Genomic DNA, 144,179 nt, shown 5'->3' with positions numbered 1-144,179 from the left:
TTGTGTGTGCCTCAATCTAATGGGGGAATCTTCTCCATCTTGTACTGATTTGACATAGAAGGATTCCAAACTCTGATATTTAAAATCCCTCTGAAATCAACACTGGAGAGAGAAGACCTTTGGAAAATAAGTGGAGGAAATCCTACATATTCCCCCTGGACTCGCATTTGCATTTCATAGCATCACCAGTCAGGTCCTAATTAGCAGAAGACAGATAACACAAGACAATATTCTGCAAATAAGCCGCTACAGCTCCCATATGCAGGCACAAGTTTTATGATAATATTAGCAATGAAGAAATTCTCCGTCCCCACCTGGGGACTGAGGACGATAAAAGGAAGCAATGAGGATTAGAGATTGTACAAATTAGGAAATTGGAAGATTTGTTTACTATCCAGAACAATGATCCAGAAAAGGGCCAGTCGAGAAATCGGCTATTAGTCAGGCTGCATAATATTCTATAGACCTGTGGCTGTTTGGCTGATGATGGACTACAAGTCTCAGCATGATTTTGTAGGCTGTAGTATAAGATCTTAAAAGTAATGTATCTTGAACTAGACTCACACTACAAACTCACAGAATATCGAAACATTTTGAAGCCCTACATACAGTAACAGTGTAACGATTGTGCAATATATTATTATTATTAGTATTATTATTATTAATTATAATTGATGGGAATAAAGAACCTTTGTGTGAATCTAGCGGCAATTATTTTAGTATTGACCATGTAAGACAGAAGAACTGAAGCAGAAACTGTGTCTGATATAGCAAATGAAATAAAGAACTAAAGTATTTAAAAAAAATAAAAATATTTATATATAAGTTGCCAGAATATAATAATAATAATAATAATAATAATAATAATAATAAATAGGTTGTTGATGAATGACCTTTTGAAGATTATATTGATGAACAGATATATTATTTCAAGCCCCCATTCAATACCTTAGATGCCATTAAGATAAATCATTATGACCAAGGGATTGACATTTCATTTAGATAATTTGTATATATTTTTAGGGACCACAATGGAAAAGTCATTTTAATTGTACGGAATGTACTGTAAAGAACACATACAGACTTTCCATAAATCAATATAGGAAGATGTCTTTTATAATTCTGTTATGCATTTTAATGAGACATACAATATATTTTTATAATGTCACTGTTGAAAACAATGTATAAAGCCAGATTGTAATGACCTCTCATTTTCTTTAAATAGTTACACTTTGCTTGCAAGCAGAACAAAGGGGAACATTCTACATTGATGTTACACCTGTGACCCTTAATTAAGCTTCACTTATCAAAGTAAGACTGAACAAAAACCTGATCATCTTCAAAATGTTTCCAGTATGGAAACAAAATTCATTGGCTGCAACAATGCTCTCCTTGTCACCATCCTCAGACCACTGACAGCCCAGCCCATAGTGTTACTCACCACAGGTTACTATTCCCAAGAGATGTCAATAGTATATCATGCGAATGTTGAGAAAACATATTAAAAACCTCATGTGCTGACTATTTGTGTGTTGACCATTTTGACGAGGGAGAGGTAACAGGGAGAGAAAGATAAAGAAAGGCAGTGGATGACAGGAAGTGGGTGATGGAGAGAGGCAGTGGGTGACAGGGAGGCATGAAGCAGTGGGAACAGGGAGAGGGTTATGAAGAGAGACATTGGGATACAGGGAGAGGTAACATGGAGAGGAAGATGGAGAAAGGCAGTGGGTGACAGGGAGATGCTGACAGGCAGTGGGTGACAGGGAGATGCTGACAGGCAGTAGGTGATGGAGAGAGTGACGGAGAGAAGCAGTGAGTGACAGGGAGGGGTTGAATGGAGTTGATGACAGGGAGGTATGTAGTGTATTATGAGTTTCTTCAATGTAGTGCATTGTGGTGGTAGATACCAGCACCAGTAACAGTGGCTCCTGGGTGTGGGTGATGGAGAGGGTGATGAAGAGAAGCAGTGACTGACAGGGAGGGGGAAGAAGGGAGTTGGTGACAGGGAGGTATATAGACTATTATGAGTTTCTTTATTGTAGTGCATTGTGGTGGTAGATACCGGCACCAGTAACAGTGGCTCCTGGGTGTGGGTGATGGAGAGGGTGACGGAGAGAAGCAGCGAGTGACAGGGAATCGGTGGAAGGGAGTTGGTGACAGGGAGGTATGTACTTTATTATGAGATTCTTCACTGTACTGCATTGTGGTGGCAGATACCGGCACCAGTAACAGTGGCTCCTGGGTGTGGGTGACGGAGAGGGTGACGGAGAGAAGCAGTGAGTGACAGGTAGGGGTGGAAGGGAGTGGGTGACAGGGAGACATGAAGCAGTGGTTACAGGGAGAGGGTTATGGAGAGAGGCAGTGGGTGACAGGGAGAGAAAGATGGATAGAGGCAGTGGGTGACAGTAAGTGGGTGATGGAGAGAGGCAGTGGGTGACATGGAGATGCTGACAGATAGTGGGTGATAGAAAGGGTGATGGAGAGAAGCAGTGAGTGACAGGGAGGGGGTGACAGGGAGGCATGAAGCGGTGGGTGACAGAGAGAGACTGTGGGTGACAGGCAGAGGGTGACAGGGAGTAGCAGTGGGTGACAGGGAGTGAGTTACAGAGAGACACAGTGGAAAACAGGGAGTGGGTGACAGAGAGATGCAGTGGGTGAGATGTAGTGGGTGACATGAAGAGGAAGTTGGTGACAGGAAGTGGGTGATGGAGGTAGGGAGTGGATGACAGGCAGAGGGTGACAGAGAGTGAGTGACAGAGAGGGAGTGGGTGACAGAGAGATGGAGTGGGTGACAGGGATTGAGTGATGGAGAGAGGCAGTGGGTGACCAGGAGAGCGTGACAGGCAGTGGGTGATAAAGAGAGGCTGTTGGTAGCAGGCAGAGGGTGATAGTAAAAAGCAGTGGGTGACAAGGAGAGGATGACAGAGAGAGGCAGTGGGTGACAAGGAGTGGATGATGGAGAGAGGCAATAGGTGACTAGCAGAGGGAGACAGGTAGTAGGTGACCAGGAGGAGTGAAAATTATATTACAATTACCCTGGTCCCAGAACTGCAGCACATGGAAGGTGGCTCCTCCTTGGGTTTAACTCCAGAGACGGTCATGAGATTGTGATGTCAGATCCCCACATGAGCAGCAAACAAAGCCTCAGTCACAGGACTGAAGAGGAAGCCATGGTCAGAGCAATAGACAGAGCAGAGGGGAGGAGCTGGGAGGAGAAGGGATTGCAGCCCCTCCTCCAGCTGGCTGCACTCATCTCAGACAGCAAAGCGTAGCTCAGCCTCAGCTGCACATTCCGGTAACTAGCAGCCTGCTGTGCGGAGTAGGGACTGATGGGTGGAGGCAGCAGCAGGCCCCGGTGCAATGCACCGACTGCACCACCACTAGTTTCTCCTCTGATTGTTTCTGGATATGAAAGATCACTGAGGCACACTTATGAAACAACTTTGCACTATGTATCCAGTTCTATTTATGGATGAGACCTACAGTGTATGTTCTAATGCTCTAGAACCAACATCACAAGAGCTGAATATGTGGGGTTCTGATTATAGTTTAGCTGTTGCAGGGTCTTGTAAAAGTTTCCCAACTCCCCTGAATGAGCAAAGTGACTCATTGAATTGCTAAGTTGTAGCGCCAGGCAAGGCCGTCTCTTCCATGAGGCTCAATGGGCAGTTTCCAAAGGGCCCCAAGTTTCTAAGGGCCCATGGCTGATCCACTCCTGCTGGATCACTAGCAGACATGCACTCCCTGTACATCACAGCCACTGAAAGTACACTCCCCCCCCCCCTCAGATATCACAGATATCACAGCCACCAATAGCAACCCCCCCACACACACATACATGTTCATTACAGAATTCCATGCAGTAAGCAAACCCCCCCCCCCTTCTGCATTCACAGACAGTACCAGGTTTCCCCTCCTGGGCAATGCCTGGCCAAGAGATTCGTACATGCAGGCAGGAGCCACCGTTACTAGTGCCAATGTCCGGCACTGCACTACAGTGCAATACATACAAGGACTGATGGGAGCTGTAGTTTATTATGAGTTTCTTCACTGTTGGCCCTGTAGGGGCCCCTGTCCATTGCTCTTTCCAAGGGCCTACATTGTTGTAAAGACAGCCCTGGCACCAGGGTTTAGTTCCATTTAGGGTGCTATCTGCAATGAGTTTGCACATTCTCCCCTGTGTGCTCCACTTTCCTCTCAAAGTCCAAAGTTCTGTTACTGTGGTAGGAAAATTCAATTGTAACCTCCTCTGGGGTGTGGCTGAGATAACTTTCTTACCTCAGCCACAGAGATGCATTATGTACAGAGATGCATTATTTTTTGGTGTTACAGTATATAAATAATGAATTATGATTCCAGATGGTTCAGCACCATGGACAGAGCACGTCTCAGAGCTGTGCTGGAGACATTCAGCACCATGGACAGAGCACGTCTCAGAGCTGTGCTGGAGACATTCAGCACCATGGACAGAGCACGTCTCAGAGCTGTGCTGGAGACATTCAGCACCACGGACAGAGCACCCCTCAGAGCTGTGCTGGAGACATTCAGCACCATGGACAGAGCACCCCTCAGAGCTGTGCTGGAGACATTCAGCACCATGGACAGAGCACGTCTCAGAGCTGTGCTGGAGACATTCAGCACCATGGACAGAGCACCCCTCAGAGCTGTGCTGGAGACATTCAGCACCATGGACAGAGCACCCCTCAGAGCTGTGCTGGAGACATTCAGCACCATGGACAGAGCACCCCTCAGAGCTGTGCTGGAGACATTCAGCACCATGGACAGAGCACATCTCAGAGCTGTGCTGGAGACATTCAGCACCATGGACAGAGCACATCTCAGAGCTGTGCTGGAGACATTCAGCACCATGGACAGAGCACATCTCAGAGCTGTGCTGGAGACATTCAGCACCATGGACAGAGCACCCTCAGAGCTGTGCTGGAGACATTCAGCACCATGGACAGAGCACGTCTCAGAGCTGTGCTGGAGACCTTCAGTACCATGGACGAGCACCCCTCAGAGCTGTGCTGGAGACATTCAGCACCATGGACAGAGCACCCCTCAGAGCTGTGCTGGAGACATTCAGCACCATGGACAGAGCACCCCTCAGAGCTGTGCTGGAGACATTCTGTAGTACCTGGAGGTCAACCTGTATTGTGAATGCATCTGATAATTTGGAACTGATTTAGGGCCTAATTCAGCATGGATCGTAGATGTGCAAAAAGCACAGGGCAAGTCCGCCCCGCATGCCAGGTCCCTCCCTCCCCTCCCCCCACACACACACAAACATGCAAGAGCATCGCACAATGGCAATGGTCTCGCATGTTCAGGGTTGCCCTCTTCCTACACAGTCTAGCTGCTAAGGCAGATGTCAACCCGACATCTTTTGGGTCACAGCGGCTGCGTATGACGTCACGCAGCCGCTGCTGCCTGCCCTGAAAACGGTCTGGATATGCCTCTATTGTCCTGACCACGCCCCCCAATACCACTGCAGTGCCTCTAAAACACCACGGGCGACACCCCCATCCGCCCTGCAAATGCCTCTGCCTGTCAATCATTCAGGAGTATTCGCACATGTGAGATGCTGTCGCACGCGAAGTGTGGCTTCTGCGTGTGCACACACTGCACAGGGCATCAGTATGCGTGTTCCATGCTGACTTAGGCCCTAAGTAAGCTGCCTGAGCAAGTAGAAAATGGTCACTTTGGTCCTGATTTAGACGTGAATGCAGTCACACTTGTGTCTGCGTCCTTTGGCGTTCTCCCATCTGCAACGTTATTTAAACTACATTACAAAGCACTTCCCTGGTGTAAATCCATGTGTATTAATGTGCAAGGACTGAGACGTCCGTCGTCAGCATCTGTACACATTGTAATACTGCCTAGTGTGTCTTTAGATGCCACTATGGATCGCAGCATCGAAACTTGCAACAATTGAGTATCTGCGTAAGCAAATATTTCAGTGGCACACATGCAACACTCCCATCACACGTTCATAAGACCGACCATCTTCGTGCATTTGAAATCGCAACTGCGAACAGAAATGGGAAAAAAGCGTGATGTGACTTAGATGCAGTTACAGCTAGTAGCACAAAATTGCTCAACTTCATCAATGTCAGCATTGCATGCAATGCAGATTCAGGCCCTTTATAAGTAAGGATGAGCTTTGTATGGGTAATGCTGATCGCCGATAATTGTATACACGACATCGTACTGATCAATTATTTCATGTAGAATATTTGTGTTGTGCGGATTGTTGTTAACCAAGATTATTAGAGATTTTAATGGGACCTGGCATATTGATTTCTCACCAGCAATGAAAACTCTCCATAAAAATACATAGCAGACTAATTTATTGTGACTATGAAAAATGGTCATCATTTCATAAAATCATTTTAAGCTCCGTGACTAGTCTAAACAGTCGTTAATAATAATGTTTTCAGTGTATTATTTTTATATTAAAAAAAACAATCTTTCAAAGACATTTTGAAATAAAGTGTTATTTATAAACAGCATTTGCAAAGATAATCCTGTTTGATGAGGGCACCTTTAGTTTTAGTTCAAAATCACCGAAATTCAGGGAATTTGGCCAAATCAATGCACTAGTTGTTTCTGATTGAGTTCAGGCCACATTAATAATTAGAATAATCCTTTATTGTCCCTTTTGCTAGGGAATTTATCATACTGTACCTGCAAGAAACATAACCCAGGCTACCTCCATTGCACTATGCATTAAGCTTCTACATGATCAGATTAACAGACCCTTTTGTGGTTCATTATTACTGGGAGTCAGAGTAAGCCATTTGTTCATATATATCCCCTGTCAGGCGGTTACTCCCTGTGTTAAACAGCTCATCTTGCATTTATGAATGCCATGAATTATTTCATTAAATACGTCACTATAACTCTTCTTCTAGCTCAAGTTAATCTACCAGGAAAATGCAGCTAAATGATATCTTGTTATTAGCCCATTACCGCGGACCCAATGCTTGGATGTTAGTTGCTCCGGCTCAGAAAGAGTTGTCACAAGAGCAATTTATTTGGTAAAAAATAGAATCAATCAGTTTGACCAAGTTATTGTAATGAATAAATCTGGGGTTGTGACTCTGAAATAAATTATAGATGGAAGAATTCTAGATAAAGGCGACGACTCTCTGTCAAATAAAATATTTACAGATAAACATAATTATTTTTATCAGCAGTAATGAGACCTATGGCAATTATAAGTTTCATGAGAAGTCTACAGAGCTATGTTGTGTGTAATTATGTTACGGGTCACTTTCTGCAGTATCGCAGCCCACGTGTGTCATGTTGTAGGAGTTTAGATCAATGTGCGCATTACATGTTTGGTATGTGACACATACGGTATTTCAGGTCATAGGTGCATTGCAGTAAGTCACAATTTCAGGTTCTGAATGAGAGGTGGAAGCAGAGTGGATAGATAAAACCAGACGCATCTATTGCAGTTATACTGCATGTATGTATTGGTACTAGGAAAACATGCAGCAGCAGGTAGGTAAGCCAGTTGTAGTGCAGGCACACAGCGGGTAGTTGTCATATGGGTGAAGATAGTGGTGGAAGCGGGATTTTAGAAGTGGTGGTACGATAAACATAACTGACTGGGGCCAGCTAGACCCCAGGGCTTTGATGCTTTTAAATAATTTTATCCCAAAATGTAGATGTTCTTTAATACTATTTAGTAATATACAAATAGATGTTAAGTGAAAGCACTTAATCTGTTTTTCAGTGTTGCCTCTGGGTCCTCTGGCTCTATCAGTAAAGTACTCCACCTGCCCATCTCCTTAAATGCCAAGAATGGTGATGAATAATGAAGAACTGAATGGGAGAACAGTTGCATTGTTCCGTCTGTTGAAAGGAAGTTGGTAAATAAAGTGTTACCTCTACCGTATCTCTTTTTTTTTTTTTAACTCTATGTTCTACTGTGTTGGGCAAATAGTAGCCATTTCTCTGGAGAACTAAGAGAACTGATGGAACCTGTTTTAAGATTGAGAGGCCCCTTATTACATAGAAAGGTGCAGGATATATCATTCAGAATCTGTGTATTTTCTAGACTTGGAACAGGACCCGAGCTCTGTATATGGCTACAAGCCCTATGTTGAAAACCAGAAGGTTTAATGAGGTTTCTCCTCGTACAGTATATTAAATGAAACTGAACCACAGGAATAAACTGGAAACTGTGGAGAGGTGCATAGTAGTAGTTCTGGCACTTGGAGTGTCACAGGCTCACACTGGAGACTGTAAAGAGGCGCTCAGTAATATTTATGCCTAGCACTTGGAACACACTGGAAACTGTGGAGAGCACCCAATAGTAGCACAGGCACTTGGAGTTTCACAGATGCACACTGAAATCTGTGAAGAGTGCTCATTTATACTGGCTGGCACTGTCTTGGAGTAACAGGACTGCGCAGGAAACTGTGGAGAGTGTCCAATTGGCGCTTGGAGTATCAAAGCAGCAGATGAAGTACAATGGACTATGGAGCCAAACTCTGGAATAACTGAAGACTGGAATCAGAATACAGCAAAAATTGCTCTGGCAAAGGACCATGGCCAGGGAAAGACTTATATAGGGCACGCTTGCTGCTGACAGGTCAAAGGAGTCATGTGCAGGGAATCAGCTCAGAGATTGGTAGAACAGCAGTCAGCTGATTAGAGGTACTATGGCAGCACCCATGTCCCTACAGAACCACCTCATGTGAGGAAAACAAATAGTCTCTGACTTTGATACCACATGAGACACATCCTGGCAGCAAGGGAGAGAGATGTGATGCCATATAGTGACAGCACTGAGTACAGTAACTGGGTTTGCCAGTCTGGCATGTGACAGCATCCTTAGGGCCCATCAGTGCTCACCTTCCTGCTACTGGTGCTTGTTGTATGATGGCATGACATCACATGCACCAGGAATAGGGGATGCCAGCCCAAAACTGCAGTGCACCCCGTAACAACACTGTTTGTGAGGCAGTCCCAATATCCAGCACCAAAGGGGAACATACAGTAGTCTACAGAGAAATGGCTGAAATATTGCACAAAATTGGTGCTGCCTTAAATAGGCTAACTCATTTCAAAATTGGCATTTAGGTGACATGCTCCTATACTGTAGCTCATGGTTTGCCATGAACAGACATCGCCAGGTACAGTAAGCAATCTCCTGATGCCTGACACACATTCTCCCTTTCCAGAGGGATGTTACAGTTCATAGAGTGAAAAGTCATAATGCTCCAATTGTAAAGAATATACCTTTTGTTGTGGTGTTGTTGGATGTAAATGAGATTGTAAGGGTGCAGTCACACATGGTCACTGAAATGCATTGTGCATGTGATTGCCATGCTGAGTCTATGCACGGAGCAATTATATGTTCCCACATCATTGATGCCTCTACAATTGTTACCCCGAATTTCTAGCTATAATGCACCCAGGAACAATGCATGGTGAACTTGAATGAGGATGTGCTATGGAATAGATCTCAATGATCTGAAGGCCTGCTGCACATCCACAGATATAATACCAGATAAAAGGGTCTATTTACTAAGCCTAGGTTGGAGATAAAGTACCAGCCGATCAGCTCCTAACTGTCATTTTTCGAACACAGCCTGTGACATGGCAGCTAGGAGCTGATTGACTGGTACTTTCTCTCCACCCACTGTATATCTCTCCAAGTCTTAGTACATACAGTAGACCCCAAAGTACCAGCCAATCAAGTCCTAGCTGCCATGGTACAGGCTGTGTTTGAAAAATGACAGTTAGGAGCTGATTACCTGGTGCTTTATTTCCATCCATTGTATCTCTCTCGAAGGCTTTGGGGGGTCATTCCGACCCGTTCGCATGCAGCGGTTTATCGCTGCGGTGCGAACGGGTGCGGAATGCACATGCACGGCGGCTGCAGTGCATGTGCGCAATGTTGCCCAGCGACGGGGGTCACCGGGTTACGTCGTGGCTTAAGAAGAAAGCGGTCGCAGGACGGGCCTCAAAGAAGATTGACAAGCAGAGGGCGGTGCAGGGCGGATCCGGACTGTTTGGAGCCGTTTTCGGGGAGTGGTGAGTAAAACGCAGGCGCGCCCAGGAGAACGGAGGGCGGAGGAGTGACGTCAAAGCCGAGCCCATCATCGCTGGATCCATCGCACAGGGTAAGTAGGTATAGGCCTAGTCTTGTTTTGTGTGAATTTTTTTTAGCTTAGCAGGGCTGCACAAGCGATCGCAGCCCTGCTAAACTAAAATACACTCCCCCATAGGCGTGGGCTAGTTGATCGCAGCAGCAGCAAAAAGTTGCTGGCTGCGATCAACTCGGAATGACCACCTTAGTACCCCTATATCTGTATTTGATTTGTTTCAGTTGCAGGGGGAAACATGAAATTCATTACATCTTCAGCTAAAATGAAGTCACACTTTTGTTCTAAGGTCAGTCCCAGTGCAGAAAACTTTACTATTGTCGAACTTTGAAAAAGCGCTAAGCATACAGGTTCCTAATTAGCATAGGCATCAGTCATTCACCCTTCACCGAATCAGCTCACGTCCCTCCCATAGCGTCTGCTCAGACGGCCATTGCAGGACTCGGGAAGTTTAACATTTGAGAAGGTCCCTCTTCACCCAGCACAGTGTAAGACCGGCATGTTCTAGAGCGCATAATGTGACCTTTGGAAATCAATACATCATGTAGAACCATCACAGTGGAGATTGGATGGAGAAATGTGCAATTTAAGGAGTATTTATTGGGCTAATAAAAGCAATTAGAAGAGAACAGCATGACCAGATTGCCAAAGGTATGCAGAAACATACAGGGGGACCTGCAGACCTTAATAAAAATGTCATCTCTACGAGTGAAACACTAGCAGCCATTAACAGTAATGGCTTTTACCTTTCTCCTTCTTATTTACACAATATCGGGTCATGATGTGGAATTTTAAAAAGATCCTTTAAATTATAGTGCCGGCGTCTAAGCAATTAGCTCGGTATTACCCTGTAACAGCACAAATGGTAAAATGCTATCCAGCCGTCTGTTTATCTCCACCTGGCCTGTGCTCATCTCATTGTATTTCATTCATTGCAATAACCAGAACATCTGAGTCGGGATGTAGTTGGCATAACGGTGCTCAGGAGGCCGGCGGATGGAACACCGACATCGGAATCCCAAAGCCTGTAAGAATACCGATGCTGGGATCCCAACAGCCGATATCCCGAATGTAAGTATCAGGAGTATGTTAGGGTTAGGCTGTGGGGAGAGGGGGGTTAGGGTTAGGCTGTGGGGAGAGGGGGGTTAGGGTTAGGCTGTGGGGAGAGGGGGGTTAGGGTTAGGCTGTGGGGAGAGGGGGGTTAGGGTTAGGCTGTGGGGAGAGGGGGGTTAGGGTTAGGCTGTGGGGAGAGGGGGGTTAGGGTTAGGCTGTGGGAAGAGGGGGTGGGGGGTGGGATTGGGGTTAGGGTTAGGCTGTGGGGAGAGGGGGGGTTAGTGTTAGGCTATGGGGAGAGGGGGGTTAGGGTTAGGCTGTGGGGAGAGAGGGGGTTAGGGTTAGGCTGTGGGAAGAGGGGGTGGGGGTGGGATTGGGGTTAGGGTTAGGCTGTGGGGAGAGGTGGGTTAGGGTTAGGCTGTGGGGAGGGGGGTTAGGGTTAGGCTGTGGGAAGAGGGGGTGGGGGTGGGATTGGGGTTAGGGTTAGGCTGTGGGGAGAGGGGGGGTTAGGGTTAGGCTATGGGGAGAGGGGGGTTAGGGTTAGGCTGTGGGGAGAGAGGGGGTTAGGGTTAGGCTGTGGGGAGAGAGGGGGATAGGGTTAGGCTGTGGGGAGAAAGGGGTTAGGGTTAGGCTGTGGGGAGCGGGGGGGTTAGGGTTAGGCTGTGGGGAGAGGGAGGTTAGGGTTAGGCTGTGGGGAGGGGGGTTAGGGTTAGGCTGTGGGGAGAGGGGGGTTAGGGTTAGGCTGTGGGGAGAGGGGGGTTAGGGTTAGGCTGTGGGGAGAGAGAGGGTTAGGGTTTGGCTGTGGGGAGAGGGGGGATTAGGGTTAGGCCATGGGAAGGGGGGGTTAGGGTTAGGCTGTGGGGAGAGGGGGTTAGGGTTAGGCTGTGGGGAGAGGGGGTTAGGATCAGGCTGTGGGGAGAGGGGGGTTAGGGTTAGGCTGTGGGGAGGGCGGTTAGGGTTAGGCTGTGGGGAGAGGGGGTTAGGGTTAGGCTGTGGGGAGAGAGGGGGTTAGGGTTAGGCTGTGGGGAGAGAGAGGGGGTTAGGCTGTGGGGAGAGAGAGGGTTAGGGTTAGGCTGTGGGGAGAGGGGGGTTAGGGTTAGGCTGTGGGGATGGGGGGTTAGGGTTAGGCTGCGGGGAGAGGGGGTTAGGGTTAGGCTGTGGGGAGAGGGGGGTATTGAGGTTAGGATTAGGCTGTGGGGAGAGGGGGGTTAGGGTTAGGCTGTGGGGAGAGGGGGTTAGGGTTAGGCTGTGGGGAGAGGGGGTTAGGATTAGGTTGTGGGGAGAGAGGGGGTTAGAGTTAGGCTGTGGGGAGAGAGGGGGTTAGGGTTAGGCTGTGGGGAGAGAGGGGGTTAGGGTTAGGCTGTGGGGAGAGAGAGGGGTTAGGCTGTGGGGCGAGAGAGAGGGTTAGGGTTAGGCTGTGGGGAGAGGGGGGTTAGGGTTAGGCTGTGGGGAGAGGGGGTTAGGGTTAGGCTGTGGGGAGAGGGGGTTAGGGTTAGGCTGTGGGGAGAGGGGGTTAGGGTTAGGCTGTGTGGAGAGGGGGTTATGGATAGGCTGTGGGGAGAGGAGGGGATTGAGGTTAGGATTAGGCTGTGGGGAGAGGGGGGTTAGGGTTAGGCTGTGGGGAGAGGGGGTTATGGTTAGGCTGTGGGGAGAGGGGGTTAGGATTAGGTTGTGGGGAGAGAGGGGGTTAGAGTTAGGCTGTGGGGAGAGAGGGGGTTAGGGTTAGGCTGTGGGGAGAGAGGGGGTTAGGGTTAGGCTGTGGGAAGAGGGGGTGGGGGTGGGATTGGGGTTAGGGTTAGGCTGTGGGGAGAGGTGGGTTAGGGTTAGGCTGTGGGGAGGGGGGTTAGGGTTAGGCTGTGGGAAGAGGGGGTGGGGGTGGGATTGGGGTTAGGGTTAGGCTGTGGGGAGAGGGGGGGGTTAGGGTTAGGCTATGGGGAGAGGGGGGTTAGGGTTAGGCTGTGGGGAGAGAGGGGGTTAGGGTTAGGCTGTGGGGAGAGAGGGGGATAGGGTTAGGCTGTGGGGAGAAAGGGGTTATGGTTAGGCTGTGGGGAGCGGGGGGGTTAGGGTTAGGCTGTGGGGAGAGGGAGGTTAGGGTTAGGCTGTGGGGAGGGGGGTTAGGGTTAGGCTGTGGGGAGAGGGGGGTTAGGGTTAGGCTGTGGGGAGAGGGGGGTTAGGGTTAGGCTGTGGGGAGAGAGAGGGTTAGGGTTTGGCTGTGGGGAGAGGGGGGATTAGGGTTAGGCCGTGGGAAGGGGGGGTTAGGGTTAGGCTGTGGGGAGAGGGGGTTAGGGTTAGGCTGTGGGGAGAGGGGGTTAGGATTAGGCTGTGGGGAGAGGGGGGTTAGGGTTAGGCTGTGGGGAGGGCGGTTAGGGTTAGGCTGTGGGGAGTGGGGGTTAGGGTTAGGCTGTGGGGAGAGAGGGGGTTAGGGTTAGGCTGTGGGGAGAGAGAGGGGGTTAGGCTGTGGGGAGAGAGAGGGTTAGGGTTAGGCTGTGGGGAGAGGGGGGTTAGGGTTAGGCTGTGGGGATGGGGGGTTAGGGTTAGGCTGCGGGGAGAGGGGGTTAGGGTTAGGCTGTGGGGAGAGGGGGGTATTGAAGTTAGGATTAGGCTGTGGGGAGAGGGGGGTTAGGGTTAGGCTGTGGGGAGAGGGGGTTAGGGTTAGGCTGTGGGGAGAGGGGGTTAGGATTAGGTTGTGGGGAGAGAGGGGGTTAGAGTTAGGCTGTGGGGAGAGAGGGGGTTAGGGTTAGGCTGTGGGGAGAGAGGGGGTTAGGGTTAGGCTGTGGGGAGAGAGAGGGGTTAGGCTGTGGGGCGAGAGAGAGGGTTAGGGTTAGGCTGTGGGGAGAGGGGGGTTAGGGTTAGGCTGTGGGGAGAGGGGGTTAGGGTTAGGCTGTGGGGAGAGGGGGTTAGGGTTAGGCTGTGGGGAGAGGGGGTTAGGGTTAGGCTGTGTGGAGAGGGGGTTATGGATAGGCTGTGGGGAGAGGAGGGGATTGAGGTTAGGATTAGGCTGTGGGGAGAGGGGGGTTAGGGTTAGGCTGTGGGGAGAGGGGGTTAGGGTTAGGCTGTGGGGAGAGGGGGTTAGGATTAGGTTGTGGGGAGAGAGGGGGTTAGAGTTAGGCTGTGGGGAGAGAGGGGGTTAGGGTTAGGCTGTGGGGAGAGGGGGTTAGGATTAGGTTGTGGGGAGAGAGGGGGTTAGAGTTAGGCTGTGGGGAGAGAGGAGGTTAGGGTTAGGCTGTGGGGAGAGAGGGGGTTAGGGTTAGGCTGTGGGGCGAGAGAGGGGGTTAGGCTGCGGGGCGAGAGAGAGGGTTAGGGTTAGGCTGTGGGGAGAGGGGGGTTAGGGTTAGGCTGTGGGGAGAGGGGGTTAGGGTTAGGCTGTGGGGAGAGGGGGTTAGGGTTAGGCTGTGGGGAGAGAGGGGGTTAGGGTTAGGCTGTGGGGAGAGAGGGAGTTAGGGTTAGGCTGTGGGAAGAGAGGGGGTTAGAGTTAGGCTGTGGGGAGAGGGGGGTTAGGGTTAGGCTGTGGGGAGAGGGGGTTAGGGTTAGGCTGTGGGGAGAGGGGGTTAGGGTTAGGCTGTGTGGAGAGAGGGAGTTAGGGTTAGGCTGTGGGGAGAGAGGGGGTTAGGGTTAGGCTGTGGGGAGAGAGGGAGTTAGGGTTAGGCTGTGGGGAGAGAGGGGGTTAGAGTTAGGCTGTGGGGAGAGAGGGGGTTAGAGTTAGGCTGTGGGGAGAGGGGGTTAGGGTTAGGCTGTGGGGAGAGGGGGTTAGGGTTAGGCTGTGGGGTGAGGGGGTTAGGGTTAGGCTGTGGGGAGAGGGGGTTAGGGTTAGGCTGTGGGGAGAGAGGGGGTTAGGGTTAGGCTGTGGGGAGAGAGGGAGTTAGGGTTAGGCTGTGGGGAGAGAGGGGGTTAGAGTTAGGCTGTGGGGAGAGGGGGGTTAGGGTTAGGCTGTGGGGAGAGGGGGTTAGGGTTAGGATGTGTGGAGAGAGGGAGTTAGGGTTAGGCTGTGGGGAGAGAGGGGGTTAGGGTTAGGCTGTGGGGAGAGAGGGAGTCAGGGTTAGGCTGTGGGGAGAGAGGGGGTTAGAGTTAGGCTGTGGGGAGGGGGGTTAGGGTTAGGCTGTGGGGAGAGAGGGGGTTAGGGTTAGGCTGTGGGGAGAGGGGGTTAGGGTTAGGCTGTGTGGAGAGAGGGAGTTAGGGTTAGGCTGTGGGGAGAGAGGGGGTTAGGGTTAGGCTGTGGGGAGAGAGGGGGTTAGGGTTAGGCTGTGGGGAGAGAGGGAGTTAGGGTTAGGCTGTGGGGAGAGAGGGGGTTAGAGTTAGGCTGTGGGGAGAGAGGGGGTTAGAGTTAGGCTGTGGGGAGAGGGGGTTAGGGTTAGGCTGTGGGGAGAGGGGGTTAGGGTTAGGCTGTGGGGTGAGGGGGTTAGGGTTAGGCTGTGGGGAGAGGGGGTTAGGGTTAGGCTGTGGGGATAGAGGGGGTTAGGGTTAGGCTGTGGGGAGAGAGGGAGTTAGGGTTAGGCTGTGGGGAGAGAGGGGGTTAGAGTTAGGCTGTGGGGAGAGGGGGGTTAGGGTTAGGCTGTGGGGAGAGGGGGTTAGGGTTAGGATGTGTGGAGAGAGGGAGTTAGGGTTAGGCTGTGGGGAGAGAGGGGGTTAGGGTTAGGCTGTGGGGAGAGAGGGAGTCAGGGTTAGGCTGTGGGGAGAGAGGGGGTTAGAGTTAGGCTGTGGGGAGGGGGGTTAGGGTTAGGCTGTGGGGAGAGAGGGGGTTAGGGTTAGGCTGGGGAGAGAGGGGGTTAGGGTTAGGCTGGGGAGAGAGGGGGTTAGGGTTAGGCTGTGGGGAGAGAGGGGGTTAGAGTTAGGCTGTGGGGAGAGGGGGTTAGGGTTAGGCTGTGGGGAGAGAGGGGGTTAGGGTTAGGCTGTGGGGAGAGGGGAGTTAGGGTTAGGCTGTGGGGAGAGAAGGGGTTAGAGTTAGGCTGTGGGGAGAGGGGGTTAGGGTTAGGCTGTGGGGAGAGAGGGGGTTAGGGTTAGGCTGTGGAGAGAGGGAGTTAGGGTTAGGCTGTGGGGAGAGAGGGGTTAGGGTTAGGCTGTGGGGAGAGGGGGTTAGGGTTAGGCTGTGGGGAGAGAGGGAATTAGGGTTAGGCTGGGGAGAGAGGGGGTTAGGGTTAGGCTGTGGGGAGAGAGGGGGGTTAGGGTTAGGCTGTGGAGAAGGGGGTTAGGGTTAGGCTGTGGGGAGAGGGGGTTAGGGTTAGGCTGTGGGGAGAGAGGGAGTTAGGGTTAGGCTGTGGGGAGAGAGGAGGTTAGGGTTAGGCTGTGGGGAGAGGGGGTTAGGGTTAGGCTGTGGGGAGAGGGGGTTAGGGTTAGGCTGTGGGGAGAGGGGGTTAGGATTAGGCTGTGGGGAGAGGGGGTTAGGGTTAGGCTGTGGGGAGAGAGGGGGTTAGGGTTAGGCTGTGGGGAGAGAGGGGTTTAGGGTTAGGCTGTGGGGAGAGAGGGAGTTAGGGTTAGGCTGTGGGGAGAGGGGGTTAGGGTTAGGCTGTGGGGAGAGGGGGTTAGGGTTAGGCTGTGGGGAGAGGGGGTTAGGATTAGGCTGTGGGGAGAGGGGGTTAGGGTTAGGCTGTGGGGAGAGAGGGGGTTAGGGCTAGGCTGTGGGGAGAGAGGGGGTTAGGGTTAGGCTGTGGGGAGAGGGGGGTTAGGGTTAGGCTGTGGGGAGAGGGGGGTTAGGGTTAGGCTGTGGGGAGAGAGGGGGTTAGGGTTAGGCTGTGGGGATAGGGGGGTTAGGGTTAGGCTGTGGGGAGGGGGGGTTAGGGTTAGGCTGTGGGGAGAGGGGTTATGGATAGGCTGTGGGGAGAGGAGGGGATTGAGGTTAGGATTAGGCTGTGGGGAGAGGGGGGTTAGGGTTAGGCTGTGGGGAGAGGGGGTTTAGGGTTAGGCTGTGGGGAGAGGGGGTTAGGGTTAGGCTGTGGGGAGAGGGGTTATGGATAGGCTGTGGGGAGAGGAGGGGATTGAGGTTAGGATTAGGCTGTGGGGAGAGGGGGGTTAGGGTTAGGCTGTGGGGAGAGGGGGTTTAGGGTTAGGCTGTGGGGAGAGGGGGTTAGGGTTAGGCTGTGGGGAGAGAGGGGGTTAGAGTTAGGCTGTGGGGAGAGAGGGGGTTAGAGTTAGGCTGTGGGGAGAGAGGGGGTTAGGGTTAGGCTGTGGGGAGAGAGGGGGTTAGAGTTAGGCTGTGGGGGGAGGGTAAGGTTAGGCTGCAGGAAATGAGGGCTAGGTTTAGGGGAAGCGAGGGGACAAGGTTAGAATACTTACCCTACAGCTGTCAGGATGCTGGAGTTAGTCTTCCGACCGCCGGCATTCTGAGCGGTGGGATCTCATCCAGAACCCTTTGAGTGATACACGGCCTAATTCAGACCCGATCGCTGGTACAACAGCGATTGCAGCTTAAAGCCCTTTCTGGAGTGCGCTTGTGCAGCGCGCGCACTACGCAGGCGCAACCAGTGAGACACAGTGAGATGTGAAAGCTTGTCACCGGTGTGATCGCCTCATAGCCCTGAATTTACCAACGAGTATATCCTTGCGCACTACGGCGCTGACGCATGCACAGTAGAGACCCGTTCGCTCGGCTGCTAAAAACAGCAGCAAGCGAACGGGTCAGAATGACCCCCTCAGAGAGAGAAACTGCAATCGCCATAGGTGCGTGAAGCACGGAGCGGCATTTCTGCATCTGCAGTGTAAGCTTGTGAGCAGGGCCCTCCTACCTCTATGACTGTTTGTTATTGCCCAGTTTTGTGTTATCATTGTGTTCAATTGTAAAGTGTAACGGAATTTTCCGCGCTATATAAGAAACTGCAGGCGCTCAGAGTGGGGGTCTCAATTCTTGCATATGTAGATGCATGGATGTAAACCAGGAAAGGGCGTTGCAGCGACATTTACATACAAACGCAGACGAGACGGAGCCGCGGACCTGTGTGAATCAGCCCCTGATGGAGACAGAACAGAAAGAAGAGTTTACTTACTGCTTTCTCTTATGTATCTGAATGTTAATAACCATCGTACTTCTTACACAGTAACACAACGTGTGAGTGACACGGATGAGCTGGATAGGGAAACGGGGCGACTCTCCCAGACTCACAGTAAAGAACGGTTCTGCAGATGCGATAAATTATTCCCCTCTTCCCAATAAACTAAATCAATTGTGCTCTGAACCATATCACAGCGCGCTCTCATCACACCATACGGTGTGCGCTGTAACCGGCTGGCACAGTTAATTAAGAACCTGCATCTCCTGTTTGCTAAGGTTCCCCTGTAAGGTAACGGCCTATCCCAGTCTGCCTACTTACAGGAATCTCTCATCCTTACTACATGAGAACCCAAGATGTTCATGTGGTACGAAGGTCCCTTGGACCATTAAACTCACCTCATATTTTTTATGGGCTGCCAAGTCAGGTAAATCAGTCACAGGAAATGATGTCCAAATATCTTGTTCATTTCATTATGCTAGGAGAGTGTGGGCCCGGATTCAGCTTCAGTTGTAATTTTGCAAAATCGCTACAAATGCAATGCACGTGCGCGACCTGTGATTTTCCAATCGCATCTCTCCTAATCTGGGATGTGATTGCAGGTTGATTGACAGGCGTTTACGGGGAGAGGTTGAGAAAATGCAGGAGTGTCATGGCGTTTACGGGGGTGGTTGAGAAAATGCAGGAGTGTCATGGCGTTTACGGGGAGTGCTTGAGAAAATGCAGGAGTGTCATGGCCGTTTTCAAGGTGTGCATCTGACATCAGCTGCGATTGCTGGGACCAAAAACATGGCGTCTGTTGCGAGTGCATTCTCAATATTCTGAGTAGCTCTAGATCAACCATTATTGTCGATGGCATCGGTGGGCGGAACTTTTAACATGCTGGGCGGCTCTTGCAGATGTAACATGTGCAGAGAGAAAGTTAGATTTGGGTGGGTAATATTGTTTCTGTGCAGGGTAAATACTGGCTGCTTTATTTTTACACTGCAATTTAGATTTCAGTTTGAACCCACCCCGCCCAAATCTAACTCTCTCTGCACATGTTACATCTGCCCCACCTGCAGTGCAGCATGGTGTTACCTTGGTGCTCAGTTACTATTCTGTATGTAGCCCACACATGCTGGGCAGCTTTATTCTCACACTGCAATGTAGCTCTGAGCTAGGATATGCCCCTCCCACACCTAACTCTCTGCACATGTTACATCTGCCCCCCTGCAGTGCAGCATGGTGTTACCCAGGTGCTCAGTTACTGGCTTTTCTTTTTTTCTTTTTTTTTGGGGCTTTACTCCCAAATCGGAATCAGTCCTTAAGGGAGGAATAGCTGCTTTGCGGGGGTTGCCATTTCAGATAATCCCAAGGCTCCCATGGGTATGGGTTGTTGGGTCGACTCAACTTAGGTCGACAGTCATTAGGTCGACCATGTAAGGTCGACATGCATTAGGTCTGTACTAGGTCTACAGGTCAAAAGGTCGACATGGGTTTTTGGACTTTTTTTGGTGTCGTTTTCTTCGTAAAGTGACAGAAAACCCCAATTAGTGCACCGTGTCCCTTCGCTTCGCTCGCCATGCTTCGGGCGCGGTGCCTCGCTCCACTACTGCTGCGCTCGGCACAGGTTACCGTTCCCAATTGTAGTCCACGTGAATCGTCAAGTATGAAAAAGTCCCCAAAAAATTATTATTATTTTTTAAACTCATGTCGACCTTTTGACCTGTCAACCTTGTACATGTCGACTAATGACCCTGTCGACCTAATGCATGTCGACCTTCAGTGGTCGACCTAATGACTGCCAACCTAAGCTGTGTCGACCTAACGACCGTATCCCACTCCCACGCACATTTCTAGTCAGATCCACCATTAGTAGACTGAGAATGTCTGCGCTGCTGCGCATAGTTCCGGGTGCACCGCTAGGAGGGGGTCGATGGGGCACATTTGTACACATTGAAATGCTATGGACCATGATATTTTTTAAAATGACATTTATTGTCCCCTGGGGGTGCTGAGAGGTAGCAAATGTCTCATACCAAGATGGGCGGGATGTACTAAAGGGAAAATGCGATAAAACCCCCAATTTCAGGGGTTTTATCGCATTTTCGTATGTACAAACAACCGACCGCCTCTTCTTCACCGCACAGGGTATCACCATCTTTGGATGACGATACCCTATAGAAGCCTATGGGCTTCTTATCGCCGGCTGCCGCAACCCGCCGCCCCCCACCGCAGGCGCCGACCCCCCTCACCCCCGGCATACCTTCCTCCAGGAAGCCTGGACCCGGAAGGTAATCTCCTCCTCCCCCTGGCAACGCAGCCGGAGGTCCTTCTGGGAGAGAGTAAGATCTGATCCCATATCTCAGTCTTACATGTCGTTCACATTGGCGCATATCGGGTAGTGTGTATGCCTGATATGTACAGTATACCCCCTCTGTCGTTAGAGATGGAAATGCATCCCACATCGCTCAGTCCCGTCCCCCCCTGCATCGGTGTGTATGCACTTGCCGATGCAGGGTCCAGTTGTCTATCAGATCATCTGGGTTCATCATCAAGTGTATAACCAGCTTTAGGCTATAGGAGAGGAGTGTTAGGGTTAAGAACTAGGAGAGAGTTAGGATTAGGCTATGGGAGGGGGGTGGTTAGACTATGGGAGGGGAGGTTACGATTAGGCACAGGGGGTAAATTTAGGGTTAGGTTATGGGAGGGTAGATAAGGCTTAGGCAATAAGGGGAGAGTTAAGGTTAGGCTATGGGAGGGGAGGGTTAGGGTTAAGAACTAGGAGAGAGTTAGGATTAGGCTATGGGAGGGGGGAGGTTAGGGTTAGGCACAGGGTAAATTTAGGGTTAGGTTATGATAGGGGAGATAAGACTTTTAGGCACTAAGGGTAGAGTTGTTAGGCTATGGAGAGTTGGTTAGGGGGTTAGGCTACAGGTGTAAGGTTAGGGTTAGGCTAGATAAGGCTTAGGCAGTAAGGGGAGAGTTAAGGTTAGGCTATGGGAGGGTAGGGGTAGACTATGGGAGGGGAGGTTAGGGTTAGGCACGGGGGTAAATTTAGGGTTAGGCTATGGTAGGGGAGATAAGACTTTTAGGCACTAAGGGTAGAGTTGTTAGGCTATGGAGAGTTGGTTAGGGGGTTAGGCTACATGTGTAAGGTTAGGGTTAGGCTACAGGAAGGGAGGTTAGGCTTGAGTACTGGGTGAGAGATAGGTTTAGGCTATGGGAGGGGGTTAGGGTTTTGCTACATGGAGAGGTCGGGGTTAGGCTACAAGAAAGTAGGTTAGAATTAGGCTTTGGGAGGTTCAGTACTGAAGAGGAACCTCCTTTTGAGAGAAGAGCACGGACCCCGGAGGCTATACTGGTATCGTCTGGCCCTTATGAAATTTTGCTATATCCCCCACAGACTCTACTGCACCTCTCTGTAGTTAATTCTTTTTTTATATATATTTTAAACAGAAGAGCGATTTCCTTCCTATAAATCCTGCATAACCCCTGCAAAAAACACTACGGCTATGTATAAAATATCAGTTAAACAAATGGAACAATTGTTAAAGTAATTTATAATACAACAACGCATAAGTAGTTGGCAGCAAATGAGGGTGAATCTCAGATAAATGCTGAAATGCAGAACTGTAAGTTAAGGATCTGTCTGATCGGGGTCATTCAGTCCTTAAGAAAAATCCAGGCAACAACAAATAAAAAACCTCTGAAGCCTTTTGGTGCAGCCGGAGCGGAGCTCAGCGTTCATTGTATGTCATTCTCCAGCTGTTGTAAATAAGTAATTTATAAGCGTGCAATTTACAGAATGTGTATGAAAGTTCATTTAACATTGATACAAAGACAGCTTGGATGCAAAATTAGCTTTTTATTGCATATTGTGTTAACTTTAATGTAAACGGGTAGGTACTGCTTCCTCAGCAAGCAAGGCTTTGTTAATAGCCAAGAAAATGTGAATTTAAATAGGAGCTAAGCTAAAATTTGCATAATTATTTAAAATACATCACTGTGTATTGATATCAGCAACAGCTAATGACAGTGAGATGAACGTGAAGCATGAAGATTGTACATCTACATGATAAAATAATAGTTTTATAAAGCACGAGGAGTTGCCATTAAAATATATTTATATATATATATATATATATATATATATACATACACATACAGGGATTAAAGTGTGTGGGCGGACGGGGGGGGGGGGGGGACGAGGTGGAACTGAGTTCCACCACCTGTAATGGTAGGGGGAACTAGTTCCACCTCCATTTCCCTGCACAGTAGTTCCAACAGAAAAACCTGCCCCATCGCCTACATAAACAGATGATGCAGTCGGCGCTAGTGTTATTGATGATCTACAGCCACCTACCCCTTCCTCAGGTCCTGGTGGCTCCATGGTCCACAATTTACAACGCACCACTCCTGGTACTCACACACGCTGTGTCTGTTGGACAGCATTCATCCCCTCCTCAGGTCCCAGTGGATTCTTTTCCATCCCAGCGTATGTGATGTCATGCTGTCACCGCTGCTGCAGTGAAGAGGAGCCATCAACAGGAGCAGGCTCTGTGCATCTTGAAGACAAGATGAGAGGGAGCTGGAGGGGCAAGACGTAAGGAAGCTGCTGGAGGGACACAGGCGGTGAGTTGCTGGAGTGACAGAGACAGAGATGTGAATAAGGGGCACACTGTGGGAATTATGTGCATAAGCGGCATTACTGTGGTCATTATGTGTAAGGAGCACTACTATTGTGGGCGTTGTTTGTAAGGGGCATGACTATTGTGGCCATTGTGTGAAAGGGGCACTACTACTGTGGGCATTCTGTATATAAGCGGCACTACTACTGTGGGCATTGTGTGTATAAGTGGCACTACTGTGGTCATTATGTGTAAGGGGCACTACCACTGTGGGCATTATGTGTAAGGGGCCCTATTACTGTGGGAATTGTGTATAAGGGGCACTACTGTGGGCATTGTATCTAAGGGGCACTGCTGTGTGGCATAACATGTATAGAGGGTACCATTGTGTAGTGCAATGTGAATAAAGGGGTGGAGTAAATGAGTTCCACCACCTCCCCAGGACCACTTTAAGCCCTGTATGTATGTATGTATGTATATATATATATATATATATATATATACTGCATATAAAATATTATTTGATATGTTGCAGAATTTCAGACAAGTCAGATCTCACAGTGATAGAGTCCATGCCAAGTTCCAGCTAAACAAATTTTAAGTCCAAATTCCGCTTTAAAATTCTGGATAACGGTTTTCCGCACTGTGGGGTCTATTCGTAAAGCAGAGAAAAGCCTGTTTCGCTGAAAACAGGTATTTTTCGGCTTTGTTCTATACACAGAGCGGGTATCTGTGGAGAAGTGCGATTTATTAAAGCACATGTTCTCAAACTCTGTCCTTAGGACCCCAAACAGTTCACGTTTTCCAGGTCACCTAGCTGGGCACAGGTGTATGACCCACTATCACATCTCAAAGATCTACAGGTGACCTGGAAAACGTGAACTGTTTGGAGTCCTGAGGACCGAGTTTGAAAACCACTGCATTAATAGACATTTCTCTGGTGTGTTCAGATTCGCCATCTCAGGATTGCGTAGTCTGAATGTCAGTGCAAAAACGCCGGGGAAGTCTAATACATCCCTGCTCTCTGGTCTCTGCCCGTCACCCAGCACCTACTCCTCCACCTTTATAGACTAGCACCCATTGCAGCCAACCCTGAGCTCAACCTTCAACGCATGTGCAGAATGGACCTGGCTTCTGACTCCTCGCTGTACGGAGTTCCACGCTGTCTGATGTTTGATGTGGTTCGTGTAAAACAATGGGTGAAACTGAAAACACAATGACAGGGGGAATTCCATATGGAAAACACTTAAACCCTTAGTTGCAGAAAAATATTTTAGCAGAATAATTTATCTGGAATCGCAGTCCAGAAGCCTTTTATTGTGATGAGAAAAACAGTACATTGGGATAATTCTGTATCTGTATGACACGCTCTACATTTTTCTGAAATATGTATTTTAACACACTTGGTGTTGTTCGCAGTTGTTAGCAAACCGACAAAGTTAGCAATTGGCCAAAATCATGTGCACTGCAGGTGGGGCAGATGTAACATGTGCAGAAAGAGTTAGATTTGGGTGGGGTGTGTTCAAACCGAAATCTAAATTGCAGTGTAAAAATAAAGCAGACAGTATTTACCCTGCACAGAAACAATATAACCCACCCAAATCTAACTCTCTCTGCACATGTTACATCTGTCCCACCTTCAGTGCAGCATGGTTTTGCCCAATTGCTAACTTTTTTGGTTTGCTAACAACTCTGAATTTGCATAAAAGTTGTTTTCCCGGATTTCTGCTCGCACAAACATGACAACCGTCGACCAATCGTACCCAACCCACCCAGATTGTAGGATGTGTCGGCGACTTTACATTTTAATGCACTTAATGTAGGATCACTGACTCTGTATTTTTCTTTAACTGTTTTTATGATCAATTATTTCTTTAATACCCTACTGAAAGTGACAGGGTTAATGAACTATAATTTAATGATGACTTCATCTAATCAATTATTTGGCAAACGAGAGGCTGATTATCCTCGGCATACTCCTGCTGACTGCAAAGTCAATCTTTGCAGAAATGAGGTTTGCAATGCGGCTAAACGCCCGGCATCAGTGTTATTTACAGCGGGATCCAGGGTAAAGGTGACACAGTGCATGTCTCATCTCATTACTGAATCTATCACGTTACACTTTAGAGGAACACAGAAATAAACAGCCCTGAACAAAGAGGCCGCATTTATTACAGCAATTTATAATTGTTAGGCGAAATATCGCTGTGCCAGCACACCGGGGCACTAAACAAAAAGTGTTATAAATAAAATAAAAGGGAAGAATACATTGCTTAGCAAAGCACAAATCAGATGACGCCTCGGTTTCAGATAAACTACGGTATTTTCATATTTTGGTTTTCTCGGCCCGGATATCTGAGGTCTCATAAAATATTTCTGCAGTCGTCTTCTAAGGTATTGAAAGGTCATTTGCAAAGTGCCAAACCTGTGCGCATGTAATACTATACATTTGTCGTCGTCCCCAGCAGCTGACCCGGGCCCCCACCAGGTCCCTTCAAGAGGCCGAGATAATTAGTACCTACCACCTCACCACCACCACCATCCTTGTCTATGGCCCTATATTGTGGAGGTACAACACAATACTTGTGCTTCCACACTTTTGCACTGTCCCATCACATGATGACCAGAGCCAAAGTTTTCCAAAGCCTCCAGGAGTTACAGCACTGGCAACAGGGCCGCCATCAGGGTGGGGACTGCCGGGATTGTTGTCCTGGGTCCAGACAGAGAGGGGGCCCGGCCTTCTCTGCAGCTGTGGATGAGTGTGTAACTCTATAGAAATGTCCTCAACAAAATGTCCGCCACCATGGAGGAGCAATATGACTAATACAAAGGAAGCATCATGTTTAACAGTAAGTAGTAAGAGATAAGGCAACATTATGTCTGCAGGATTACAGCAGACCAACCATCACACTGGTAAACTCCAGCTGACAGCAGTAAGGAAGGGCTAGGGTGTTTATATATCTGTGAGAGGGAGATGGCTGTGGTATATGTATGAGAGATAGGTGGCTGAGGCAGGGCTGTGGTATATGTGTGAGAGGAAGGTGGCTGGGGTATATGTGTGTGTGAGAGGGAGGTGGCTGAGGTATATGTGTGTAAAAGCGAGGTGGAGGAGGCAGGAGCATAAATGTGTAAGAGGGAGGTGGCTGAGGCAGGGCTGGGGTATATATGTGTGAGAGGGAGATGGCTGGGGTATATATGTGTGACAGGTAGGTGGCTGGGGCAGGAGCATATATGTGTGTGACAGGTAGGTGGCTGGGGTATATGTGTGTAAGAGGGAGTGGTAGGGACAAGAGCATGTGTGTGTGTGTGTGTGTGTGTGTGTGTGTGTGTGTGACACAGGTAGGTGGCTGCGGTATATATGTGTGTGACAGGTAGGTGGCTGAGGTATATATGTGTGTGAGAGGCAGGTGGCTGGGGCAGGAGCATATATGTGTGTGTGTGACAGGTAGGTGGCTGAGGTATATATGTGTGTGACACATAGGTGGCTGGAGTATATGTGTGTAAGAGGGAGTGGCTGAGGTATATGTGTGTGTAAAAGCGAGGTGGAGGAGGCAGGAGCATAAATGTGTGAGAGGGAGGTTGCTGAGGCAGGGCTGGGGTATATATGTGTAAAAGGGAGTGGCTGGGTATATGTGTGTGTAAGAGGGAGTAGCTGGGTATATGTGTGTAAATGGGAGTGGTTGGGGTATATGTGTGTAAATGGGAGTGGCTGGGGTATATGTGTGTGAGAAGGAGTGGCTGGGTATATGTGTGTAAGAGGGAGTGGCTGGGTATATGTGTGTAAAAGGGAGTGGCTGGGGTATATGTGTGTGAGAAGGAGTGGCTGGGTATATGTGTGTAAGAGGGAGTGGCTGGGTATATGTGTGTGTAAGAGGGAGTGGCTAGGTATATGTGTGTGAGAGGGAGTGGCTGGGTATATGTGTGTGAGAGGGAGGTGGTTGGGGTATATGTGTGTAAGAGGTATTGGCTGGGTATATGTGTGGGAGAGGGAGTGGCTGGGTATATGTGTGTAAGAGGTATTGGCTGGGTATATGTGTGTGAGAGGGAGGTGGTTGGGGTATATGTGTGTAAGAGGGAGTGGCTGGTGTGTGTGTGTGTGTGTGTGTGTGAGAAGGAGTGGCTGGGTATATGTGTGTAAGAGGGAGTGGCTGGGTATATGTGTGTAAGAGGGAGTGGCTGGGTATATGTGTGTGAGAAGGAGTGGCTGGGTATACGTGTGTAAGAGGGAGTGGCTGGGTATATGTGTGTGAGAGGGAGTGGCTGTGTATATGTGTGTGAGAGGGAGGTGGTTGGGGTATATGTGTGTAAGAGGGAGTGGCTGGGGTATGTGTGTGTGTGTGTGTGTGTGTGTGTGTGTGTGTGTGTGTGTAAGAGGGAGTGGGTGGGTATATGTGTGTAAGAGGGAGTGACTGGGTATATGTGTGTGAGAAGGAGTGGCTGGGTATATGTGTGTGAGAAGGAGTGGCTGGGTATATGTGTGTGAGAGGGAGTGGCTGGGTATATGTGTGTGAGAGGGAGGTGGTTGGGGTATATGTGTGTAAGAGGTATTGGCCGGTATATGTGTGTGAGAGGGAGGTGGTTGGGGTATGTGTGTGTGTGAGAAGGAGTGGCTGGGTATATGTGTGTAAGAGGGAGTGGCTGGGTATATGTGTGTAAGAGGGAGTGGCAGGGTATATGTGTGTGAGAGGGAGTGGCTGGGTATATGTGTGAGAGGGAGGTGGTTGGGGTATATGTGTGTGTGAGAAGGAGTGGCTGGGTATATATTTGTGAGAGGGAGGTGGTTGGGGTATATGTGTGTAAGAGGTATTGGCTGGGTATATGTGTGTGAGAGGAAGGTGGTTGGGGTATATGTGTGTAAGAGGTATTGGCTGGGTATATGTGTGTGAGAGGGAGGTGGTTGGGGTATATGTGTGTGAATGAGGTGAAGCTGCCATGAGGGTATTTATGTATACCAAGGTGGCTGAAGCAGGGTTAGGGTATCATATAATTTATATAATAGAATGACATGTTATAATAACACCCAGCCCCACAGCCCAAATTGTGTCCATTTTTTTTAAACTGGTTTACTTCCCAATTTACGCCCCACCCCTGTTGTAGCTCCACCTACATTATCCACCAGTTCCGACCCCCTAGGAGTCATTGCTTATTTTTGTCATTCCCGGACCCCACAATTTCTAATGGCTGCCCTGCTGGCCAGACCCCCAACATGATATGGCCAGGTGTCCTCCAGTCATTTACAGCTTTTAAAATTGGGCCCTAAACACCACGATGTGGCCCTCACCCCTGGAATCTTAGTTTGTCGCACAAAATAAGACATGTTTTGTCATGTAAAGACAAAGTGGCGCGCACACAGTGGCTTGTATATAGTCCTAAATCCCCCTCACCCCCCACCCATCAGAGTGTGTGGAACTCTGTCAAACGCTGCCATTTTTAGAAGCCTCACATACAATAAGTGACATTAATGCTGCAGTCCCTGTGCTCATAGATGACCCTATGGTAACCATCGGTCTTTAATGATCAAATTGTCTCATAGACCCCCCCCCCCCTCCCCTCCCCTCCACGCCGCCAGTTACTACACTAACGACGGTTTCCCAGCAAGAATGTATAACAAATGGGTCACAGGAAATTAAATGGCTCCGCATAACAACGTTACTTATTTCTACAGAGGTGACTAAAGAACAATTAGTTGCCACAGAGACCTTGACTTTAAGGGAAGTGAATGTTTGTGTTTAAATTAAGAAAATTCCCCTGAAAATCAAAGAGACTACAGTACAGGTAATACATTACTATATAGCAGATGTGAAGCTCGTTCTGTGCGTATACAGAGAAACTACTAACTAGCGGCTAATCTAAATAAAGACATAAATCTTCATGTCTATAAAAGCTTAATGAGTTTTGAAGTAAATTGATTATTAAATGTGACCCCTAATGTTCTATTAATTTCCATGTGAAGGTTTGAGAATATCTCCTGAGTTTTGATTGATTTCTCTACAGAAATGGGAAGAAACGTGACTTACTAGCTGCCGTAAAACGAGATAAGAGGGCGCGGAATCTATAGAGAACGCCGCCCCCTGTACAAAGGTCATAGGTGGACTTTACATCCTTTGCTATATTCTGCTGGAAACGTTTCTATCATTAAAGGACATTTCCGCATTTGTCCTCCCAATATACAGTTGCATCGTTCACGCACTCACATAGCTGCAAAGTATTGATAGCCCATTTCCCTTGGTGCTATGGGAAGCCCAAGGAAAGCCGCCTTCCGTAAAGGACATATTACAGTATATAGCCTGAAGGGAAGGATGGCATGAGGCGGTGGGGTGTGGGCAGGATACAACTTGCTACTGCCTTCAGTGCTGTCTCAACAGTAGTGTAGGCCCCTGAACACAGCAATGCGCTGGGCCCCCTACCCATCCTTCAGAGGAAGGGCTGGGGGATGCTATCAGTGGCAGGTTTGATGTCCCGTGGGCGGTAGGGGGTGTTCTATCTTCCGCTCAGCATGTAGGACCTGGAGCAGTAATTTCTGCCAATTTCTCCTTTACTGCACAGATGGGGCTAAACTGTACAAGGGGGCATTGGGCTGAATGAAGAAGCCCCAGTACATGACTTCCAGGGTGGTAGGGGGGTGTTTAATATGCAGGAGAGGAGTGGATAGTGGAGTGGGCTTAATATTTATAATTTTCCGGTGGGAGGGCAGATTGCTTGCCTGCAGATATCTCAAGGTTCTGAAAATATGTTTCTTAGCTTTAAATGGGATAAAAAAAACTAGAGAGCCCCACTTTTCAGGAGGTTCTGGGGTCACCTTTCAGGAGGTTCTGTGGACATTGGGATCAGAGTTTAGGAGCCAGAGCAATTCACCAATGACAATATAAAACTGCATATTAGGCATGTGGAGCTGGAGCAGGGACCAGCTGCTGGAAGGCTGATATCTCTGGTTCTGGGCAGAATAGAGACAAGCTGCCAGTGTTTACTGAAAGGGGAGAGGCCCAGATTTTGGATTATACCCTCAGAAAAACTCTAAGTCAGACAGAACCCAAGATATCTGGCTGGGAAGAGCAATTAACAGGCTTGGATGGGAACTACTGGTTTCAAGTCGGATATCTCCGGTTCCCCAGGGCCGATTTTCAAAAATCTGGTACCCCTGGAAAGAGGGGACCCTCAGCTATCAGCCTAGGGCCCTTATACTCCTGGGGCCCTTGGGCAAGAGCCCATTGAGCCCATACGAAAAGACGGCCCTGACTGCCTTCAGTGTATTGGATCCACTGTGTGGATGGAACCTTTTAGTGTGGGACTGAAGTAAGCCACATAGGGGCCGCAGTTATACAGCTGCAGGAGGGGCGAGGTGTTAGGACCATTTACTTTACTTTCTCACATATTTACTGAGATTACCGACTATCTTGCCTGATATTTGGACATAGGCAGATGGAGTTTGAGCCAGCGGAACTCAATCTGCGGCCATTGGTACAGACATTCCCACTCTGGTGTGGCTTATGCAGAATTGCATGCACATATCTTGCACCCAACTATGAAAAGGGGAAGTTCCGCATTCCCCACTGAGAGTGCACTGTGTACAACTTGACTGGCACTCTAAAGGTGCATACACACTGAGCGCTTTTCCCCTCTGCCCAACGATGTCAGCGGGGGTGAGCGGCTTTCCATAGTAGGATGCTATGGAAAGCCGCTCACCCCGCCGTTCATCTACTGGTAATACCAGTAGATGAACGGTGGCCGCCGGTGATGAAGCGGGAGCGCACACCAGCACTCATCGCCGGAGCATACACGCTAAAAGTGACCTGCATTCAGCTGAAAATCGCCCAGTGTGTATGGGCCTTAAGTCTTGCGGCACTAGCCCTATACTAGCTCATATGGCGTAAGTAAGGAGTATATAAACAGCACTGCAGGGGCTGGCTGGACGGGGGGGGGGGCAGGATGCCATCTGCCCCCCAGGTCAGTGCAATTTAAGTGTTCCAGGGTCATTCTTGCATTGCATTCCCTGCTGGGCCGCTTGCTTGAGTCTGCCCCCCAGGCTGAAAGTTGCCAGCCAGCCAGCCCCTGCAGCACTGTCACTTAGAGTTCAAGGTTAGGGGGTCATACTGCCACTGCCCACGTGTCTCCAGCTTGTGCAGAGACGCCAGCTCCCCATCTTCGAAGACATCATGAGCAGGGGCGTAGCTACACCTTTGGGGGCCCCATAGCACAATTTCCACGGGGCCCTCAGCGCCCTGCGCCCTCCCCCCACCCCACCCCCCCCCCCACCCCTTTCGGCCACAGGCTACTTACTCGGTCCCTCAATTTCTTTCCCCGATCCGATGGTGAACAGACAGCGGGTGGAGCCGGCGGGTGGAGCCGGCGTGCGGGCGGCGTGCGGGCAGCGTGCTGGCTACTCTGCAGGACTGCCCGGCCTTGCTCTGTTCTCTCTCCTCACTGACTTAAACAGGGAGGAGGCAGGGCTGTGGTCCGGGGATGTCCCTGCAGGCACAGCCGCGCTTCCTCCCATCATCTGACTGTGAGGAGAGACGGTGCGGCCAGGAGAGAAGGTAAATAAAAAGCAGCACAAATAGGTGCAGGGAGAGTGCAGGCCCCCGAGGCAGCCAGGGCCCCATAGCAGCTGCACTCCCTGCACCTATGGTAGCTACGCCCTTGATCATGAGGTCACATGTGCTGGAGCAGGGAGCAGTGGGTGCCACCCCAGGGTGTGGTAGTGCCCTCCTAAGGCACAGAGTCTGATTTGTTGATTCATTTCATGATGTAGTTTCACAGGAATAATCCATTGTTTTATTGTTTCATCATTTCCCACTTATCTGGGAGAGTTAGGTGTGGGAGGGATGTGTCCAAGCTCAGATCTACATTGCAGTGTGAGAATAAAGCTGCCCAGCATGTGTGGGCTACATACAGAAGCAGACAGTAACTGAGCACCTGGGTAACAGCATGCAGCACTGCAGGGGGGCAGATGTAACATGTGCAGAGAGTTAGGTGTGGGAGGGGTGTGTCCTAGCTAAGATCTACATTACAGTGTGAGAATAAAGCTGCCCAGCATGTGTGGGCTACATGCAGAAGCAGCCAGTAACTGAGCACCTGGGTAACACCATGCTGCACTGCAGGGGGGCAGATGTAACACGTGCAGAGAGTTAGGTGTGGGAGGGGTGTGTCTTAGCTCAGAGCTACATTTCAGTGAGAGAATAAATCTGCCCAGCATGTGTGGGCTACATACAGAAGCAGCCAGTAACTGAGCACCTAGGTAACACCGTACTGTGCTGGAAGGTGACAGATGTAACATGTGCAGAGAGTTAGGTGTGGAAGGGGTGTTCCCTAGCTCAGATCTACATTACAGTGTGAGAATAAAGCTGCCCAGCGTGTGTTGGCTATGTACAGAAGCAGCCAGTAACTGAGCATCTGTGTAACACCATGCAGCACTGCAGGGGGAAAGATGTAACATGTGCAGAGAGTTAGGTGTGGGAGGGGTGTGTTCTAGCTTAGATCTACATTGCAGTGTGCGAATAAAGCTGCCCAGCATGTGTGGGCTACATACAGACGCAGCCAGTAACTGAGCACCTGTGTAACACCATGCAGCACTGCAGCGGGCAGATGTAACATGTGCAAAGAGTTAGGTTTGGACAGGGTGTGTCCTAGGTCTGATCTACATTGCTGTGTGAGAATAAAGTTGTCCAGGTTGTGTGGGCTACATACAGAAGCAGCCAGTAACTGAGCACCTGGGTAACACCATGCTGCACTGCAGGGGGTCATATGTAACATGTGCTGAGTTAGGTGTGGGAGGGGTGGGTCAACACTCAGAACTAAGAGGGTCATTCCGAGTTGATCGATCGCTAGCAGTTGTTAGCAGCCGTGCAAATGCTATGCCGCCTCCCACTAGGAGTGAATTTTAGCTTAGCAGAAGTGCGAATGAAAGGATCGCAGAGCGGCGCCCTAATTTTTTTGTGCAGTTTCAGAGTAGCTCAAAACCTACTCAGCGCTTGTGATCACTTCAGACTGTTCAGTTCCTGTTTTGACGTCACAAACAAGCCCTTCGTTCGCCCAGCCACGTCTACATTTTTAATGGCACGCCTGCGTTTTTTCAAACACTCCCTGAAAACGGTCAGTTGACACCCAGAAACGACCACTTCATGTCAATCACTCTGCGGCCACCAGTGCAACTGAAATGCTTCACTAGACCCTGTGCAAAACGACATCGTTCGTTGTAATAGTACGTCGCGTGTGCGCATTGCGCCCCATACGCATGCGCAGAACTGCCGAGCGAACGAATGCAGCTAGCGATCAACTCGGAATTAACCCCTAAGTTGCAGAGTGAAAATATAGCTGTCTAGCATTTGTGGGCTACAGTATCTGCAAATCAAATATAATTCATGAATATACCCTTGTATATACCCTTGCATTTGAAACATGTTTTTTTTTCAGATACAAAGTAACTTTTTTCTTTATATGCCCCGGTCCTGGGGTTTCACACTATTTGGGTAGAGGATCTTTGTAGTTTCTATCAGTGCATAATTAATCTAAATACAGAAAACTCTCCCCCTGGTGACGGATCCATTTAATTAAATTCACAAATAAAAAAATAAAGAAATGAAACGACCTCTGTCTATGAAACAGCAGCGAAACTCTATCTCCAGACGCCGGCGGCTTTATGCGCTTATCCCGGCTATTGTTCCGGCGTGGAGTCTTATTATGAGATGTATGAATTGATGTGTTTCTCAAACACTGTGTTATTGTACTATCTACAGACATAAAACCCTTAGTAATTTGCCGGAGATTCCTCTGTGCAGTCTCACAATAAAGCTTGGAGCAGGAGGGAGACAATTGCAGGCTGCACCCTGAGACTCTGCGTGCAATCACCTCCCCATCTCACTGATGTCCCCACTCCGACATCTCCGAGATAGAAAACATCAGCTCACGCCAGCCAACTCCCCTTCAATGACTTAATAAAAGCCCGGCGCAGGAGAACACGGCCCTTTCAGGGAGGATCTGCCGTGCGAATATGGATGAGCTCAGACAATGCGATACATTGGAGGCCTCAGATCCGTCCTGGTGGATGGCGGGGGACGTCTGCTGTGAGCAGATAAATGGTGACATACTGTACATAAAATAGGAGATATTAAAATATATTCCACCGGAACAGAGCGCAGAACAAAAGAACGTAAAAAAAATTCTAAAGAAATGATTCGATTCTCTTAGGATCCCTTTTGTGTCACGTTTCCCCCAACTGCCACTTACTTGGTGTACGGAAAACCCGAACATTGTGATAAATGTTCAGCATGACTAAATATATTTGAATTTGAAAACTGTTAGATTAGATTCTGGGCCTGATCCCAAGTCGGAAGCAGAAGCGCACGCAGCAGTCTCTATCGGTGTCCGCCCTTCTGCAAGTGCGTACATTCTGTGTGACGTATGCACTGTAGGCGTGTTAAGGAATTTGTGTGCATGCATAGTTGCAAAAAAAACTCACAAAACTACCGCACCTCCAGGGGTCTCGGACTCCATTAAATCCTGCCACTATTTAGTTGACATAGGGGGTCATTCAGACCCGATCGCACGTTGCCTTTTTTCACAGCTGTGCGATCGGGCCTGAACAGCATATGCGCAGGTGCGTCGGTCGCCGGCCAGCGCCACGGAGCGATGGAACTAACGAAGAAAGTGTTCGCAGCACCGAATGCAAGAAGATTGACAGGAAGAGGCCGTCCGTGTGTGTCAACTCACCGTTTTCAGGGAGTGTCCAGGAAAATGCAGGCGTGCCCGGCCGTTTCCAGGGAGGGTTCCTGACGTCAGCTTTTTCCAGGATCATCTCAGCGGCTGAGTAAGTCCTGGGCTGTGCAGAAACTGCGCAAACTTTTGTTTGTGCAGCTGACTGCACAGCCGATCGCTCCCCTGCACAGCAATTACCCCCTCCCCTGTAGGCGGCGATTACCAGTGCCAAAAAAATTAGCAGTGCCAAAAATAGCCTGCGTGCGACCAGGTCTGAATTAGGGCTATAGGCTTCAATGATCAGCTAGATAGTGGCACCCCAGTGCAGGATCGGAGGATACAATATCTTGCCTAAAACCCCAAGGTGGGGCTCGTTGTCAGAGTTTCCCTTTCAGTTCCCTGAGACCACAGAAGGAGTGGTGCGGTGACCTAAATCATTGCTGAGATCGGTAGTGTGCCAAGTCCAGCGCTGACATCTGTTGAAAGAGGAGTGCACTACTGCACATGTCCCAGTCTTCCTGTTCTTCGGGGAGATTTCAGGCCCTATCCCAAGATGGCCCCTGAGATCACTACTGAGCATGTGCAGGAGCCATCTTGGTTTTTACTATGTGAGACTGTGTAGTGTGACATGGTAGGAGACAAAAGTCTCCGTCTTACAGTAACTCCAGAGAGACCTGTGATTAGTTGCAATCCACAACGTTTTCCTGTCCCCAGCACCTATACACACTCACCGGCTGGTGAGCTGTATGACACCACCCTCTTCTGAAACTCAGCTCCAGGATATCCAGGGTGTAACAGTGATTACGGCTGTACCTGCTTTCTATCAATATGCCAGCACTACTGGTGAGGTAACTGGACTGTTCATAGTGTGAGCCATCCGCTGGTGTATGTGTCTATATTGCTCTGCAATATCACACCTGCACACACATCATTCCCAACATCAGTATGGCTGCAGAGACAGGGTAGTGGACAGCTGTTACTTACAGTACCTGGATAGAGAGACCTAGGGGTAAATTTACTAAGAACTGCAAGTTTTTCAACATCGAACACATGGATTTCCTAAGAAACATTTTTCAGTGAATGATGTTTTCCGATGGTCTATGCAATGGCGTTTAGTTGCGTGCGCACTCAGATGTATTGGTTCGAAACCAATAGGCCAGCCATTGACGCTGCGAGATCCGCACCGATCAGTGTGAGCTGCGCAGTACTTCTGTGTGTTACATTGTAAAGAAATGGTTTAATATATGTGTCTATTGTGGTTTTTTAAATATTTCCTTTACAGTGGGACTACAGTCGCCAGGGGGCCCTTAATTCCCGGCCATGCTGGCACTTGTGTTTCTCCAAATGGCAGCATGCGGGCAGGCTTGCTGGGACCTGTAATTCTGCTGTAATGGACAATATTTCTAATATTATTACACCATAAATTTCGCACTCACCGGAGGTGTGGGGCATTGTCCCTAGTTTCAGCCCATGTCTGGGGTATACGTGGGAAGGGAGACCCTTTCAATGGGGGGGTCACCACTTCCCAAGGAATCCCTGGCCTGATTTGACTAGTTAGGGGATGGTTAATGTTTTGTCCCTCTGCTATCGTAACACACCAGAGTTGGCGGGTATGTCTAAAGGGTTGATAGAGGTATCACAGGTGTTGGGTAGCTATGTGACTGACCTTTCCCCTGAAATATTTATTCCTGAAGCTTGTTATGTAGTACCTTGCTCACAGAGGTAGGACAGATTGATACGAAACAGGAGTGAGTCGGCAATTTCAACAGGAAGTCTTTTTATTGAGTCGCAATGAACCCTGGATTGAGGATTATGATTGGTTAATTGGCATAAAATATTGAATAATCACAAGCAGAATTGGGAATCAAAAGAAGACAAAGAGAACTCAATTGGCTACAGTTCACATCACAAAGGATAATTCAAAAATACAAAAGACAATCAATTGAATCACAGATATTCGCATATTATAATAACAATCACAATCTATAATGTGGTAATAAGAAGAGTAATAAAAAAACACACTTTTTAATATCAATTACAAAAGTTGTAGCTTTACCTAGCCAAGGTGTAATGATCTTCACAAGCAAATAACGTTGGAGCTCTTGTAAAAAGTCTGTAGTGCCACAGCGTTGAAATGGGGGAATTGGCACACAGATATACGGTATAAAGAATCCTGGGTTGTAATAATGTCAATGTATCTCAGTAGTATTTAAAAAAAAGATGTAGCTAGCGAAGGAAAGGTAGTGTCTCCTGACAAATATAGCTCAATTGACAATGAGGGTCTCTTAGTTAGATAAACACATTTTCTTACTTTCGCTTGCACAAATAACTTCTTCTTCGTCTTTTCCAGATTAAGTATCTCACTTGCACTTGCATAAATAGCTCAGTCTCTAGTGTCCCAACAGTGTTAACACAGGGAGGATGGTTGCCTTTACTGACCTCTCAACAGGGACTAACTTGTGGATATGCCACTATGCTGTCCGTGCCCGTTACACAGTGTGTGACAACTTGGATACTTGGGCTGGGTGTCTGGCCTGCCCGTGACTTAGGTCAATCAGTCTCAATGTACTCACTCAGACCCTTAGAGCAGAAGTATTCACTAGCTGGACCAGCTGCGGTAGTTCCTCACTGTAACAAGATGGCCGTGGCGTCTGTGCCTTTCACTAGGCCTGGCGGTGTCCAATCTCCAGCTTCAGCATCTCCCACTAACGCACCCGGCTCTCTGGTAGCACCTCACTGCTTCTGCAGTACTGCTCTCACCACCCAGAGTGATTCCGCGGTTGGCATCCGTTACTCAGCTCCAGCTCTGCTCCTCACTCAGCTTGTGTCCAGCATCTCCCATCAATTCTCCCGACTCTTCCTTCTTTTTCCCACAAGGCTCCCCTGCTCCCAGACAGCCTTGTCCAATCAGCCGTCAGCACCCAGACCATGTGATCGGACCAGGGTCCACACTTAACTGCTGCTGTGCCAGTGCTTCACTTTTCTGCTGCGGACCTGTAAGTAAACTTTAAAGGGGCACTGCTACTGGATGGTTTCATATGAGATCCCTCACCGCTTAGAGTCCCGCCCTCAGTCACAGAATGGGACCTGGCCAATTAGGGGATTCCCACTAACCATCAGTAACCACCTGTTACTGACTCCACCCACAGCGCAGTGGGCAGGTACTATGCTGCTACCACCAGACTCCTCTTTACCGTGGCTTCTGGAACCACAGTTCTGCTCTGTATGGGTCGACATGCTGTCTTACCACTCCTGTGTGGTGTTGACGAATCCCCAATCGTCGCTTGCTTAAGCACAGCATGGTAGCATCCGGAAGGCGGAGCTTGGAGACGCTGGGTGTACCCTGGACAGCTGTAAAACAGAGCAAGGTTTCGCCTAGCCCTGCAGGTCACAAGATGAAGCGGTCATCTTGAGGCCGAAGGCGTTTATTTGCCAAAAATAGTTCTGAAAAGAACTCAGCAATACAGCAGATGTTTACAGCAGAGTGAAAATGGTATAATACACTTGGAGGCTCACAGGCCTCCTCTTTTTATATAGTAAAACCACACTGCATCTCAAGGGGTAGTCCACCCTGAGTCCTTTCCATCCAATCAGGATATCTTATAAAATATAAATAAGTAAATTACATTTTAAAAGGAAGTGCATGAAGCAATTTCCTTCTTCCTGTCACACACAAAGTTTGGTGTCATTTAAACTCCATTCCTTACCACCTGGTAGTTTACAATTCACATTTGATACATTTATGTGTTGTGTTCCTGGACGTGGTGTGAGGTGCTGACGTCACACCGCGCTCCCTCACGCACGCCCGTCCTGCGCTGTCCTGTCCTCCCGCCCGTGGCCCACCAACCCACACACAGAACTTGAAGTGTTCTGTGGCTGATTGCTGACAGAGTTCTGCAGAATCAGACAGTGGCCCAAATAACAGTGAGAAATTCCCACTGACATTACTGAGGTGACGATGTGACCATCTGTCTCCTAAAAGTTGTGTCCTCCCGCATCCATCTTTCTTACATTCATTCTGGTGTTTTGGGGAGAAAGTGTTAATTAACCCATTCATTGCCTAATTGGCAAAAAATAATAATAATATATATATATATATATATATATATATATATATATATATATATATATATATACACAGTATCTCAGAAATGCCATATAAACAGTGATAACCAGTATATATGCACAATAATATATGATTTCCTTCCTTTCAAGTTCAAGTCAAGGGGGTAACGTCGGCGTATCTAAATATATTTTGGGGTAAAAGGTTAAAAAAATTCCATGACCCCTATTCCCAGCACCTGAGTGAAGGCCTAGAGGAGAAATAAGGAGCATGATTTCAATGTGGGAGGGCTGGCATTCATTCTACCAGCATCTATGTACTGTGCCACTACACCTGTGTCACCTTCAGAAGCAAACTGGTTATTAAACATGCATGTGCAGGGGTCCTGGTACAGGTAAACCCAGAGACTGGGACAGGGGGAGAAAGGACAGAGCTAGGCAGAGAAAGCCCAAGGACAGAGCTGGCTGTCTGTTGTACAAGTCAACATGTATATATTAGAGAACCCCAGTGAAGAAGGAGCTACCTGAAGTTCTTCTTTAGATACATATGTGAGAGCCACAATCTCCTGGATTAACCCCGGAGCTTCCCGTCACTCATGGTGCTAAGCGGGCCGCTGAATCTACTTCTCCAGCCTCAGAGTGATTTCACCGATGAAGGTTTTCAAGAAGAGGATGATTTTGTCTGCGCAGATGGCAGTGTCAGGAGTAATTGGAAGAGTGGGAAGGTAACACAATGTAATATGTGTCTCACAGACACTGATCATGCTGCTTGACAAATGTTTGCACAATAGAAGGAAAACACAAGTATAAGAAAAGGCATCTAGCATACAGCGGCAAGAGGACACATTAATAACCCCGAGCACGGGTGTTATGCGTCACTGTCATTGTTCCGCCTGATGATTCTGCAGGGTGCCATGTTATCTTTAAAAAACAATTGTATATGAGCCGCAAGGGTGCGTGGGGGGGTACTTGTTTGCGGGGGGCAGTAGATGAATCTTTGCTGTTTGCACTGGTATTTAGGCGACATAAGGATCCACTTCTTCAGTTCAGATTCCCAAGAGAATGGGTCCCTGACATTTACCATCCGGGCAGATCCCCAACAGCGCTCATGTGTCATAAGATAGTCCTTCTTCCGTCACAGGCATATGGGGATTTCAAGATGGTGGCATAGTCATCACCAATTAGCAAGTCGCTGGGTAGATGGGTCATGGGTGGAGAAACAAGGCTTATATCCCAATTTGTAGACTTGATGGTAGGGGGCTGAGAGCACACCAAGCTACATACCTATAAAAAAGGTTGGAGGATTACAGAACTATATGTAACGCCACATTATATCACATAGGGCAGCACGAGTGTAGTATGGCAGACCGGCAGTCAGGAGACCGCCGCTCAGCATACCGACGCCAGGATCCCGGCAGCATACCGATGCCGGGATTCCGGCAGGGGGTGAGTGCAGCAAGCCCCTTGCGGTCTCGCTGCGCTCGCCAAGCCTCGGGCTCGGTTCTATTCCCACTCTATGGGTGTTGTGGACACCCACAAGTGGAAATAGTCCCTGTTGGTCGGCATGCCGACCATCGGGATAGTGAGGGGTCGGGATGCTGGAGGAGGTCATGTGACTGTCGGTCTCCCGCCCGCCGGTCACATGAATACCACCCGGGCAGCACGGATGGTGTAATGGTTAGCATTACTGCCTCACATCATTGAGGTCATGGGTTCAGTTCCCACCGTTGGCCCTAACTGTGTGGAGTTTGTATATTCTCCCCGTACTTGCGTGGGTTTCCTCCCACAATCCAAAAATATACTGGTAGGTTAACCAGATTCCAACAAAATTAACCCTAGCGTTAATGTGTGTGCGTGTACATGTGATAGGGAATATAGAGTGTAAGCTCCACGGGGCAGGGACTGATGTGAATGGCCAAATATTCTCTGTAAAGCGCTGCGGAATATGTGTGCGCTATATAAATAATCAGCCCTTCTTATAATCGGCATCTCGTACTTAGATACCAGACAACATGTATTTGGGTCACTGACGTCAGTAATTTTAGGTCATGCTCACCAGTCCTGTGGAGTGGATGGATAGGCTTGTACTCCTGCTGCTTGCTCATAACCAGGGCCTGTGCAAGGCTTCTCGACACCCTAGGCAAAACTTCTGCCTGCTGCCCCCCCCCCTCCCCTCACACTAATCACACCCAGACCCACCTGCCCTTCAGGTAAAAGTGTGGAAGTGGCTTCATAGAAGTTTCACAGCTGTCACATAGAGACCGTCCCCTGAAAAAAACAAGTAAAAAAAAACGCGCTTACTGACACAGATTCCTCTGACACATACACACTTACTGACACAGACACACTACCTCCACTTACTGACACAGATATCATTTATTGGCACATACATACTTACTAACAGACACCCACTAACTGACATAGACACCAGTTACTAGCAGATACCTCTTACTGACACAGATACCCCTTACTGACAAATACTCTTGACATAGACACCAGTTATTGGCACATACATACCCAGACATACCTTACAGACACAAAAATGTACTGACACATATACCCTTTACTGACACACACACTACTTAGTGATATACAGTATACCCCTTACTGACACTACTTACTGGCATGTACATAGACACCGCTTGCTGACAAAGATACAACTTACTGACACACACACACACACACACACACCACTTACTGACGCACACTACATAGACACACATTACACAGATACCACTTACTGACACACACACACACACACTACACAGACACCACTTACCGACACAAACACACACAGACACCACTTACTGAGATACACTACACAGATACCACTTACTTACACAAACACACACACACTACACAGACACCACTTACCGACACACTACACGGATACCACTTACTGACACAAGCACACTACACACAGACACCACTTAACCGACACAGACACCACTTACTGACACAGACTGCACATATACCACTTACTGACACACACACACACACACACACCACTTACTGACACAAACACACACAGTCACCACTTACTGAAATAACTACTAACACACACATACTGACACACACACACACACACACACACACACACAGACACCACTTACTGACACAAACACACACACCACTTACACACACATACTCCACTTAATTACACAAACACACACAGATACCACATACTGACGCAAATGCACAGACACCACTTACTGACACAAATGCACATACTACACAGACACCACTTTCTGACACAAATGCACAGACACCACTTACTGACACACACACACAAACTACACAGACACCACTTACTGACACAAACACCACTTGCTGACACAAATGCACACAGACACCACTTACTGACACACCCACCCACACTACATAGACAACACTTACTGACAAGAATGCAGACACCACTTACTGACACGCAGACACCACGTACTTACACAACACCACTTACTGACACAAATGCACACAAACACCACTTACTGACACAGACACCACTTACTGACACAGACACCACTTACTGACACAAACACCACTTACTGACACAGACACCACTTACTGACACAAACAACTACACAGACACCACTTACTGACACAAACGCACACAGTCACCACTTACTGAAATAAGGTGAGAGGGTAACCCCCGGGCGTCAGCTGCTTCTCGCAGGTGTCAGCCCGCTCTGCCATCCCCGGACCCGGCTGTCATCTTCTCAGTGCAGACACCTCATCCAAGCCCTTTCCTGCTGGTGTTGGTCCTACTATTGTGGCGGCAGGTGGAGGCTGGGTTCTCTGGGACACCTGCTTATATCGCCTTCCCTGACTCTAAAGTAGGCTGGCGCAGTGGAGCGGGGACAGGAAGGCACCTCTCCTGTGCAGTACATACCCCCGCTTGCAGCATCACGCCGGCGCTGACCGTGAAACTCAACACTCATCTGAGCTGCAGTCAGGTGTCTGTGCTGGACGGTAGTATACAGCAAGCGATTGGCAGATACCCCCTGGGTGCTGCAGCAACTTGTGTATAATGGCGTCTGATGTAACAGAGGCGAGAGTGGGGGTGACCGGGTCACCAAGTCTGTTTCTGCCAGGCAAGCTGACTTCAATGCCGACAGGGGTGGCTTCCGGGAGATGAAAGATTATGCTGACCCCTCAGGTTCTGCTGCCCTTAGGCAGCTGCCTAAAGCTGCCTAATGGAAGTGCCGGCCCTGAAAGTAATAGTAAGGCTATACCCCCAGCAAAATAATAGTTTGGTGAAGATGACAGCGAGGATATAAGGTGTAAAAGCCTGATTATATTCTCATTACGCACCTGCCTGATGTACCCAGAATACAGGCACATGAGCAGTGGCTGCATCTGTAACAATCTGATCCCTATGTTTGTGGTCTCACCCTCCAGTAATTTACATGGTGAAATGGGCGACTCTATTACCGCGAACCTGAACCTCAAGCTGTATTATTACCATCATCACTTTATAGCTGACGCTGGGCATGTTTATCATTCTAATGGTAGCATAGAAGCTAATGTAATTACCATCTGACGACTGAGGAATCTAACTGTACTGCAACGCAAGATGTATGTGTTATTCCCTGTGTTACACGTTACAGAGTGGATGTTTAATTATAAAGAGAGCATGTTAGATATTACCAGATATATCAATATTACTTCGAAGTGTTTCTTGCTCAGTATTGTTCTGTGGATATTGGGCCTAATTCAGACCTGATCGCAACAGCGAAATCTTTCTCTAATGGGCAAAACCATGGTGGTCATTCCGAGTTGATCGCTCGCTAGCTGCTTTTAGCAGCATTGCACACGCTAGGCCGCCGCCCTCTGGGAGTGTATCTTAGCTTAGCAGAATAGCGAACGAAAGATTAGCAGAACTGCTAATAAATAATTTCTTGCAGTTTCTGAGTAGCTCCAGACCTACTCCTATCTTGCGATGAATGCCGTCTGTTTAGTTCCTGGTTTGACGTCACAAACACGCCCTGCGTTCGGCCAGCCACTCCCCCGTTTCTCCAGCCACTCCTGCGTTTTGCCTGGCACGCCTGCGTTTTTTAGCACACTCCCTGAAAACGCAGAGTTGCCGCCCAGAAACACCCACTTCCTGTCAATCACTCACCGATCAGCAGAGCGACTGAAAAGCGTTGCATGGCCCTGTGTAAAATTGCACAGTTTTGTGTGAAAGTACTTAGCGCGTGCGCCCTGCGGCCCATACACATGCGCAGAACTGCCGGTTTTTAGCCTGAACGTTATTCTGCTAAAAACGGCAGCGAGCGAACAACTCGGAATGACCACCCATGTGCACTGCAGGTGGGGCAGATGTAACATGTGCAGAGAGAGTTAGATTTGGGTGGGGAGTGTTCAATGCGAAAATCTAAATTGCAGTGTAAAAATAAAGCAGCCAGTATTTACCCTACACAGAAACAATATAATCCACCCAAATCATACTTGCCTACTCTCCCGGAATGGCCGGGAGGCTCCCGAAAATCGGGTGACCCTCACGGCCCCCCCGGAAGAGCAGGCAAGTCTCCCGATTTGCGGGGTCCCCCCTGCCCGTCCGCCCACTTAGTGTGTAAAGTGGGCGGTCCAGGCAGTCGATGACGCGATTCTTGCTGAATCGCGTCATCATAGCCACGCCCCCTGCAGTGTAATGCCGGTGATCGCGGCATTACAGAGTGGGGGCGTGGCTTAAAGAGGTGTCACTGTGACCCCACCCTTGCTCCGCCCACCGTCCCGCCCTTGCTCCGCCCCTGTCCCGCCTCCGGCCACCCTCTCCTTTACAGCACAGCCTCCCCTGCCCGCCCGCTGAGCCGACCTGGCTGCTCTCTCCCGCAGAGAGCAGCCAGAATATCGGCAAGTGTGACCCAAATCAAACTCTCTCTGCACATGTTATATCTGTCCCACCAGCACTGCACATGGTTTTGCCCATTAGAGAAAACGTTTGCTGCTGCAATCAGGTCTGAATTAGGCCCTTTGGCATTGGTAAGAATGGCTGTCACTATACACAGCATTGGAGAGACTGCTGGGAAGAGGGCTGCACACTGTGTTTGTTACTGAATTCCACTTATCACATTACTATTTATCTCATTAATGTTGGCTGTAGCTTTATAGGTTAACCATTGGCAAAAAGTGGAATACCTACAGAAACCCCATTCAAAACTTGGGGAGAATATAAAAACTCCACACATATAGTGCGCCAGCTGGAATCCAACCCGTGATCCCACTGCTGTGAGGCTGCAAAGCTAACCATTGTGCCACCGTACTGCCCAATCTAATAACACTGGATGGTTTATAATCTCTATAAACATCAAATCAAAACGGTTATCATAAAAAATCTATAGTGTAGTATTCAGCCAAACTATCCCCAATAAGGGGCTTAGGGAGACATGTACAAAGCAGTGATAAAAGTGGAGAAGTGAGCCAGTGGAGAAGTTGCCCATGGCAACCAATCAGCTGCTCTGTATACGGTTATAGTATGCAAATTATAAATGTTATGTCAATGCTGTTTGGTTGCCATGGGCAACTTCTCCACTGGCTCACTTCTCGTCTTTTATCACTGCTTAATACATGGCCCCTTTAGGGAGGTATTCAATTAGCTGTAGTCATTTACAGAAGCTAATTGATTCACTAGAGCTATTAAATTAACCCCAAAAACTGGCACGTATCTGAGATAAAGGGGTCTATTAGACTCTATTTACTAAACCTTGGAGAGAGATAAGTTAAGAGCTGGTTGGCTGGTACTTTATCTCCGTCCACTTTAACTCCATCCAAGGCTTAGTAAATAGACCCCTAACCATTTGCCTGGCATGGTCGCATTAGATGTAACCACAAAAGCAAGTGCCTTATCTGATCTGATCGCACAGGATGAGACCAGTCAGATAGACAGTGTGTGCTGCTGCAGGGAAGAGAAACTTCCTGCAGCTGCTGCTCTACAAAGGACCTGCCAGCCCCTCTGCCTCCCCGCACCTTCCCCCAATGTCTGCTGTGCTGCTGATCAGTCGGCGCGGCAGGACCCCCCCAAATCCCCATTGTATACCTGGTGTCTGCTGTTGGGTAAATGAAAGCCGAAAAGGTTGCGATGTTCCCGGTGGTGACGATCCAATGTTCCGAAGTTTGAAAAGGGATTTTTTTTTTTTTTTAAGTTTAAATAGATGTTCTTCACCTAATTCACTCGTATAAGAAAAAAAAAGACAATTTCTGAGCAGTTATTGGGAAATAAATTTGTCGGTTAAGTGGTTGATTGAATATCCCGATAATGGGGGTCATTCTGAGTTGATCGCTCGCTAGCTACTTTTAGCAGCTGTGCAAACGCATAGTCGCCGCCCACAGGGGAGTGTATTTTCGCTTTGCAAGTGTGCGAACGCATGTGCAGCCGAGCGGGACGAAAAAGTTTTTTGCACTTTCTGAGTAGCTCTGGACTTACTCAGCCACAGCGATCACTTCAGTCTTTTTGGTCCCGGAATTGACGTCAGACACTCGCCCTCCAAACGCCCGGACACGCCTGCGTTTTTCCAAACACTCCCTGAAAACGGTCAGTTGCCACCCACAGACGCCCTCTTCCTTTCAATCTCCTTGCAATCGGCTGTGCGAATGGATTCTTCGTTAAATTCATCGCCCAGCAACGATCCGCATTGTACCCATACGACGCGCATGCGCATTGTGGTCCATACGCATGCGCAGTAGTGACCTGTTCGCTGCGCTGCGAAAAACGACAGTGAGCGATCAACTTGGAATGACCCCCAATGATCATTGGTCAAAAATCGGTAGGCTGTTTTTTCCGGGAGAAAATTTATCAGGGCTAATTGATTACTGGCCTTAACATGCAAACCAAGAAATAAGCAATACATTAGAAGGAGCCAATGACATTGATTTATGTCGTTATATTATATGCACATTACAAGTGTGCGTCTGATAGTCATCTTCCTTATCCGCTGGCAAATAAATATTTCCCTTTCAATTCCTCTTTGCTACACAAACACAGGGGGGAGGATGTAACACTGCAGACAGAGCTCAGAGGGGTCATCCAAACATCTCTGCTTACTACATCATGTGCCAGATGACTGTGATTACCATGATACTCCAGAATCACAAACCATTAATAGCAGCTAATAATAATAATAATAATAATACAATTGAAAATAGTAAAACACTCTAAATAGTAACACAAACTTTAAAACACCATTATGGTTCCATAAATAGTACAAAAGCACAGTTAAGTTTGTCAAGCTCCCAAACCTCAGTTACCTTACACCTAATGATTCCCCCATTACTTTAGTAATTGATATAATAAATTACAAAATCATTATGTCAATCATGGAGATGCATGGAACATGTTATCTATGACATCAATTATTATCATTAATGAAACAATTTGTCATGTCATTGTATGAAATAAACCACAGATTCCTTGGATAGGGTAATTAAGGTTAGTGCTGAACGTCAGTACGGAAATGGCCTGAGATTATTTTGCTTTTGATGATACATTGATGGTTTTCTTCTACTTAATGTAAAATATATTCAGACTGAAGTTGAATTCTACAGCAGAACATACTTGGGGGGGGGGTACGGTTAAATTACCGGCTATCAGGATACCGGAGTTCAAGATACCGACGCCGGAATCCAGACACCCGGTGAAATGCTGGTGATCGGAATCCTGGCGAAACCCCGAATAAAATAGTGTGGCTAGCGAAGCTCGCCAGCGGGCCGGATGCGTGGCAAGCGTTCAGCAGTGCGTGAATTCCCTGTACCCTACTACTTCCGCCATCGTTGGCTGTGTGCAGAAAGTGGCTGTTGTCTTGAAGATCGCCCTATTCAGAATTAAATGTTTTCAAAAATGAACCGCAGACGATTTCAGGAAGAATCTGTATTAGGAAGAAGAATGATGTTTTCCCCATTCACAATTCACAAGTGGGGTGAAGTGGTGAGAGCTTCCTCCTCCAGCGGTGACAGCTGTAATAGCACCCCACTTGTGCCGCGGCTCGGAAGGCCCTTCCTTCGTCTGCAGAACAATACTTCAGTCGAAGAGGGAAAATATTTGTGACAATAATGTTTCAGCATTGTATTATACTATACTATAAGGTCCCTAAGCTAAAGTATGGCTGCCATTGTTCCGCTGTCTGGTCTCATCATGAGTATTCTGTTCTGAGTCCTGCATGATGTCCTCTGATAATACAAAGAGCAACCCCTGCTTTCACTTTCATGGAGCAAAAAGAAGGCGATTTCCTAATAATTATCTGGAAATTAAAAGCCTATCAAAGTCAGGGTTTCAGCAATGCAGACAATAAGTGACAAGCTCCGGCGCTTCCCTGCCTGGACGATAGTCTATCTGCATTTAAAATAGTTTTAAATACCAATTAGACAACGGCTGATGTATGCAGAGAAAGGCATCAAAACAAATATCATAAATTTACTTTTGAAGTCAACATCAAAAGAGCTTTATGCAAAAGGAAATTGTCTTACTGCAGCATCTAACGTTGCATCCAAGCAACAGTATTCTTATTTAGCTGCATTTGGAAATGATGGGAGCCATTAACTGCATCACAATATTTATTTAGCAATCGTTACTGCGTTGTGCCTGGCCAGAAAGTGCGTTAAAGGATTTGCCCTCGTCACGTGGTTTTCTAATTAATGGGTTAAACAAAAGTTTAGCAATTTTTGTCAGCCAAGATTGTGCTTTGATTAAGCTTTTGACAGTGTATAGCGGGGCTGGGACCATTAAAAAAAATGCAATTGCGCCGTCACGATCCCACGCTGCACCCTTGGTTGTGCCACACCCACGGTATTGCTGATTTGGGTTACCCTCTCCCAGAGGTGCATCCAGAAAGTTGGCAACAATGAAATGCTGTCCATAGTGAGCAAAGCATTGATATTGACAAGAAAAATACATGAGTTCCACATGGGCGATCATACCGGACTAAAAAAAGTGATAATGGTAAAATATCCAACACACGTTGTTACCAAGAACGCACTAATCCACTCAAGTCCTGGCCAGGCAAACACGTAAAGACAACTTAAAGCCAGATTTATCAAGCCTTGGAGAGTGATAAATTGCACGGTGATAAAGTACCGACCAACCAGACCCTGTCATTTTTGAAACACAGCCAGTAACATGGAGAGGCATATGGCTATAACCATCAGCTGTCAGACCACCCTCTCCATGAAATGCACGTTTCTGGGCAGTAACTGGACGACTACATTGCAGCAAAACTGCACGTGGAAGTTCATAAACTGGTCAGCCCAGGGCCGGACTGGCCATCTGACAAATGCCAGAAGGGCCGATGGCCACGTGGGCCGGTCCAGCGCTCACTGAGACACGCTGCCGCTCAGTCCGGAGGCAGCATGTCTCAGCTGTCAGGGGAGGTAAGCGCGCCAGCGCCGCTATGTCTGGCGGCGTATACTGGACTTCAAACCAGCCGCCGGTTCGTGAGCCAATCAAAGCTCGCGGACCGGCAGCCAATCAGGAGCCGCCGCTGCCGGTCCGCGAGCTCTGATTGGCTCACGAACCGGCGGCTGGTTTGAAGTCCGCTACACGCCGCCAGACATAGCCGCACTGGCGCGCTCTCAGCTCATGACACTGCAGCCCTCAGTCACATCCCAGCCGGAGGAGCCGGAGGAGCAGCAGCGGTAAGCAGCTGCAGCACTGCGCTGGGGGCAATTGGCTGGCACTGTGGGGGCAATTGTTTACCTGGCACTGTGGGGGCAATTGGCTGGCACTGTGGGGGCATTTGTATACCTGGCACTGTGGGGGCAATTGGCTGGCACTGTGGGGGCATTTGTATGCCTGGCACTGTGGGGGCAATTCGCTGGCACTGTGGGGGCAATTGTTTACCTGGCACTGTGGGGGCATTTGTACACCTGGCACTGTGGGGGCAATTGTTTACCTGGCACTGTGGGGGCATTTGTATACCTGGCACTGTGGGGGCAATTGGCTGGCACTCTGGGGGCATTTGTATACCTGGCACTGTGGGGGCAATTGGCTGGCACTGTGGGGGCATTTGTATACCTGGCACTGTGGGGCATTTGTGGATCTGGCACTGTGGGGCATTTGTGGATCTGGCACTGTGGGGGCATTTGTATACCTGGCACTGTGGGGCATTTGTATACCTGGCACTGTGGGGCATTTGTATACCTGGCACTGTGGGGGCATTTGTATACCTGGCACTGTGGGGCATTTGTATACCTGGCACTGTGGGGGCAATTGTGGATCTGGCACTGCACTATTGGGGGCATATGTCTGTGTATCACGTCCCATTTGAATTGGCCACACCAATATTTTTGGCGTGCGCGCCTTCGGTACCTCTATGGGACACTCTGTCTGATTGGTCACCGCTTAGCCCCACCGGGAGTGCACACAGACGCACTCATTCTAGTGAATGGGGCGCGTGCGTGTCCACGCCCCTTTTCTGGAGCGCTTAGTTACAACCTTTATTTTTCCATACCACCAACTTCAACATTTCCACTTCAACCAATGGTTGTGTGTATTTTAATACAGAATGATGTACACTTGTATGTTGTTCTAATATTAATTTATATTTGTAAGAGCATAGACTAAGAAGTAGGAGGAGTCGGGAATAGTAAGGGGAGGAGTCAGATGCTGACACCGAGGTGGGCCTGTGTGCTTCAAAAATGCCAGGGCCTATTTTTGGTCCCAGTCCGGCCCTGGGTCAGCCTGAGACACAAACCAAACACTTGTCCTGAGTCTGGAGACTGCGCTGTAGATGGGCTAAGTCTCAGTACTTAGTATAAGTGTTGTGTTTTATCCTGCAGCCGCTGAGAAGCTGAGTTCTGGACTGCAGGGCTCCTCTAGTGCAGGGCTGCGCTAAGAGGAGGCTCTGAGTTTGAGACGCAATGCTCTAGTGTGCCTGTTACTAGCTGCTGATGCTCTGTCCTTCCAAAGTCTCTGTACTGATTTTGGCTTGTGTTCCCAGCATACTTATCTATATCATTTTATTTTCTAATCTCCCACCAACTCTCTCCTTTGCTTTGTCTGGTCCATGTTTGAGGAAAAATGACTTCACAGAAAGGGTAGTGGACAAGTGGAATAGCCTCCCAACAGAGGTGGTAGAGGCTAATACAGTAGACCAATGTAAACATGCATGGGATAGACATAAGGATCTCCTTACAAACACCTAATGACCTAATAAATAGGGTTTGAGGTAACAATAAGTTAAAGAAGGAGCAGACTAGATGGGCCAAGTGGTTCTTATTTACCGTCAAATTCTATGTTTCTAAGTTCAGTGTGGTGCACACGATGACACCAAACAGCAGAGACTACATTTAACCATATAAATAGGCTGAGCGACCGATTAGAAGATTGAAGACGTGTGATGCTAATTCAAGAAAACAATTATCTTGAATTATCGCTATAATCCAATTATTATGATATTTTCTAAGGGCTAAAAATAAATCTATGCAGGCCATTTTGCAATATCTTTGAAGAAAAATGTAATAATTCATCTCTTTTCACAGTTTCTTTGCTTTGCAAGTATACCATAAAGGCAAAAGGCTTTATTCTAGCAAAAGCATGCCGGTATACATGAGACAAGGGCCCTCATTCCGAGTTTTTCGCTCGCTAGCTGCTTTTAGCAGCATTGCACACGCTAGGCCGCCGCCCTCTGGGAGTGTATCTTCGCTTAGCAGAATAGCGAACGAAAGATTAGCAGAACTGCTAATAAATAATTCCCTGCAGTTTCTGAGTAGCTCCAGACCTACTCACAGATTGCGATCAGCTCGGTCCGTTTAGTTCCTGGTTTGACGTCACAAACACGCCCTGCGTTTGGCCAGCCGCTCCCACATTTCTCCAGACACTCCCGCGTTTTTCCCTGACACACCTGCGTTTTTTAGCACACTCCCGTAAAACGCTCAGTTACCACCCACAAACACCCCCTTCCTGTCAATCATTCACCGATCGGCAGTGCTACTGAAAAGCGCCGCAGGGTCCACAGCAAATCTACTAAGTTTTTAGTTAAATAACTAAGCGCATGCGCTCTGCGTACCTTGCGCATGCGCATTTAGCAACATATCGCATCATAGCGAAAATCGGCAACGAGCGAACAACTCGGAATGACCCCCAATAGCTTTTAATAGCATCGCTTTTCAGGAGAAATGAAACATTGTTTCAATGAGCTGGATAGATAGATAGATAGATAGATAGATAGATAGATAGATTTAGAACCAGCTCAATAATAAGTGTGGACCCGTGGAAGGGAAACAGTGGCAGTCTGATCCCCTGGCTAATCTGTCTTTTGCGCAGTAGCGGTGGCGCACGTTACACTCAGACTTGTTCATTATTTTTTCTGCCAATGTAGAAATAATAAAAGTTCAACCAGTATCTGCGATTCCACAGAGAGGAAGATCCCTGCACCTCTGGCAGGAGCATCACTCACCCGCGCCTGGGACCTGCAGGCAGAGAGATTTACAGGGTTCTTGCAGACAATGAAAATAAGACAATTAACACTACAATTTGTGTCCCAACAGGCGGCGGATTGGGCCATAAATCGTGGAAATAAAAGGAAGAAGTGATTGCTTTTCTTTTTGGAGTTTATGTTGTTTGGGTGGTTTACGGCTGACAGGGTCACTCACACCAAACCGGCGCTGTCAGCTTCTCCGATGTCTCATTTTATGCCTGGGATAAATATGGAGCATCGCGCTCCACCAGAGAACGCCATCATTCCCGGGACTGGTGTAATGGTACTACACACCCCTGATATCACTGCAGCCCTTACTAAGCATGATGGCAGATATAAAGGAAGGAGGACTAGGCCCAAAGGCTTACAATCACCGGTGCTAGAAAAGGGGGGCCGCCAGCCCTAAACGTTGCAGCAGTGACATACTATATAAATAACCTTTTATCTAAGCAAGTACTTCCAGGAGTGCCGCACTATTTGCTTCTTGAATATTTATCAGTCCCAACCCCAGTGGAGGCAGGGGACCCCAATCAGGAGTTTGGTGAGTCTGCCAATGATCCAGTAGTCTCAGGACTGTGCGGGAGGGTAGGCCGCGATGTCAGAAGTCTGGATCCTGAATATAACAGGCGATTTGCAATCAGGGCCGGAATAAGTCTTAAGGGGGCCCGGGGCACTTAAAACAAGAGGGCCCGGGCAAGGGGGGGGGGGGGGGATTAGATTGTACATACCTCCCAACATGACCCTTTCCAGGAGGGACAAATGCTCTGCTACTAGATTTCCCTCTTAATATTATGATTGGTGTCACCTGTGTTCAACCTGTGTATATTAGATTTAAACTAATAGTGTAATAATGCCTGGGTACTGTTTATAGTTCCACCTAATTGAGAGACAAAGTTTTATTGTAGTGGAATAAAGACAACTTAAACAAACTTAAAATACACATAGAAAATGTAAATCTATAATTTATCGTGTCACATGCAAGAATAGCAGCAGCCTCTGTACTACTTACACACTGAGACAGGACTCAGGAGGACTACTTGGTTCTGCTGCTACACATGAGACAGAGCTAGTGTTATCAGTGTGCTCCAGCTGGGGGGCCCCTAATTGGGGGCGGGGGGACCTGGGGTACAGTATCCCCTGCGGTCCCCCTTTAATCTGGCTGTTTGCAACATAAAATCAGTAATGAGATGACCGCTCCAACTAACGTGCTCTGCAGAAAAATGCTTAAATACATATAGACCTTTTTTATATTAACAATTAACAGATGAAAAGATCATGTTTGCACAACATACACACTAAGTGGCAGAACCCATCATTTGGGACTTCTCGTCGCCTCTGGTGCTTTAACAGCGCATATCCAGACACCTGGGAGAAGTTACCCTGACGGGATATACATCATGTGTGTACTTCCTCTGGTATACTGTACTTTGGGTGTGTGTGCTCTACATAACCTTATACTGCGCGACTGGCGCTGGAGCGTTGCTCTGCACGACGCTGCAGACATTTGCGGAGCCTTACAAAGAAATGCTAATGGTGATAATAATGAGTGTTGTAGGAGAAAACCACATCGTGAGCACATTACAAATAACTTACTACTTGTTCTTGGCTAATATAATATACATGAGATTAAATAATATTGCAGAGAACTGAAACCCCCCCTATCCCCCTATCCACGCAGGTGAGTCGCCGATGTGCCAGTATGGACGGTCAGTCATAGACTCCTGAGACATTCGTGAACTTTAAATTCAAAGAGAACTTTGTGCAAGAATCACTGGCTGCACACGTTACACGTATGTGTGACCTCTCTGACCAATCACTGCATGTGTGTGTGAGACCAATCACCGCATGGCTTTCGCATGTCTACAGGGACTTTGAGGTCTATTTACTAAGCCTTGGAAGGAGAGAACATGGGGGTCATTCCGAGTTGATCGCACGCTGCCGTTTTTCGCAGCATAGCAATCAGGCTAAAAATCGGCTGTTCTGCGCATGCGTCTGGGCCGCAGGGCGCCAAGTAATTTCACACAAGACTAAGCAATTATACACAGAGGCGAGCGACGCTTTTCAGTCGCTCTGCTGATTGTTGAGTGATTGACAGGAAGTGGGTGTTTCTGGGCGGAAACTGACCGTTTTCCGGGAGTGTGCAAAAAAATGCAGGCGTGTCAGGCTAAAACACAGGAGTGGCTGGAGAAACAGGGGAGTGGCTGGCCGAACGCTGGGTGTGTTTGCAACGTCAAACCAGGAACTAAACAGTCTGCAGTCATCGCAAGGTAGGAGTAGGTCTGGAGCTACTCAGAAACTGCAGGAAAAGATTTTTGAGCAATTCTGCTACTCTTTCGTTCGCACTTCTGCTAAGCTAAGATACACTCCCAGAGGGCGGCGGCTTAGTGTTTGCAATGCTGCTAAAAGCAGCTAGCGAGCGATCAACTCGGAATGAGGGCCCATGTGCAGTGCACATGGGCCCTCATTCCGAGTTGTTCGCTCGGTAAAAATCTTCGCATCGCAGCGATTTTCCGCTTAATGCGCATGCGCAATGTTCGCACTGCGACTGCGCCAAGTAAATTTGCTATGCACTTAGTAATTTTACTCACGGCTTTTTCATCGTTCTGGCTATCGTAATGTGATTGACAGGAAATGGGTGTTACTGGGCGGAAACAGGCCGTTTTATGGGCGTGTGGGGAAAAACGCTACCGTTTCCGGAAAAAACGCAGGAGTGGCCGGAGAAACGGAGGAGTGTCTGGGCGAACGCTGGGTGTGTTTGTGACGTCAAACCAGGAACGACAAGCAGTGAAATGATCGCAGATGCCGAGTAAGTCTGAAGCTACTCAGAAACTGCTACGAGGTGTGTAATCGCAATATTGCGAATACATCGTTCGCATTTTTAAGATGCTAAGATTCACTCCCAGTAGGCGGGGGCTTAGCATGAGCAAATCTGCTAAAATCCGCTTGCGAGCGACCAACTCGGAATGAGGGCCCTGGTTTTGCCCAACTGCTAACAAAGTTTCTGCTGCGATCAACTCAGAATTACCCCCCATGGACGGAGATAAAGTACCAACCAATCAGCACCTAACTGCCATGTCACAGGCTGTTTTTGAAAAATGACAGTTATGAGCTGATTGGCTGTTACTTTATCACCGTGAAATTTATTACTCTCCAAGGCTTGATAAATCTGGGTCAATGTAAATATAAACTAAATGAGTACAGACCGAACCATGTAGAAGGGGTCGGCAATATATACAGAGTGGACTGGAAGGACACTTTGCAGATAACAGATAGGGCTTCTGATAATTATATTGTAGGTGGCTGGTGGGTCTTTGAGGTAATTCAGATCTGATCGCAGCAGCAAATTTGTTAGCTAATGGGCAAAACCATGGCCCTCATTCTGAGTTGATCGCAGCAGCAAGAAAGTTAGCAATTGGGCAAAACCATGTGCACTGCAGGAGGGGTAGATATAACATGTGCAGAGAGAGTTAGATTTGGGTGGGGTGTGTTCAATCTGCAATCTAATTTGCAGTGTAAAAATAAAGCAGCCAGTATTTACCCTGCACAGAAACAAAATAACCCACCCAAATCTAACTCTCTCTGCACATGATATATCTGCTCCCCTGCAGTGCACATGGTTTTGCCCAATTGCTAACTTTCTTGCTGCTGCGATCAACTCAGAATGAGGGCCCATGTGCAGTGCAGGTGGGGCAGATGTAACATGTGCAGAGAGAGTTAGATCTGGGTGGGTTACATTGTTTCTGTGCAGGGTAAATACTGGCTGCTTTATTTTTACACTGCAATATAGATTTCAGTATGAACACACCACACCCAAATCTAACTCTCTCTGCACATGTTACGTCTGCCCCACCTGCAGTGCACATGGTTTTGCCCATTAGCTAACAAATTTGCTGCTGTGATCAGATCTGAATTAGGCCCTTTAGACGCTTCCATAGGACGTACAAGGTGAGTGATTGAGCATCTGTGTATGCAACCACTTCGGCGACACGTCTGGAACCCCTATTATATAACACACACATAACACGGACCAATTTTGTGTGTTTTGGCAGCCACCTCCCAGCCACAGTCCAGGAACGCCCTAGCACATTTCCCAAACTTCCAGGTGGTACATATAACGGTTCTTGCAGTTTAAATGATAATTATGCCAGAAATGTAATGTTTGTAATGTATGCTACGTTTTTACCCATCTTATGCTATGTATTCCCCCTTCATGTTGCTGCTTGGCGATGCATTGTACCGCAAAATAATTCCTAGTGTACGTGAGTACACCTGGCCAAAAAAGCTGATTCTGATGTACTTTTATACAACAGAACGACCACTCTGATCTCTCAGCAGCTCTTCCCGCAATCATAGGATGCATAAAACGGGGAATTGATGCAAGGGACGAGAGTATTATACTCCCATCTTGAATACTGTGTGCAATTTTGGGCACCGTATTACAAAAAGGATATCCTGGAGCTAGAAAAGGTTCAGAGGCGGGCAACCAAACTAATCAAGGGCATGGAGACGCTGGAATACGAGGAAAGGCTTGCAATGCTAGGCATGTTTACATTGGAAAAGAGGAGACTAAGAGGGGACATGATCAACATCTACAAATATATAAGGGGTCAATACACAGAGCTTGGGAGGGACCTGTTTTCTGTAAGGTCAGCACAGAGGACACGTGGTCACTCGCTTAGGTTAGAGGAGAGGAGTTTCCGCACATTGAGACGAAAAAGTTTTTTTCACAGTAAAGACAATACGTGTTTGGAATTCCCTGCCTGAGAGAGTAGTAATGGCGGACTCAGTCAACACCTTTAAGAATGGGTTAGATAAGCTCCTATTGGATAAAGATATTCAGGGTTATGGTGCGTAGGCACGCATTATAGTTAATATAACTAGTCCTAACATAAAAATAACTAGTCCTATAATAAGACTGCATAGGAGACCACAAATAGGTTGAACTCGATGTACAATTGTCTTTTTTCAACCTTAGTTACTATGTTACTATCAACAGTAGTTTTTGTTGCATTACCAAAGGGAGTTTGAAACTTATTGAAATCATTACGCCAGGAAAATATTTTGACGATGAAACAATATGCAATCTCTTCCTCTCAGTAAGCTGTGAAATATTCCCAAATTTGCAAAGTCCGGAGTTTGCAGTAGTTGGACGAGAGCAAAATTTGTTATCTGGGCCTGTCTGACGGATTGTACTTTTCAGATGAATACAGCTGGTTAGCATATGCAAATGAGGAATCAAAGGAAAGTGGATTCTGCAAAAAGAAAAAGACAAAACTTTTTATTTTTTTCCTTACGCTATTATAAACTGAAGTGCTGTATGAGTGATCTGAGCCGCATTAGGAGAGTCAGCAACATCTTTGTCTCAACAGTGCGGAGACGCGGAATGCTGTGCTAGCCGATATTCCAGAGGTGACATGGGTTCAGCTGGTCTCCGTAACCTTGCGCCTGGGATGTAGACATAATTATACATTTATCTAACATCATTCTAATGGTTTAGGTCATAGGTACTCAAACTCAGTCCTCAGGACCCCACACAGTACATGTTTTGCAGGTAACCCAGCAGGTGCACAGGTGAGTAAATTGCTCACTGACACATTTTTAAAGGTCCACAGGTGGAGTTAATTATTTCACTTGTCATTCTGTGAGGAGATCTGCAAAACATTCACTGTGTGGGGTCCTGAGGACCGAGTTTGAGAACCTGTGGTTTAGGTAATCAGCCTCTAGGCAGGCATGTTATAAGTCCCAGGGCAGGATGTGTCAATTTTCACAATGAAAACATCCATGTTTTCACATAAAGATACATCCAGCGCTCATTCGCCTGCATACCGGCATTTTGATGGCAACTTTCAACCTGGGGGGCAGACTCAAGCAAGTGGCCCAGCATTTCACAGGGAAAGCAATCCAAAAATTGCCTTGGAACACTTAAATTGTACTGGCCCTGGGGGCAGATGGCACCCTGGTCCACCTGCCCAGCCAGCCCCTGATTGCCGGTATGCAAGAATGCATACATTCCAGGACAGCTCTTACACATACTTACCTACTCTCCCGGATTCTGCGGGAGACACTGGTTTTCGGGTAGTCCCCCGCAGCCCTCGGAAGAGTGGGCACCCCTCCCGCATTCTGCCCACTTCCTAGTGAAGTGGACAGAATAGGGAGAATAACACAGCAAAATCACGGACCCGGTGGAGGGGCGGAGCCTAATGATGCGATCATATGCTAATCGTGTCATTTTAGTCCCGCCCCTACGCAAATTTGGCCCAATTACAGACTTTCCAGGTGGTGGGCGGGGCCTACTGATGTAATCAGCTTGTCCCCTCCCTCATCACCGCCCACCTGCTTCTCCTCTCGGGTCATCTCCCGAAGAGGAGATTTGAAATATCGGCAAGTATGCTCTTACAATTAGCTGTACTGGCAATGAGACTTCCGTGTTTAAGACTCAGGAGTCCTGTTGCCCACTCATAGGGGTCATTCCGAGTTGATCGCTCTCTGCATTCGTTCGCTGTGCAGCGATGAGGCAAAAAAAGGCACTTCTGCGCATGCGTATGCGGCGCATTGCGCACGCGCATCATACTATTACAATGAACAATGTCATTTTACACAGGGTCTAGCGAAGCTTTTCAGTCGCACTTCTGGCCGCGGAGTGATTGACATGAAGTGGGCGTTTCTGGGTGTCAACTGACCGTTTTCAGGGAGTGTTCGTAAAAACGCAGGTGTGCCAGGAAAAACGCAGGCGTGGCTGGGCGAACGCAGAATGTGTTCGTGACGTCAAAACAGGAACTGAATAGTCTAAAGTCATCACAAGCGCCGAGTAGGTTTTGAGCTACTCAGAAACTGCACATAAAAACTTTGTAGCCGCTCTGTGATCCATTCATTCGCACATCTGCTAAGCTAAAATACACTCCCCCTCTGGGAGCGGCGGCATAGCGTTTGCACGGCTGCTAAAAACAGCTAGCGAGCGATCAACTCGGAATGACCCCCATAGTCCATAGTCATCGTCCTGCGCAGGCTGCAGGAGTGGGGGGGGGGGGGTACAGAGCGGGTTCCAGCTTCTCTAGGCAACACATCTATAGATAGTGTTCTCTACCATATAGCAGGTCAGAAAGTTATGCTTTGTGGAGTTTGCTGCATATGGGCACATCACAACTCTATCGTGTCCTACAGGGACACTCAGGGCTGGATTAAGGAAGGTGGGGGCCAAGGACAACGGAGGTTGTGGGGGGGCCCCACTAATGCTGTCAAAGGCCCACCGCACACGCGACACACAAACACACACAACACACACACCTGGACACCCACAGTAGGCAGCAGCACGGATAACACAGAGTAGCGCTGCGCCGGAGCATACACTTTATTAGCTGAGCCGCTGGTGGAAGACATCTCCAATTGAAAAATGCATTGTGTGGGGGCACCTAGGGTGTGGGACTCAAGGGTATAGCCGCCCCGTCACCCCTCCTCTTTTCCGGCCCTGGCCACGCTGATACACAACGGATATATTGTAAGCCTGCGAGCAGGGCCTTCCTGCCTCTATGTCTGTTTGTTTTTACCAAGTTTTGTTCTATTACTGTTGTTACTAACAGAATATGCTGCGCTGTATAAGAAACTGTTAATAAATATCTTTGCCTGGGGACGCAGTGATTGACAGTCAGGCTCCGTTTGTGAGGAACAGCAGGATTTTTGGAATTCACAAGAATTTTAGCTACAGTAATTTCTATAGAAATGAATGCATCTTTTTTTTTCTTGCACTTTCGGAACAGGTACAAACTTAGGAAAAATCATTACTTTAAGGCAAAAATGTTAGCGCCCCTGGGACACTCACTCCCCTTATAACTTATTAGGCAATTGGACATTTTCAGTTGGTTTACTTGGGCCAATAATTATATATGATTAATAGGGTATTAATCTACAAAGTACAGGTATATGGGTGTTCTGCAAGGATGGGGTAGCTGTTTTACAAAATGCAGGTAGGAGTTATATGTGTTTAGGTCAATGTAGTGATCTAAAATTACAGTATCGCCTAGATGACTTTTGCACTGGGGAATTACTGGGGTAATACTCATCCTCTATTGGGAATAGATACCTGTGGCAAGCGAAGTGAGCCTGCAAGGGTATAATGGAGCCAAAGAACAAGAAAAAACCTACAAAAAAAATAGATTTTGGTAAAAATAAGAATGCTTTCAGGGCATAAAAGCCCTTCTACATACCTCCCAACATTCTCAGTTCAAAAAGAGGGACTCTTGCATGCGTGCCCGACAGGGGGTGTGGCCTACCAGGAAGGGGCGTGGCCTCACAGCACTGCCGCGATCGTGAATCACGCCCCCATTTTTCAACACTAAAGGGGGCATGACCAGCGTTCTGTGAGCTGCTGGCATGCCCCCTCTACCTGTCTTCACCGAAAAGACGCTGTGCGCATGCAGAGCAGCGATGACAGGAGCCTCCCAACTGCTCCTCCCCCACCGCGGGACACTGCGGCCCGCGGGTAGGACAGCGGGACAGTCCCAAAAAAACTAGACTGTCCCGCGAAAAACAGGACAGTTGGGAGGTATGCTTCTGTCCTCACTAGTCAGGGTCCTTTGAGTGAAGGGAATCTAGATTCAACCCTAAAATTACCCCAAAATAAAAAAAAATGTTAACTTCTCTATATCCAGTGTATAAAAAGACCAATGTTTACATTAATGTCCAGGTTCGTTACTGAATTCTTCTACCGCTCCCCCAGACTCCAAAACTGACTTTCATGATTCTGCTAGGGGAATCTTCCTATCATTTATAGCTGAGCTCCAGAGATACAATAAGATCCTCAGGCAGAGTCTCCTGGCCACAGAGAAGAAGCTCTTGTGACTACAGAGGAAGACATTGCCTAAGAGGGGGTCTGGGGGGAGCCAGCAGCTCACAGAGAGCTCTGGATCCCCCTGGCCTCCAGGGAACAAGGTAAGTGCATTCTTTAATTTAAATACATTATAACATACATGATTTTCAGGGGTAAATGCAGGATTTCTAGAGAGGGCCTCCCAAATGTAATCCACAATATCCAACTCTGTGGAATATTGGAGCAATTGCTGGAGTCTGGGGAAGAGGTAGAAGAACCTAGTACCTACCCTGGACATATATGTACACACTGGTCTTTCATACTCTGGATACTCTATGGCAGGGGTGGGTAACCTTTGGCCCTCCAGCTGTTGTTGAACTACACATACCAGCATGCTTTGCTACAGTTTTGCTAGTTGGCCAAGCTAAAACTGTTGCAAGGCATGCTGGGTTGTGTAGTTCAACAACAGCTGGAGGGTCGGAGGTTCCCCATCCCTGCTCTATGGAATACAGTATTAATAATTAACAGGAATACAGTATTAATAGCTAACACCATAGACGGTATATTATAGCCTTTATCAAACATAATTAAAATAAAACCTCGTGGTAAGGCTCCTGTCTCTTCTTCCTGGCAGATGCTCTCTGGTCCAGTGCACTGATTGAGGACTTAGATCCACACACAGCAAACTTGGTAAAAGAAGCTGCTACCACTGGGCATGTGCAGCAGTTCTGCTCTGTCTCTTAAGCATGTTGTGACGGCAGCTCTAGTAATCGTATCCTATACTAATGCTACTGTGGTCATAATTTGAGCCACTGGGCAAGAGATAGAAGGCTGCTGCACTTACCCAGGGACTCCTACAGCAAAGCATAGTTTAATACTTTCTATTTTATGTACATATGCTCAGGGCACCAGGCTTTCATACAAATGCTCTGCAGCTTTCAATGTAACACTTTATTTTAGTAATTTGTGCAGTCCTGTTACACTAGTCCCAGACTTGATATATTCCTGTGCCTGTGGCACCGGGAGCTACTCTCTATAGCACACACACAGTACCCGGCGCTCCACAACAGGGTCCCCCTCCGGCAGCCTGGCACTCTGTATGGGTTGGGATTGAAATGCCAGTGGTCAAAATACTACAGCATCCCGATGATTAGAATCCCGACAGTGGAAGGTAATTATACTTCCCCCTCCCCTCCACCGACCCCATAACCCTCCCTTGTAGCAACCAAAACCTAAGCCTCCCACCCCCGCAGCCTAACCCTAACCCACCCCAGTGGCTAAGCCTAACCCTCCTCCCCACAGCCTATACCGAACCCCCTCTCCCCCTGTAGCCTAACCCTCCTCCGCCCAACCTAAACCTAACCTTCCCCGATCCACAGCCTAACCCTAACCCTCCCTAGGGGGTGCCTAACCCCCCCCCCCCTGCTCCCAACCTAAACCTAAACCCCCCGGTCCACAGCCTAACCCTCCCTCCTCCCAACCTAAACCTATCCCCCCTGGTCCACAGACTAACCCTCCCTAGGGGGTGCCTATCCCTCCCTCCTTGCAGCCTAAACCTAACACCCCCCCCTCCCCATCCGCAACCTAACCCTTTGCATAAACTCGCCAGTGTCGGACTGGGGCATGTAGGGCCCACCGGGAGAATGGAGTGGTAGGGGCCCATGTTTAGGGGTGTGGTCAGTCTGCAGAGGGGGTGTGGCCTGCCATCTCATTGGTTTGACTAACCATTAGAGAGTGCAACGTCTGGGCCCCTTCATAAATATATACAGTAAATTCAGCTGCTGCATGCATGATAATGAACCAGATTAATAACAGATTAATAACAGCAATGCACTGTAGAAATACACCATAGTCCAGTATAAGGTAACATATGTATAATGTATAATTCAAGTGCACAGTCTGGAACCCAATCCTTAGAGCAGGAGGTGGGGGGCCAGGCAGTGGGGCCCACCGGTGGTTTCCTGGTACCCCTGTGGGCCAGTCCAAGCCTGAAACTCGCTGTCGGGTGACTGTCAATAGCTGTTGCTGCATGCAACCCATAATCAGGCCCTTTGGGGGCCAGGTCTGACCGACAGATCTTCACACTGGTATAAAGAATAAAATCCGATGAAATGATTTTGTTTGTTAGGGAAAAGTTCTGTCCTCATCCCGAGCGCAGGTGTCATCAGCTGCATTTTTACTGCAAAGAAATATGTTCCTGGAATTTCATGAATTACTAATTGGGCTGTAAAACATCCTGCACCCAACACAGTTGGAGAAGACGGCGCAGACCCATAAAATCTGCACCTGTATGCAACATACTTTTATGTCGTCCTCTTCTTATTATCTCCTGCGCTGGCAGCTGCATAAGCAGTTTCTTATGGATGAGGGTTAATAATACTTGCACTAACTTTCCACCAAATTTCCCTGGTGCCTGGAATCCTTCCATAAGACGCTAGAGCATATCCTTTATCAGAAGACGGAGATAGGCGCTGAGCAGTATACACACAGTGTACTTTACAGCATCTTCATCTTAAGGTAATTAGCAAACAGGCTACCGAAGCCGTTGGTGTATACAGATGGGGTGTACGGATGGGGAAAAACCAGAAATAATCCAATCACACGCCTGGGAGATGGAACCAACCTTGAAAAACACCCTGAAGGGCATCAGGAGGATATAGGGTTCCAGGCGACGGGTGGCAAACCAGTACAGAGATAACTATAGATAATGTATATCACTTTTGTAGCAGCAAAATAAGATCACAAAAGGTGGTGCAAGAAAAGTTCTGTTGGAATTTGATGCTGTGATTGCGAATGCATCGCAATGCGCGATGGGATCGCATAACCATATGCAAATACCGGAACATCAAAGAGTTTCTCCACCTGCGCCAGACAAGGTCGTACACAATTAGGCATATGCAAGAGGCTGGAAGTGGTCATCGACGACGTCAGGGACCCAACCGCTCAGCTGTCCTGTCCTGTCTTCTATTAGGCGCCGGTGGCTACGAGTTTGCCTGCCAGTGCTTCGGGGATCCGGGAGCGCTGCAGATTGGATCGGTAAAGATCCGACCTGTGGCGGATGGCAGGGGGCCCTTTTAGAAATGGGTGCCCGGGGTACTTATCCCCAGCCCCCCCCTTAATCCGGCTGTTTGAGTGCCACTGTTGGGTTCAGTTCCACTCCTACTAGGCATGTTCTTTCCCTCATGATTTTTTAAAAGATAAAATATATCGCTCATTTTGACCCTTCTGAGCAATATCTTTTAAAAAATCGTCTAGTGTGCACGCACTATATTGTTAACCATGCGCGCTACCGCGGGTCGTTGACGAGGTCCTCTGTTGTCTGTTCATGCAGCTGAATTTTGGCTATGTCATTGACGATGCATGTTCAGGGTGGAGGCAGGATGACGTCACTGAATTATATTGTTAGCGATATCGTTTAGTGTGTGTGCACTATATTGCTTGTATCTTTTTAATGTCGTCTAGTGTGTACCCTGCTTAGGGAAACCCTTTCGGCACGCTATGCCCTCTCCAGACTGAGGTATGAAAGTGTGGCCTGTATACCCAGCAAAGCCTGGGTCTTTGGTGAGTGAACCGCAGTGAGTCCTGCTCAGACATATAAAAGTTCTGAAGCGTGTCTTCTTTCCCAGACTTCAAATTATCATCTTATCCTGAGCAAACTGGCCTCAGGTAGGAAGGACGGGATCCGGTCTGAAGATCGACACTGTCTAGGTCGACAATGTTTAGGTCGACCACTATAGGTCGACAGTCACTAGGTCAACATGGATGGAAGGTCGACAGGGTTTCTAGGTCGACATGTGCTAGGTCGACAGGTCTAAAGGTCGACATGAGTTTTTCAAAAAAAATTATTTTTTTATTTTTTCATACTTAACGATCCACGTGGACTACGATTGGAACGGTAATCTCGACATGGATGGAAGGTCGACAGGGTTTCTAGGTCGACATGTGCTAGGTCGACAGGTCTAAAGGTCGACATGAGTTTTTCAAATTTTTTCATACTTAACGATCCACGTGGACTACGATTGGAACGGTAATCTGTGCCGAGCGAAGTGGTAGTGGAGCGAAGGCACCATGCCCGAAGCATGGCGAGCGAAGCGAGCCATGCGAGGGGACGCGGTGCACTAATTTGGGATCCCGGTCACTCTACGAAGAAAACGACACAAAAAAATAAATCCTCATGTCGACCTTTAGACCTGTCGACCTAGCACATGTCGACCTAGAAACCCTGTCGACCTTCCATCCATGTCGACCTAGTGACTGTCGACCTATAGTGGTCGACGTAAACATTGTCGACCTAGATACTGTCGATTGATGAACCACACCCAGGAAGGACATGGCATCCACTAACATTTGTGGTACCCATCTATTCATTCTGTAAATGGTTTAAATTAATAGCAATGACACTCCCAAACCTTTGTCGGCTTGTAATTGTAAATGTCACCCAAAGAGAAAAATATTGCTTGCTATGGTCTAGTGTTTCCAAAATATGGTCTTTATGGACCCCAGACTGCGCATGTTTTCCAGAGCTCCTCAGTGTCACTACTGTAGTTATTAGCACCACCTTTTGAAATGTGCACCACTAGGAGATCTGGAAAACATGCACTATTTATTAAGGGTCTCTAAAGACCATGTTTTGGCAACACTGCTATAGACCATTTATAGTGGTAGTTATACATACTGTATTATGTACACCATCCAACGTATAAAGACCAATGTGTATATACGTCCAGGGCCGGTGCTAGGTTCCTCTAATGGCCCCTTTCCCCGACTTCCAGGCGTACTCCAATACTCTGCAGATGAGGGGTCTTGGATTGTGGAATGGGGGCTACATCGGGTATGAAAACATACAGCTCAGACGGGCTGGCCCAACCTCTGCATCTATGGCTGATTACTGTCCCTGTATATATCTGATATGGGATGCATTCAGCATGCCAGAGGTCATGTGACCGACGCCAGAATCCCGACACCACAAAGGGAAGTATTGGGGATACCTTTAGGGGTAGGGGCTGGGTGACGAGAAGTGGGGGAGGATAGGGGGTGTTAGGCACAAGGGGGGGGGGGGGGGGGGGGGAATTAGCCACCAACCCCAGTCTGCAAATCTGATGATTGTTAACATACACTAGCAATCTACAGTCCCAATTAATCTGTTTTGCCTCCTCCCTCCCCCCAGCCATAATTGTGGATAGGGTGTAGTAGGGTATGCCGGCGGCCGGGCTCCCGGCGATCAGCATACCGGCGCCGGAATCCCGACCGCCGGCATACCGTCAGCTGGGCAAGCGCAAATGCTACGTGCGCCACACTATCTATTCTCCCTCCAGGGGGGTCATGGACCCCCAAGAGGGAGAAAAAGTGTTGGTATGCCGGGTGTCGGGATTCCGGCGGCGATATACTGTGCGCCGGGATCCTGACAGCCGGCAACCTGAAGACCACCCGGTGGATGTTATACACTGTACTTAAAATAACACTGTACACCCCCCTACACCCCACCATCTACTAATTGGAATGTGGAGTAGGTGGATGTTACACAAAATAAAAAAAATACTGTAATAATGTTCACTGGAAGACCTCATGTGTGTGTCCGGCTCCTCTCTGCACGACTGACTTCATATACACATGTGCGCCATGACGGGTCACACGCACAGTACTGCAGGACTGGAGACGCGGGTGTGCGCTGGAGCCGGCGCCCAGCAGCTGTCTAATGCACAACTGATCCCCTTTCACCTTTTGCTTGTAGCCGTTGGATTGAATAACATAAAACACAGAGACCTATAAAGCAGGTACGGCCTCTGCTCGCCTCTCGCTGTGTTTTCTAGCAGACTCCAGTCAGATGAAACTTTAATGAAGAACAAGTCCGCTGAGTCCCCCATGTATAAATTATTTGCAGAATACAAACTCAGGTCAGCGCACTGTACTACTTCTCAGACGATTTACATAGAGCGGGCCGCAGAAGGGTCACCCCTAAGACACCCCAGGGTCTGGATAACAAACAGCCGGGTGGTGGAGGTGAGAGTGTCTGTTTTGCAGCATTGTGGATCTGTGTGATATATTTGTAGTGTTTATCTCTACTTAGCGCACTCACCTATATGGGTACTAGCTGATACTATTCAGTAACATCATATTACAGGCCCCGTGTGTGGGTGTGTGTGTGGGTTCTCCCTCACAATCCAAAAACATCCTGGCAGGCTAATTGGCTTCTGATAAAAATGAACCCTAGTGTTTGTGTACAGTATATATACTGTATTTGGTAGGGGATATGGGTGGTCATTCCGAGGTGATCGCTCGCTAGCAGTTTTTAGCAGCCATGCAAACGCTATGCCGCCTCCCACTGGCAGAAGTGCGAACGAAAGGATCGCAGAGCGCCTGCAAAGTTTTTTTGTGCAGTTTCTGAGTAGCTCTAAACCTACTCAGCGCTTGCGATGACTTCAGACTGTTCAGTTCCTGTTTTGACGTCACAAACACGTCCTGCGTTTGCCCAGCCACATGTTTTTCCTGGCACGCCTACGTTTTTACGAACACTCCCTGAAAACGGTCAGTTGACACCCAGAAACGCCCACTTCCTGTCAATCACTCTGCAGCCAGCAGTGCGACTGAAAAGCTTTGCTAGACCTTGTGTGAAACTACATAGGCCGTTGTAACAGTACATCGCACGTGCGCATTGCGCCGAATGCGCAGAAGTGACGATTTTTTGCCTGATCGCTGCACAGCGAACAAATGCAGCTAGCGATCAACTCGGAATGACCCCCATAGATTGTAAGCTCCACTGGTTTGGAATAACTGAATTATTCTATGTACAAAGCTGCGGAATATGTTTGTGCTATAGAAATAACTGCTAATAAATAAATGATTAAAGTTCTGTGAAAGCGCAACGGAATTTGCTGCGCTATATAAGAAACTGTTAATAAATAAATAAATATTTCATTAATAAAAAGTTTTGTTGATTCTTTATTATCTGATTCCAAACGCTACTTTGTTTGAAGCTCGCCGCGCAGGCTGAGCCGTTTAATGCTCCCATCAGGGGCTCTCTGTTCACAACATGCAATTAAATCTCAAATTTGTTTCGTACATTCACACCAGACCGATTGTAGGGCCACATGTGACGGAACGTGGGAGATTATATAGGGCCGCGCTCCCATGTCTGTCGCAGTGTATATTACGGATGGATACTGCAGGTATAGAGGGAAGTTTCTGGCAGACTCTGGTAGTTCAGGCTCCTATACCCCATACCATATCAGCTCAGAGACACAGGCCACGCACCTATCTCCTGATTCCTACACTGGCGTGACGCTACTCTCAGTCTCTGATGACCAGCGAAACAACACAATGTACTAATAATGAGCACTAATTACTGCTCGCCGGGGTAATGGGCTGAATCAGGAACTGGAGGCTAATGAAGAGTTATTTATCCTAATAATATATGTCACAGGCTGGCCATGAGGAACCGCCGTCTGTAATGCACAAATGTCTGGGAGACAACTGTTCTCCACAATCTGCCCCCACTGTCACTACACACAATCTACCCCCACACTCCAACCGCACAATCTGCCTCCAGCCTCCCCCTCCACAGCCTGCCTCCACTCTCCCACCCCACAACCTGCCTCCAGCCTCCCCCTCCACAATCTACCCCCACTGTCACAACACACAATCTACTCACACTCCAACTGCACAATCTGCCTCCAGCCTCCCCCTCCGCAATCTGCCCCCACTGTCACAACACACCCGACACACAATCTATCCCTACACTCGAACCGCACAATCTGCCTCCAGCCTCCCCCTCCGCAATCTACCCCCACTGTCACAACACACAATCTACCCCCACACTCCAACCGCACAATCTGCCCCACTTTCACTACACACAATCTACCCACACACTCCAACCGCACAATCTGCCTCCAGCCTTCCCCACCACAGTCTGCCTCCACTCTCCCACCCCACAATCTGCCTCCAGCCTCCCCCTCCGCAATCTGCCCCCACTGTCACTACACACAATCTACCCCCACACTCCAACCGCACAATCTTCCTCCAGCCTCCCCCTCCGCAATCTGCCCCCACTGTCACAACGCACAACTCCCTCTCCAGTCTGCCTCCACTCTCCCACCCCACATTCTGCATCCAGCCTCCCTCTACACAGCCTGCCTCCACTCTCCCACCCCACAATCTGCCCCCAGCCTCCCCCTCCAGAGTCTGCCCCCACACTCCCAACACAAAATCTGCCTCCAGCCTCCCCTCCACAGTCTTCCTCCAGCCTTCAACCCCGCAATCTGCCCCCACTTTCACAAAACACAATCTGCCCCCAGCCTCCCCCTCCACCCCCACACTCCCACCCCACAATCTGCCTCCAGCCTCCCCCTCCACAGTCTGGCTCCAGCCTCCCCCACCACAGTCTACCTCCACTCTCCCACTCCACAACCTGCCTCCAGCCTCCCCCACCACAGTCTGCCTCCACTCTCCCACCCCACATTCTGCCTCCAGCATCCCACTCCACAGTCTGCCCCCACTTTCACAAAACACAATCTGCCTCCAGTCTCCCCATCCACAATCTGCCTCCACTCCACAACCTACCTCCAGCCTCCCCCTCCACAATCTGCCCCCACTTTCACAACACACAATCTGCCCCCACACTCCCACCCCACAATCTGCCTCCAGCCTAACCCTCCACAGTCTGCCTCTCTCTCCCACTCCACAATCTGCCTCCAGCCTCCCCGCCACTGTCTGCCCCCACACTCTCACTCCACAATCTGCCTCCAGCCTCCCCCTCCGCAGTCTGCCCCCACACTCCCACCCCACAATCTACCTCCAGCCTCCCCCCTCCACAGTCTGCCTCCTCTCTCCCACTCCACAATCTGCCTCCAGTCTCCGCCTCCACAATCTGCCCCCACTTTCACAACACACAATCTGCCTCCAGCCTCCATCTACAGTCTGCCTTCACTCTCCACCCCCACAATCTGCCTCCAGCCTCCCCCTCCACAGTCTGCCTCCTCTCTCCCACTCCACAATCTGCCTCCAGCCTCCATCTACAGTCTGCCTTCACTCTCCCACTCCACAATTTGCCTCCAGCCTCCCCCTCCACAGTCTGCTTCTCTCCCACTCCACAATCTGCCTCTAGCCTCCCCCTCCACTGTCTGCCCCCACACTCCCACTCCACAATCTGCCTCCAGCCTCCCCCTCCGCAGTCGGCCCCCACACTCCCACCCCACAATCTGCCTCCAGCTCCCCCTCCACAGTCTGCCTCCTCTCTCCCACTCCACAATCTGCCTACAGTCTCCCCCTCCACAATCTGCCCCCACTTTCACAACACACAATCTGCCTCCAGCCTCCACTCTCCAGTCTGCCTTCACTCTCCCACCCCACAATCTGCCTCCAGCCTCCCCCTCCACAGTCTGCCTCCTCTCTCCCACTCCACAATCTGCCTCCCAGCCTCCATCTACAGTCTGCCTTCACTCTCCCACCCCACAATTTGCCTCCAGCCTCCAGCCTCCCCCTCCACAGTCTGCCTCCTCTCTCCCACTCCACAATCTGCCTCCAGCCTCCATCTACAGTCTGCCTTCACTCTCCCACTCCACAATTTGCCTCCAGCCTCCCCCTCCACAGTCTGCCTTCTCTCCCACTCCACAATCTGCCTCTAGCCTCCCCCTCCACTGTCTGCCCCCACACTCCCCACTCCACAATCTGCCTCCAGCCTCCCCCTCCGCAGTCGGCCCCCACACTCCCACCCCACAATCTGCCTCCAGCCTCCCCCTCCACAGTCTGCCTCCTCTCTCCCACTCCACAATCTGCCTACAGTCTCCCCCTCCACAATCTGCCCCCACTTCACAACACACAATCTGCCTCCAGCCTCCATCTCCAGTCTGCCTTCACTCTCCCACCCCACAATCTGCCTCCAGCCTCCCCCTCCACAGTCTGCCTCCTCTCTCCCACTCCACAATCTGCCTCCAGCCTCCATCTACAGTCTGCTTCACTCTCCCACCCCCACAATTTGCCTCCAGCCTCCCCCTCCACAGTCTGCCTCCTCTCTCCCACTCCACAATCTACCTCCAGCCTCCCCCTCCACTGTCTGCCCCCACATTCCCACTCCCAAAATCTGCCTCCATCCTCCCCCTCCGCAGTCTGCCCCCACCCCACAATCTGCCTCCTGCCTCCCCCCTCCACAGTCTGCCTCCTCTCTCCCACTCCACAATCTGCCTCCAGCCTCCGCCTCCACCTCCACAGTCTGCCCCACACTCCAACCGCACAACCTGCCCCCCTTTCACAACACACAATCTTCCCCCACATTCCACATCCATAATCTGCCAATTTTCCCCTGCAGTCTACCTCCAGCCTCCTCCTCCACATTCTGCCCCCATCTTCACAACACAATGTTCCTATATCCCCCCCCCCCCCCCACCCCATCCTATCCCTCCCATCATTGGTGATGAATCAAACAGCATTTCTGTCAAAACCTCTGGAAATGCCATTTTCGGAAGTTTGGCCGCTTTTTTGCATGTGCACCAAGCTTGGACCGGGTGGCGTTACCCAATAGAAGCCTGTGGGGTTCTTTCTGCATTGCCCTTTGAGAGGGGGATCCAATCACCCCCCATGCATCTTACAACACATGTGCAGACGGACTCCCGGGGCAACTAAGACAAGGGATCTTGCCCGCACCCCTCCGGCCCTCCACCTTTTGTCAGCACCTCCAAATAGCATTGTAGTCCCTGGGCAAAGCAATGCACTGGGGCACCTACACACACACACCTACCACACACACACACACACACACACACACACAGTGAGCCTATACGTTAAGTTGGCCGTGCACCTCACCCATGCATGAGCCCCATGTATGCCCTTTGTCCACGCAACCTCCATGTGGCAGCAGCGCAGACTCCGCGCAGACTCCGGATCCTTCTCTCAGTCATTAGGTTGACCACTATTGGTCGACAGTGACTAGGTCGACACCTGAAAAAGGTTGACGTGGTCATTAGGGCGACATGAACAAAGTCAACATTGAGAAAGGTCGACATGAGTTCTTTAAAAAAAAATTGGTTTAGTATTCTTCGTAAAGTGACCGGGAACCCCAATTAGCGCACCGCGTCCCCTCGTATGGCTCGCTTCGCTCGACATGCTTCGACACACGGATCGTAAAGAATGAAAAAGTTCAAAAAAAAATAAAAAAAATTGAAAAACTCATGTTGAACTTTTTCCATGTCGACCGTGTCCGTGTCGACCTAGTGACCATGTTGACCTATAGACCACGTTGACCTACTGACCATGTCAATCTATAGACAATGTTGACCTAATCCATGTTGACCAATAGTGGTCAACCTAATGAGTGTTGACCTAAGTGCTGTCGACCGAAAGACCGGTTCCCTAGCAGCAGCTACCACATGAGAAGTGCGGCAACAGGACAGCAGGGCCAGAGCCTGGGATTATCTGGCCCACTCGCACTCTATGTCCAGACTGCCCCCACTATAGGACTACTACTACAGGAGCGCCTGAGAGTTCGTCCAGGATGCACTTGCCCACAATTCCCCCCTCCCCCCCCCCCCCCCCCCGTTCCACCCTTCATTCTGTCTGTCTAGAAATTGAAAAGGCCCTCAGAAACACAAACAATAAACCCAATGGCCTACATTCCGAGTTGATCGCTCGCTACCTACTTTTTGCAGCCGTGCAAACGCATAGTCGCCACCCACGGGGGAGTGTATTTTCACTTTGCAAGTGTGCGAACTGCGAACGCCTGTGCAGCCGAGCGGTACAAAAACATTTTGTGCAGAACAAGACCAGCCCTGTAGTTACTTATTCTGTGTGATGATTGCTGCGACAAAGGTCCCGGAATTGACGTCAGACACCCGCCCTGCAAACAGCTGAACACGCCTGCGTTTTTCCAAACACTCACAGAAAACAGTCAGTTGACACCCATAAACTCCCACTTCCTGTCAATCTCCTTGCGATCGGCTGTGCGAATGGAATCGTCGCTAGAAGCAATGCAAAACAACGATGCTCTTTGTACCCGTATGACGTGCGTGCACTTTGCGCCCCATACGCATGCGTAGTTTTGCCATTTTTTTAAATGATCGATACGCAGCGAACAACGGCAGCTAGCGGTCAACTCAGAATGAGGGCCAATCTGTGTAAATTAGCAATGTTGCGTATCTGTTGGTTCCTTTTATATTATATATATATATACGCTATATATATAATTTATATATATATATATATATATATATATTTTAAATTCATATCTACTGAAGTGCTCTTCATGGGCTAGTTATTTCCACCCGGGTAATTAGGGATGATTTACAATCCTATTAACCCTTTCAGAAGGCCCCTGCATACTGTGATGCAGCCCCCTGCAGAGGCTCCCGGCAGTAGAAGGGTTACGCAGGGCAGCCCGCTGTGACACGGTTCTAATCCCCTCTCAGGAGGAATATGGGGGGGCCTGCAGCAGTCTTTGTACATGGTGAGGATTAGTACATCCCCGAGGGAGACTTTGCTTGTGTGCATCCCTGGAAGAGCAATGAGCCTGAGATATTAGCAACTTTTTCCAATTTCACACAGCGCTGCACCCTACTTCCCGGAAGGTTTTTGCATAGAATTAATGGCCCGGGGCTGTGTTATGAGGTAACCTGAGAGTGCAGGCTCCTGGCCTGGGCGCACCGTGCGTTTCACCCTACCATGACTGCACAGCTCATAAATTCACCGGAGGGGTGCAGAGCAGGCTCACAGTCATAAATGTCTTTCCCAATTGATTACACATGTGCATGAGCCCAACATCAGCAGCGGCGGCCGCACTTCTTCATCCGGTGACAACTGCGCAATGAGAGCAGCCGGCGTGCACCATTACGGCAGTCGCCAGGCAGAGTCGTTAAGTCCAAGGTACATTTTCAGCTCCATTGATATAAGTCACATCTCCGGCAGGATTTACGACGGCAGCGTTAGACCTGTCCTGTCACACCCCGCTAACAGGCTCAGGAACAGTCTGTCTCACCAGATCTATTACTTGTCCCCTCCAGACTGGAGTGTGTTGTATAGAATGTGTATTATGTACTGGGGTGCTCTACTAAAGCAGGGTACATTTACTAAGATGGGAATTCTATTCAAGATGGGATGTTTTCCATAGCAACCAATCAGATTCTACTTCTCATTTATCTAGCACCTTCTAGAAGATAATACCTGGAATCTGATTGGTTGCCATGGGCAACATCCCATATTAAATAGAACTCCCATCTTAGTAAATTTACCCCTAGGACTCCGGCACCACACTTACCAAGGAATGTCATCAGTCTACTCAACTCCTATTGGTGGATGCTGCCAACTTCGGCCATTGTTACCAAACTCCAGAACTTGGTTTGGGGGGAGTCCTCCCAGCTCCTGGGATTGTGAGCAACCATACAACACACTAGCACTGCCTTGCTGCCGCAACGCCACCATGCTGCCACCTGGGCCTACGCTCCCCAGATCTCCCATTGGCCAGACTGTAAAATGGGGTAAGTTTGTGCCTTGCCGTGAGCACTTCAGATTTGTCCTTCTGGCCGGACATAACGTTTTGTCCCAATGCCTTATCACGAGATGTCCAGCAGGTCACAAGCTGCACAGTACAGATCTATATAATACTTTTTACACAGTAACTTGTGACTCCTTAGTCCTAAGTTGTGTCCAGCCGGAAGGACAGGTAAGTGAGTCACACCTGTATGTCTGGAATCTAAGGGCCTAATTCCAACCTGATTGCTGTGCTGCAAATTTGCAGAGGTCTGCGATCAGATAGTCACCACCCAGGGAGAGTGAAAAGCCGCCCCGTGAAAGTGTATGAATGCATGTGTACGCTGTGCAAATACTTCACCAGACAGCGGACAGCTGCAAATCCGTTCCCAACTCACCCATTGAATGATTTTTCCAGTGTGTGCGCAGTCCAGGACTTACTCCTACAGTGCGAGAGTATCAGGCTGATCGGGCCGGAGCGGACGTCACACACCCGCCCTGCAAACGCTTGGGCGCGCCTGCGTTTTTCCTGACACGCCCAGAAAGTGGCCAGTTACCACCCCCAAATGCCCTCTTCCTGTCACTCACCTTGCGTACACCCGTGCGATCTAAATTTTCGCACCATCCTGTGGCTGTTTGGCAACGTGAGTGCACATTGCGGTGCATACGCATGCGCAGTTATTCAATAATCGGCCGCTGTGCGATTTCGCACAACAGTGATCGGGTCTGAAGGACACTGCAGCAAATTTGAATGCAAGGCACCAATTTTTATTTTGCAATGAGTATGGGCCATTTCTCCCTTTGCACAGGAGGCCCTTAGTTTGCACGCAGGGTCACCGATTCCGAAACGGCGTAATGAAGATGTTGGACGCAGTAGAGTGATTTATTTTTTGCCAGTGTTCATGCTTATAAGTTGCACTGCACTCGTGCCGCGATGGTCTTGCAAAGACGGTCGCAGTGAGGATTTATTTGCAAAGTGAGTGACAGAGAGGGGAGACTCAAATGCAGAAGTCTTGCAACCATTACGGGAGCGTACCGCAGCTTGCAACTGCGTTATCCCGTACCTCCAGTGGGTGTCGCAAAACAAAACCTGGCGGCTGCGACATTTGCTTATTGTCAGACATTACACACAAAGTAACACTACAGAGTGGATGCAGGGGATGGGTTAAGAACCAAAGTGTCTTATTCTGAGAAAGCTGAAGTTAAACTTTCTAAGTGCGCTGACCACACACAATCCTGCTGTAATCTGAAATGAGATCCGGCTGTTATCTGGTCCTCTCTGCTCTATAATTCATGGGATGTGCAGACCGGCACCGTGCGCTCCAGCCATCAGATGCTGCAGGATCCTGATCTGAGTACCACATGTACACCTCGTCTCCTCTTCCTGGAAGCTGCGCCTCACCTGCAGCCTGGAAACTGTCTCTGACCGGCAGCAGATAACAGCGGGGCCCCTACACAACGCTACACCCCCAGCATAGGGGCACTGTGGCACATGTGATGTGGGGCTTCTGTGTGGCATAGTGTGAACTGGGGGCACTGCAGTGTGTTTATCACATTTGTGGTGCTGGGAGTATTACCAGGAGGAGTTCTAGGTGCGGGCAAGCAGTGCCTGCGCCCAGGGCACTGCGGCCTGGTGGTGCGGGCGCATTCACCCCGCAGGCACCTGCCGCCTACCCGCACCCCGGCTGCAGCAGACGCCGTGGGCTGTGTGGGTGTCCGCTGCAGCCGGAGCACCTGTCAGACGCTAGAGGTCATTACTGACCTCTAGTGTCTGTGCGGCGCTGCTATGGGAGAGACGTCATGACGTCTCTCCCATATAAAGGATCCGCGGCCGGCCAGACGGAGCAGCAGTAGCAGCAGTGGTCGGGAAGCAGGAGCGGGGCAGTGGTAAGTATTGTTTTTTTTTGTGTGTGTTTGTAAGCGGCTACTAAGGGGCACAGCAACAGGGGGCACAACTACTGGGGGCACAGCAACAGGGGGCACCACAACTGGGGCATAGCTACAGGGGGCAAATCGACTGGGGGCACAACTACTGGGGGGAAAACTGTGACCACGCCCCTATTTTTTACGAACGCCTTTCAGAGTGCACTAATTGTTTTGCCGAGGGGGGGGCGCCAGTGGAAACTTTTGCACTGGGCGCAACAAGGTGTAAAACCGCCCCTGAGTATTACACATTATACTGTACCTCTTAATGGCATTGCCAGCATATTATGTTGATGTTATTGGTAGGGTCCCCGCCCATAAATCGGTTGCCCTGGGACTCTCGCAGACCTTAATCCAGCCCCGGGGTGCAGTGATATTTCTGAAGCAAAGTATTTTGTGGTGGAATAGACTTTGGTTGAGACGCACCGCTGTGGCGATACGGTATGTATGTGCAGAATATGAATGGTGTGGAGGGAACACATAGAGATGAGTCCGTAAGAGTTTTATTGAAAGATAAACATTATGTGACTCAGTGGGGTCTATGTACTAAGACTTGGGGAAGGATCATAGGCGTTTCTATAATGGGTGCAGTGTGTGCGGTGCACACAGGGCCCTGGGTCCGGGGGGGCCCATACTGCACCCATAGAGTATACTTACCGGGATGCGGTAAGATAGGCTATAGCCATAAAAAGATGGCGATAGCCTCCGCATCGAAAAGCGGGCGGCTGGGTCTTAGTACATTTGAAAATGCGGTTCGAATCCCCGCATTTTTCCTTTAGTACATCCCACCCATGGAGAGAGAGAAAGTACCAATCAATCAGCTCCTAATTGTCAATTTTCAAACACAGACTGTAACATGGCAGATAGGAGCCAATTGGCTGGTACTTTATCTCTCTCCAATGCTTAGTACACAGGGCCTAATTCAGAGTTGATCGCAGCAGCAAATTTGTTAGCAGTTGGGCAAAACCATGTGCACTGCAGGTGGGGCAGATGTAACATGTGCAGAGAGAGTTAGATTTGGGTGGGGTGTGTTCAAACTGAAATCTAAATTGCAGTGTAGAAATAAAGCAGCCAGTATTTACCCTGCACAGAAACAAAATAACCCACCCAAATCTAACTCTCTCTGCAAATGTTATATCCGCAGTGTGCGATCCAACCGCAAAAATTACAAGAAAAAGATGCGGGCGCATGGGTTGCACCCATCCTGTGCCCGCATTTTCTGCCGGAGGGCCACAGAAAACGCTATCGCCTCTGCCTGTCAGACAGAGGTCGTCGCGGGCGGCAACGCTCCATTTCCTGGGTGGAGATAGAGCGTTGCGAGGGTGGAGGCCGGCAAACGGGGGGGGGGGGGGGGGAGAGATAGGGCGGCACAAAGGGGGAGTGGCGGGGGGGGGCGTGATCGCGGTGACTACGTGACGTCTCACGCAGCTGCTGCAATCGCAAACATGGCAGCTGAATTAGGTCCATAGTACCTACCTCCCACTATGTTCCCCTAGTCTACAGTCCTAGTCTGCGGGACAGTCACGCCTGAATCAGGTCACTTTATTACGTCAATGTTTCAGCAAATTGTATTAAGCTACTTACAGTAACTCTGCACAAATCCAGAACGCCACGTCTGCTTGGAGAGGTTACCTGTGTGACCTGAGCTTAGTGTTCCTGCAACATTATTCTGTGCAAGTTTCTGTAGTCTTTGAAGTTTGCTGTAAAAAAAATAAAAATAAAAAATAAATAAAATGAAAACTGATTGTACATTTCTGTCTTCGGTCCCTCGGTGCTCAGCCCCGTTTCCCGGGTCCCGGAGAACCGGAGAGAAGAGCTGTCAATTTATTCTGGTTGCTCAGGTTCATTGTGCAGAATGACAGGAGCTGCCCTGAGAGAATCCGGCGTGTTCTGAGGCTCCTTCAGCTGCAGCCGCCGCAGGAGAATGACGAGGGGGGGGGCACAGGCCAGCTTATAGCTGTTACTCAGGTCATTAAAACAAATAAATAAATGGGGTAAAATAATATTAAAAAGTGTCTGTTTGTGGAATCTTTTTTTCACTCCTTTCCTCCCCAGCGGCGCTGACCCAGGCCTCGTCCAGGCAGATAGGAGTTGTGTCAGAATGAAACAAATATATGAAGAGGGGAGAAATTCTTAAGCTGCCCATTGTTGCAGCCAATCTGTTTGGAGCAGATAGTAAATGGAGATGTTTCTCTTAGCACAAGCGACTGTGTGTGAATTGAACCTTCTGAGTGGGTGACCTCCATTTATTTCAGCCGCTCTGTTCTATTCTCACCTCCCTCAGCACTAACAATAGATGGCATCAGACAGAGGGCGATGGGCTGCGATCGGTGTGCCAATGCTGCCCCCCAGTGGTGCTGCGCTGGAAACACCCTCTCTTACTATACCTTCACCATCGACTGGTCAGCAGTAATATACAGTAAGGACGGTCATGGGCACGCTTCTATATTTCATTTGAAACAAATCTCAGTGAGACCGCTATGGATTTTCCTGAGCACACATCAGGCAGTCTGTAATGAAGTGTGTGTGTGTGTGTGTGTGTGTGTGTGTGTGTGTGTGTGTGTGTGTGTATATATATATATATATATAATGCCAACATGTGTATTTAAGGAATTTTTGCACAAAAACAGACTTGTTCATATTTTACCATCCCAGTTGACCTTGAGGGCGAATATAACGCGAGCCATGCGAGGGGACGCAGTACACTTACACAAGAAATCCAGAAAAGCTCATGTCGGTATATTTTTAAATATCAGCAATGTACCACATGCCAGGGCTTCACTGGGGTATGGGTCCCAGTCCAGCACCCCCTTCCCCTCCGCACCACTGATTGGCCCTTGATTCTGCCAGGATTATTAAAAGGGTGAGCAATATGACATACAAGACTTGTCCCCTGCCAGAGACTCTGGACTTGGTTCTGATTTGGAAATAAAGCAAAAAAGTAACTGCACACCTGGGCAAAACCATGCTGTACAGTAGGTGAGGCAGATGTAACATGTGCAGAGAGCGTTAGATAGAGCTGGGTACACACCATCAGATCGAAGGCCGATCTATCGCAAGCTCATCTGCAGGTGAGTACCCGATATGTCTGTGAGTGACCTTGCAGCTCAGCCGATGATCGATATCCACCTGCAGATTTATCAGTGCATCAAGCTGTGTGTACAGGCGGCCATACACTTGCTGTAGAAGCCGCCGGTGACTGACATCACGACTGGGTGGGCACACATCAGGGCGATGATTGTTAAGTGTGTATGCACTTCGTGATAGACAGGTCTACGGGCCAGCCGATCCATCGTTACAGGTTGTAGCCGGCAGAAGAATAAAATGGTCTAGCACGTGCGGGCTACATGCACAAGTGGACAGTATTTACCCTGCACAGCGACAGGGCCTAATTCAGACCTGAGTCAGCGATAGGGACGCGCGGGGCTGCACATCGCTATCGCTGCGGGGGCATGCACACAGAGAGATCCGTACTTAATTTCTAAGCAATCTAGTCAGATTGCTTAGAATTTAAGCACGGATCTCTCTGTGTGTACCCCCTTAACTCTCTCTGCACATGTTATATCTGCCCCACCTGCACTGCACATGGTTTTGTCCATTAGAGAACAAATTTGCTGCTGCGATCAGGTCTGAATTAGGCCCAATATACATGTATTTGCTCCCTTTGCATTGCAGCATGGCTTGTTCCAGGTACAGTTACTTGCTATTACTGCTTTACTTCCACATCACAATCAGGCCTTCCCATCCCATCTGCCCCTTGCTAGGTACAGGCTTATACCCCTTTTACACCGCCAGCATATAACACGGGTTATTGGAAATGAAGGTGCATAACCCGTGTTGCTACTCGGTGTAAAAGGGTCGAGTTGGAATAATCTGGGTAGAGTGACCCGGTACTCCAACTCGGGTAGGTTGCAGGGTTGAACAAGTCGGCAAACCTTGCAGTGAAATCGGGAGCCGGCTTCCCGTTTACATTGTATGTGCGGGCGGCACCCCCATTGCGTCACTGGCAATGTGACCAACCCGGCAATATGCGCCTCCGGTGGGAAAGAGGGCTGACGCGGGTCGCAGTCGGGTAGCACCCCTGTCAGGCTCCCGGCTGCGACCCGCGATTTTAGTCTAAAGGCCCGTACACACTGGTCGATATATCGGCCGTTCTCTTGAACGGCCGATATATATCTCGGGACCGTCGGCCAGTGTGTACGGCCGATACCTCTGTGAACCCCGTCGTTCACAGATGTATCGTGTCGGCCGCGCAGCACAGCTGACGGCCAATATATCTATCGATATATTGGCGCGTCGCTGTGTGTGTACGGGGCGGTCGGCCGACCGTACACATGCTGCGGCGGCCGGCGGTGATTGACAGCTTTACTGGGCGGGCGTGTGTACACACCTGCTCAGTTACGCCACTCCCCGACGGTTCGGGCAGTGTGTATGCTCAACACACTGCCCGATCCGTCCATAGATATATCTGCAGATCAATTGATCTGCAGATATATCTACTAGTGTGTACCCACCTTTAAAAAAGTATGTGATTGCTACGTTACTTCCTCCCCCTCCTCCTCTACAGCTTATCACTAGATAAGCACTGAGGGCGGACAAGGATGTAATCCTGCCGCTGTACAAATCATTGGTATGTCCGCACCTGGAATATTGTGTTCAATTTTGGGCACCATATTATAAAAAAAAAAAAAAAAGATATCGGGGAACTAGAAAGAGTTCAAAGGTGAGCTACTAAATTGATTAAAGGGCTAGAGGGACTGGATTACGAGGAAAGGCTTACTAGGTTACATATGTATACACTAGAAAAGAGGCGTCTAAGAGGAGACATTATTCATATCTTCAACTATATAAAGGGTCATTACAAGGAGTTATCAGGGGATTAGTTTACTAAAATAACTCTGTATAGGACACGTGGGTACTCGTTGAGGCTAGAGGAGAGAAAATTCCGTACACAACGTAGGAAAGGGTTCTTCACGGTAAGGGCAATAAAGATTTGGAACTCCCTGCCGGAGAAGGTAGTAATGGCAGACTCTGTAAATGCATTTAAAAACGGATTGGACACATTTCTATGTATCCAGGGTTACAGCATTTAGCATAGTGACATTAAATATCTGGGAGTGGTAAGAATCATAGATGTCATTATAATAGGAACAGATTAACACAGAATCTTGAACCCGATGGACATTTTGCCTCTTTTCAACCTCTCTAACTATGTAACTATGTAAGATATTACTAGATTTAGTGAGCTGCTTTACCCATACTTGCACCCTTTGGAGTCTCCTCTCCGGAAGAAGACCAGTGAAGAGACGCTCGGGTCACTTCAGGGGGCGGGGCCAAGCTGCCCACCCCCATCGGGGCAAACTGCTGCTATTCGTGGGTCTGCATGGAGGGGTTAAAATTACTCTATTTGCGTCCTTAAGCACCACCCCCTCCATATGGAGCCACGATTCCAGTAATTATCTCCCTATTTTAAAACCCCATGTAATGCAGATTACAGACATAAAGACTCTACGGTTTAAGACTTCAGGACCATGGAGAAAGCGCCCGGATCTGAGCAGCACACACAGTAAATAAATAATACTTCTCAGATAATGGTTCTCAAATTTTCATTTTTTTCCATAACTCAACCTCAGCTCATATATAGACAGTCTTTCTACACGCTCTTGTATTGAGATAAATGAGAGCGTCTGTGAATATGACAGAGAACCAAAGGTCCTATTTGTGTATTATTCTCTATAATCGCAATGCTACAACAACAAACGGATAGAGAACAGGCAGAGATGCTATACACAGAGGCTGGCATGCGTCTTTATGGATCCTACAATGTGGGTATCTCAACTTCCAAGGCTGACCTTGAAGAAAGACACTGCCATATACGTTATAGCGTACACTACATGTATTTCTACTTATAAAAGGCAATAGAATTAAGTCTTCTTCACAATCAGAAAGTTTGCAGATCTTCTGCGAGAATGGAAAACATCTAATGCCCACTAGAAGCCACCTCCGCAGACAACAATCCTATTCACAGAAATGTCATTAAAAGCTTGCCGAGCGGAGGACTTTAGATAGGTCACCTATCTCATGAAATAAAAAGCTATTTACTGTGCACACAGAAGTGTTATTTACTGGGATTGGGTTAGATTTGTGTGTCCTCTGATAAATTGTTTTGTATGGAAATATAAAATACATTACAGTAAATGAAAGGTGAGTATCTGTTTATCGGTCTTCAGGTTCAACTCTTACAACTGGAGTATAAGTGAAGCTCTTAGCACACATCTGGCTAAATATATGGGGCCCATCCACTGCGTCCAGGTGACTTCATGAAATGGGTCCCTTACATCTGTAATACGGACACATTATATAAATGTATCCAAGTTTTACCTTTAAATAGAGCCCATTCTAATGAACTATACATGTTGTAAGGGTTAAACTGCGCAATGCATCACTGTAACATTATAAACGAGATGCAGTCAAAATGCCGTCCGTCGAGATCCAGGCAGTCAAAACAGAATCCTGATGCTAGAACTCCGAAAGCGAAAGGAAACCAACGCTGGAATCTCGACAGCCAGCATCCCAACCATAGGTATAGATGGTGGGTTATGGCCCCTACACATCTGGCGATCTGCCCGACGGCGGATACAGCCGAACTGGCGGCGGCGGGGGGGCAGTGGCGAGGGTAGGTTTCTTCACTCCCCCCGTCACCCAGCTCCATAGCAGTGCATGCTAATATGGACAATCTGGCTAATTTTTAGCCTGGCGTATTATTCTCGGGTCTGGGACTGAGGGTCGACAGCACAAAGGTCGACACACCTTAGGTCGACGCCAATTGGTCGACACACCTTAGGTCAACATGGACAAAAGGTCGACATGAGTTTTTTATGTTTTTTTGGTGTCGTTTTCTTCGTAGAGTGACCGGGAACCCCAATTAGTGCACCGCGTCCCCTCGCATGGCTCGCTTCGCTCGCCATGCTTCGGGCATGGTGCCTTCGCTCCGCTACGGCTCGGCACACTTTACCGTTCCAATAGTAGTCCACGTGGATCGTTAAGTATGAAAAGGTTCAAAAAAAGAAAAAAAATTCGTTAAAAACTCATGTCGACCTTTTGTCCATGTCGACCTAAGGTGTGTCGACCTTTGTGCTGTCGACCTGGAGTCCGGATACCATTATTCTCCCAGTAGAGAACGCATGCTGCAAGCCTGCGCTCAGCCAGGAACAACGTGCATCCGCAGGGCCCCGCCCATCAGATATTGCTGCATCTCTCTAGCACTCCATCGTAGCCTAATTCATGGGACGTGCATCGATCATCGTGATGTTTACAATATATGGCAAGAGCATCAAAGATATATATATATATATAAATTCTGAATACACAATATATTGGAAGGAGTCAATTAAAAAATTAATGATGGGGAAGTAGCGATAAACTTACCGTTCCTCTGCGTCTCCGGCTCCTCTGTCCATGTGTCGGCTTTTATTTCTTAATTTTATTCATTTTGTGTAACAGCGCGTGTGCGATTTTACAAACCACACTAAGAATGCATGCAGTAAAATAATATCAATCCCGGCAAAGATTTCTATCATTGTCCCTGATTACTTTGTGCATAAACACAGATATGGCGATCCGGCACTGATCCGTAAGACACGGAACTGCCGACTGGCCATCCCTATCAATACACCAAAATAGGCAGGTCAAAAGCAACATCTACTGAGGAACAAAGTGGCGCCATTCGTTTACAGTGCCTCGCGTGAAGTCACTGCTTCTAGTTAAATACTACAAAAGTTATTTAAAGTGCTGCTGTCCCAGAATAAAATAAATTTATCCAAAACAATAATCGATAAAAATAAAAACATTTAATTTAAATACTTAATACACACGGCCGGTGTTTTGCATTTACACAATCCTCTTCTGAGGAAGCTGCTGACGATTATAGGCGGAGAAACGCGGAAAGAAGTCCACATCTGGTGGTGCTGTGGTTTGCACTTTAAAGTCTGCCGGAGGGAGCTGCTGCCTAGTGGACGGAGGATACTCTTCATTAAGCACTGCTCGGCTGGAGCGGGTGAGATCGATATGGGAGTGTGCCGCTAACTGTCCACGCCAATTTTGGAGCGCTTACCTGGGGACTGTTTTTGATTCAAGACTTTGTCTCAGTTGGACCTATTGAATTTAAGGTCATATCTAATACTGCTATAAAGGGCATTAATAAATACTCAAGGAAACCAGCGGGTTACCAGTTGACTAATCATTGGAAAGGATTCAACAGAGGCAGAAAGTGATTGTCTCATTTTAGTAACATACGGAGAGACTTTCCATCATTAGATACATTCTTTGCTATATGTAGCCATAAAAGTGCTTGGATACAGTTACAATATCAGCAACAATTGTTTCCTTATGAGCCATATTTAAAGAGGAACTATTAGTATTGAATATTGACGCATGCATTCTTATTGTAAATTATTTTATTAATGTGATTGTGTAAATACAAAACACCAGCTGTGTGTATTAAGTATTTAAATTAAATGTTTTTATTTTTATCGATATTGTTTTGGATAAATTTATTTTATTCTGGGACAGCAGCGCTTTAAATAACTTTTGTGCTTATGGGGTATATGCAATTGCGGTCGAATTCCCGAAATTGTCGAATTTCGGGTCATTTTCGCCAAAAAAAAAAAAATCGTCAATGCAATTCAGTGCTTTCCGTCAAAAAAACGGACTTTCAAAATTCGACTTTTTGAAATTCGACTTTTTGCAAATTCGACTTTTCTGCAATGATACAAGTGCTGCAATTCGACCAAAGCATATTCAATTCAAGTTTGGAAATTCGACAGCAGTGCTTTTAGACAGTAAATTCGTCATTTTCAATCCGCCACACTTTGGAGGGTGAAAACAATAAAAAAAAATTTAAACATGTTTTTTTTGGTGTTTTTTTGGGGGGGAATAGCATATCTATTTATATTAGAAGGGATTAGGTACTTTTTTTTTTTTTTTTTTTGGAGGCACAAGTATTATTTATATATTTTTTAAAATATTATTATTTTTTTATTTTATTTTATTTTTTAGTGCTGGAACGGGAAAATTTTTAAAAAAAATGGCGTGGGGTCCCCCCTCCAAAGCATAACCAGCCTCGGGCTCTTCGAGCTGGTCCTGGTTCTAAAAATGCGGGGAAAAATTGGGCAGGGATCCCCGTATTTTTAAAACCAGCACCGGGCTCTGCGCCTGGTGCTGGTGCAAAAAATACGGGGGACAAAACGAGCAGGGGTCCCCCGTATTTTTCACACCAGCATCGGGCTCCACTAGCTGGACAGATAATGCCACAGCCGGGGGTCACTTTTATACAGTGCCCTGCGGCCGTGGCATTAAATATCCAACTAGTCACCCCTGGCCGGGGTACCCTGGGGTAGTGGGGACCCCTTCAATCAAGGGTTCCCCCCCCCAGCCACCCAAGGGCCAGGGGTGAAGCCCGAGGCTGTCCCCCCCATCCAAGGGCTGCGGATGGGAGGCTGATAGCCTTGAGTAAAATAACAAGAATATTGTTTTTTCCAGTAGTACTACAAGTCCCAGCAAGCCTCCCCCGCAAGCTGGTACTTGGAGAACCACAAGTACCAGCATGCGGGAGAAAAACGGGCCCGCTGGTACCTGTAGTTCTACTGAAAAAAAAATACCCAAATAAAAACAGGACACAGACACCGTGACAGTAAAACTTTATTACACACTGCCGACACACACATACTTACCTATGTTGACACGCCGACTGCCACGGTCTCCGACGATCCGAGGGTACCTGTGAAAAAAATTATACTCACCTTCCAGCGTCCAGAGGTACATCCACGTCCAGAGATACATCCACGTACTTGGCAAAAAAAGAAAACGGACACACGGACCACCGGACTGAAAGGGGTCCCATGCTGACACATGAGACCCCTTACCCCGAATGCCGGGACACCACGTGACTCCTGTCACTGAAGTCCCTTCAGCCAATCAGGAAGCGCTACTTCCGTGGCGCTCACCTGATTGGCTGTGCGCTGTCTGTGCTGTGACAGCGCATCGCACAGCTCCGTCCATTATATTCAATGGTGGGAACTTAGCGGCTAGCGGTGAGGTCACCCGCCGGTCAGCAGCTGACCGCGGGTAACCCCACCGCTGACGGCAAAGTTCCCACCATTGAAACTAATGGACCGAGCTGTGCGATGCGCTGTCACAGCACAGACAGCGAACAGCCAATCAGGTGAGCGCCACGGAAGTAGCGCTTCCTGATTGGCTGAAGGGACTTCAGTGACAGGAGTCACGTGGTGTCCCGGCATTCGGGGTAAGGGGTCTCATGTGTCAGCATGGGACCCCTTTCAGTCCGGTGGTCCGTATGTCCGTTTTCTTTTTTTGCCAAGTACGTGGATGTATCTCTGGACGTGGATGTACCTCTGGACGCTGGAAGGTGAGTATAATTTTTTTCACAGGTACCCTCGGATCGTCGGAGACCGTGGCAGTCGGCGTGTCAACATAGGTAAGTATGTGTGTGTCGGCAGTGTGTAATAAAGTTTTACTGTCACGGTGTCTGTGTCCTGTTTTTATTTGGGTATTTTTTTTCCAGTAGAACTACAGGTACCAGCGGGCCCGTTTTTCTCCCGCATGCTGGTACTTGTGGTTCTCCAAGTACCAGCTTGCGGGGGAGCCTTGCTGGGACTTGTAGTTCTTCTGGAAAAAACAATATTCTTGTCATTTTACTATAGGCTATCAGCCTCCAATCCGCAGCCATTGGATGGGGGGGGGAGACAGCCTCGGGCTTCACCCCTGGACCTTGGGTGGCTGGGGGGGTACCCCTTGATTGAAGGGGTCCCCACTCCCCCAGGGTACCCCGGCCAGGGGTGACTAGTTGGATATTTAATGCCACGGCCGCAGGGCACTGCATAAAAGTGACCCCCGGCTGTGGCATTATCTGTCCAGCTAGTGGAGCCCGATGCTGCTGTAAAAAATACGGGGGACCCCTACTCTTTGTCCCCCGTATTTTTTGCACCAGCACCAGGCGCAGAGCCCGGTGCTGGTTTTAAAAATACGGGGGATCCCTGCCCAATTTTTGCCCCGCATTTTTGGAACCAGGACCAGCTCGAAGAGCCCGAGGCTGGTTATGCTTTGGAGGGGGGACTCCACGCCATTTTTTTTTCGTGTTTTTCCCGTTTTTTCCCGTTTTTTTAAATCGCGGCAAAATCCGGCAAATCGGCCGTTTTTCGCCCGCGGGACTGTCGAATCCGTTTTTCATTGAATATGGTGAATTCCGGCAGCCACCTGCCGGAATTCACCTGTCGAATTGTGTCGAATTTAAAAACGGCGAAAATTTGCCGCGATTCGCCGTGAATTGCATATACCCCTATATGTTTAATCTCTAAGGGATTGAGTGGTCCCTTTTTAAAGCTGCAGCTGCCTCAGAGTTAAATTAGAAATACAGAATCTCACAGAGAAATCTGGCCAGCACCTGAGTGTGTGTCTTCCACCACGAGAGTGGAAAAAGGGAAACACGCACACATATACATATTTTCTCGTTAAATACTGCATTGAGACTACAAGTCCCAGCATGTCTCTCTTCTACAGCACTGCACTGGGAAGTTACTAAGCATATACAGGTGGTCAGACGCTACACTCAGAGTGTATTTATTATCCTGGTATAAAGAGCCTCAGTGACCTATATTATTATTACCATGTGAGATTCCAGATCTCCCCCATACACAGAGACAGACATTATTAATATGCCTAGAACAGAGGTTCCCAAACACAGTCCTCAAGGCTCCCTATGGTCCAGGTTTTACGTATGTCCATGCTTGGCCACAGTTGACTTAATTAGTACATCAGTTAATTTGATTTAGTCATCTGTGCTGAGCCAGTTAGGGTGCCTTGAGGTCCACGTTTGAGAACCACTGTCCTAGGACTTAAAGTAATCTGGTGGTTACAACCCAACACTGTTAGCCTACTATATATGAAGCCCTACACTGTATATAGGGGGTCATTCCGAGTTGATCGCTAGCTGCATTCGTTCGCTGTGCAGCGATGAGGCCAAAAAACGGCACATCTGCGCATGCGGCGCAATGCGCATGCGCGACGCTCTATTACAACGAACGATGTAGTTTCAGACAGGGTCTAGCAAAGCTTTTCAGTCGCACTGCTGGCCGCAGAGTGATTGACATGAAGTGGGCGTTTCTGGGTGTCAACTGACCGTTTTCAGGGAGTGTTCGGAAAAAACGCAGGTGTGCCAGCAAAAACGCAGGCATGGCTGGGCGAACGCAGGGCGTGTTTGTGACGTCAAATCAGGAATTCCGCACTCATACACTGCAGCGTTACAAACCTGAGGCAGAATAACGTACCCACACAGCGTGCTCCTTATTAATAATTTTAATTTGACCTTGAATCTTCATGTATGACAATAATTCCACCAAACAACTGCAAAAGGCAAATAGTTATTTCATTTTAGAATACAAAAATAAAAAATAGTTTCGCCCGGGCATGTGGTCCCATTTGTACGGGTCACGCAGACCTCAGTGGATTATTTGGCACAGTAAGCTCCAGAGAAGACGTAGACACCAATAGTAATTAGCGCACAGGAACATAATTCAGGAGACGTTTGCCTGCATATATCTTTGCTTTTAGCCCATCACTGCCTCGAAGTCATCAGATCGAGCCCACTGTCCTCTCCCCACCCTAATAGGATATATTGGGTCACTCGGGGTCCCTATAGCTTCTACGTCAGAGACTACTGCTCCTAAATCTCTGCGGAGACCAAGCACCAGCTGGATGCGCCTGAGCTCAGAACGCGGGCGCTAGTATTTATAATCTCTCAATTTACCAACAATAAGAATTAAGGTACGGATACCAGTCGCTGCTGCTATTTGGGATAAGACTGGATCTGTCACTATAACCTGACCACAAAATCTGGGGGATTAATGAACAAACAAAACAGTGTTTTCAACATTCAAGCGAGTCTTCAGCAGTTATTAGCACGTCGTCTCTGTCTTCCCTAGTCTTCCGCATTTGTGCATTTTCCTTTAAAACCATTACAAACAAAAGTGCATTTATTCGTTCAAGTAAACGTAAGTAGTACCTGGCGTAAGGTATTAGTCAAACAATCGGCGCGTCGGCATCAAAGGCGGTACCGGCAGAAAAACTGAAAACATGTCTTAATTCTCGATAGAAATAGATATAGGGCATCATTTATCAACGAGTGATAAAACTTGTTACGTATGGTAAATGGTGCTCCAGCCAATCAGCTCCCAACTGTCATTTTTTCCAACACATGACAGTTGGGTGCTGATTGGTTGAAGCCCCATTTATCACACACCATGAGTTTTATCAGTCGTTGATAAATGAACCCCATTAATTGGACATGGCAAAGTGAATCTGCCTGTGTCTGGGTCAGTATACGACGCAGTAATCTTCCCACTCAGCTGTATTTAATGCTATTTACAGGCTAGCGTCTTGGTATAAGTGAATTAGGTCCGTAGTAATATAAACAATTACACTTATAAAAAGGGATGTCCTCATTTTCACAGTCACAATGATTTGCATAGTTAATAATGATTTTACAAAGTGCTAAAAGCCAGAAGATTTCAGAAAGCCTCATTATGTAAGCAGAATCTTAGTGAAACGCCAGCGCAGACCAGAAGGAAGTAGGGGTCACTTCTATTCACCCAACTTGCAGTTTCCATAAAACATCCATCTTGAAGCGTACCCCTCAGACGTTCTCTCTCCCCTCGTCCGGCTTGCACCAGTAGAGTATTACACGAGACAGGACATACACATCCGATGATCTTCTTTACTCCTGTCAGTTTTCGGCTAAACCCCAGATGTTGGAGACTTACGCTGGGTGTCCTAGTTACTCCTCAGTGACTTTAGCTTCAATCATAAAGTTATCGAACTGCGCCAATTCCAAAGACTTCGTTCCTATGGCGGCCCAACCACGCACAGGCCCGAGGGTGATGACGTCTTTCCACAAGGGACTTCCATTCAGTAGGCCGTAAGCAGTAAAACCCTGAATGAGAAAGGGGTCAGATATTACGGTAACATAATATAGGACTTTCCAGGGAAGAACAGCGCACGGTATCGAATCACAGCGCAAACTTTCCCCGCTATCAGTTGTTAAATACTTTTTTAACCACTTGTTTCCTTGTTGCATGAAGTAACAGATTGAATTGAATTCAGCTTAATAAAACAATTATTTATTTATTTGAAAGACCACGCCCATATACAGGCTGAGAAGAAGCATCCTGACAGCCCGGGTTAGATGGCAATAACAATTTAAACATGGCGTTACACTTATTTTATAATACTTGGTTACACCCAATTCTCTTAACACACCCACTGATCTCATACTTTCTAGTAGAATCTCTAGAGACTTATGTTCATGTTAGGAATTGGTAATAAGCTAGAGGCTGGTTAGCCTTATTTGGGGCTAATACCAATTCTATTACACACAAATTGAGCCACACTGAGCTTGCCAATGTGTGTACAAAATCTGTTTAAAGGAACATGTATCTTATAAGTGAACTAATGTCTGTATAAAAGTCACATATCTAACTCTATGGAAAATGCTTATTGTCCAGGTAAGGTATATTATATGATAGGTATAGCTGTATACCCACAAAATACGCGAGTATATAGAATTAGTAAAATAAATTATGGTGGTCATTCCGAGTTGATCGCTCGCTGGCAGTTTTTAGCAGCCGTGCAAACGCTATGCCGCCTCCCACTGGGAGTGTATTTTAGCTTAGCAGAAGTGCAAACGAAAGGATCGCAAAGCGGCTACAAAGTTTTTTTGTGCAGTTTTAGAGTAGCTCAATACCTACTCAGCGCTTGCGATCACTTCAGACTGTTCAGTTCCTGTTTTGACGTCACAAACACGCCCTGCCACGCCTGCGTTTTTCCTGGCACGCCTGCGTTTTTTCGAAAACTCCCTGAAAATGGGCAGTTACCACCCAGAAACGCCCTCTTCCTGTCAATCACTCTGCGGCCAGCAGTGCGACTGAAAAGCTTTGCTAGACCTTGTGTGAAACTACATAGTTCGTTGCAATAGTACGACGCGCGTGCTCATTGCGCCGCATACACATGCGTAGAAGTGCCGTTTTTTTCCCTGATCGCTGAACAGCGAACAACTCGGAATGACCCCCTATATTCCTTATGCACTTTAGGGATTTAACAGTTCCCCACTTTTTATCATGCATATTCTACATGTGCTATATCACTTATCAGGTATTTAACACAGTACCAAGGGCAATTTGAAAACACCGGTAGGAAACGGAACAGCAACGCTGACTGCGCGTATGGTATTGGGGGTAGTCTCTGTGACATGTACAGGGACAATTAATAGAAACAGGTCTTCTATAAAGGAGCTGCTCATAACATTGATAAGAATATATGGAAACATTTCCACACCTTGGCAGAACTTGAGATCTGACATTCTATTTCCATTTGCAGAGAACTGCTGATTGCTCGTTACCAGTTACCTCTGTTACTGTCTGCAGCACTTTTATATAAGCCCATTACACCATAACACTCGTTTACAAAGAGAAAGGAAAAAGAAAGGAGAGGAAAGAATGATGGGAAGGAAGATATCATGGAAAAGGGTAGCAAGGACGGATGCATGGAATTGTAAGCTCTCCGCACGCATCTTACCTCAACACTGAGGGTGAGCGTGTGCCAGCTCTTGGCTCGAACCCCGGACTTGCCCTTACGCAGCACAATCTTCCCAACTGTTAAAGGAAATCACAATTAATCAAACGTTGCACCACAAAATCCTGAGTGAGCAGTGAGCCTGTGCCTCAGTGAGGTATACATAGCTTTGTAAATACTGTATATGTGACTAAGATCTCGGAATTCTCTACCACCATGTCATTTTTCAGATTTATTGCTAATACCCTTTGGTGTGCTGGGAAAATCTGTCTTGTATGTTTTTTTTTGGTGTAGCATACAAGCATCTGAGGGGTATTACTAATTTGATGGAGCAGCTTCCATTTTATACTATAACACAAAAGGGACAGAGAGTGAGTAGGGAAAATTCTCTGATCGCTTAAACATCTAGCGCTACAAATGAGGTTTTGTGTTTTATGGGTAATATGCAGAGCGCTCCGCAGAACAACTTACGCAAATCCCCGGTGACTCTGTAAGTACCGTCTGCAAACACCCAGAAGTAGATGCCTCTGGCCAAGTGAGTGGGTGCTCCGCCCTGATCCACTCTGGCAGCAAGAAACACCCCACCTGTGTCTTCAGTCTCAATGTAGATGTCGCAGGTTACTGTGACGTTGGACCTGTGGGCGGGAGGTCTCTGGTGAGGGAGGGGTTACACTGGGGACAAATGATCAGCTAACAGAGATATCACAGGACAAGACAATGGTTTATAGGACTTAGGTTATATAATTATGGAATGCAATGACCTGCTCTCTCCTGTAACTGTGTTACACAGCTGCAGGTTACAGGGGTAGGGTCCCCAGCAGCACAGAGTATATCAGGAGAGGAGTGATGTGTCAGTGAGGACTGGGCTGCCTGTGACAGGGGCGGTGACATAATGTGAGAAGGGGAATGGAGGCAGCAGGAAGCAACAGACTGAGAGTTATATAGTGGGAGGAGCAGGGTCCCCAGCAGCACAGAGTATATCAGGAGATGAGCAATGTGTTAGTGAGGACAGAGCTGCATGCGACAGGTGCAGGCCCCCAGCAGCACAGAGTATATCAGGCAATAAGTAATGTTACAGTTGATCAGGCTTCTTGTGACTGGAAGCAGGATCATAATGCGAGGAAGGATCTTAAGTAGTTGCAAAAGAAGAGTCCGTAATAGCACAAAGTACTGACATGTGACTTTTTTTTAAACTACTGCTAAAATACTCTGGCAAAACACACGTCATCTTAAACAAAGTTGCTACACTAAACTCTTTCTATAGCAGAGTCCTTTTCAAAGTTCTATGATCTCTTTGCAGTTTTTCTTTAGACCAAAGTCCATGCTCCCTACCGCCCGAACACACAGCATACTGCATAACACAGGTTTACTATCAAGAGGCCACAAGGGGGCAGTAAAAGCTGATCTGTAACATCCCTGATACAGCATTTATCCCACAAGGCGCATCACTGGAGTAGAACAGTTTAATGAAGATAAAAGCGCTCACCACGTGAAATCACCAATCACACTTATTGCCTGATCCGTATCAGAAACCCAGGTGATCGGGTGCTGAGTCAGCACCTGGCGGAAAGTGAACACGTGATCTCCAGGGTCAGAGGTGTTGGTGAAATACTCAAAGACACCCGACTGATCTGCGAAATAAGGGGCCTCGCTGAACGGAGGGTTACCTGGACGCAGAGGGAACAAGGAAACCAAACTCAGAAGGCAACGGTTATTCAGTTTTAGTAGAGATATACTATATACCTTCCAGACAAGCTAGGTCTCTGTGTAGCACGTGTAACAGCAATGGGAGCTGTATAGTGACTAGTCTGCAGAAATGCAATGGCAAAAGTATACAGGGGCAGATGTGTTAACCTGGAGAAGACAAGGAAGTGATAAACCAGTGATACGTGCAAGGTGATAAAGGCACCAGCCAATCAGATCCTAACTGTTCATTTACATATTGGAGCTGATTGGCTGGTGTGTTATCACCTTGCACATATCACTGGTTTATCACTTCCTTATGCCTTCTCCAGGTTACTACATCTGCCCCACAGTCTACTGTAAATTATATATTAGTATATGCTAAAGATTATCCATAAAATGGACCCGTATTCCAAATGAGCACCTTGTGTGGACAGCGATACCTCAATGGGGAAAGATGAATAAATATCTGTTGGACACAAGAGGACCCCATGTCGGTAAGAAACATTGGGTGCCATGCTCTATGTCTGGACGCCGAATCTCCCGACGACTTACGGACATTGAAGTCATCCTTGTATTTCACCGGGAAAGGCTGAGATTTTGGGGGGTCTGGAAAGGAGCCTTTCTGGCCTGTTGAGATGGTTGTCAGGGTGTAAACTTCATCCACTCCAAGCTCCATGCTGAAGGTTCCATTGTTAACCTGAAAAGCACGACAGGTCGTCAGTGACAGCTCCAGGGTCTTGTAGACACGGCCGATAAACGGATGCCGGACGCGGCAGTATGTGGCTGCGACTCCTAATCATTATCAGACACGTTCCTAAGTGTGGCCTCAGGTGGCCTATACACATCGCCAGGTTGCACCAACAATCCCCAGTGGTGTCACATCAAACGTCACTGGTCTTAGGCAGAAACATCTAAGGGCGTGTGACCAGCTATATGACCTGGTCAATTTATGTGACAATGGGGCAGATGTATTACGCCTGGAGAAGTGATAAAGCAGTGATAAGTGGAAGGTGATGACGCACCAGCCAATCATCACTTCTTTATCACCTCTCCAGGTTAATACATCTGCCCCAACGTTTTTTCTGTGGCTGAAGCTTTATCTGTGACATTTATCACCTGGATTCCCCAGAGACCACAATGATAGCTCAATATTAGAGAGGCCAATCCTAGGCCATTTTTTTAATCCCGGGTGTCGGGATTGAAAAATGGTCAATCCCGGGATTGGCGTTTCTCTGTGTGGCCACCCCCTTGCCCCTGCCCAAAACACTCACCATACACCGGGGCTGGCGGGTGGGACACATCTTCTCCTCTCTCCCAGTGGCTCCCAGCAGCGTATGACGGTGCAGTGTGACCTCTCGCTGCCCGTCACGCTGCACTGGGGAGCCGCTAGGAGGAAGCCGGGCATTGTTGGAGCGTCCTGAGAACGCTCAACGCTGATTGAATCCCGGCCATTTTTGGGCCTATATCCCGGGATCCCGCCGATCCTGATCCCGGGATTGGCCTCCATACTCAATATATATCGGTCTCCTAAGAAACAGTTTTCCAGGATTCCCCTTCAACATGTATGTACTGCAACATTTCTTCTAAACAGAGATATTGCGGCAGAAATCTTATTTGATTACAGCGAAGTCCACAGAGAAAAGTCATGAACTTCGGGGGTAATTCAGACCCGATTCAGAGCAATTTTTGCAGCCATGCGATCAGATAGTCGCCACCCACTAAGGGAGTGTATTTTAGCTGTGCAAGTGTGCAATCGCATGTGTAGCAGAGCTGCAAAAACTGATTTTGTGCAGTCTCTGCACAGACCAGGACTTACTCAGCCGCTGCGATCACATCAGCCTGTTCAGGACCGGATTTGACGTCAGACACCCGCCCTGCAAACGCTTGGACATGCCTGCATTTTTCCAAACACTCTCTGAAAACAGTCAGTTGCCACCCATGAACGCCCTCTTCCTGTCAATCTTCTTGCGAACGCCCGTGCGAACAGAACAGTCGCACAAACCAGACGCTGACCGGCGATCCGCTTTGCAGCCGTCCGTCATGCCTGCACATTGCGGTGCATATGCATGCGCAGTTTGGATCGTTTCCACGCCTTTGCATTCGGCGGCTTCCTCAGGAGTTACTCCTGAGGAAGCCGCCGAATGCAAAGGCGGGAAAACGCGTTGAGATTATTTGCACGGATCCGGTATCCTGTTACGCCCGGTGGGACATTACATAAACGGACCTTTGGTGCGGCGGGACCCCAATAAGGAAGCTATTCCAGGGCGATTTACAGCTGCATGGGGATACCCTCAAACAGTAAGCCGACCTACGGACCACTGTCCACAGTAGAGTGATTAGACCCTAAGCCTAAAGGGTTATGAATTCAGTGATTGTTATATGCTGATTTAATTATCTGAGTGGATTAAACCGACTGCACTGACTGTGAAATAACCATAATAATCGCAGTTCTGATTATGGACATTGCTGGCTATTTAATATACTAACATATGGTTATGCATGCGACCAAAAAGTTCTACTAACAGCTTTGGACATTGATCTAATCAAAAAACTGCTGGCTGTTTAAATTAAAATTTATCATGGGACTGTGTTTCTGAGAGATGGATGGCTTTCAGAGTTAAAAGTGCCTACTGATAAGGACTGATACTAACCATCTGTTAATCCACTGCATTAATGATTTATTAACCATTAGCTACAGACTGATCACTTTGAAATCTCCTTGAGGACCGAGAGGATTTCAATGATGTTTAATATAAAACAGTTTTAAATATTTAGGAATACTAATTGACCATTGATTATTTATGGTGTTTTTTTAATATATTTCTACATTAATTGGTTTAGACACCAGCCGTGTGTGTGTAATTGTATGTTTTTTTTTGTCTGTATTGTGGTATTATACTAAATATTATTTATTCTGGTTGTACAGCGTGATTGCCTAAAAATATTGGAGAACCAGTGGTCTCCATTTGATGCTGCAGTATACCCAGAATAGTGTAATATACCTATATACAGGGGATCCCTTTGAAGAGTCAGCGCCCAGTATATATATTCCAGTTGTGATGTCTGCCCCAATATATTGAGCGACCAACTAGTAAGTGTGTATAGATTACCTAGTCTGCCGCTTTGTCTTTCAAGTGTGTACCCAAGCCTTACAGTAAGTGTGGTGTGAGAAAGGGTTCTCCAAAAGGTAGACAATCCCTCTAACGGCTATTTAACCTTTTTAAACATAACCTCTTAGGTCGGCGCTACCTCACTCTCGTACCGTTACAATTGGGCCCCCCCAGCTGAAACAAAATGTTTCTCCTTTTCAAACCTCTTTCTGTTACTGCCCGGCGGTGTCACCAGTGTGAAAGTTCCAGGGTGGTGGGGCACCGGACTACTCTTCCTATAAGATAGGTGACCCTATCCTAAAGCTACTGGTAGTCGGCACAGCAACACTACCAATTATGCGTTTTTGATTAATCTAATGCTTAATCCAGTCTGTTTGGTTTCTCTACATTGCAGCTAATTCCCTGATAATTCCCAATACAATTAACTGGAACCGTTACCGTTATGGTTGGTGCCTTCTTAAATAAGACCGGCTCAGTGGCGTGCACACACAACCTTGAGTACCAGACCTGCAACGTCTTCACATTGTTCTACGACAAGGGGACAAACAGCAGATAAGTGTTACAGTAATAAAGTGATACATAGTAATGAGCCAATAATAACGAGAATGTTATCACTGAAACAGAAACACGTACACAATTAGTTAGAAAAGATAATTAAATTTAAAGTGAAGGTGACTTTATATTGGGGGCGAAACAAAAAAATATATATACATAAAATAAATAGACTGATTAACTTAAATTGATTAATATGCTTCCATTCCAATACAACAGAGCAGTGTATTGTAAATGGACTCCTACGTCTCCTGTCAAACTAAAAGTCCCAGCATGGCAGCTCTGCCTATGGCTGTTGGTTGATGATGGGGCTTGTAGTACAGCAGATGGCGCCGTTCTCTACTCCCATTCCTGAATCTTATCCGATACCGTAATTATTACAGGAGGAGGTTTCGGACAGCTATGGGAGTTACAATAACCCAAACGGGAAAGGGTGAGAGTGTAAGTGGCTTTGTGCCAGAGAAAATATAATGATTCTGATACTTACAAAAGAGCCGTCAAGTTGGAAGGTGACGTTCTGCGCAGTGACGTTGTATTTTGGCAGTGGAGGACGGATACAGATGGAATTGTCATGAGACTGGAGAGATAAGAAGTGGTAATTAGAACCTCACCAGGCTAGGAGTGACATCAGCCGGTGAAAGACACACACTGAAATACGTCATACATTGTATACATCACGCCTTTGCATTAACATGTTATAAACGAAGGAGAACTTTTGAGCAGACATATACACCGGATTCCGAAAGAAATGATCCCTTCCAAATCCCATACTCTGCGGCTCCTGTACACGGCTGAGGAGCGAACGCGGCACCATCTGTAATAAGTGACCCGTATCACCCCGTGGTTCCAGACGGTGGAACTAATAAGCACATAAGTGGACCAGGCACGGTTTGATTTGAGCCCCAAAATGTTACTGAACATTTTAAATAGAACAGTAAACGTTGCTATAAATAAAATAATGGCAAATGTTCCGAAGCGAAGATGCAGCTGTGCATGTGGGGAAGGTATATTCCTGCGCACAGCACACTTCCTGTCAGGCTGACAGCAGAGAACAATAACTTGCACTTAGTCCTATAACTAATGTAAACATGCCGTCACACCTCTACTTCCCTTGTATGGAGTTACGGTAACTTGGGGAAACTTAATAACTATTCACCAGTCCGTCAAAATGACGGAACAACATAACAGTAAAATCAGCGCTGGCGGCAGTGCGTCACCTAGCAGAGCAACACTTGCATTGCTGCATTGGGCGCCATCTAGTGGCCACCGGCGCAAAAATTCCCCCCATACAGGTAAGGAGCAGAGTTTGGGGTCTATTTACTAAGCTTTGGATGGAGATAAAGTGCCAACCTGCTCCTAACTGCTATGCCAGAGGCTGTGTTTGAAAAATGTCAGTTAGGAGCCGATTGGCTGGTACTTTGGGGGACATTTACTAAGCAGTGATGAGAGCGGAGAAGTGATCCAGTGGAGAAGTTGCCCATGGCAACCAATCAGCACTGAAGTAACAGCTATAATTTGCATACAATAAAATTATACAGAGCTGCTGATTGGTCGATGGGGAAATATCTCCACTGGCTCACTTCTCCGCTCTTATCACTGCTTAGTAAATGTCCCCCTTTATCTCCATCCAAGGCTTAGTAAATATACCCCTTAGCCTTTTATTATATAGGATAATAAAGTTCTGTTAAAGTATGGAAACCTTTACTCGTATCTGTGAATGTATCTAGAGGTTATGTTACATAAGGTAACATAGGTGTATATGTAACATTCAGAATCATTTTGTATAAGCATTAAGTAGCGAGTATTACAGGCTCTGTGCATAATATGTATACTTGAGTTTGGCAGCTTCTTACCATGGTCTCGATGATAATTGTAAGGTTCCCCAGCCTGTCTGTGAGGGCCACATAGCTCCCACCTTTCTCTAAGTGACCGACTGTCCTGAGGTAGGACCAGCCCGGCTGTGTGAACTGAGTGGTATGAGCTGGAACGAGAGACAGAAAGAGGACTGAGGGACTCAGATCAGCATCATTAGGTCTTAGGGGTCATTCCGAGTTGATCGCTCGCTAGCAGTTTTTAGCAGCCGTGCAAACGCTATGCCGCCGCCCATTGGGAAGTGTTTTTTAGCTTAGCAGAAGTGCGAGCGCTTGTGCAGCCGAGCTCTGCAAAAACAGTTTGTGCAGTTTCTGAGTATTTCTGAACCTACTCAGCGCTTGCGATCACTTCAGCCTATTCCTGTCCGGATTTGACGTCATACACCCGCCCAGCCACGCCTGTGTTTTTGCAAACACTCCCTGAAAACGGTCAGTTGACACCCAGTGACGCCCCCTTCCTGTCAATCTTCTTGCGGCCGCCAGTGTGAAGGAAAACTTCGCTAGAACCTGAGCACAACCACAAAGAGCTTTGTACCCGTACGTCGCGCGTGCGCATTGCCATTTTTTCACCTGATCGCTGCGCTGCAAAAATCGGCAGTGAGCGATCAACTCGGAATGACCCCCTTAGAGAGGCCAATCCCAAGCATTTAATATGGTTTTTCAAGTGTCAGGACAACTATGTATACTCACACAAGTTGCTCACCACATGATGCCATATTTCGATGAACGTCAACCCCATATCGCTACTTATTGACTGCACCCTGTTCCCCTATTACTAAATAGGAATTATGGCATTGCTCCTTATGTAATGGTAGAAGAAACCGTACACACACAAAACACCTAACAAAATATTGAGAGCTTAAAAAAAAAACATAGGCAGGCAGATGTATTAACCTGGAGAAGGCATAAGGAAGTGATAAACCAGGGATAAGCGCAAAGTGATAAATGCACCAGCCAATCAGCTCCTATCAATTTGCATTGTGGAGCTGATTGGCTGGTGCGTTTATCACTGGTTTATCACTTCCTTGTGCCTTCTCCAGGTTAATACATCTGCCCCAGGGTTTGTCCACTATTGGATAACGCCCTATGTTATAAGCTGGCATCCCCACCACTCACAAGCGACGACACCCCCCCAGAACTCCTCCTGCTACCCCCATCCAGATCACACTGCAGCTAAAAGCACCCAATCTGCACTGTACTCGCCGGGGATGAAGGAGGGGAAGTGGGTTATAATAGGGTTCTTGTCCAAAAGAGGGCACTTTCTTCAATAACTGACCACGACCAATAACATTGAAGAGATTATCAGTTATAACAAAATTCATTTTTCTTGGTAACAGTATCCAGGACAGACGGGAAATTAAACATTACACGCTGTAAAACGCTGCCGCTCAGTGCCATGTTGACCCCACGGTTTACAGGTGAGCTGAGAGGTACCTGTGATCCATATAGGAGGTGACACCACGTAGTGACCGCTCCACGGTTCTTTGGCGGTCATCAGCCCTTCCAGGCCGAACGGCAGCTGTTCATAGTAACTGGCCACAAGATTCCATGAGATGGTTCTAGAGGATGATACCGGGAAACAGGCAGAAAGGAGAAGAATACTGTAAGTACAAGGTTCACGAGCTCTGGCCCTTATCTGGCACAGAGGGGCAGATGTATTAACCTAGAGAAGGGATAAAGAAGTGATAAAGCAGTGATATGTGCAAGGTGATAACGCACCAGCCAATCATTACGGATTTGAAAAAGGACAGTTAGGAGCTGATTGGCTGGTGCGTTTATCACCATGCACTTATCACTGATTTATCACTTCTTTATCCCTTCACCAGGTTAATACATCTGCTCCAGAATGCTTAATACCAATATTATCATTTATTGGGGCAGATGTATTAAGCCTGGAGAAGTGATAAACCAGTGATAAGTGCAAGGAGATAACGCACCAGCCAATCAGCTCCTAACTGTAAATTTACATATTGGAGCTGATTGGCTGGTGCGTTGTCATCTTCCACTTATTACTGCTTTATCACTTCTCCAGGCTTAATACATCTGCCTCACAGTCTGATATCACTAGGGTTATGGTGTGTGAGATAAAGTACCAGCCAATCAGCTTCTAACTGCCAGGTTACAGGCTGTGTTTGATAAATGACGGAAGCTGATTGGTTGGGACTTTATATCACTCCAAACATTGATCAATCTCCCCCTGTAAGATGGTAAAACAAAATGTAAATGAATTCACCATCTCTACTCAGTAATATAATTCAACCGGACCTCACCAAGGGGTAGAAGATAGGTCATTCCTAGCAAAACCAGATAAATACAAAAATACTGTATTATGTATTAAAATGAGGTACTGAAACTTTTAAGAAAGGAGAACATTTCAGCAGAAACGTTCCTCTTTTACGTTACCACCAAATACAGGAATGGTTACAGCAGCCGTTATAATGAAATACGAGGGGGCTGATGACAATCTGTAATTTTATCTCTGGCGGCTAGGACTGATCATATGTTTAATGCTTCCAGTATAGAAGTGTTCCGCATTCACAGGGCTTCTTGCTGTATGTACTAAAGCCACCCTGTAAGGAAAAGATCCTCTAAGCTAGATTGTAAGCTCTTGCGGCAAACTCATTAACAGGGCTCACTACACAACTGTCCCAATGTGGACACAGAGCACCAGGGGAGTGAAAGGGAGTCGCACACTGTATATAAAGAACTCACGACGTCATGTTGCCGTTGACATAATTCTGGTTTAGGAGCCGGGCCCAGCAGCCTCCCCCAACCTCATCGTTGTACGTGCTGTAATCCTCGGAGGCCCACAGCTTCTTGCCCGTGAACACTGCGTCCTGGACGGTGTACGTGCCGGGGTAGTGGGCTCTAGGTTAGAGAGGAGGGAGAATGTTAGGGGACGCCTGCGACCATCACGGACAGCTCAACACAAAAACACAAATATGTATACACATTGCTATGAACCAGTGAATATCCCATCTCTAGGAGCTACAAGTAATAAAGTGCCGTGGTCACCAGCAGTGGCAGCCATGTTCCAGGCAGCCCGTCCGTTTACCAGAGACAGAGCCACAGACACTAATGCCTAGTGAATGGAAGTGCTGCACTCTGCTTATTGTGTAATGTCCAGGTCACACAGACTCACACAAAATGGCTGCCTCGGCTGTGTGTAGGAGACACAATGGTAAAAATTTACAAACCGAAGGCGACGGCAAAATCGAAACAAAAGGGGATATCGCCAATTACAGACATGATTATCTAAAATGGCCGCAAGAATCTTTACTAATGACTGCAGTAATCTCATGCCCATATGTGGTAGTTCATATGCGGGCACACAAACACACACGTCACCCAGCATCCGAAATATCACACAGCCATTGTGTTACATCACTCATCTGCAAACGGCAGGAGCAGATGTGTGCTGTCACTGTGAGCGGGGAAATGACGCGCAGGAAGAGGCATTGATGTCACTGAGGATGGAGAAATGACATGCGGGAGCAGACGTGTGATGTCACTGAGGGCAGGAAGTGGCTTTGTTGTCACTGAGGGCGGGAAAGGACGCGCAGGAACAGGTGTGTGATGTCACTGAGGGCGGGGAAATGACGCGCAGGAACAGGTGTGTGATGTCACTGCAGGCAGGGTAATGACACGCAGGAATAGTTATGTGATGTCATGCTCGAGCAGGAACAGGTGTGTGATGTCACTGCAGGCAGGGTGATGACACGCAGGAATAGTTATGTGATGTCATGCTGTAAATAAGGCGCGCAGTGAGAGAACACAGACAAGCGTCCATAAAGGCCACAATTTCTCTAACTGAAGATGAATTATTTCCAGCTTTGTGATTCCTGGTGACTCCTCATAAATACCGGAGAATCTTCTGCTGGATTAAAGCAAAAACAAAACCTAGCGCACAAAGAACCTTATTCAGCTTCAGTCGCACAATCAAACGGCTGATTACCGGACGACAGCGCATGCGCTGCAATTCTTCTGCAATCGCATCTTGCCAGGATGTGATCGCAGATTGATTTAAAGGCAGCGGGCGCTCGTGGGCGTACACACGGCATTTGTGGGGAGTGGTTGAGGAAACGCAAGAATGTCATGCCCGTTTTTAAGGCGTGCATCCGACGCCAGCTGCAATTCTTGCAAATGAAACATGGCGACGGTGCGACTGCATTCTTATTATTCTGAGTAGTCCTGGGTCGGTGTATGTATCGCAGTTATGAGACTGCATACGCAATTTTGTGATTGCATCAGCCGCCCTCTTTTACATTTCTGGGCGGCTCTTCACATTTTTAGCAGAAGCAGGATTGAGAAAATTGCTATTTCTGTCTCAATAGCAATCCAAGTTGAATAAGGTCCAAAGTTCCATTACATGACAATAACATACATGGGAGACATGTATGTAGAAACACACTATTGCAAGTACTATTAAAGGACACTTATATAATAGGTGCACATTCAGTACCTTTGTTTACTATTTGGATGCAAACAGCCCTTCTCGGCGTGCCAGGTGCGTGAGACAATGCTAGCGTCGGCCGTCTATTTTGTGCCTTTTTTTTGCCAAAGATGCATCTTAGTCACAACACACTTGCATAAAAGGACACTTGTGTATTGTGTGCGACCGAGTCTCTGAGTCTGTACACAAAGTGCTACAATGTAGCAGACGCAGCTTTTTTCCATGACGAGTTCCGTTGTGCTCCGTATACAGACTCGGTCACACACAGATATACAAACGTCATACTGTATATCACATTACTCAGACAAGTCTCCTCGCGAGTCCTAGTCACATTGCGTTGCGACTAAGATGCATTTAAAAAAAAAATTTTTAAAAAGACGCCCAATGTTAGCAGAGCTACACAGGACCTGGCGGCTCACTCAGAGCAGGCATCTCCCGCAGCTGTATTTGTATTTTATTAAGTTGTGTCTTGTATATTATAGTCCTATAAACTAGATAGACATAATATAATATCCAGCACCAAATCTGAGGCTGACATTTGTTGATAGAGACTGAGTGCGGCTGTAGAACGGAGTCCCATACCCTATGATATCGATCACCCCGAGGAGCTCGGCGTCCTGCAGCATCCGGTGAGAGATCGGCTGCCAAAGGTTATCACTAGCAATAATTCGCACTCGCTCCAATCCACTCTTATCCAGGGTGTAACGCAATAACTTGTCAGGAAAGAGAGCGCAAAAGGAGAAGAGAAGAAAAAGTGCAGATCATGACATTTCCTTGTGTTCTCTACATTGGTGTTTTATATTTGCAGCATGGAAATACAAAGGGTAAATAAAGAATCGAGTAACAATTTTCATGCTGCAGGAATTGTCCTACTAGTTCCATAATGGTGTTACTAAGAGTTCCTGTTGCTAGCAGAACCATAGTTTATGTCTCAGTCCCATAATGACCCAATCTCCTTTAGCAAGACACCAACTTCGAGGGGAGGGTCCTAGTGGCCTAGATGGGTCTCATGTCTTTGTAGTGTGAGATGACATTACCAAAATGGCACAATACTGTCCACAGGCCCACCCGTCCTCTCTTTGTAACACCATCACAGAAATCATGTAACATCAGAATAATCACTGAAACTAGGAAAACATGACAAGATAAGCGTCTCCGTGTCGGAGCGAGGAATCTAGGTGTGATCACAGAGTGATTTATGAGTGACTGAAGAGGTAGAAGCAGAAATTTAGTGGCGTCTCGGAAATTGTGAGTGAATGAAAGACTGTAAATGCTGAAGCGCAAACTAGATACACAGAATACAAGCAGTAAGTGACAGATTACATTTAGCGCTACAAGATTGTAGTACAGGCAATGTAAGGGGAAAGCACAAGCACGTCAACAACTGACCTGGAGAGCTGACAATCTAATTTCATCAAAAGGCTTAAAAAGCGCATTCAACATTATCCTTCTTTAATGAACAGAATCACCCAAAATTTTGCAGGGCTATGATCAGGCACACTGACATGCGGGGGGACGCCCAGCACAGGGCTAGCCCGCCGCAGATGTCAGGCCCGCTCCCCCCCCCCCCCCCCCCCCCGTCCCCCCGCAGAAGTACAAAAGCTGCTTTCGCACTTCAGGAGTAACTCCCGGCCAGCGCAGCTTTTGCGTGCTGGCCGGGAGCTACTAGTCGCTGCCCGGGTCGCAGCGGCTGCGTGCGACATCATGCAAACACTGCGGCCCGCCCCCCGCACGGTCTGGCCACGCCTGCATTGGCCGGACCGGCCCACAAAACGGCGGCCAAACGCCGCAATGTCGCCCCCTCCCGCCTCTGCCTGTCAATCAGGCAGAGGCAATCGCTAGGCAATGACAGCCGTCGGCTGTCAGCCATGTGCCGGCACACCGCTGCGCCAATGCACGCGCACTTCTGACCTGATCGCTGCGATGAACGGCAGTGTGCGATCAGGTCAGAATGACCCCCAATGTCACAGAGACACAAGTGCCCGTCCTGTGATAAGGGGAAGACCGCTGTATGGAAACCTGAAGTCACTGGTAATATCTTGATGTCGCTATTCTGGATTTGGAAATAAATAAACTTCACTTGTTTTAGAAACGTAAAGTAACTTTGTGCGGACACTCACTACGTGTACAACAGGAGTCTCAGTGGAAGAAGGTGAATAATTGGAGAGTAACACTGGTCCCTTACACTCTATATACAGAAGCCAAGCAGTATACGCCTGTTATAGGTAGTGTCAGTATATAGGATAGAATGGGTCATACACCATCTTTCCCAAACACGTAATCTAGGCTGCAATCGGCAAATAAAGGGGATGACCCAACAAAAATTAGTAATCAATAATCAAATGATTTTATTAACTAAATTATTTGAATTTGCTTTCACTACGGCAGACAACAATGGTTAGAAGAATAATTAAACACAAATAATTTAAAAATTATTTAAAAACACGGCATCACAAGTTAGAAATTGAACTAACATAAAACATAAAAGAGAAATGAAATCCTCACATAGACCCGCTGTCACAGATCATATGATCTCATGACACAAGGGTACCGTACATTTCTACACAAGCGCCAATCGTTATAAATGCCTATTTATAAGGCACCAAGAACATACGTAGCACCGACATTACAAATGTGTACTCTTTTGCTAGAGAGACAGAGGAAGCCTCAATGGATTAACTCAGAGGGACAATAATAACGTAACGGTAATAGACAGGCGGAGGCCATTCAGTGCCCGGGATAACGATGTAAGGCGATAGATGGAGGTAGGTAATCGATATGGTCAGATTGTGATTTGCAGATAAAGAATACAGTATCAAATAAGGGGTTGGGTCTGATATGCCGGCGGAGAGAACACCGACCATGACATCCCGATGGTGAGAATCCCGAAAGGGGAAAGATAAGTATACCTACCTTTCCCCAGTGCCCCGCTAACCCTCCCTTCCTGCAGCCTAAGGCTAAGCCCCCCATAGCCTTACCCTAACCCTCGGTGCCTAAACCTAACCCCCTCCCTTCCCGCATCCTAAACATTACCCTCCCTTCCCCACAGCCTAACCCTAACCCTCCCCAGTGGTGCCTAAACCTAACCCCCTCCCTTCCCGTATCCTAAACATTACCCTCCCTTCCCCGCAGCCTAACCCTACCCAGTGGTGCTTAACCTAACCCCCTCCCTTCCCGTATCCTAAACATTACCCTCCCTTCCCCACAGCCTAACCCTAACCCTCCCCAGTGGTGCCTAAACCTAACCCCCTCCCTTCCGGTATCCTAAACATTACCCTCCCTTCCCCACAGCCTAACCCTAACCCTCCCCAGTGGTGCCTAAACCTAACCCCCTCCCTTCCCGTATCCTAAACATTACCCTCCCCTCCCCGCAGCCTAACCCTCCCCAGTGGTGCCTAAACCTAACCCCCTCCCTTCCCGTATCCTAAACATTACCCTCCCCTCCCCGCAGCCTAACCCTAACCCTTCCCAAAGGTGCCTAAACCTTACCCCCTCCCTTCCCGTATCCTAAACATTACCATCCCTTCCCCACAGCCTAACCCTAACCCTCCCCAGTGGTGCCTAAACCTAACCCCCTCCCTTCCTGTATACTAAACATTACCCTCCCCTCCCTGCAGCCTAACCCTCCCCAGTGGTGCTAAACCTAACCCCCTCCCTTCCCGTATCCTAAACATTACCCTCCCTTCCCCGCAGTCTAACCCTAACCCTTCCCAGTGGTGCCTAAACCTAACCCCCTCCCTTCCCGTATCCTAAACATTACCATCCCTTCCCCACAGCCTAACCCTAACCCTCCCCAGTGGTGCCTAACCTAACCCCCTCCCTTCCCGTATCCTAAACATTACCCTTCCCTCCCCGCAGCCTAACCCTCCCCAGTGGTGCCTAAACCTAACCCCCTCCCTTCCCGTATCCTAAACATTACCCTCCCTTCCCCGCAGCCTAACCCTAACCCTCCTCAGTGGTGCCTAAACCTAACCCCCTCCCTTCCTGTATACTAAACATTACCCTCCCCTCCCTGCAGCCTAACCCTCCCCAGTGGTGCTAAACCTAACCCCCTCCCTTCCCGTATCCTAAACATTACCCTCCCTTCCCCGCAGTCTAACCCTAACCCTTCCCAGTGGTGCCTAAACCTAACCCCCTCCCTTCCCGTATCCTAAACATTACCCTCCCTTCCCCACAGCCTAACCCTAACCCACCCCAGTGGTGCCTAACCTAACCCCCTCCCTTCCCGTATCCTAAACATTACCCTTCCCTCCCCGCAGCCTAACCCTCCCCAGTGGTGCCTAAACCTAACCCCCTCCCTTCCCGTATCCTAAACATTACCCTCCCTTCCCCGCAGCCTAACCCTAACCCTCCCCAGTGGTGCCTAACCTAACCCCCTCCCTTCCCGTATCCTAAACATTACCCTTCCCTCCCCGCAGCCTAACCTTAACCCTTCCCAGTGGTGCCTAAACCTAACCCCCTCCCTTCCCGTATCCTAAACATTACCCTCCCTTCCCCACAGCCTAACCCTAACCCTCCCCAGTGGTGCCTAACCTAACCCCCTCCCTTCCAGTATCCTAAACATTACCCTCCCTTCCCCACAGCCTAACCCTAACCCTCCCCAGTGGTGCCTAAACCTAACCCCCTCCCTTCCCGTATCCTAAACATTACCCTTCCCTCCCCGTGGCCTAACCCTCCCCAGTGGTGCCTAAACCTAACCCCCTCCCTTCCCGTATCCTAAACATTACCCTCCCTTCCCCCGCTGCCTAACCCTAACCCTCCCCAGTGGTGCTAAACCTAACCCCCTCCCTTCCCGTATCCTAAACATTACCCTTCCCCTCCTCGCTGCCTAACCCTAACCCTCCCTGGGGGTACCTAGACCGTTGGGATTCTGGCGCCAGGATTCTGATCTTAGTCGGGTTGCAGGCACAGCGTCAGGATTCTGGCATCAGTATTTCAACTGCCGGGATCCTGATTCAACTAAACAGGGTCTTGATGAAATATCAGTACTTCCACTAGGAAACACGGCTCACAGGGAGACTGAAATAAAGGCAGTTTTGTCTATGTTCTGCACGCTACATGACTGCAGGACGACACATCCTATGTATATCCAAGACGGTAATCATTGCTGCAGCAGGACTCCACCACTCGGGAGTAACATTGCAGAACAGACTGGATGCATACAGGTTGCCCGCTGCAGCCCCACACAGACAAGGATGCTAGGTGACACAGCGGGAGGTGCAGATCAGACTGGAATCACCCGGCCCATCGAATGCACTTACCCTATGACCTGCACAGCATCATTAAGATAGGGATCAACTATCATGTCGTGCGCAACGTCCCAGTTTCCATCTGCAGCGATGATGCCAACGTTCCGCAGCCCCAGCCTGTCCAGTGTGTGCCGGAGAACCTCAAGAACACAGAGTTCACATGTCAGCTGTTACCACTCCCGCAACTACCCAGGTCTACCCCCAGCCTCATGCCTCTACGGGGAGGGAGGGGGCAGACAGACGCAGCGCACTACACAGCTTGTGTCACGTTATACATGGTCAGCCATCCCTCATACACTGCGGTGCGAGCTGGTATTTTGTTGAAGCCAACTATTATCTGGCTGGATGCTAAGGGCTACCATTACGCGTTACTTTCTGATTGTAAGCTCTTCAGGCAGGGTAGTCTGCATGCAAATGTAGTTTAACAGAAAAGCCAATTAGCTTATATTATTAATGAAAACCACCTCACAGACAATAAAGCACAATCAGTGAATGCAGATGTGAAATCATGAACTCACGTGTAACACGCGTGTTATCAGACTCACCTTTATGTATTTGGCATCATAGGCTCTCTCATTCCATATCTGCCGTACAAAGATAACAAACATGATACACGAGACTCGGTAATGTCACACATACAGTGTAATAACGTCTCTTGTCCGGTTACAGACATGTGAAGGCGGAGCTCCTTTTTATAATGGATTTTCCTAGATTTACTAAACCGCAAAGGATTTATCTAGTGCAATTATATTCTTTATTATTTTCTCAAGCATACACCTGCTGGAGCGATCGCTCCTTCAACTACGTACATTATAATATAAAGCCCACCAGTCAACAATGCAGAATATACTGTACATGAGAGTGCAGCCTATCCTGTCACTAGGAGCCAGTGACATCACTGAGAATGCAGCCTATCCAGTCACTAGGAGCCAGTGACATCACTGAGAGTGCAGCCTATCCAGTCACTAGGAGCCAGTGACATTACAGAGTGCAGCCTATCCAGTTACTAGGAACCAGTGACATCACTGAGAGTGCAGCCTATCCAGTCACTAAGAGCCAGTGACATCACTAGGGGCGCAGCCTATCCGGTCACTAGGAACCAGTGACATCACTGAGAGTGCAGCCTATCCAGTCACTAGGAACCAGTGACATCACTGAGAGTGCAGCCTATCCAGTCACTGGGAACCAGTGGCATCCCACAGCTGCTGCTCTCAGAGGGACTTTCCAGTCCCTCTGCCTCCCTGTACTCTCCCCCAGTGTTTGTCGTGCTGCCAATCGCTGCTAATTGGTCAGCACGGCAGGACCCCCTACCCGGTGGCTACAGACTTTAGCAGCCATTGGGGAAATGTAATTTAGCCTCCCCGGTGTGTGTACCTAGTGGCTGTGCTGCTAGAAAATGAAAGATGCAATGTTACCGATGTTGACGAGCCATCGTTCCGTTGTTTGAAAAAAAATACTATTATTTTTTTTTTTTATTCTGGATAAGTTTAAATACATGATCTTCACCTAATTCTCCCAGGAAAAAAGCCAGAGCGTTTTTTGGAAAACAAAAATCGTCCGTTAAACTGTTAAAAGAGCTTACCCTTTTTGCAGTTTGTGAAAATTAGTCTGGTCACTAAGGATACATCTTCATATACATAACCTCAGTGTATCTAGCCCAGAATAAGTCTGTACTGATGGGGGCACAGACTTTCCCGCCAGTACATTAAGGCTGGCGCACATGTCATGACACACACAGGCTGAAACTTACCCCAACATAGTCTATGTCCAAATCATGGTACTGCTTGGCGCCAATGATCCAGGAGACGACATAGTAGGCAGTTACATCAGGATAGTAATAAGGCCAGTTGTAGCCGTCCCCAATCCAACCAGGGAATGCCCAGGGGAGACCTGTCATACAGAGACAGAATGTTACCGACATAGGAAAACCAGCCTGTCCAGCGCTGTCACTGGCTTCTCAGGAGAGACCTGTATACCAAGAACCTGTCATGTCCTGTACTAGCATTTCCCCAGCAACATCTCCTACAAGCTTAGTAAATATCAACAGACAGGTATTTATCCAGCACCGGATAAAGAGTAATGGTCACAAATCCAAATGATAACCAAATTAAGTTATACAAATTTATACTGGGTACAACATAACTTTGAATAAGATTTTCCTTTTAAAATAATGGGGTACAGAGACTAGAATAACAATTATGAATTAGTCCACCCCTAATCAATAACGTGAAAATCATCACGTGGTGATATAATAGAGAATTACATTAAGTACCAAATGAGAGATTATTAATATAATTATTGCACACGTCTGTAGGAGAAAGAGCAGCCTTCCCGTTACCCTTCACACTATCTGTGCATAAATAGAATTAGGAATTCAGTGACAGTTGTGATCAGTAAAACTTTAACAAATCAAATATCACACTGATTCCATCTCCGCTATGATCACAAATCCTTGTGTGGGTGTGATTCATTCTGTCCATACACATGCAGCTACATATCCACTTTGCATCTTTTGGTAAGTAGCAGACCCATGGTTACATAGCAGACAGAATACAACAAATCCCACAACACTTGTTGCAGAGAGGGAGACTAGCAACAGTCAGCTAGGTTGCACAGCGTAAGTGATCTTGTATCATTTACCACCTCCACCAGCAACATTGTTTATAGAATGTAATCTGCCTGACCAGCTGCAGAGTAAATAGTACTAAATGCTGTTCACTAACGCAACCTAATAAACCAATCCTCAAAATCCCTGTGTGCCTCAGGGGCAAACGCAGAATTTATAGAGGGGGGGTTCCAAAGACAATCCACAAGCTCCAACTCTGCGGAAAACTGGAGCAAGTGCAGGAGTCTGGGGGAGCGGTAGAAGAACCTAGAACAGACCTTGAATGTATATATGTGTATATATGTATATATATATATATATATATATATATATATATATATATATATATATATATATATATATATATATATATATATATATATATATATATATATATATATATATATATATATACTGGTCTGTTTATACATTGTATGAAATACAGCATTAATAATTAACACTATGGATAGTCTATAATATATGTTGTATAAAATGTAAATATAGATAACATATAAATAAGTTATTTAACATAAATAGAAATAACATAAATAAGTTAATTAACAAATATAAATAACAAATAAAAATAACAAATAAAATGAACATAAATAAAAATAACAAATAAAAATAACATAAGTAAAAATAACATAAGTGGTAAAGAAAAGGTTAAACATCCCATAACAAATATGCGTTATGGTAAGAACTTACCGTTGATAACAGTATAGCTCCTAAGTCCACAGGTTCCACAGGATAACATTGGGATATGGTGGAGCGACAGCGGATTTGTACCAAACGGTCAAAGCTTTTCGGCCTCCCAGCATGCAACGGGCCCGTCCATATATCCCACCTCCTGGCTCAGGCAAATTAGTTGTTTTCCAAAGCTCAAGGCAGGAGCATCATGTAGAGCCCTAATCAGGCGAGTAGAACACACATGGACACCCTTCCGTACAAGATGGAAGAGGTTAGTGAGTAAAAGGATCCTCAAATCAGGTGCGTCAGGGTGGGATCCCTGTGTACTTAGGAGAAATACTGTTATAAACGGTAAGTTCTTACCATAATGTATATTTCTCCTGCAGGGTCCACAGGGTTTTCACAGGATAACATTGGGATGTTGCAAAGCAATATATTGGTGGGGACGCTCCTGATTAGACAGGAGAATCCTTCGCACGAATTCAGCGTCCTGAGAGGCAAAGGTATCAAGGCATAATGTCTAATGAATGTGTAAATGGAGAACATGTGTCTACCTAACATATCTATTGTGCTGCCCATAATGGCCTACCTTACAAGTAGAATGAGCAGAGACGTTAGCCGGAAACAGGGAGATCAGCTTGAGAACATGCTACTGAAATTTTCATCCGAAGCCACTTCACCAGTGTCTGCTTATCCGCAGGCCATCCTCTCTTGTGAAATTCATAGAGAATGAAGACAGTATCTGTCTTTCTGATGGCACTGGTATGATCCACGTAAATCCTTAAGGCACGGACTACGTCCAACGCTGCATCTCCCGCAACAAAGTCCGGCCCCTAGAAGACCGAGGCTACATTTTCTTCATTAAGATGGAATTTAGAAACCACCTTAGGAAGATACCCAGATTTGGGCCCTCATTCCGAGTTGTTCGCTCGTTAGCTGCTTTTAGCAGCATTGCACACGCTAAGCCGCCGCCCTCTGGGAGTGAATCTTAGCTTAGCAGAATAGCGAACGAAAGATTCGCAAAATAGCGAATAGAAATTTCTTAGCAGTTTCTGAGTAGCTCCAGACCTACTCACAAATAGCGATCAGTTCAGGCCGTTTCGTTCCTGGTTTGACGTCACACACACGCTCAGCGTCCGGCCAACCACTCCCCCGTTTCTCCAGACACTCCCGCGTTTTTGCCTGACACGCCTGCGTTTTTCCGCACACTCCCAGAAAACGGCCAGTTTCCGCCCAGAAACACCCACTTCCTGTCAATCACACTACGATCACTTCAACGATGAAAAATCTTCGTTCGGGCGTGAGTAAATCTACTAAGTTTTGAGCAAAAATACTTAGCACATGCGCACTACGTACCATGCGCATGCGCATTTTTGCCTTAATCGCTCCGTAGCGAAAATTGGCAACGAGCGAACAACTCGGAATGACCCCCTTGGTTCGAAGAACTGCTCTATCTGGATAAAAAAAAATTAGAAAATGGAGGATGGCATAACAATGCCCCTAAATCTGAAATTCTTCTAACTGAAGCAAAAAGTCAGTAGAAAGAGAACTTTAGCTGTCAACCATTTAAAATCCAATCTTTCAAGTGGTTCAAATGAGACCTCCTAAAGGGCCTTTAGGACTAACCTAAATCCCAAGACACTGTAGGAAAAACAAAAGGAGGTTGAATGTGTCGCATTCCTTGGGAAAAAGTGCGCACGTCCTGTAGGTTAACAATTTTCTTTTTGGAACCATACAGTCAATGCTGACATTTGTACTCTCAAGGAAGTCAGCCATTACCTTTATGCATTCTGGCCTGAAGGAATGCCACGACTCTGGAAACTCTGGAAAACCAAGGGTCCAATTTTTGATCTCTACACCATTGAATATAGGCCATATTTGGTGATAAATGCGAGCTGAGGAAATTTTCCTTGTTCTGAGCATAATTACCTGTTGTGAGAGTCCTCTTGTCTTCAGGATGGAGGTCTCAAGAGTCATTTCGTCAAAGACATTCCATCCAGATGTTTTTGATAACCAGGACCCTGAGACAGTAGATCTGGCCGTTGAAGGAGTAGGAATGGAGCATCCATCGACATCCTCTGCAGATCTGTGTATCAATGTCTTCTGGACCAAGCTGGAGCTATTAGTATCACAGCACCCTTACCTTGCCTTACCTTTCGTATCACCCTGTATCACAAGGCGATAGGTTGGAACACATGAACCAGATGAAAGGCAACATTTCTTCCTTGGTCCACTGCCCCTGGAAGCAACTCCTTTCTGACACTTAACCCCAGCCCCACAGGCTGGCATCCATTGTTAGAGTTGCCATCTGATATCTAAAGGAGCCTTCCTTTGACCAGGATAGGATGTCCAATAACTATCCAGCTATTGACCTCCTAACTTCCAAAGGAAGACCATAATCTGCACTTTTATTGTCTAATGAAAAACCTTTCTACTAGGAAATGATCAGATAATGCAGATGTATCTAATGGAAGTAAGTATACTCCCTCATGTCCATTGTCTACACCATCAAACGCATTACTGCGTAAATGGATACCATTTGACTGTGTAGCAACTCCTGAATCCTTAAGTGAATTTTGGATATTTTGTTCAGGAGGTAAATTACTCTCTGAATACCCAACTTCAACACAGCCCCCAAATAAGTCATTCAATGTGACGGAACCAGAACGACTTTGCCCAATTTCTGAGCCAACCAAATCTCTGTAACAAGCTCTATTACAGATGACAGTGAACAATTCCTGAGACTGTGCCAGGACTATTAAGTCGTCGAGGTATGTTTTTTTTTTTTTATATAAAATACTTATCTCCTGCTAACAGAGATAAGATGCCATTACTACCATAATTTTGGTGAATACTCTGGGAGCTGTGGTTAGACCAAATGGTAGGGCCTGAAATACAGGCTGGAGGATAGCAAACTAACATAGCGCTGATGGAACAGTGCTACAGGAACATGTGGATAGGCATCCTGAATATTCCGGAATACCCTAACCTCCTGCTCTATGACTGAAATAATGGAACGTAAAGTCTCCACATGACACCTGAGGTACCCAAAAGTACTTGTTTAGTGCTTTGATGTTGAGTATGGGCCAGAATGACCCATTTGGCTTCTGGACTAGAATTAAGTTTGAATCAAACCTTGTCCTCATTGTGCAGGAGGAACTGATTATCACTCCTGACTGAAGCACCTGAACTGCCTCTTGTAAAGCCCTCGTCTTCGTTTCCACTGAAGACGGGCTGGTACAATTTTAACTAGGGTTTTTCTGAAAACCCCTACAGCACTTGGTATTACCAACCAAGTACTAACCAGGACCAACACTGCTTAGCTTCCAAAATCAGATAAGATTGGGCATGTCCAGTATGGTGTGGCTGTAGATCATACCATGAGATACCGCTTTTTGCACCCAGACATCTGTAGTAGACTGCTGCCAGCTCTGTGCAAACTGAAGAAATCAGTCTCCCACACTGGGTCGCCCCACGTGGAGACCCTCACCATCAGGCTGATGGCTTATCTTCAGATTCGAAAACCAGTCCTCTGGTAGCCCAATACTTTTTAGTCCTGCCAGACTTGTTGGATTGGGACTGTTTGCCTTTTACTCTTTACTTTTGCTTTTCCTTGATTCCGACTGGACCGGAAAGCTGGAAACTAGGCTTGATCTGATTTCAAATACTGTTAATTCTTTACCAAAATAATATTTGCAGTACCAAGATAAGACTCCAGAACCTTCCTGGATTCGGAGTCATCTTACCTTGTACATAGCCAACCGCTCTGCGAGCTGCTGCTGCTGTCTGAGAGGCAATAGTACCTATATCCAGGTCCGTTTATCGCTGCCTGTTTGATATGCATTATGGAATTTAAGCTTTCTATATGCCATTGAAAAATCCCCTTTCAATGCATCAGCCCAGGCTTCCATTGCTTATCGCTATCTGAGCTAAAGCCAAGGCTGGTCTAATGATTGTCCCAGACAAAAAGAAAAAATGGTCTTTGGAGAACCATCCGTGACATCATTATTTTATGTTGAAAACAAAAATAATGTAGATTTTAGCACTATTCTAAGATCTGCGAATCTACTTTGGGGGCCACCCTTCTGTTTTTTAAACAGTCCCCAGCTGGACGAGGATAATTGGAATTCCAACTTCCTACTGGGCATAACCCAACATACATCAGCTGTTTTGGGACGTTTAAACACAGCCGCCTTAGTTTCTAACACAGGCTCTGCTGCTTCTGAGGATAGAATGGCTTACATAACACTAATTAGCTCAGGTATGTCCACTGAGCTAACCTCCCGAAGTACAATGAGTCCTCAGCTAAACATGTGTAGACTGTGAAGATGTTGTATCATGTCTATGTGATTTACTTACCACCGGCCTTTCAGCCTGCCTTTATTAAGAGGCTGCCATTCCCTAGGTGGATAACCTCAGAATGAAGATTGCATGTAAGAGTTAATAGGATAACCTATCGCTGGTATAGGGGCTGGCATTATCTGCTCCGCTACATTGGATAATGTCTGTGCAAAGTAGCCAATGAAGGTTCAACTAGAACCTGTGCGTGCTTCGGTTACTTAAGAGGCTTTGGACAACTAAACCATTTTGTACATTATCCCATTGAATCAGTCCTAATAGGTTAACCTAGCTCTGCAAGACAACATGAAATGAGTGTTGGTGCTGCTATGGAATATGTACTTTCCTCACCCTTGCCGCTCTTAGACATGATAAATAAATCACACACCTTTACAGTGTTATTACACAATTTGTCACTGTAATCACTTTAAAATTTGTTAAAGTGACATACAATCTGAGCCTACCCTGCTTTGCACCAGCATTGAGGATCAGAATACACAGGAAAAACTGACGGAATTTTATAGTAAAGTCAGCAATCACACTAGCAGTCAGTCACAGGTTATACATTAGCATAATAAGTAATATGAGCACATAATCAACTACAAATACATTTCAAGTATGTAGGAGAAACATATTACTGCATTACCTTATATAGGACTTTTAAACGTATTCCGTTGCACAGCAAAAGAAAACCACAGCAATAGTTAACAGACTCATATGCATCAGGCACTTTAACTATTCGTACTCAAAGAGACTTAGTGCTGTATTACCCAGCTCAGTAGAGTGTGATACAGGGAGACTCACCCCACTTCCAGGACCGATCAATACGTTTTCAAACGCCGAGTGGATCCAGGCGCTACTGGTGCACACAATCGCTCCGTGAACCTATAGTGAACACAGACGCCAAAGTGAACACTGACGCACCAGTCACACAGCAGCCTATACTGTGACTGGGTCCCCTTAGTACACAGCATCTCAGACGGAAGTGGGAAAACAGTACATGGTGGGAGACTCGGAGGAAACTGGTCATGAACCGGGGGGGAGGGGCGACCAGGGGAGCATCTGACTCCCCACTGCTGACATCAACCCTAGGGATCGCGGCCTCATACTACCCCTGGAGCCTATGATCCCTAAGGCCTAGCGCTGGTGCACTCTCGGTGGCAGCCGCGTCAGCGACTGTTTGGTAGTCTCCTCCCAAAACAGTGCGACCGTGTCCGCGTTCCCCCTCTAAGCGGAACCGATGTCTTACCTTCTCCCCATGCTCCGGCCACATCCTGGTAACGTCTGCTGGACCTGCTAGTATATCCGACACAGATGCCCGCCGAAACAGCACTGTACTCGTGGGTAAGCATTGTCGCGACCCGGCGGGGAGTTGTTGGAGCGACTCTTTCTAAGGTACATATAAGATGCTTTTTAGAAAGATCACTCTGAAAAAATAGTAAGACTATAAAAATAAAATAAGAAAGCTTATGGCTGCTAAAAAACAGCAGCCCTCTGACCATGGTCCGGCTCCTGCCACACCAAACAAAAAGCTGATCTGCCTGAGCCAAGAGGTGGGATATATGGACGGGCCCGTTGCACGCTGGGAGGCCGAAAAGCTTTGACCATTTGGTGCAAATCCGCTGTCACTCCACCATATCCCAATGTTATCCTGTGGATTCCTTGTGGACCCTGCAGGAGAAAAATAAATGCACAAACGTAATAGAACTAATAGGTGACAAAACTGTACTTTCTAAGCACACATTCTCCCACCACATGGTAAGGCTCCTGTCGATTCTTCCTGGCAGCTACTCTTTGGTCTACTGATTGAGGACTCAGTGGCTTCATCTACCAGGTTTGCCACGTGTGTGGGTCTACCACCAGGTACGTGCAGTATCTACATTCTGTCCCTTACATCGCATGTTGCGGCGGCAGCTCTAGTAATCATATTATATACTGATGCTGTTGTGGTCATAATTTGAGCACCTGGCCAAGTGGAGGGTGGCTTCCGGGCAACGACCGGAAGCTGCGAACAGTGTTCCTATATATTTGTGCGTAACGGCAGACAGAAATAATTACAGCATAGCAGAAACCTCAGAGTTATGAGAGAGTGGCCAGAGACACTGCTGGTGGGAGAAAAGGGACAATGTGCGGGTGCCGTATCCTTGTGTGCCAATAAAAATAGTCATCAATATGGGCAGGGAGGGCGTAGTATGGTATGCCGGCGGCTGGGCTCCCGACGGCCAGCATACCGGCGCTGGAATACTGACTGCCGGCATACCGACAGCTGGGCGAGCGCAAATGAGCCCCTTGCGGGCTCGCTGCAGGCATGGTGGCGCTCGTACGCTATCTTTTATCCCTCCAGGGGGGTCATAAACCCCCAAGAGGGAGAAAAGGTGTCGGTATGCCGGGATCCCGGCGCCGGTATACTGTGCACCGGGATCCCAACAGCCGGCAAACTGAAGACCACCCGGCAGGGAGGGTTAAGTAAAGTGCCAACCAATCGGCTCCTGTCATGTTACAGGCTGTGTTTGAAAAATTACAGAAGCTGATTGGTTGGTACTTTATCTCTTTCCAAGATTTGGTACATCTCCCCCTCAGTGTGTAAAACAGCGTACGAGCCAATACAACAAGTAGCCGCAGTCGGCAGCCGGCAACCATCAGTCACATTGCTGGGCAGGAGTTACTTACCGACAAGTTTAATATTTGGGTTCCTCTTCTTGGCCTCTTTCATCAGCCACCACTCATACCCCCGGAAGTAGTTCTGGTCATCGGCATAATGCATGTGGGAGGGCTCGGTGCCATCTGAGGATATACAGGACCCCAGGTCAGTCCCCAATACCAGAGAAAAACAAACCCCAGCACAAGACGAGCAGGAGAGATATGGGTGCATTACTACCAACAATTTCAGGTTCCAAACAGGAGGGAAGAGGCAGGCAGCGGAATTCAGGCGGTGACAGTAGAAAGATGGCCGCAATGTCTGACATTTATCACACCCGACACCTAATGCTTATTTTGGATGTTACAAGATACCGGAATGCTCTCATGTAGCGTTTAAGCTTCACTGTGAAGAGGAGACTTTTAAAACAACTTATTCAAAATATAAGGATTATCAGGTTTCCTCACACATACCATACATAGGCAACTATTGTGATATACATAGGAACGTAAGGAGAGATGCATCAAAACTTGGAGAGAGATAAAGTACCAGCCAATCAGCTCCTAACTGCCATGTTACAGGCTGGGTTTGAAAAATGACAGGAGCTGATTGGTTGGTACTTTCTCTCTCTCAAAGCTTTGACAAATCTCCCACTTTAAGTCCCCATACATCAGGGCCAAAACTAGGATTTTTGTCACCTGGGGCAAGGCAGTAATTGCCCCCCCCCCCCCCCCCCCCCATAATTTTTTTTATTAGATATATATCTCTATATACGATGGGGTATAGACGGGGTCCAAAGGAGCCAGTGCACTTTAAATTTCTTCAACTAGATGTGCTGGCTCCTCCCCTCTATGCCCCCTCCCACAGACAGTTATAGGTAAAAACGTGCTCGAAGGAGAAAGGACATACTGTATATGAGAGAAGGAACATGACAACAGAAAAGGCGGTGAGATTTACACACCAGCACACCACTAACCTAAAACAACCAGCAACTGCTGGTAACAACAACAGCAACAGCTGAATAGGTAACTATAGAACAAGAACCTGCAGAAAAGTCCACGCATTGAGGCGGGCGCCCAAGACCCCTTATGGACTACGAGAAAAGGATTTACCGATAGGTATTAAAATCCTATTTTCTCTAGCATCCATAAGGGATATTGGGGGTATCTATTATGATGGGAATGTCCCAAAGCCTCCAGAACGGGCGGGAACGTGCGGAGACTGCTGCAGCACCGCCTGCCCAAACAGGGTATCATCTTTGGCCAGGGTATCAACTTTGTAGAACTTCACCAACGTGTTCTTCCCCGACCAGGTAGCAGCTCGGCATAGTTGCAAGGCCGAGACTCCACGGGCAGCCGCATAGGAAGAGCCAACTGATCTTGTAGAGTGGGCCTTCAGAGACTTAGGAACAGGTAAGGCTGCCGACACATAGGCCTGTTGGATAGTAAGCCTAATTCAACGAGCAATTGAGACAAGAAGCCATCATGTCTATCTGCGGGCAGCCCCACCGGTGGATGATCTGTTGGAACACCTGATGGTGGAGACCCCACTTCCCCTGGTGGAGATCGTGACGACTCAGGAAGTCCACTTCCCAGTTGTCCACACCCGGAATGAAGATTGCCGACATTGCTCTTGCATTTCTTTCCGCCCAGAGGAGTATCTTTGACACCTCTCGTATGCAGGCTCTGCTTTTTGTCCCTCCTTGACGATTGATATACACCACTCCGTGGCGTTGTCCGACTGTACTTGGATCGCATGATCCTTGGGTAGAGGAGAGGCCTGAAGCAGAGCATTGTAGATCACCCGACGTTCCAGAATGTTGATCGGAAGGAGGGCCTCGTGGGCTGACCACCTGCCCTGGAACTGCGCCCCTTAGGTGACAGCTCCCCATCCCCGTAGACTTGCATCCAACGTGAGGAAGTTCCAATCCTGAATCCAGAGACTCCAGCCTTCTAGGAGACTGGAGAACTGTAGCCACCACAGGAGGAAAATCCGGGCCTGAGGTGACAGCTGAATCATCCGGTGCATCTGGAGATGCGACCCGGACCACTTGCTCATGAGATCCAATTGAAATGTTCTGGCATGGAACCTCCCATACCGAATCGCCTTGTACGAGGCAACCATTTTTCCAAGCAATCTTATTCAGAGATAGACGGAAACTCGAGTAGGCCGGAGCACCATGCGGACCATCTCCTGAAGTGTTTTCGCCTTGTCCTCTGGTAGAAACCCTTCTGGGCCATAGTATCCAGCAAAATCCCCAGGAATAGGAGCCTCTGAGCTGGCTCCAGGTGTGACTTCTGCAAGTTGAGGCTCCACCCATGGTCTGATAGAAGATGGATGGTGCAGTCGATATGGAGCAACAAAAGCTCCCTGGATCGTGCCTTTATTAGAAAATTGTCCAGATAAGGGACCACATTGACCCCCTGGACCCGGAGTTGGAACATCATCTCCGCCATCACCTTTGTGAATAACCTCGGGGCTGTGGACAGTCCGAAGGGTAGTGCCTGGAATTGGAAGTGATTGTCTAGTAGGGCAAACCGCAGGTACACCTGATGAGGCGGCAAAATTGGAATATGGAGATAGGCGTCCTTGATATCCAAGGAGACCATAAATTCCCGTTCTTCCAGGCCCACAATCACTGCTCACTGGGATTCCATCTTGAACACCTTCAAGTAATGATTCAAGGATTTGAGATTCAAAATGGGTCTGACTGAACCGTCCGGTTTCGGCAGCACAAACAGGTTTGAGTAAAACCCTGTGCCACGTTGAGGTAGTGGTACTGGAACAATGACGTGGGACTGAACCAACTTTTGGATTGCCTGTTGTAACGTAACTTGCATATTCTCCAAAGCTGGTAAGCTTTATCTGAAAAATCATTGAGGGGGAGTACTGTCGAACTCCAGCCTGTAGCCCTGAGAAACGAGATCTCTGACCCGGGCATCCTGGCAGGAAGCCTCCCAGACGCGGCTGAAATGACGCACTCGAGCTCCCACATTGAGATCCCCTTGGGGTGGGTGGGCACCGTCATGCTGAGGACTTAGTGGAATCAGAACCGGTGGACTGTTCCGGAGAACTGGTGCTTGCAGGTTTTCTGGACTTACCCCTGGTGCCTCTAGCCGCATTGAAGACACCTCTGGCCTTAGATCGAAATCTGTGAGACCGAAAGGACTGTACAGACGGCCCCCGGATAGGAGCGTCTCGCCGGCGGGGCCCCAGAGGGGAGAAACGTGGATTTCCTAGCCGTAACTTTGGAAATCCAGGTATCCAAATCGACCCCAAAAAGCCATTCCCCCCAAAAAAAGGGGAGGGATTCCACAATACATTTGGATTCTGCGTCCGCAATCCACGGGCGCAACCACAAGGCCCTGCGCGCCGACACTGCCATGGCAGAAGCATTAATGTTCCCCATCTCCTTGAGCGAATCACAGAGGACACGGGTAGTGTCCTGAATGTGCTTCAGGAGGGTTACCATAGTAACTAAGGGCATATCCCCCGAGAGGCCCCCCTGAATCTGAGTGGCACAAGAATGAATAGCATGGGTCATCCAGCAACCCGCAATGACAGGTCTTTGTGATATACCGGCTGCTGTGTATATAGATTTTAGTGTAGTCTCTATCTTCCTATCCCCTGGAACCTTCATGGTAAAGGAGCTTGGGGCGGACAGCACTGCCTTTTTAGACAGGCAAGAGACTGAGACATCCACCCCAGGGGGTTTCTCCCAAAATCTTCTACCTTCAAGAGCAAATGAGAAAGTGCGCAAAAACTTTTTGGACACTTGGAATTTTTTGTCTGGATTTTTCCAGGCCTGTTGGAATAAGTTATCCAACTCTGTAGAATCAGGGAAAGTGACATTGGGCTTGTTTTGTACAAAGAAAAATGACTCCTGTAACGCAGCGTCCTCTAGAGTAGGGGTGGGCAACAGGCGGCCCGCGGGCCGGATGCGGCCCGCGGACCGATCGTGCCTGGCCCGCTGTGCCCCATTAGAGTGCAATGACAAGCGGCCCGACAGGCCGCTTGTCATTGCACTGTTCTCAGACGAGGCGCCGCTGAGGAAATCCCGGTCACGTCACAAGGTCAGCTGACCGGGATTTCCTCTGTTACCAAGCGCGCTGGGCGGCACGGGGGGCGGGCACTGCGCTTGGCGGCTGAGTGAGGAGAAGAAGCAGCGGCCAGCGAGCGGGAGCAAGAGGCCACATCAGCAGTGACTCCAGGCGGCATCATCGGACAGCGGGGATCGTCTGCCACTGTGACGAACAGGTAAACCCCCTGTCCTGCCAGCCCCTGGATCACTGCTTAAGCTGCCATATAGGTTTAGGAGTGGGGAGGCAGCTGAGTTAAAAACTACAATATGGGTTTAGGGGAGGGAGGGGATAGGGGGGTAGGGACTGTCTGCCGTAATGTGTAAAAAAGGGTGATGCTGTCTGCCGTAATGTGTAAAAAGGGGGATGATGTCTGCCATAATGTGTAAAAACGGAGGCACTGTCTGCTGTAATGTGTAAAAAGGGGGACGGTGTCTGCCATAATGTGTAAAAAGTGGACGCAGTCTGCTGTAATGTGTAAAAAGGGGAACAATGTCTGCCGTAATGTGTAAAAACGGGGGCGCTGTCTGCTGTAATGTGTAAAAAGGGGGATGATGTCTGCCGTAATGTGTAAAAAGTGGACGCAGTCTGCCGTAATGTGTAAAAAGGGGAACAATGTCTGCCGTAATGTGTAAAAACGGGGGCGCTGTCTGCTGTAATGTGTAAAAAGGGGGACGATGTCTGCCGTAATGTGTAAAAAGGGGACGCTATCTGCCGTAATGTGTAAAAAGGGGACTCTTTTTGAGTATTTTGTGTGTGGCCCTCGAATATTCGTTGGAAGTGTTAAGCGGCCCCCCAGCTGAAATAATTGCCCACCCCTGCTCTAGAGGGAGCTTTAACACATCCCTTATAGCCAAAATGAGGGTTCAATACCCTGAGCAGCATCGGGATCCTCACTAATGGGGTCCAGGTCATCCCCATCATCCTGTATATCATCATCTGTATCAGAGAGAATAGCAGGTAAACCACGCTTCTGAGGACCTGCGTGAAAGGGGAGCTGTGCATTGGCTCTAGTAGCTAAATCTGCAACAGCTTGTTGTAGTAGCCGAGTTTTCTGCACATTAGCAGTGAGCTGAGATGACATATCTGACATCATAGTCTTAAGAGACTCTAACCAGTGGGGCTCTGGACCCTCTCCCAGCCCCTTCACTGGTTTGTGAAGATTGACTGCATTGTTCACAGGAAACAGAGTCATTATATAAGGGAGAGAATCTAGTGTGACATACACTGCACAGCTTGTGCTTACCCATATTTCACAGTAAGCACAATAACATGCACACAGTTATAATGCAAGCCTGCCCTACTGTATCTGAGAGGAGACACAGAGGTAGAGAGGACACCAGCACACCCTGAGCTGCACAGCCCCAGTGAGACTGTCAGCTCCCTATAATACAGTAAACACTAACAATTTTTCTCCTAAATAGGATCAGGATAGTGTACACAAGCGGCTCTCCCCCTTTGCTACAGCCTGTACCAGATATCCAGCGTGCCTGAGGATCAGGAAGCGCTTTGTGTGCTGTAAATGGCTGCAGTAAGCAGAGAAAGGTGCAAAAATGCCTCAGGTAGCTCCGCCCCCTACTACGGAGCCGCAGTTACATACATATATTATACTGGCAAAAGTCTCCGTTTAAGCTTAAAACATCACACAAGTGCTAGTTCTACACGGGGGATCTTAGCGGGACCCCCCCGGGACGGTCCCGTACGCCCAGCCCGTGGTCAGCCGCACTTTGAACCGGGGGACCCCCCTACAGGGGCCCCCGGTTTGTACTCACCACCGATGTCACCTTCAGGCAGCGTTAGGGGTGTGCGGTGGCTTTGCACCTCGTAAGGCTGGTGACCGTCCCGCCCCTAACTCCCACGGCGCAGGTATGCAGTTGCCCAGACAGCATATCGAAAATAATAAAAGGTTGAAATGAAATTGAAGAAAACTCTCTGGAGCTCAGAGATGTGCATCCTCTCCTGAGGGCACTTTTTTCTAAACTGCCTGTGGGAGGGGGCATAGAGGGGAGGAGCCAGCACACCCAGTTGAAGAAATTTAAAGTTCACTGGCTCCTTTGGACTCAGTCTATACTCCATCGTACTAAGTCTCCCCAATATCCCTTATGGATGCTATAGAAATTAAAAATACAAAACTGTTAGACTAAAATAATCAGATTATCAAAAATTTTGAAAAAAGTGGATACTATTGGACAATACTCCCCTATGTGCCACAAATGCCCTAAGTATTACATGCCCCCCCAGCAGTGTGTTCCACTACATGCCCCTTTGTGTCCCCCCATACATTGTACTATATCACTGCACTATATCATAACACTTCATCACTGCACTACATTCCCCTATCCACTGCACTACATCACTACACTTCATGCCCCAATGCACTGCACTACATACCCTATATGCTACACTACATCCCCTTATATGCTACACCATATCAGTGCACTACATGCCCCTGTATACTGCAATACATTACAACACTACATACCCTGTATGGTACACTACATCACTACACTACATCCCCCTATAGGCTACACCAAATCCCCGATCTGGGAGGCAAAGTGGAGGCTGATGTTGCTAACTGGAAGCACAGTGCCGATAATAAAGTCTGTCATTAAACTCACCACAAATCTGCTGCAGTGATACTCGGTGAGAGCTGGAGGTTGTCCAGGCTCTCAGTGTCCATTGTCAAGTGGATAGCTAGCAAAGTGAGCCTTTGATTTCTGTGACATTGGTGACTGCACCTGTTAACAAGCAAAAGCCTGTGTCCTCTCAATGGTGTGTAGGCGGCAGCTTGTTACTGGTTGGTGCTGGTCAGGCTGACGGGTTTATAGCCTGCTGAAAAACACAGAACCAACAGCTGGATTCTATAGCTAGCATGGTGCACCGCACGCTAGTCACAGCACTGCATGGCAAGAGAGAGTTTAAGACAGTAGCCGGCATACGGGAGAAGGGCAAAGAAAAAAAAAGGGGGGGGGGGGCTGGACTGCACACCCTATTACTAAAGATATCAAGAGGTGCTATCATGCTGAGGCTTCTAATACTATACTGGGGCAAGAGAGATGCAGATGCACACTCCTAGCACTAAGAACACTGATAATAAATATAATTTAAATAACCCCCACAATTAACATGGAGTATAATTGAAGTTCTTAGCACACATTTGCGCAAATATCCTATGTACCGCAGCCAGGTGACTTCATCACATGGGTCCCTAACATTCCTAATACTATCACATTCTATAAATTTATCCAGGATTTACCTCTACATAGGGCCTTACCAATGTGTGATCTGAAATGCAGGAGCCCAGCGAATTAAAATACCTGACAGTGAATGGGAGGGGTGCCAATACCAGAGGAAGGAAGCCTTGCCTTCCAGTGTACAATGGGGGTCATTCAGAGTTGATCGCTAGCTGCCGTTGGGCGCAGCGATCAGGCTAAAAATCGGCATTTCTGCGCATGCGTATGCACCGCAATGCGCACGCGCGACGTACGGGCACAAAGTCCTTTGTGGTTTTGCACAGGTTCTAGCGAAGCTTTAAGTCGCATGGCACAACGCAAGAAGATTGACAGGAAGGGGGCGTTTCTGGGTGTCAACTGACCGTTTTCAGGGAGTGTTTGGAAAAACGCAAGCGTGCCGGGGGAAAAGCAGGCGTGGCTGGGCGGACGCTGGGTGGGTGTGAGACGTCAAAAGTCAACCCTCCAACGTTAGAATCAACGCACACGAAGAGTAAGTACAGGGCTGGTCTTGTTTTGCACAAAATGTTTTTGCAGGCGCTCTGCTGCACAGGCGTTCGCACTTCTGCAAAGCAAAAATACACTACCCAGTGGGCGGCGACAACGCGTTTGAACGGCTGCTAAAAACGGCTAGCGAGCGATCTACTTGGAATGACCCCCCATATATACACAAATATAGTGGAAAAAATAGGAGAGATCCCAGGTATTGGAGCTCACCTTCTCAGCGCAATTTCCTGATCCCCCAATGGCTGGTTCAGGGAATCAGGAATATTAAACAGGTTTAAAAATCCAGATTCCACAATCAAAAACGGTCGGGACCGACAAATTGTGGATTTATTTTTTACAGGTTTCATTTCCCTGATTCCACGACGGATCACCGATGCCCGCTGATCAGGGAAACGAGGTATGGGGGACTTTATAAGTTAGGAACCAATATAATCGAAAGTTTCATGAAGGGTGTGCGCACATCGGAGGCAGAACCAATACCGTAGCGTAAGCTACCAATTTACACTGTGCCGCTGCTTCCTAGTGAAGTCATCGGCTGCACAATCCAATACACAGATTCAGCCGCCGCGGTGTATAAAGGTCATTCAGCTGATGAGTAATAAGTGTATCACACGCCAGCACTTTGTTCTGCTATAAAATAACTATTTAGAATAAATGTTATTTTCCCTTTAAGTCCTGCTGCCATTCAGTGGGTTTATATCAGTTTATATCAGTTAATCTTCAAGTAGCGGTCATGATTTTGTTCTGGGACTATTTAACGGCAATTTCCTGAAAACAAAGGGCATGAACCCGGTGGTTTGTCTAGCATCAGAAGAAAGCTGTATTTCCTGTGAAGCGACTTGTAAATAGGGAAGAATATTTTTTTATTTTCTTAAGACACTGCCCGTCAGACCTCAGAAATGAACATTGGGAGTGATTCAGACCCGATTGCTGCATTATCGCGCAGCGGGCGATCAGGTACTAATTGCGCATGTACCGCAATGCGCACGCGTGTCGAACAATAACAAAGGGCATCACCGATCAGCCACAGGATGGTGCGAAAAATCCGATCGCACGGGTGTTCGCTAGGTGTTTGACAGGAGGAGGCCGTTCGTGGGTGGCAACCGACCGTTTATTGGGAGTGTCCGGAAAAATACAGGTGTTCCCAAGCGTTTTTAAGAAGGGTGTCGGACGTCAGCTCCGGCCCAGATCACCCTGATGTGATCGCACTCCTGGAGTAAGTCCTGGGCTGCGCACAGACTGCACAAAGTGAATTTTAGCAGCTCGGCGTACACATGGGATCGCACACTTGCACGGCGAATTTACACTCCCCCTGGAGGCGGCGACTTTCTGAACGCAGGACAGCAAAATTAGCAGCCCAGCAATCAGGTCTGAATCACCCCCATTGAACGTTATTACCTTAATTGTATATACAAGGGCCAACATGCAGGTGTTTGTTCCCCAAACTAGCTGGCAAGCGTTTTCTCTTCCATACTTCCTTTGGGATCTGGGGCTGAGGGTTTAGACGCACGCTTCATACCATATTGTCATATGACCACCCAACCGCCTACATAGCAACTGCCTCTGAAGGTAATTGTTCCGATCACGCATTAAATCTCACTGGATGGAATTATATTCTATTTATACCACCACACTGGGCCATCTTAGTCACTCATCCACCTTCCCCACTACCTTATCCAATCATTTGCCTGCAAACCGCTATTACAGCGGTGGCCAACCCATGGCTCTCGAACCGCATGCGGCTCTTTCTATCTCCGCATGCGGCTCGTAAGCTCCTGCGGCGCCTCCTGCTGCCCTAGCCTGCAGTGCCCGGCGCAGGCCCGTGAGTCAATCAGAGCTCGCGGACCGGCAGCCAATCAGGAGTCTTAGCTGCCGGTCCGCGAACTCTGATTGGCGCACGGACCGGCGCCTAATTAGAGAGTATCAACGCCGCCGGAGAGTGGAGACTGAGGGGCAGGAGAGGCGCACACTGTGCTCTCCTCCCCTCACAAGCAGCAGACTGAGCAGAGCAGCAGCGCGGCGGTGAGCAGCACTTGGGGGGGGGGGGGGCGCAGTGTGGGGACATGTGTATCTTAGTCTGGGGGCATATCTGGCACTGGGAGGAAGTGTATCTAGCACTGGGGGCATGTCTGGCACTGGGAGGAAGTGTATCTGGCACTGGGGGCATGTCTGGCACTGGGGAGATGTGTATCTGGCAGTGGGGGCATATCTGGCACTATGGGCACATATATGTATCTGGCACTGAGGGCACATGTGTATCTGGCACTGGGGGCATAGCTGGCACTGGGGGGACATGTGTATCTGGCACTGTGGGAATATATATGTATCTGGCACTGTGGGGACATATATGTATCTGGCACTGTGTGGACATATACTGTATGTATCTAGCACTCTGGGGGCATATATGTATCTGGCACTGTGGGGACATATACTGTATGTATCTAGCACTCTGGGGGCATATATGCATCTGGCACTGTGGGGACATATATGCATCTGGCACTGTGGAGGCATATATGCATCTGGCACTGTGGAGGCATATATGCATCTGGCACTGTGGAGGCATATATGCATCTGGCACTGTGGGGACATATATGCATCTGGCACTGTGGAGGCATATATGCATCTGGCACTGTGGAGGCATATATGCATCTGGCACTGTGGAGGCATATATGCATCTGGCACTGTGGAGGCATATATGCATCTGGCACTGTGGAGGCATATATGCATCTGGCACTGTGGAGGCATATATGCATCTGGCACTGTGGAGGCATATATGCATCTGGCACTGTGGGGGCATATATGCATCTGGCACTGTGGGGGCATATATGCATCTGGCACTGTGGGGGCATATATGCATCTGGCACTGTGGGGGCATATATGCATCTGGCACTGTGGGGGCATATATGCATCTGGCACTGTGGGGGCATATATGCATCTGGCACTGTGGGGGCATATATGCATCTGGCACTGTGGGGGCATATATGCATCTGGCACTGTGGGGGCATATATGCATCTGGCACTGTGGGGGCATATATGCATCTGGCACTGTGGGGGCATATATGCATCTGGCACTGTGGGGGCATATATGCATCTGGCACTGTGGGGGCATATATGCATCTGGCACTGTGGGGGCATATATGCATCTGGCACTGTGGGGGCATATATGCATCTGGCACTGTGGGGGCATATATGCATCTGGCACTGTGGGGGCATATATGCATCTGGCACTGTGGGGGCATATATGCATCTGGCACTGTGGGGGCATATATGCATCTGGCACTGTGGGGGCATATATGCATCTGGCACTGTGGGGGCATATATGCATCTGGCACTGTGGGGGCATATATGCATCTGGCACTGTGGGGGCATATATGCATCTGGCACTGTGGGGACATATATGCATCTGGCACTGTGGGGACATATATGCATCTGGCACTGTGGGGACATATATGCATCTGGCACTGTGGGGACATATATGCATCTGGCACTGTGGGGACATATATGCATCTGGCACTGTGGGGACATATATGCATCTGGCACTGTGGGGACATATATGCATCTGGCACTGTGGGGACATATATGCATCTGGCACTGTGGGGACATATATGCATCTGGCACTGTGGGGACATATATGCATCTGGCACTGTGGGGACATATATGCATCTGGCACTGTGGGGACATATATGCATCTGGCACTGTGGGGACATATATGCATCTGGCACTGTGGGGACATATATGCATCTGGCACTGTGGGGACATATATGCATCTGGCACTGTGGGGACATATATGCATCTGGCACTGTGGGGACATATATGCATCTGGCACTGTGGGGACATATATGCATCTGGCACTGTGGGGACATATATGCATCTGGCACTGTGGGGACATATATGCATCTGGCACTGTGGGGACATATATGCATCTGGCACTGTGGGGACATATATGCATCTGGCACTGTGGGGACATATATGCATCTGGCACTGTGGGGACATATATGCATCTGGCACTGTGGGGACATATATGCATCTGGCACTGTGGGGACATATATGCATCTGGCACTGTGGGGACATATATGCATCTGGCACTGTGGGGACATATATGCATCTGGCACTGTGGGGACATATATGCATCTGGCACTGTGGGGACATATATGCATCTGGCACTGTGGGGACATATATGCATCTGGCACTGTGGGGACATATATGCATCTGGCACTGTGGGGACATATATGCATCTGGCACTGTGGGGACATATATGCATCTGGCACTGTGGGGACATATATGCATCTGGCACTGTGGGGACATATATGCATCTGGCACTGTGGGGACATATATGCATCTGGCACTGTGGGGACATATATGCATCTGGCACTGTGGGGACATATATGCATCTGGCACTGTGGGGACATATATGCATCTGGCACTGTGGGGACATATATGCATCTGGCACTGTGGGGACATATATGCATCTGGCACTGTGGGGACATATATGCATCTGGCACTGTGGGGACATATATGCATCTGGCACTGTGGGGACATATATGCATCTGGCACTGTGGGGACATATATGCATCTGGCACTGTGGGGACATATATGCATCTGGCACTGTGGGGACATATATGCATCTGGCACTGTGGGGACATATATGCATCTGGCACTGTGGGGACATATATGCATCTGGCACTGTGGGGACATATATGCATCTGGCACTGTGGGGACATATATGCATCTGGCACTGTGGGGACATATATGCATCTGGCACTGTGGGGACATATATGCATCTGGCACTGTGGGGACATATATGCATCTGGCACTGTGGGGACATATATGCATCTGGCACTGTGGGGACATATATGCATCTGGCACTGTGGGGACATATATGCATCTGGCACTGTGGGGACATATATGCATCTGGCACTGTGGGGACATATATGCATCTGGCACTGTGGGGACATATATGCATCTGGCACTGTGGGGACATATATGCATCTGGCACTGTGGGGACATATATGCATCTGGCACTGTGGGGACATATATGCATCTGGCACTGTGGGGACATATATGCATCTGGCACTGTGGGGACATATATGCATCTGGCACTGTGGGGACATATATGCATCTGGCACTGTGGGGACATATATGCATCTGGCACTGTGGGGACATATATGCATCTGGCACTGTGGGGACATATATGCATCTGGCACTGTGGGGACATATATGCATCTGGCACTGTGGGGACATATATGCATCTGGCACTGTGGGGACATATATGCATCTGGCACTGTGGGGACATATATGCATCTGGCACTGTGGGGACATATATGCATCTGGCACTGTGGGGACATATATGCATCTGGCACTGTGGGGACATATATGCATCTGGCACTGTGGGGACATATATGCATCTGGCACTGTGGGGACATATATGCATCTGGCACTGTGGGGACATATATGCATCTGGCACTGTGGGGACATATATGCATCTGGCACTGTGGGGACATATATGCATCTGGCACTGTGGGGACATATATGCATCTGGCACTGTGGGGACATATATGCATCTGGCACTGTGGGGACATATATGCATCTGGCACTGTGGGGACATATATGCATCTGGCACTGTGGGGACATATATGCATCTGGCACTGTGGGGACATATATGCATCTGGCACTGTGGGGACATATATGCATCTGGCACTGTGGGGACATATATGCATCTGGCACTGTGGGGACATATATGCATCTGGCACTGTGGGGACATATATGCATCTGGCACTGTGGGGACATATATGCATCTGGCACTGTGGGGACATATATGCATCTGGCACTGTGGGGACATATATGCATCTGGCACTGTGGGGACATATATGCATCTGGCACTGTGGGGACATATATGCATCTGGCACTGTGGGGACATATATGCATCTGGCACTGTGGGGACATATATGCATCTGGCACTGTGGGGACATATATGCATCTGGCACTGTGGGGACATATATGTATCTGGCACTGTGGGGACATATATGTATCTGGCACTGTGGGGACATATATGTATCTGGCACTGTGGAGGCACCCATTTTTTGGTGTTTTTATATGTATGTGGCACTGTACAGGGGCTTTATTTGTATGTGGCACTGTACACAGTACAACAGGACTAAAAATGGGGTTATGACTTATGACACAAGGTCATACTCCTACAAATGTCAAACCTAAAGGTGTGCGCATAAAAACGGGGTGCTGCTTTGTGACAATTATGCCACGCCCCCATTTTTGCTTGCGCGTCTTTGGCGCGAACATGACATGGCTCTTACTCTTGACTACAGATCTTTTCTGGCTCTTTGCCACTGACTGGTTGGCCACCCCTGCGCTATTAGGACGCTATATACCTGGCCACTGAAGCATGTTCACGGTGACCGACAATGCGCGTGCCCACTGTTGGTTGGCCAGACATTTCTCATGCAACTTCTGCACGGCACAATGGAAGTATTATATAAATGGGAATATAAACTTTGCCCCCCCCCCCCCCCCCATGACTGAACTGTCACAGACTAGTTGCAGTATTGGGCCTCTCCATGCACATCTCATTAACGCAGCTAAAAGGCCAGGGTTTATCCGAAAACGTCTACTGGCGACAATGCATTTATAACAAAACGCAGAGCGCTGCACCTGGTTTGAAGTGACCTAAACACAATTATTTTCTGATGAAAGACGTTCACTAATACGCAAATCATCATATAATAAATATTACTTTGGAATGGCAAATGAGGAAATGTGTTAGAGAAACAAGCCGTCATGCAGTAAATGGAACCCATCCCACGTCTACGAAACATCTGCAATAAAGTGGTTTGTTTCCTGTACAGGACTCTCAAGCCTGCAGCCAACCGCAGGGGGAAGTTGTGGTTTATTGCATGCGACACTACCCTCCAACATCTAAAGTTCCCACTGATATATTTAAGCAATCCGTGCAAATGTTGAGATGAGTTGTAAGGGGTGTAGTATGGCATGCCGGCGGCCGGGCTCCCGGCGACCAGCATACCGGCGCCGGGAGCCCGACCGCCGGCATACCGACAGCGTGGCGAGCGCAAATGAGCCCCCTTTAGTTTTAATCTGGCAGCACTCAACTAATCTTATTGTGACACATTACCTATGAATTACAAATGAATGTGTAAGAGATCTAAATCCTAACAAACTGCTGGTTTCTTCCACTGGAGACAATGGTGACTGTTTATTTTTTTTCCTAATGGCCATACAGTTTTTGGCAATGTATCTGTAGCTGCAGAAAACATTATGATAGCACTGGGAAATCATACACTCTTTATACAATCTAATAACTGATGTAACCTATTAGGCTTTAGATGCGAGAGGATATCCCCTGCTTGTTTACCCTGGAGAGCCCCCAGTTTCTAAACGGCCCTGATATATTCTGAAGTGTCTCAATAGGGTTTATATAATTTAATGAACTATATAAACCCTATTGAGACACTTCAGAAATATACTGGCAGCACATGAATGCTATATAAACCATCCTGGGACACCTTCGCTTCAGTCTGACAGCACATTTAAACTTAAAATGTGCTGTCAGATTGAAGCGAAGGTGTCCGAGGATGGTCTATAAGATACAATGTGCTGCCAGTTTAAGACACCTGCATACATATTACAGTATGTACATCATTTTGCCCTTCTAAATTAAAATGTGCCCTCCCCAAGGTCAGCACCCTGCCCTATAAAAAATCCTAGAGTGAACACTACATAGGCTACGATGTAGTACTGTATAATTTACCTGTCGTCTGGGCATCGCCTCCAATCTCCACTTTAAAGATCTGTAAGGAAGCCCCGAAGTTCGGCTGGAAAAAAAAACAAAAACAGAGAACTAGGGACATTAATATCTCCCTGACAGTTACTCTCCGGCTTTCCTGTTGTAGTGCCCTTTTATAAAAAATGTAAGAGTGTTGAGAATACATTAATCACGTAAAAGGAGACCAGCAATTTAATGTCCCATGGGGCTGAGATCACCTTTGGGTCAGCATTTCATATCATGAGGAAACATGTAAATAAAGTTCTGCACTTGGGAACTGATTCAGGGCCCGATTTAGACCTGATCGCTGATGTGCGTTTTCGCACAGCGGCTGATTATTGAACTACTGCGCATGCACCGCAATGTGCATGCATGACAGACAGCAGCGATGATTCTGGGCGAAATCTTCACTCGCACGGCGTATGCAAGGTGATTGACACGAAGCGGAAGTTTGTGGGTGTTAACTGGCCGTTTACTGGGTGTGTCCGGAAAAATGCAGGCGTTCCCAAGCGTTTTCAGGGCGGGTGTTTGACGTCAGCTCTGAACCCGATCAGCCTTTGCGATCCGCCGCCGAGCTGCCTAACGGCAGATACGGACGACGGGCGATCCGGCGGTGGGGGGGCAGTGACGGGGGGAGTGAAGTTTCTTCACTTCCCCCGTCACCCGCCTCCATAGCAGTGCAGGCAAATATGGACGAGTTCCTCCATATTGGCCTGCATGCACAAGCGACGGGGCACCAGCGATGAACGAGCGTGGGGCCGCGCATCGTTCATCGCTGGTGCCTCCACACTGAAAGATATGAACGGTATCTCGTTCATTAATGAACGAGATCGTTCATATCTTTCAGTATTATCGCCTAGTGTGTAAGGCCCATTAGTATTGAGTTAAGCACACACTGTACAGAATAGGAGAAGCATTCGATGGTGAGAGTGATGCGAATGGATTTGCAGCTGTCCGCTGACTGAGGGGAATTTTCGCACGGCGTACACATGCGATCGCACACTTGCACGGAGCGAATTTTCACTCCCCCTGGGTGGCGACTATCTGATCGCAGGACAGTGTAATTTGCAGCACAGAGATCAGGTCTGAATTAGGCCCACAGTAAGGATTGTAAACTCTAAGTAGCAGAATTTGCAATCCTTTGGATCACGTGCTGTGGGACACCCATCGCAGAACAAGGCTGCCCAGCAAGCTATCAGCCAGCCCACCCTCCCCCTGACCACGCTGAAATTCATCGTGATCGCTAAAAATGGGGTAGCCTTCTGCCGACGCAGCCTGGCTGCGCCCGCAGATGGCCCACCGCCATTTTTGTGATCGCAGCGGCTGCGTGTGACGATTCTCCATCGTTGCCCCCGCAATGCTCCGTCTCCACCTTGGAGCCTGAGCGTTGCCACCCCTCCCCCCTCCCTCCATGCGAACATCTCTGCCTGATTGACAGGCAGAGGTGATCGCAACTTCTGTGGTGACGCTGCGGAAAATGCAGGGGCGTGCGCAGGACAGGCCCTGCGCATGCGCCCGCATCCTCTTAGTAGTTTTTGCAGTCGGATTGCGATCTAACCTGAATGAGGGCCTTGTTACGCAACAAACCAGGTATATGTCCGAGAGCAGAGTGAGGGATCCATACAGGGAATTGTAACGTATACCGAAGGCATGGATCCACAAGAAAATGTAAGAACCCATTCACACAAGCTGACAATTCAATTGTTTTGCGCGCCCGATCTCCGGTCTAAAGTGACATGAGATCACGGGGTAAAATTCTATTTTGTTCACGCTGATCGCACCCAGACAGACCGGGTTTAGCCGCATAAAACAGCTAAACCTGACCAAAATGCATGGCGCAATGCGAATATTGCTGTTTGGGCGCCTAAATAGGTAACTTTTCACCCATTTCTGCTCACCAGCACGGGGAGCTGTGAGAAGAAACGTTAGTGCCGGCAGCTGTTCACTCAAGAACGGAGCAACACTTGAATTGCTCAATCAGCCACCATCTAGTGGCCGTCAGCACGAAGAACAATTGAATTTTCCCCGAAGAGTGATAAAAAAAACTATACAACGACGGTTTGGTATATATGTTTGTCAGTCCTAATTATGCAGACATTGATAGCGCGTCGACATTGTGGTTTTCTTCTGATCCTGCCTATAACTGTAACCCTCCTGGAAATGGCGACATTATGAAGATGGCAACACTATTCAAGTGTCCGCATTAATGATGACGACATCAATGTCTACTTTCTGCATTGCGAATGTCGACATGCTGACACCAGGACTGCATACCACACAGACTATAGACTGTAATCAGGGACCTCTGTATCGGCTAATAGCCCGTCTCTGTTTGTCACTCCATTTGTTTCCAACGGTAAAGTGCTGCACAATACAGCGCTCTATAACCAAGCGAGTATTTATCAATGTATGGAGAGAGATAAAGTACCAGCCAACTCAACTCCTGTCATTTTTTACAGCCTGCAAAGTGGCAGTTAGGAGCTGACTGACTCCATTTTATCTCTCTCCATGCTCTGATAAATACGACCCATAAGTGTAACTAAGTATAATGTATAATAGGAATAGACGCAAATTTACCAAAACAAATAAATACATTTGCTAATATGGCGTAGTTATGAAAAATAAATATATACAAGAATTGCAAAACTTTGGCATGGTTATGTTCCTGGCGCAAACAGTGTGGTCTTACAATTCTTAAGCCGTGTTACTCTCATGTGTGGGAGTACCGATCACAAGTCACAGCAAAGAGACTGCCGCTTGTGACTGATACATTCACATATGCACCTGCTTTCCTCCTCCGCAGTTATTGGGGGCGATTCAGACCTGATCGCACGCAGGCGGTTTTTCGCAGTGCTGCGATTAGGTAGTTGCCACCTACAGGGGTAATCGCTGTGCAGGGGTGCGATCGCTTGTGCAGAGAGCTGCACAAACAAGCTCAGGACCTACTCTGCCGTTGCGATGATTCGGCCAGGAGCTGACATCAGGAATCCTCCCTCCAAACGGCTGGGCACGCCTGCGGTTTTCCGGACACTCCCTAGAAACGGTCAGTTGACACCCACAAACAGCCTCTTCCTGTCAATCTTTTGGCGATCGCCGGTGCGAATGCTTTCTTCGTTAAAGCCGTCACTGTCCATCGATCACCGGCGGCCAACGCACGCACAGTTCAGACCCGATCGCACTGCTGCAAAAAAAGCTAGCGTGCGATCGGGTCTGAATCACCCCCATTATACGTTGCTTAAAACTGACTGTTCTGCATGACAATCGCTTTTCCTGGTTTCCGGCTGGGTGTGTTTGTGCGATCACAAGGTTAGTAGGTGGAAGAGCAACTTTGTGAACATTACAGCAACATACAGGTGTACTTTCATCTCCAAACAAGGAAATGTCTTTACCGTAAACAGATAATCTAGGATCTGGGTTCTGTACGGCTCTGGGTAATTTACAAGCAGGCGGGAGGTGGCCTAGAAGACAAATGCAAACAGATCAGCTGATATGGAGGAACAAAGAGCTACAGTAGGTCTGAAAATACAGGGACAGAAAGTTATAGAGGAAGGGAGAATCTCCACAGATAACAAAAGGAAGGAGTCTGATACGGAGACACGTCACACAGATTTACAGCGTTTACAATTGAACATGGTTACTTCGGACAAACAGCATGGCGCCCACTCAGGTGCATACACTGTATTTAGAGGTGGAGCTGACAGCGCATTTCTCCACACCAACATGCGCTGCACTTCTCTCAAATAAATGTGTACATCACAGCCCCCCATCTCCTTTAGTCTCCACCTGCAGCCACGTCACTACTTCATTCTCCGCCTGTAGCCCCGTCACCACCACTCATTCTCCACCTGCAGCCCCGTCACTCCTTCATTCTCCACCAGCAGCCCCGTCACCCCTTCATTCTTCACCAGCAGCCCCGTTACCCCCCCTCATTCTCCAACTGCAGCCCTATCACCCCCCCTTATTCTCCACCTGCAGCCCTGTCACCTCTTCATTCTCGGTCAGTAGCCCAGTCACCCCTTTATACTCCGCCAGCAGCCCCGTCACCCCTTCATTCGCCGCCAGCAGCCCCGTCACCCCTTCATTCGCCGCCAGCAGCCCCGTCACCCCTTCATTCGCCGCCAGCAGCCCCGTCACCCCTTCATTCGCCGCCAGCAGCCCCGTCACCCCTTCATTCTCCGCCAGCAGCCCCTTCATTCTCCGCCAGCAGCCCCTTCATTCTCCGCCAGCAGCCCCGTCACCCCTTCATTTTCCGCCAGCAGCCCCGTCACCCCTTCATTTTCCGCCAGCAGCCCCGTCACCCCTTCATTCTCCACAAGAAGCCCCATCACCCCTTCATTCTCCGCAAAAAGCCCCGTCGTCCCCCTCATTTTCCACCAACAGCCCCGTCATCCCCCCTCATTCTCCACCAGCAGCCCCATCACCCCCTCATTCTCCACCAGCAGCCCCATCACCCCCTCATTCTCCACCAGCAGCCCCATCACCCCCTCATTCTCCACCAGCAGCCACTTCACCCTTCATTCTCCGCCAGCAGCCACTTCACCCTTCATTCTCCGCCAGCAGCCACTTCACCCTTCATTCTCCGCCAGCAGCCACTTCACCCTTCATTCTCCGCCAGCAGCCACTTCACCATCCACCAGCAGCCCCGTCACCCCCTCATTCTCCATCAGCAGCCCCATCATCCCTTCACTCACCACCAGCAGCCCCATCACCCCCTCATTCTCCACCAGCAGCCCCGTCACCCCCTCATTGTCCACCAGCAGCCCCGTCATTCCTTCACCTTCCACCAGCTGACCAGTTACCCCCTCATTCTCCACCAGCAGCCCAGTCATCCCTTCACCCTCCACCAGCAGCCCCGTCATCCCTTCACCCTCCACCAGCAGCCCCGTCATCCCTTCACCCTCCTCCAGCAGCCCCATCATCACCTCATTCTCCACCAGCAGTGCCGTCATCCCTTCACTCTCCACCAGCTGCCCCGTCACAATCCTCATTCTCCACCAGCTGCCCTGTCATCCCTTCACCAGCAGCCCGTCATCACTTCATTCTCCAACAGCAGCCCTATCACCCCCCTTATTCTCCACCTGCAGCCCCGTCACATCTTCATTCTCGGTCAGCAGCCCTGTCACTCCTTCATACTCCGCCAGCAGCCACATCACCCCTTCATTCTCCACCAGCTGCCCCATCACCCCCTCGTTCTCCACCAGCTGCCCCATCACCCCCTCGTTCTCCACCAGCTGCCCCATCATCCCTTCATTCTCCACCAGCTGCCCCATCACCCCCTCGTTCTCCACCAGCTGCCCCATCACCCCCTCGTTCTCCACCAGCTGCCCCATCACCCCCTCGTTCTCCACCAGCTGCCCCATCATCCCTTCATTCTCCACCAGCATCCCCATCATCCCTTCATTCTCCACCAGCAGCCCCATCACCCCCTTATTCTCCACCTGCAGCCCAGTCTCTCACACACACACCCTCATTCCCCACCTGCAGCCTCGTCACCCCCTCATCCCCCAGCAGCAGCCCCCTCCCCAGACTCTTTCCTAGTGCACCCCCGGGTGACAGCTCACCCCTCCACCGCTCACAGCTCCGATACCGTCAAACTCCCGGCCCAGTCCTCCCCGGTCACTCAGCGCGTACTCAGCGCAGGCCCGCTGCAACCAGAGCCCGGCCAGCAGCAGCCGCAACATGACGGCGGCACAGTCCCTGCTCAGCTCCCGCAGCATCCCCGCCATCACCGACACCCACAGCCACAGCCAAGGAAGCCGGGCATGTGACCAAACCCGGAAGCGTCCTGAGCGTTCCAAGCGTGCCAGTACTTCCTGGTCACATGAGTGCCACTTGATGGGCTTATGGAAAAGGTCCTCTCCACTGAAGGGAAACTAGACGCTACCTTATAGTTCTAAATCCAAGTGGGGTAAGGGACCTTTGGCGTCACCAGGGGGAGGAGCCACGTCACCAGGGGGAGGAGCCATGCCCGAACGGGGTACCATACCTCCCAACATGACCCTCTCCAGGAGGGACAGAATGCTTAGCTACTGGGCTTCCCTCTTAATTTATGATTGCCATCACCTGTGCTGAAACACCTTTCTTATCCATTAACCTGTTCAGCACAGGTGCCGGCAATCATACATTAAGAGGAAAGTACAGAAGCAGAGCTTTGTGTCCCTCCTGGAGAGGGTCATGTTGGGAGATATGGGGTACCCAAAATGTACCCTCACGGGCTTGCTTTGCTCGTCACGCTTCGGGCTCGGTGGGACGCTCCGTTTCGCTCGCCACCGGGTTACTAAAGTTAGTAGTTGGTGGCGTGGATAGTAGAAGAACTATCCCGCTGGCCTAGCCCCTCCCCCTGGTGATGTGGCTCCTCCCCCTGACATCATAGGTCCTTTAGGCCACTTGATTCTAGACTAGCATCTACCTTTATGTTATGGTGATGGTCATCCCTTGTTTATTTCCAGGTAATGTGGTTACACAGAATACCCTGTAACACGCCCTGCTTCCGGTGCCTGCTGAGCAGAGCTCTATACAGTGTCACTGCTGCTTTTCCTTATACTCTATTATTATTATTATCCTTTATATGGCGCCCAGTGGTGCAAGTAGAAAAAATGTCTTATAGGTACTGTGAAAAAATGGGTGTGGCCAAATGCCACATGGGGTGTGACCAATGAAAATGGGGGCGTGATACACATATGGGGGGAGGGGCAGATACACATATGACCCCAATAGTGCCAGATACACGTTGCCCACAGTGCCAGATATACATTGCTCCACTGTGTCAGATATACATTGCCCCCCAGTGCCAGATACACAAATGCCCCCACAGTGCCAGATACAGAAATGCCCCCAGTGCCAGATACACATGTCCCCCCAGTGCCAGATATGCCCCCAGTGCCAGATACAGAAATGCCCCCACAGTGCCAGATACAGAAATGCCCCCACAGTGCCAGATATGCTCCCAGTGCCAGATATGCCCCCAGTGCCAGATACACATGTCCCCGCAGTGCCAGATATGCCCCCAGTGCCAGATACACATGTCCTCTCAGTGCCAGATATGCCCCCAGTGCCAGATACACATGTCCCCCCAGTGCCAGATATGCCCCCAGTGCCAGATACACATGTCCCCCCCAGTGCCAGATATGCCCCCAGTGCCAGGTACACATGTCCCCCGAATGCCAGATATGCCCCCAGTGCCAGATACACATGTCCCCCCAGTGCCAGATATGCCCCCAGTGCCAGATAAACATGTCCCCGCAGTGCCAGATATGCCCCCAGTGCCAGGTACACATGTCCCCCCAATGCCAGATATGTCCCCAGTGCCAGTTATGCCCCCATTGCCAGATATGCCCCCCAGTGCCAGATACACATGTCCCCGCAGTGCCAGTATCACTGACCTGGTTTGCAAGTGTTGTGGACTCGGGGTTTCTTCCGGTGACCGGGAAGAGGAACCACAACTGGGCCGCAGCAGAGATGGCCGAAGGTAAGTTTTCCTCATGCAGGATTAGGTCGGCAGACAGGAGGCACGCGTGGACGCTGAAGGTCTACTGAAAGACAGAACTTGAAAGGTGCTGATAACTCAGTGAAGAATACCAGGTGCTGGAGGCACAAACTGCGCTAAAGTGCACTGGGGACTTGGAGACACTGAGGCGCTTGTAGGCGCTGAAGTGCTTGGAGGCACTGAGGTGCGGGGAGGCGCGGAGGTGCTTGGAGGCACTGAGGTGCTTGGAGGCGCTTGGAGGCACTGATGTGCTTGGAGGCGCGGAGGCGCTTGGAAGCACTGAGATGCTTGGAGGCACTGAGGTGCTTGGAGGCGCTGAAGAAACTGAGGCGCTTGGAGTCCGTCTAGGAGGGCTGAAAACCACAGGAATGCGGGAGCACTGGAGATCACAACTTCTGTAGGCAGAATAGATGATACTCAGGCGCCGGAGCTCTGCCCGGCGTCTGAATTTGAACTTCCCGCCAGCGTCTGATTGGTAAGCGCTTGATGACGTCACCCGCACCCGAAATGTCCACACTATGAGCGCTGGACGGAGCGCCGGGAGCCGGAGACCGCCAGCGAAGACAGCCGCCCGGAGATCCAGCACCCCCGGAGAGGCAAGTATGGGGGCCGCAGCGGCTGTATGACAGCCAGATATGCCCCCAGTGCCAGATACACATGTCCCCCCAGTGCCAGATATGCCCCCAGTGCCAGGTACACAGTACAGGGTATATAGGCATATCTACAGCAGCAGACGACACAGAGATAAGTATCAGGGTGGCAGAAAAAAGCGGGATTTGGTGCCATCGATTCAGTAAGAGAAAGAAAAGCACATGAGGGAAGGGGGCCCTGAGCTTACACATACCTCCCATCTGTCCCAATTTTTGCAGAACAGTCCCGTTTTCCAGGGACTGTCCCGCTGTCCCACCCGCAGGCCGCAGTGTCCCACGGGGGAAGAGAGGGGGGGGGGGGGGCGGTTGTTAGGCTCCTGTCACTCACTTAATAGACCCTGTGTCCTTTTTGAAAGTGCATGGTTTTGCCGCGCAAAGGAGTCCCGAACTACATTTTGTGAATGTTGGGAGGTATGTTTACATTCTAAAGGGGAGGGACAGACAGGGGTGACACAGATGGGGTAGAAGTGATCATGTAACAGAGGGTTAGGAAGAGAGATGGCTGGGTTTGGTGAAGAAGTGGGTTTTGGGAGCCCCTTTGAAGTTATGTAGAGAGGTGAAGAGTCTGAGGGGGAGGTGTAGAGAATTCCAGAGAAAGGGAACAGCAGGTGCAAAATTGTGGAAGTGGGAGGATTAAACAGTAGGAAAGGCAGCGTGCATTAGCGGGGGTTCACTACGATATGCCGGCGGTCAGGCTCCCGGCGACCAGCATACCGGCGCAGGGAGCCCGACTGCCGGCTTACCGACAGTGTGGCGAGCGCAAATGAGCCCCTTGCGGGCTCGCTGCGCTCGCCACGCTACGGGCACGGTGGTGCGCTACGCACGCCACGCTATTTTATTCTCCCTCCAGGGGGGTCATGGACCCCCACGAGGGAGAATAAGTGTCGGTATGCCGGCTGTCGGTATGCCGGCTGTTGGGATCCCGGCGCCGGTATACTGTGCACCGGGATCCCGTCAGTCGGCATACTGAAGACCACCCATTAGCGGAGCTATTTGTAGTAGTTATGTGTTTGGAGTGGACAGTGGGATTCTGCTGACTCGGGTGATGGGAGATGCTATCAGGTGGGTTTTGATGTTATCTAATTGTCTCCAACCAGCACGTAACCTGAGTCTTGCTGTGATAATACACATTTCACCCTCACCTCACCCCTCTGTCAGTGACCCACTCGCTCTACCCAAGGCCTCCTCACCGCTCTGCATTCCTGGGATGCCGCTCTCACTGACAGTGGAGGGGACCGGAGGAGGAGATGCCTGTTCTGGTATTATGGTCACTTGGTGTCTTCTGCAGGGACAGTGGTTGTCAGGGCCGGCAATGAGGTGGAGTTTTGCGCACTGAATAACAGGAGGAGTCTGAGCTGCCTGGCACCTGCCAGCCCAGCAGCCGCCTGACACCCAGCCTGCATGAAAGGGAACATCAAAGACAACATGCTGTAGACACCCAGCAGGACCTGGCAGCAGGTAGCTGAGGGGGGAGGTAGAGAGAGAGAGGGGATGTTAGGG

At 48.4% G+C, this 144,179-nt stretch overlaps 1 protein-coding gene across 3 annotated transcripts; it reads right to left on the bottom strand.

Annotated features, from left to right (window-relative positions):
- Nucleotides 1-88,458: 88,458 nt before the first annotated feature.
- GALC (galactosylceramidase) lies at nt 88,459-140,403 on the bottom strand. Of its 3 annotated transcripts, none has more exons than XM_063948202.1 (17): nt 140,105-140,403; nt 137,933-138,001; nt 134,529-134,592; nt 118,965-119,078; nt 110,415-110,554; nt 109,210-109,248; nt 108,677-108,804; nt 101,675-101,830; nt 100,397-100,521; nt 98,945-99,072; nt 97,579-97,668; nt 96,978-97,067; nt 93,982-94,126; nt 93,230-93,410; nt 92,215-92,378; nt 91,747-91,823; nt 88,459-90,106 (listed from the first exon to the last, which is right to left on the bottom strand). In XM_063948202.1, exons 1-17 carry the CDS (start codon nt 140,267-140,269, stop codon nt 89,951-89,953), a joined length of 2,031 nt encoding a protein of 676 aa, XP_063804272.1. In that variant the 5' UTR covers nt 140,270-140,403; the 3' UTR covers nt 88,459-89,950. The 3 variants fall into 3 exon arrangements, with proteins under 3 accessions (XP_063804272.1, XP_063804271.1, XP_063804273.1); XM_063948201.1 differs by lacking the exon at nt 108,677-108,804 and adding an exon at nt 103,998-104,128; XM_063948203.1 differs by lacking the exons at nt 108,677-108,804; nt 137,933-138,001; nt 140,105-140,403 and adding exons at nt 103,998-104,128; nt 125,630-125,843 and having other exon boundaries at nt 134,529-134,589.
- Nucleotides 140,404-144,179: the final 3,776 nt, after the last annotated feature.

This window comes from Pseudophryne corroboree, chromosome 12, assembly GCF_028390025.1.
Source record: "Pseudophryne corroboree isolate aPseCor3 chromosome 12, aPseCor3.hap2, whole genome shotgun sequence".
In the NCBI taxonomy this organism is placed as follows: Eukaryota; Metazoa; Chordata; class Amphibia; order Anura; family Myobatrachidae; genus Pseudophryne; species Pseudophryne corroboree.
This window is presented reverse-complemented; position numbering and strand designations above follow the sequence as displayed.

Bases quoted from the DNA above. Each gene is read 5' to 3' on its own strand.
- GALC (XM_063948201.1), bottom strand. From the start codon at position 140,269: ATGGCGGGGATGCTGCGGGAGCTGAGCAGGGACTGTGCCGCCGTCATG. The intron at 94,127-96,977 runs GTAACGGTTCCA...CGTGCTTTTCAG, and splicing joins AGAAGGCACCAACCATAACG to GTTAACAATGGAACCTTCAG. The intron at 93,411-93,981 runs GTAAGTCGTCGG...CTCTGCGTCCAG, and splicing joins CAAGGATGACTTCAATGTCC to GTAACCCTCCGTTCAGCGAG.